This window comes from Amphibalanus amphitrite, unplaced genomic scaffold (assembly GCF_019059575.1).
Source record: "Amphibalanus amphitrite isolate SeventyFive unplaced genomic scaffold, NRLGWU_Aamphi_draft 000150F_arrow, whole genome shotgun sequence".
Taxonomy (NCBI): Eukaryota; Metazoa; Arthropoda; class Thecostraca; order Balanomorpha; family Balanidae; genus Amphibalanus; species Amphibalanus amphitrite.
Window position 1 is genome coordinate 503,359 of NW_024881645.1, and position 109,178 is coordinate 612,536.

A 109,178-nucleotide genomic window follows, 5' to 3' on the forward strand; every position below is an offset into this window, starting at 1 on the left:
TGGATTCTGCCGCTCAGGCGTCGATTCAAGAGGCGACCAGAGCCGATGAGAGGATGGAGAAAGAGAGAGAGAGAGAGAGAGAGAGAGAGAGAGAGAGAGAGAGGGAGAGAGAAAGGGAGAGAGAGAGTGAGAGAGAGAGAGAGAGGGAGAGAGAGAGAGAGAGAGAGAGAGAGAGAGAGAGAGAGAGAGAGAGAGAGAGAGAGAGAGAGAGAGAGAGAGAGAGAGAGAGAGAGAGAGAGAGAGAGAGAGAGAGACGAGCGAGGAGCGAGAGTTTTGGCCGTTCAGTGGACGCAGAAAGATGCCGACCAGCCGCGCGGCACGTGTCGAGCGGAATAGCCACCTGGCAGCCATCACCACCAAACAATTTTCGCACTCCTCAAGGAAAATAGAGGAGAAAAGTTTGTAAACCCAACTTGGACGTGGTTGAATTGACATGCAGCAACGTGGAAGGATCAGATGGTAATCGTAACATAAGTTTACGAGGTGACACAAAATGACTAAGACATATCTCAATTCTTCCACTTCTATATTATAAAATAGAGTTATCTTTATGGTATGCAATTCATTCATCTTTTATGCAACTTATCCCGCTCCAGAAATTCACGCTGACACCACCTGTCACCAGCCAGACTCCTTTATCCCTGGTTTTCTTTTACGTTGCCCACAAGGAAAATTCAGTAATGAAAACCAACTCTCCACACGCGTCTGGGAAGCCTCCGTGTTGTAGAAACAGCCGAAAAAGTAAATCCTTTTATCACGGCCAAAGCCTTTCAAATGAACACCGCCGTCGGACGGTGCATTGCGGTCCATTCTGGTGCCCCACATTTCACCGAGCGGATCCGTCTGTGGCGGCGCCGACTGCCTCGGTCCACTGAATGTGTGTTTGTTGAGCGGCGAACCGGCCACCGAGAGCCCAACAGATCGCTGCCCGATGGCCAGACGGCATCTGCCGGCCCGTCCAGTGCCGACGGACGGCCTGGGCAGGCGCCAAACCGCACACCGGCTCCCAACGACACAACTCGCCACCGGCGATGATATCATCTGGCAGCGGTGAACGGAGCGCATCAACATTCGGCGTGGCTCCCAAACGCGCCGCAGAGCATTCTCTGTGTGACAGAATGGACGGACGGCGGCGCGCGCCGGGCGACGCACTGGCACAGAAAGGCATGCCGAGGCTGCATTGTTTTGCGGTTCGATGAAGCGAAACGCTCGCTGATGACGGCGGATGCCAGTGACGCGTCGTAGTTGAATCAAAAACGACACACACTCTGGTCGGCAAGGGAACGTAAAAAGTCGCATTTGCTTCGGAAGTTGGACATTAATCAAATTGGCAGTCCTGCTGGATCTGGCCAATCGGACAACATCTGACAATCATTATCTTTCTCGATTCGGATGTCGCTTTGTCAAAGACCTGTTATAGATAACTCCAAGCATTCAAATGCAAGCCATTTCAGGACCAATTTTTAGGTTCAGTTGTGCATGATAAACTTCGTAAAATATCCTACGGAAAAGTTATCTGCATGCATAAAGACTCGACACTGCTAATAGGAAGAATTGACGAATCGACTTCTTCCATAAAAGAACAGCAAGCATCGCCATCAAACCATCCCCTCCGGTCATCAAGTCACGCCGAGGCCCCAAATCATCCAGAGGAACGCCAATTGAAATGAAACAATCGAGTCGAACCTTGTTAGGGAGTCTAATCCATTTTGATATCATCCCATGAGCCGCCGACTTGCAGCCACAAGCACTCGGCTATTCCCGGCTCGGCAGGGCCGTTCGCTCGATCTATCGGTCGAATCCTCCGGGCGCGATGAACTCGTGAAAACTTGATTGGCGGCCGGACGCTACGGAAGCCGAGCACGGCACGAAAGGCTTGCCGGGGCAAAGTCAATATCGAAGCCAGGCGGACAGTGACGAGCGGGCCGGAGGTGGCCGCGGTCGTCACATCGACCTGAGCACCGGTGGACGGATCGTATGTATGGGTTCCGCCGCTGTCACCGGCAGTGGGGCAAAAAACGACCCCGAACGCTCACCGGTTCACACCTCGGGGCCGCGAGAAATGAGAAACGGACGGGGAAATGTGCAATGAGGCACACCTGCCTATATAGATAAATGAGAATTGATGAATGTTTCAGCAGTAGCATGTTAAATGTATAACAGGCATGTGTTTTTTGTCGTCCACGTCTTACCCAGATGCAGGCCTATTGTAATCTATCGGATTATACTTCTGTCAAAGGAAAACATGTCATAGCAGACAGCCATGACAGTTGACCTGTGGCCGCCGCCGGGTCAGGTCACGCTCCCGCCGCTCCCGCTCGCCGGCCGCTCCGAGCTGTCAGCTGTGAGTTAGAGTGTCGGTGTGGCCGCGGTGAGCGTTACCAGTGTTTTGTGCTAGTGAGCGGCGCCGGTGAGCACCAGCAGACACTGCACCCACGGCAGTCATGGACGACGCAGCCCTGAAGGAGGCCATCACGAGGATCCTGAAGGACGACGTCTTCGTCGACATCATCCGAGACCAGGTCAGAGCGGCGGTGGACTCAGCCGTTGCAGCCAGGGACGAGGAGATTGAGGCACTCAAGGAGGAGCTAGCAGAGACCAGGGCTCAGCTCAACGGGCTAGAGCAGTACTCTCGCCGCCTCTGCCTGGATGTGAGTGGGATTCCTGAGACACCGAACGAGGACACCGACCGGCTGGTCATGGACACCGCTCGGCTGGCCGGAGTGGACGTCTCCAAGGCGGACATCGACCGCTCCCACCGTGTCGGCGCTGTGAAGCCAGGTAGGCCCCGCACCCTACTGGTGAGATTCGTCTCCTACGCCAAGCGGGAGGCGTTCTACGGGGCCCGTCGACAGCTACGCCAGCCTCGGTCGTTCGAGGGATCGACTGTGACGACTGCGGTGGCCAGCAAGGTGTTCGTCACGGACAACCTCACCAGGGAGAACCAGCACATCCTGTACAGAGCTCGTCAGTTCAGGAAGGAGGGGAAGCTGTTCGCGGCGTGGTCGGACGTCGGAAAACTGAAGGTGCGCCTCAGAGAGAACGGCCCGACGACTGTGATCCGCACCATGACAGACCTGCAGAAGCTCGTCAACAGCGCAGCAGAACGTCGCAAACCTCAGGCGCCGACGGAGACCGACGGGGACGGCTTCCGACGAGTCACCCGGGGCAACAAAAGTTCGGCTAAGTAAAGTGCACGGTAACTCTCGCTGTGCCGGCCCCTGCCCCGATGCGTGTCGACTCAGCGTCTGTGAGAGCGTCCTTTGGTCCTGTGCTGATCCCTGCCCCGAAGTGCCCTGACCCGCCGTCTGCGGTGCGCGCCCTGCTCGCGCCGCCCCTCTGTCTGAGCTGATCTCGCTGCGCACCACTCTATCCAGTGTACCCGTCCTGCCCTGGCCCTGTGACATCCCCGACCCAGCGCGCCGGCCGAGGCCGGGGCGGTCCCTTTCCCGAGGCTATCCTCAGTACGGTAGTACTGGCGTCGCGTTTACCCGTTACCGCCTGTCACCGGGTCACCCGCTGACCTCCCGACTGTTGACCTTTGAGCCGTGGGACAGGTGTGGCAGCGGATGGGGAGAGGGAGGGAGGGGAGAGGAGTGGGGCGGGCTTGGTGGGATGGGAGGGGTTGGTGACTGGTTTGCTGTGTTCGAGAGTCACACGACTCAAATTATCGCTATTCGGATCAGTGTTCAGTCGACGTGAATTGTTTTGTTAAGCGTCTCATGTTGCATGGCATTTATTTTTATATTGTACCTTCTGTAAACCATGTCTTTCAAGTGTGTATAACACCTGTCTAGCTGCCAGTGGTTGACATACCGACATTATGATTGCAGTGTGCTCGCCGGCGCCGTTCGTCTTCGCTGATGCTCGACCTGACGGCCGTCGCCTCCGCCGCGGCTCCGCTGGGGGTGCGGGCTCGCCCGGTACAGCAACTTCATTCGGCCATCTTCGAGGTGTCAGCCGCCGTCCGGGCGCCGCCGCCGCCTGGGACCGCGGCCCGTGCAGGGACTTCCAGTACCTTAATCCAAGCCCACCGAGCCTCGACTAATCCCATCCAATCTGCGACATCTCCAAGCATACACTGTACCGGACATGACATACCGTTAAACCTGACTTTGACAAACTCTCAATGGACACGGCTTGGGCTCTACCTAAACATTCAAAAACTTTTGACAATGCACGGCATCGAAACGAACCCAGGGCCAACTGATAAGACAAATTTAAGAATTGTGCACATAAACATAAACAGCATTACTGTAGAAAATAAAAAAGAAGAATTGGAACAATTTATACAAACAAACAACGTGCATATCCTAGCGCTCACTGAAACGAAACTTGATAATACGATAGCAGACAGTCAATACATGTTGGAAGACTTCCACCCGCCTATAATAAAAAACAGAACGCGACATGGAGGGGGTGTGGCCCTCTATTGTCATAAATCACTACCAATTCAAAGACTTACACATATTGAAATTGGGAACCAAGAGTGGGTATGGGCAAAAATCAAGATCGCTAACTTCACACTTATCATTGGTTGTATTTACCTTCCACCCCACCTACCATCGGACCGACTGCAGACATTTATCGACACGTTTACCGAAGCAGCCTGTTTAGCACAAACTCACTCACCGACAGCCGTTATAACACTGGGGGACTTTAACACGGGAAACATATACCTTGACAGGTCCTTTAATCAGCACAGTGGCATAACCTCATTTGACTACAAAATTAAGGAAACAGCTGACATGCTTAACTTTAACCAATTAATTGATGAGCCAACCAGAGTAACGTATGATGTCGCAAATTTAAGAGACCTAATCTTCACAAGCAACACGGACATAATTCAAAACAGCGGCACACTGTCATCATTTGCAAACCTTGATCATTTCCCCATTTTCACCGAACTAGACACAACAATAATCGACAATGTCGAGAAACCACCAATTGTTATTTGGGAATATAGGAAAATAAACATCGACCTCTTGACCACGACACTTACCAATACTAACTGGAATGACATAATTGAACAAGACATTGACACAGCCACCTCACAATTCATTACCAAACTACAAGACGCGGCAACAGGATCAATACCAAAAATAGTCATCAGACAAAAGCGCAAAGACAAGCCATGGATAACAAGCAACTTAAAACGCAACATTAGAAAAAGGGACAGACTCTTCAAGCTTGCAAAACAAACACAAACTGACTTCAACTGGACGAGGTGGCGATATCAGCGCAATTTAGTCACTACAATGAGCAGACAACTTAAAAACGAATTTATTAAGAATCAAGTTGAAAAACTGATCGAGCAAAGACAAAACCCGTACAAGTATCATAAAACATTACGTACCGTCATAGGCAGATCTACTGACAAAGACATCCCACCACTGCTGACACAAACCGACAGCGTGATTACTGACAACATGGAAAAAGCGACACTTTTCAACGACTACTTTGCTTCTCAATCAACTTTAGACGTATCTGACGCTCATCCACTTCCAGACACGAACAGGACAAATGCAAACATTCCACAACTACAGAACTTTACAACCAGTGAACAAGAAATACTTCAAATCCTAAATTCACTAGATGCAAATAAATCGACAGGCCCAGATGGATTACCGACTCGATTTCTTAAACTTACGGCAATTCTTATTGCGAAACCCCTATCACAGTTGTTCAATAAATCACTTTCTCTCGGAGTGTATCCAACTGAGTTTAAAACAGCACATATTAAACCAATATTTAAGAACAAAGGGTCACCATCAGACATTTCAAACTACCGACCAATCAGCATCCTTTCAGTCGTATCAAAAATATTCGAAAAAGTAGTCTTTAGAAATATATATAAACATTTAACTGATCACAATCTATTAACAGATAAACAAAGCGGCTACAGAGGAGGTCACAGCACCGAATTACAGCTTCAATATCTGACACAAAATCTCTATAAATCTTTAGACGATGGTGGAGATTTTACAGCGATATACTTGGACATCAGTAAATACTTTGATAAAATTTGGCACAAAGGGTTAATTTACAAATGTGAAAACGAATTTGGACTTTCAGGAACACTTCTCAATTGGCTAAAATCATATCTATCCGACAGAATACAGATAGTTAAAATTCAAAATTCGTTCTCAGCTCCCCGTAAGATAAACGCTGGCTGCCCACAGGGATCAGTTCTCGGCCCTTTACTTGCACTTTTATACCTCAACGACCTCTCAACTCGTACAAAAAATGACATTTTATTTTTCGCCGATGATACATCACTTTACGCTTCCCATACATGCAAAACATTGAATTCCATTCAAAATTCTTTGCAACTCGACCTTGACGAAATTAAAAAATACGGACAAGAATGGGCCATCAAATTCAACGATTCCAAAACAGTACAACAAACATTTTCCCACAAACCAAACAATACATCACCAAAACTCACTTTCGGAGGACTTCCAATACCCATAACAAAAACACACAGGCACCTTGGATTGACCTTTTCTAAAGACCTAAGATTCCACGAACACATAAACGCCATCCTTACAAAAGCTAACAAATCCCTCAGTCCATTATATCCCATAGCACGATTCCTTCCCCGAAACACTCTCGACGCAATCTACAAGACGTACATTCGACCACATCTAGACTACTGCGACACTATTTACGACGGACACATTACTATTCACGACACCATGAGACTAGAGACATTCCAAAACAGGGTAGCAAGACTAATAACAGGAGCACTTTTCAGGACCTCTTCTGACAAATTACGTTATGAATTAGGATGGGACAAACTAAAAACCAGACGACAACTTCACCGACTACTACTTTACCACAAACTATCAACACCCGGACGTCAAAATTTACCCTCTTATGTCACCTCTCTTCTACCAAATTCACGACATCAAGCCACACAAAGGACGCTAAGGAACGCCGCCCACCATTCCCAGCCACATGTACGCACAACCAAACACCAACGCACATTTATAACACTCACAGGAAAACAATGGAATCAACTACCAAACTCAATTAAGCATCTTCCCTACAAAGACTTCAGAAATGAGATCAAAGAGCTCATGTGCATGAACAAACCTCCTCTTTACTACTCATACGGCACCACGACACTTAACACAATGCATACAAGAATACGACTTAATATGACGATACTAAACGAACATAAGTACAAAATACAAAAGACAGATAATCCTAAATGTTCATGTGGCAATTCCCAAGAAAACGTAACACACTTTATATTTTCATGTCCAAACTACGACCAACAAAGAGACATACTCTACGACAACCTGCGTCGCATCCTTAACTTCGACCTTAAACAAAAACCCAAATCATACCAACTTGAAGTCCTCCTGCACGGCCGCGGACTCGGTGGCGGGGGCGGTCGGCTGGTGGCTTGGCACTTCCAAAAAATTTTGCAAGAGTCAGGTAGATTTACCGGTGGATGCTAAATTACCTATTCTGTTCGCTGAGCCGGGTGGGCCCGCGCCCGTCGCTGGGCACGCGTGGGGGCGGCTGGTTGCGCGAGACAATCCGAGACACGGCGGCGGCGGTAGTGGTAGTGATACTGGAGATAGTGAAGAGGTCGAGATTTGGCGCCTCGAGATGAGCCCATGGCTTTTGCGCCAACTCTCCGTGATACGTACTCGATGTACCTCATGTACTATGTCAATAAACTCCGTGTGTGTGTGTGTGTGTGTGTGCCAAGTCGCACTCAAACACGTATTATGGTTAGTCATCTTTTAGATTATTTCATTACCTGACCACCCCGTACAAGTGCGGTTGACATAAAGCATAGTGAAATACGACAAAATATCCCTGAAATTGCAGTGCCATCCGGTGACTGTCACAATAAACGAGCGTGACCTTCGAGCCCCAATAAAGACGTCTCACAATCGGGTCACCAATGTGCGGCGTCTCCCATAACTCCCTCCCGACCACCACAAACAACGCTCAGCGGGTGCAGCCTTGCATACCGTCCGGTTCGGGCCGGCGGTCAGCACACTCTGGCCGCCCGCGGTACGCCACCGGGACCGGGCGAGCCTCTCCGGGCGCCAAGCGCGCCCGGCACGCGGCTCGGCGGCGCGGGGCGCTGCCAAACGGTGCTACCGGACTGCCAAACGGGCCCGGCGGGGCGGCGCGGTGTCGGCGGCGGCGTGTGAACAGGGTGGGTCTGTCGCTGCCGACACGGCCGTCAGCCCCGCCTCCAGCTCCGCCACCCGACGTACTCGACAGACACCTCGAGCCACAGCGCCGGTCGAGCCGGCGCGGACCCGCGTGAATGGTCCCCACCCCTAACCTCAGGCTCCTCACGCCTGGGACCGGCAGCTCAGCGTCCGCACACCTCTCCCGCGGTCTTCACACTCGGCAGACTTAGTCACAGCAGCTCAGGTCAACATTTTCTGCATAACCAATATTGCGCTGAGGTCTGCATCAGGATCAGAGTGATGAACTCTCCACCCTTTTCAATGTGATATACCCTCACTCGAAAACCCCAATAAAATGTGTTTGCATTACGTCACACCATACACCAACGCGCATGTCTTTGTGCACCAGCATATTGCGCTCTGTAAGCCATGATGGCACCATGCATTGTACGTGGACCACGTCATACCTCGGGCAGGGGGGGGGGGTCGTAAGGTACAATGTTTACAGCACACAACCGACGAAAATAGCTTTACAGCGCACTTACAATGACAAAGCACTGCTGGACACCGCTCGCGGGTCCTGAGGGAAGCGAGGTGGGACAAGGAGGCCAGTGATATGCGTCGCACGACTGATGTGCCTCATCTGCGCACCACAGAAGTTAGCGAACAACTCAACAGATGGGACTTTCAGAGTCCTTGGCATTATTCATCGTTCTATCAGACACCCTGACCCAGCCCAGCCCTGCATAAACTCTCGTTCTAAGTTGTGAGAATCCTGTTCAGGTGCGAATAAGAATGGTTTCGTCTTTGAACGACCTTTTTTAACCAAACCAATGATTCATTTGAAAGGTCAGGGATAAAATGCACCATGCATCCATGCCCTTTTGCCCATATAATCGCAAAGACAAGTGTGCCACGGGTGATCTCTTTTTAAGGTGCAATGGGGACGACTTTAGAACAATGCACTATTTACCACTATCTTCCTTGACTTAGAACAAATACACAGCAGATTAGTATAAAATGTAAACAATGCCGTATTACCATAAGAATACAAAACACTAGCACTAGCAAGCAAAGAGAAGAAACTTTTGTTTTTCGTTCACACAGTGAGAAGCACCAGAGCGGGGTACTTTATGCAGCCCATTCGACCCCGAGAAGAGCCCCCAAGGGGTCGCAGTAACGGTGACAACGGGACTCATCTACATACGTATATTTGACCCTGTTTGTTTTGAGCTCGGCTCGACGATAAACAAGGAAGTGGACTAGAAAACAAGCAAAGGATTGCTCCTGGCCCGTAAGAACCCACTTGTAATGACATTAGGAATGGATTAGATGAATGTGATTCCTTAAAAACCAGCTATCACAACTTTCCTTCCTCTGGACCAGCATTTGAAAATATCGCAGTAAAATTGTCATTGCAGATGTAACATCGAGCTCCATTGAACTATCACAAAAGCTACACCCAACAAAGCCACCGTGGTGTTCGCGTTCAGCTATGATAACACGGTGCCAGCAGCCGAGGACAGGGCTGCAGGGGCGGGCCTGGAGGAGGGGCTGGGGAGGACCGTTCCTGTCCTCACCCGGCCACCCGTGGACGGGTGGGCGCCGGGTTCTCACTCCGCTCCGCCCCCTGTCGCTCCACACCTCCTCGGGATGAGGGTCGCTCCGGCGGCGCCTCTCAGACGCCAACTCGGAGACAAACGATGACCGAGGCCTTTGTCACACACTGCCACTAGCGCCGACGCGCCGCCGACGCCGCAGCGGTCAGTGCCGCCACACAGTGGGCCAGGCGCATCAAAAAAGCGGAATTAAGTCGAAAATCAACTTCGGTGAAATTCCTGTAATTATGGGATAGAGTATTGTAGAAATGTCCAAAGTTTCCGAATAAGCAAGTTTCCTTTCCCCAATGTCAAGGCAGATAATGCTATAACGTCGCAAAGTAGGACTTACCGACTGGAGATGGAAATGACTGCTGTGTACCATTTTCCGTTCCCCCGATTCAAAAGCTCTCAGCGTAAAATCATTAAAGTTATTCCGTACAAAATAGCTTAAAAAAACAGCCGGTATTTCTGCGCATGTTTCTCGTACTCAAGTTCCCGGGAACTATTTCATGCTTACTAGTAGCGGTGGGGTTTACAGTGCCTGTTCGGAACCGTGGTAGTGCAACGACGCAATGAATTTATATAAGGATATAAAGAAAACGTCACCGAACAACACGAAGATATTTGCTGCCTGACTTTCCTCAAGGTGTATAGCTTGCTGCCCAATGCAAATATTTTGCGCATTTTTGCGCGAAATGGACAAATAAGGGTTTAACCCTCGCCGGCATAGGCCGTTTTGCATCCCTCGACGGCACAGGGTGATGCGACCCTCCTCGCGTTTGGCCCCTAATTGAGCTAGAGCCTCGCGGAAAAAAAAACCATCGTGTAGGTCGTCACGAGACGAAGCCAACGGTACCCGGTTTTAAGGTCATAGGTCAAATGGTGACCTCTGAGGTCAGGTCAATGGCCGAAAGTCGGGACCTGTTAGAACGTCGTATAGTGTGGCTGCTAAGGGTTTTTTTTTTCGGGATGCTGATCACGAATATCATGTTAGTTTTGATCACAGATGATGTCTTCATGCATTTAGGCCAGGTCGGGTCAGCTCAGGTCAGGTCAACCAGCATGGGTCCTGCCGGGTATTCGTAGTAGGTGTCAACCCGCCTCTGACAGCTTCGTAACATGTTACGAAGGCACCAAAACTACTTCGTAAATGTTCAAATGGTTCCTAAATTCGAATTCAGCTCCAAAAACTAGCCCAGAAACATGTAAAACTCGAAAAAGTGAACCGAGGTCATCGAAGGTCAATGACCTGACCTGACCTTCAGGTGACCTTTACACCCACCCTAAAGCATGGGACCAACATCATATCACATGTTTGAACGCTTGAAACCACGAAAAGACTGCAAACGCGCGGCCAATGCGGCATAGTGCCCGCCTGTCCCAGGCATATGTGCAGCGCAGAAATTAGATAATGACGTCATAGGTCAGTGACCTAGCGTAACCAATCAAATTTGAAAATGGATATCGGATTCAGCTTTAGCATGATATTTTACCCTGTAACGAATCATTTTTGGCACCGCAGCTGTGCTTATTGATTTAATTCCGCTTTTTTGAAGCGCCTGGCCCACTGTGCGCCAGAGCGACTGGCGCCGCTGTTCATAGCGCCAACAGCGCAAAACAGGGGATAGTCAAAACTGCGTCTTCTCCCTCATCCAGGGATGAGCGAGAAGACGAAAAAAGCGTAAGAGAATTGTATTGTATTGTATTGTATTACCTTCATGGACAATCCACGCGGGGCGTGGCGATTACAGTCCAGAGTCTGAGTCGGGCACAAACAAAAACATGCGGGGACAAGAAACACAGGCATACAGATTCAATCGCTGGACATTCGCTCTCTCTATATACAAACGGACGATTCAAGACAGCACACCGCATACGGATGTCGCACCTCCTTCCCCTGACACGGGTCATCGTCGGGCGGTCGCCATCGCCGGACAGACTGCAGCCTTGGCCGCACGGGCGAATGGGGCGGGGCGCTGTTCGATGACACCGGGAGGCAGACTGTTTAGTAGCGCCGCGGCCCGGTAGCCGAATCGTCGCTTGCCAGTCTCGAGCCGCGAGCGTGGAAGGTGGAAAAGGTGGTCCTGCCGGGTGGACCTCTCTCGCGCGTCACTGTTATTCGTGAAGATGGCAGCTAGTGCTTCGGGCTCGCCGTTGCTTATTATTTTCTGCGCAGTTACCATGGTTTTAACATCGGCCATAGCTTTCGGAGGCATCCATCCGAGTGAATCGCGGAGGCCAGAGACGTGATCGAATTTCCGGCGGCCGAATATGACCCGTGCTGCAAAGTTTAGAATTTTTTGAAGTCGGTCGAAGTTTTTCTGGGAACCATTTCCATATACAGTGAGGCAGTACTGGACGCGCGAGATGACGAGTGCAGTCACGATCGTTTTGAGGATACCGTCTGGGAGGCAGTGTCGTGCGTGGGAGAGGCCGATCAGTACGCCCATGCAGCGACGGCTCAGCTCGGCCACGTGTGCTTCCCAGGTGAGTGCGCCGTCGAATACAACACCCAGGTTTCCCACCTGCGCGCACGGCAGGAGCTCAGCGTCACGGAAAGAGATTTTGAAGCGAGGCAGGTTACGTAGGTTTTGTCGGCTACCGAATACCATCAGTTGAGTTTTAGAAGCGTTGACTTTCAGGGCGTGTGCGCAGAACCATGCGTTAAGTGACTCTAGCGATGCCTCCATGCGCGAGATGAGACTCCTGATGTCGTTGCGTGGGCCGCTCACCAATATCTGGGTGTCGTCTGCGTACTGATAAGCGGTGGCGTCTCCGGCAAATAGTGAGAGGTCGTTGGAGAATATAGTGAAGAGGAGGGGACCCAAAGCCGAACCCTGGAAAACTCCTACGGTGTTTGGGAGCGGTCGAGAGGTTATCTTACGGCCGGTTTTGTCTTTCAGGGATACACTCTGCGTGTGTCCCTGAAGATAAGCGGAAAACCAGGAGGTCTCAATACCGTAGATTTGGAGCTTTTTGACAAGGAGTTCATGGTCAATGACGTCAAAACATTTGCTAAGGTCTATGAGGCATAGCATTGAGATCTCACCCCTATCGGTGGCGGCAAGGATGCTATCTGTGACTGACAGCAGTGCAGTCTCAGTGGAGTGTCGGGGGCGGAATCCGTGTTGGGTAGACGAAAGAAGGTGGTTATGGGTGAGATAGTGATAGAGCTGCTGATGGATTACACGCTCGATGATTTTCATGATTACGGGAACTAGGGAGATCGGTCTGAAATTGCTGGGGTCAGATGGGTTGCCCGACTTGAAGATCGGTTGAACGATAGAGTGTTTCCAGGGGTCAGGAATGTCGGAACGGGTGATTGAGACGTTAATGATGTGTAAAATGATGTCGCCAATAGTTTGGAAGCATACTTTTAACATGCGGATGCATATACCGTCAGTGCCACGCGCGGCAGAGTTTCGCATGCTGAACACTGTGAGTCCGAGTTCCCCGAGAGTGATGGCCCTCGGCCTAAAGCTGCATGCGCCGACACGGGGTAGACGTACATTTAGATCAGTATCGTTGTTTTGGGTACTCAGTTCGGTGGCAATGCGGGGCCCGACAGAGACGAAGAAGGAGTTCAGATCGTCGGGAGATAGATCGGGCTGAATATTTGGACCATCTTTCTTTCCAGCGATCACTGATTTGATGCTTTGCCAGACTTTGTTTACCCCACGCTCGCTGATCTCGTTTTGGAGGACGTGACGGCGGTCTCGGCGTAAGGCGGCACGGACGGAGCGGTTAAGAGCCTTATACTCGGGAGACTCGCGGCCTAGCCGACGTAACGCGGAGCGACGCCTGGACATAATGTCGCGGGTGGCGGCAGATACAGGGGGCGCTGTAGGATTTCTTATCAGCACATTTTTGAGGGGGGCATGGTCGTCGAAGACAGGTAGAAAGTTGTCTAAAAAGACCTGCCACTTGTCAGCAACAGACGTCGAGTTATAAACTTCCTGCCAATCGACACTCAGCAGCTCTTGGTTGATAGAGTGAACGTCCACTTGGTTAAGTGATCTAGATTGGATGACAGTTGGTTTGAGGCGCTGCTTAGGCACGTCGACGGTCACGTGGATGAGTTTGTGTGGGCTGAAATGGCAATGGACTACGCTATAAGAACGCACAAATTTTCGGTTTTGTACAATACACACGTCCAAGAGAGAACCGGTAGTGAATGTTGATGTTGTCACGAGTTGATCCAGGGAGTAGTCAGAGAGGAACTCGCTGATGTGTTGACGGGCGGGAGAGCTAGCGCTCTTTAACAAGTCACAATTCAGATCGCCGCATATAACAAACGGGACGTTGGGGTGGTCGATAAGGACACACTGAAGCTGGGTTTCCAAGTCTGTAAAATCCGCACGCAGTGCGGTCGCGGAATAACGCGGCGGTCGGTACACCGAGCAGACAATCAGATTGCGATTTTTTGGTAATTTCAACAATGCCCACTGCGATTCCAGAGAAGAAGATGCATCAGATTTCACTCATTCGTGGTGCTGGATATGATGACAGTGAAGGGCGGATTAAAAAGACCCAGGCACGCTGGTAGAAATTAGCGTTTGTTTCGCTGTTTCATTGCTTTCTAGTAACAAGTAACAAGTTAATCGTAAATTGGGCAACTGGCAGCTGAGTCTGGGAAACTAATCAGGTATCTACAGTCAGCGGCGGCACGCTGGCGCACGCTGACAGCTGCTTAGCAGCAGGAGTAACAGTTGAGGTAAATGCTGAGACTACAGCTATAAGGATGACTTGGGTAGCTGTGGACTGTAGCAGGACAACGGGTGTCTCGTATGGCAGCTTAGGCTGACGGCTAGCGGGCAAGCAGAGGATAACATCATGATAGCGACTGGGGCAATGGTTTGGGTAACTACTGGAAAACGACTGTATGGGTAGCAGCCGCTATCCCAGCAAAGATAGCAGCTAGTGTAACCACTGGAGTACCCCAAGTGCTATCCGAAGGGTAACAGCTTAAAGTGTCGCGCGTTGTCGGCGTTTTGCATGTGTTGCAGTCCAACGACAGGCCTCTCATCAGAGGCCCGCTTGGGGATCAGCTGACCGTGAAAACGCCGTGAAAATTTGCCACCGAGCAAATATTGACAGAAGAGGTGATGTGTTGGTATAAGCGACCACAAAAGCTGCCTCAAGAAAATACTTGTGAAAATAGACGAAGCCTCGAGAGACTTTCCGGAACGGACTTACGACAGTCCTTTTAATAGAAACTCGCAAAATAAGGTACCCCTGCAAGTAGTTAATTTGTCAGGGGATGTTTTACAGTCCAGCGAACGGAATGGGACAGCATGAGCTGACAAGCTGACAGCTTAGCTCAGCCATGTCATGACAGGACCGAGTCTACCATTCTGTCACTCACATGCTGGGTGAACTGGACTGGACCAGTTCAAAACGGCCAAATATCGATTTACGCTAAAATGAGATGACTAGCTGGCTAGTTTCGGTGCAGCATGACTTTGCAGAAAAAGTGCAGTTTAACCCTTTTCAGGATTGATGAAAAACCAAAGACACTGACAAGAGTTCTCAATTCGAACGTCAAACCAGGCATCGGACACCACTGCAATCATTATATCCAGCTTCAAAAATCGCCCTTTCAAAAACATAATCTTGATAAGCCAAGCCACAGCTGGTTGTCACGTGTTTTGTCACAGTTCATCTGGGGTATCCCGTCCAGCCTGTGCGTCCATTGGCCCCAGCTGTGTCCGCGTGCGCCGCTTAGGCACAGCTGTGACCGTGTGCGCGCCCTCACTCTCCGTTGTAGCGTCGGTGAACTAGCGCCGCACCGATCGCCATTGATGGAGGAGGCCGTGTCATAGAACAGGAAACCTCATGAGAGAGATGCGCAGCCTCCTTCCAATTAGCGACGACCTGATGAGGAAGAGGGGAGGGGAGGGCGTCACGTAGAGAATGGGCGCTACGTCATTCAGAGCTTGACAATACATCGGGCGGGAGGAGCCCGTCCCGTGGTAAGCATGAGCGCAGTCTGGGCAAATGCATTGTTGGCAGGTATTGGCAAGGACACTAGAACTTGGAAAAGGAATTTCTCTGGTTCCACAGAGCAAAGGAAAATCAATAAAACTTCCTGGACAAGAAATAAAGGAAGAAAATGTTTAATTTATCGGTGGATTTATACTAAGAATAAGCTTCATTTAAAACGAAAAGAAATGCCCACATTCTTCATTCTTTATGAAACAGGTGTTAATGCATGCGAAGTCCTTTGCGCGCTTTTTCTCTTGCATCCGGGCCATGTCCCATGAGTCCAATCCTCACTCCTCGGGGACTAATGCCAAAACACCTGCGCAAAACAGAGTGCAAATGTGAACGCACTGACTGCGCTGGCGCTGTCTGCCAGCGGCGTGAAACTGAGTACGTCAGTGGTGTGTTTGTTTCCCTGGAAGGGTGCCAGCCACCGGACGAGAGCGTCCCAGGGCTCAGCTGAGAGTCCCAAGGCCACGAGGAAGACCGGCCGCACTGTGCCGAGTGCCGACCTAGAGCGTCGGGCCGATGTCATAGTCACGACGGCAGAAATAGGGTGAACAGTGATAACTGTATGCCAGTGGCTCAAGGCTAGTCCCACTGGTCCAGACCCCAGGGTGAGGTAGATCTCTTATCAATCCTTGTCGATAAACAGTCTGTTACCATTCATAGTCTCTTACTACCTCCCTATCACTCACCCCTCCCTTATCCCTTCCATCAGTGTTTCGGACAGGTGCAGCGGCAGGATTAGCCAGTGACCCCTCGACTGTCATCCACGGGGACAGGGGGAGGGACACCGAAACAGCACGCACCCACATCGGGCCGGTGAGGCTTATCGCCGGGCATTCGTGACCGCAGATCTGGCAGTAATGAAGAAAAGAAAGCGGCGCCAGCAGCCCGCCGCCACTGACGATCAATGCGCCGTGGCGTTAAGCACGCCGTGATTGCGGCCCACGGGACGGGGTGGGGGCGGAGGGATGGGGAGAGAAGAGGGGGAGGGGAGGAGGGGTCGGAGCGGGGCAGGATTTAGAAGGGCACGGCGATGTTGCAGAGGACAGTGCGGGACAGAGAAGAGGGAGGGTAATTGTGGTCTGCGGGGCATCTATCCAGCCAGCCGGCTGTCCCGCGACAGCTGTTTTCCGTCACTGCACGGCGCGGCGGCAGGCCGGCTGGCCGCGGCACTGGCACGGTCGGCGGTGACGGCGGCGACGAGCCCTGTCAAGGCCGCCTCGCTGGTCCCGTCGGCTGGCACCTGACCTCACTTCACATCGACCGTGGCGGCCGGTTCAGCTGCTGGTGCCGCTGCCGGTGGGCGGGGGCGGGGGCGGCGGCGGCCGGCTCTGCAGCCCGCACTGCTCCCGGTGAGTACCATCGATTGTTGGCCGGAGCGAGCTTTATTCCGTCGCAGACGACCGGACGCGCAGCACCGACACACTTTCCCAGCGGCGGAGTTCGAGCGACGGCAACAGACAACGACTGGAGGTCATACCGGCGGTCACCAATCGGATACGGCTCTGTGATCGACGTGGGACGGACGGATGCGCCCGGACGGACAGACGGACGAACGAGTGGACGTACCAAAGGGCGGATGGGCAGACGGACAGTTTGGGTGCTCAGGTCACGGGTCATCTCACCCATATCGTCTCAAAGAGCATGTCAATGGCGGTCACCTATCCGCTGTTATATCGCTTTTGATTTCCTGTTGCACTGGTGTAAGTTTCCTACAATCAAAGGCCGTACAGCAGCCTCAAAAAGTTACATTGTAAATGGCTGGGGCAAGAGTTCAAGGCACCACCAGTGAGCGCATACGAGCTATTTTAAGTCGGACACGATACTTTGACATTTCGCCGTGTGCCAGCGGGAGTCGGTTGAGCGGCTGTGCGGTGTGCGCCTTACGGTACCAGTCTGACCTCCCGGCTGCAGACAGACGCTGCCGAGGGCGGCATGTTTCGAGAACAGGGCGCCCTGTCGGCCGGAATGCAGATGTGGCGACCGCGACACAGTCCGATGAAGGTCAGGGCCGCCGCCGGGGTCACAGAAGGCCAGCGGTGAACTCTGTAGCCAATAACACGATCAGCGTGAAGGAAATAAACCCACTGTGCGGGAGTGAAACCGCCGCTACGAACAGTGCGATGAAAAAGACTGCGGAATTTCAGGGTCTGAGGAGGTTATGTTCGTTTTGGAAAAAATATTGTTCGTATATGACTTAGAACAATAAAAGAGGAGACGCTTAAATTAAGTAAAAAGAACAACATCCAGTTTGAGTTGCGATCAACTGAGGAACTTGTACGATGTAGATGTTTCAAAGTGTACCCATTTAGTAAATGAGACGCAAAGTTTGCTGAGCACAAACGGAAAAGCTATTTGGCCCAACTGAATGTGATTAGATAAACTGGAGTGATAAAATAAGGGAACACAGTGCTTTAAACGGATTGAATTGTTCCAAAAGCATCCCGCAGTCACTAATACATTTCAGCATAGACGCCGGTATACAGAGTATCTGATTTCATTAAATAAGCATGACTCTCCTTATCCAATACATGATTTTGAAGCAAAAGTAAAGAAAAAGCAAAAAAAAATAGAGGCAACTCTGAGATATCAATGAACTTGCAATAAGTTGATACAGTAAGGTTTGGAGGCATATACCAGTTCTCCTAAAATTCGAGGACTACTGACTTATATGTGCTGTTGTAGGCCGATATTTATTGAAAACTTTATCGCAAACACATAAAGCAGAATACAATTCCTGTATGCGCAAACTGCAGCGCTAGTTTTCTGGCAAACCCAGTATGATGTAGCAGAAGCAGGCTGTGCCTCAGAAGGAATTCTGACTAAGCCGGTTGCGCCCTCGGGCCCCGGCCGTACCCCCAGCCGTGCCCCGGGGGCAGTGACCCCGTGGTGGTTCCAGAGAGACGGGACGCCGGCCGGCCGGGTCAGCGTCAGTGCGGCGCCAGGCCCGGCGCCGCGGCCCCTCACGGTCCGCCGAGACGGGATGGCGGACGGAAGGCGACCCACCGCCGGCAACACTTCCATAAATCTCCGGCCATTCGCCAATGAAATGTTGGCGGCGAACGAGTAATGTCGGTGATGAATAAAGCAGGCTGCATCGTAACGAATGGATCGATTATGCATAACCTGTTTCCTTCAGCTATTGTCTGAAAATTGCAGTATTTAATAAATAAACAACTTTAAATGTTTTAATCATTGTACTCGTTAGGGCAGAATGAAATTGTAGCGAGTCGGTGGAGCTGTTCGCTAATTAACCCGGCGCTCGGTGCCAGCCGGTGGCCATCTCTGCCATCTCTCCCTCTATCAGCTCAGTCAGTCCCACCAGGCCGGGTAGATGCCGCCGGGCGGAGCTCTGACAGCTCGATAGGCTTAGAAAGGGTCCCAGTCCAAAGTCCTTGATCTCCGGCGCCCTGGTAACAGTTTTTGTACGGTCTTCCGATCTGTCAAAGTTTCTTTTGGTTGAGGTGAACGAAACCAGCGCCAAATGTTGTGGCAATCGCTTGGTAAGGATATTTTAGGGGGCTCTGACACATGGTTAATAATTATTGGAACTGTCAATAAATACCGGATTCAACTTCATACATTTCTTTGATAGCGTAAATAGCTTGAATGTTAGCAGGATAGATCTACTTTTCACTCTTTATCCCTGTCTAATTGATTAATATGTGAAAATAAAATATATGGCGTAGAGAAATCACGTACGGAATGTTCATAAACTCACAGCTTCCATTTCAAATAAACATCATCTCAGTCTTATCGCTTCAATAGAAAACGAATCCGAATGAGCATCGGAAGCTCGGCTCAATCGGACGGCATCTAGTCCATCTCCACTGACTCGTGGGAGAAGTCATCAGGATATGGTGGGTCATTCGCCGGCGCCGTTTCCACTGACCGAGTGTCCAAATTGCCCCGCCGGTCCCAGAACATCCGTTCGTACGAAAATGTAACGGCCAGGCATCGAGCGAGTTCGCCAATAGCGTAAGACGGATGTGTGAGCAGGCAGGCGCGCTGGGCACGCCGGGCGAACCGGGAGCAGAGCGGGAGGGGAGATAATTTTAACGAACAGCCCAGAATAGTGGCAGTAAGTAAGGTTGGCATTAGGTGTGCGGACGAAAATGTGCAAGTAAAGTTAATTTAAACTAAACATGTAAGCTTGGACATGCACTGATAAGTCAAGAGGGCTGATCTCAGTTAACTTTTTAACAAAGAGCAATACAAACATGGAACAACATCGTTTGCAGCACACAATCAACAAACCGACGGTGGATAGCCATCACGAGACAGAGGCTGGCTCAACAGTCCAATGACTCATGTAGCCGTGACCGAGCTGGCGATGAGTTGGACGGCTGTTCAGGGATATGAACAAGAACCAATGGCTGCTATGACCCCAGCGACGTCGGACCCACAGCGACAGCCGCCGTGTCGGGGGGCTCGCCGCTCCGAGTCGCGCCGGCGCGCGCCGCGGGGCACGGCACCACGCCAAAATTAGACCCCTCACGCCATATAAATGAATGTGTACCGCTGGCGCAACGTCAGGGCCGCAGGCCAAAACCAACAGCGGCCAATTTGGCGCAGTGCACGGCTAAAGGGTGGCACAAACTGCACGGACGCCGTCGGCGGCACATTTCGGTGTCCGGCGCGGCGACACGTACCGGCGGTGTTTGCGGTCATGGTGGTGGCCCTGGCCGGCAGCCAGTGGGCCGCGGCGCCCCGCCACCCAAAATACCGGCCCACAGCGCGTGAATCAGGGGGCCGGCGGCGGCGGCGTGGCGGTCCGAGCGGCGCGTCGCCGCGGTGCCGCCGACGGAGCGGCCACCGGCGCCGCGCCGGCACGTTTGTCTTCGTCGCCGAGAAATTGGCGTCGCTGCAGGCGGCAGAACAGACCGAGGCGCGCGAGAAATGGGACAGAGTGCGGCCGGCCGGGGGGAAAGGTGGGAGGTCGGAACGATTCGCGGCCAGCACAAATCACTCAGCAGTTTCCGCGGCCATACGGTATAAACGTAAATTCATTTCATACTGGGGTGTAATTTTAATCGTCTAATCTTGGTTACTTGCTTTCATGGATGAAAATAAGCAAATATAAAAATACTTTGATTCAATGTCACGCTATGTACTTAAGCATTCACTTTTGAAACAAATGCCAGCATAACTAAAACAAATACCTACAGTATTAAACGCCCTCGTAACAGTTGACAGGCAAGGAAAGTGATTAGGCAAAACTTATGCACTTCAATTGCAAAGTGGAAAGTGCGTTGGTATTGACATACTTTTTTCGAATCTCCACCAAAGAAATCTGACCCAGTGAGTGGACTATGTGAGTTGTGACCCAGTTGCCTCTTTAGCTTGTGATTGCCGCCCAGCATGCGATCCGAGATGTTACGCAGCGATGAGCCGTATTATACACAAGCCGTCAAGCGAGCTTATTAATGACACTATAATTGGGAGCTAGAGTCCGATGGAGCTATATGCACAGCAATCAGGGTAGCAGGAAAAGAATAAGCTACACACGAAAACAGAAACTGAAAAAAAACTTGAGAGCGGATGACGATTTTGCCCGCCAACGAAAATCAGCGAAGCCCGGTAGATGTCGCCCACCGCGTCCCCTATCCAGCCACTGCGAACGTAGACTGACCCGCAATACAGCACTCGTGCGGTGCAGCGGGTATCCTATGCCGGAGTGGCATTAGCCTCACGGGATCCAGGGCGCCGTCCAGCAAGTATTCTGACAGACCCAGGTACTGACAGCGGAATACTGCATAGAGTACGATGAGGAGGATAAATTTCAGAGCAAGAGCCGACAAAAGGCTGACACGAAGAGCTCTACGACTTCGTTACTTATTAGACCTGACAACATTAGAACTGAGAACAAACACTGAAATGCTCTTCAGCAAAGGCAATCCTTCAAAGTCATCAGTGACTCGCAGTTCAATAATTGTGCCTGCTGAATTAACCCGCGCCCCACTGGGGGGGGGGGGGGGGGCTGTTCATAGCCCCCCTCCCGTTTTTCTGCAATAACTTCCAAACTACCTGACGTATCGACGCCAAACTTTCAGTACCTTCGGCTGCATCAATTTGACACCTTGTGTTAAAATTTCAACTTCGTAGCCTAGCTACCATAGGTCGGCCGGAAATGACGTCAGAGTGACATGTTCGGCCGATTTCGACGCAAAACATTGAACCACGGCAATCGCTCCCAAGAGCTCAGTTTTTAAGCTAGATCCAATTTATTTGCATGAAAGGACTCAAAATTGACTGCGCTATCAAAGTGCTATCTCGGATTTTCGAAATTTGGAAAGTTTTGATAATTTTATATAATAATATTCAAAATTTATATTTTTATATTTTTTCAAAACGTTTTTGACTTTTCAAAAAAACGGAATATATGTGACAGAACGCATGTTTATGACTAACTCTAACAAGTTTTAGCAAAATATCTTCAGAAATGGTCAAGTTATACGCATTATTGCAAAAAATTCACAATTATTAATTTTTCAAATCAATTTTTCAGTCCGTATTTGACATCGTACACCAATATAAATAGCACCATCGTGTTCCTGAGCTCAAACTGCTTCCAATAAACATCTTTTGTTGAAAAATTTGAACTTCAAAATTTGACCTTTTTTGACCTGAAAGTGACCTGACCTAAGCTAAATTCGACTCAAAGTGACCTCGAATGACACAGACGACATCAAATTCGAAATCTATGGCCTAAATGGACCATAAAAATGTGTCACGTGACCGACGCATGATATAATATTTCCGTGACCTGTGATGACCTGACGGCTGACCCTGACCTGAAAATCAATGTAAAAGTTTGGTACCCACAAGGTATCTAGAGCATCTATTCACGAGTGTGTAAACCAAAAATGAGCCTGATCTGACTTGTAAGACGGCGGCCAGAGCCCAAAATGTGAACAAGGCGAAATGCTAATAATTTTTACTTTGACCTGACCTGTGACGTCATCGGTGACCTCGAGGTCAATGAAATTAGGTTTCGCTCGACAGTTTTTCCGGGCTATCAGACGCCGTTTGGATTTTGACGATCGGCCCAGTAGTTTCGGAATTAGGAGGGGGGGGGGGGGGCTATGGAGAGCCAGTAGGGCGTGTTATACGCAGACCCCAGTGGGGCGCGGGTTAAGCACCCATCTAAACACCTGCAAATATCTACCGAAAACATCGTTTGGTGTTTATCGCTTCCTAAAACATTGACATTAGCGAGCTTTGAGGGCTTTAAAATCTATTCAGCGAGGAAGGTTCTAACTATGATTCACAACATAATCGATTTGGTCGATGTATATAGGTAAAATGTTGTAAAATGTTTGGATGCATGAGCCGCGAGGGTACTTACACATAGCCACTTATATATTCTAACCAGCGCTATAGTGCTTCCACTGTTAACATTTATGATTTATATGAAGAAAAAAAAAGAACTCAGAAGGGCTAAGTGACTTGCAAACAAGGTCCATTTTTCTAGGTTCCCTTAGTTATCTAGCATTTTGTAATCTACGCCCTGCGAATTTGCATCCATAGGGCTAACGAAAAATTAGCGTGTGCAATTAATAACTATCCGCTCATCCCCAAAATGCACAAGGAGCCCAGGTTGATAAAGATCGATATTACCAGTACATCAATGCTGACGGCAAAAATAGGATATCGAACCGACTCTAGATACAAGCGCTATGAAAATACCCCGACAACTGATGCTTTGATGAAAGAATTGGCAGATGTTGCTGGACAAAACATGAGGGCTCAGCTCGGTGCTATTCTGAGAAAATATCGATGGAGTTTTCATTGCCCGCCAGTGGTTTCAAATGTCCATCGCAACAAATGACACTGCACCATGACTCAGCAAGAGAAAACAGATGACACGACATGTACTGTTTATACTGGGCTCACGTTCTCTCTCTCTCTCTGCCGCGTCATCCACGGACAAACATAATACAGGACAGTAATCCGGCCGTTACACGACTTCCACCGCAGTGAGCGGCCGCAGGGATTGACGGCACAGCTGTAAAACCATGGCCGATCAAACACACCTCTTCAAACAGGCGGCCACTGTGGCTGACATCACTCCCTGATCTCCTACAACCCCTGCATCGCGGAACTGCGGTGAAAAACAAAAGGCCAGCCTCATGGACATGCCATGCTTCGGAATGCCCAGCTACGGTCATCATTGGGGCAAACCTTCCCGCAGAGAGCAGCCAAGCCAGAGTTAGCCGCCGTGTCGCGTAGTCGCGCTGTCGCGACATAGCCATGCATCCGCTCGTGCCGTCACAGGCAGATAGTGTCGACAAATGGACGTCGTTCGAGCGTGGTGTCCACTGGAGAGGAGGCACAGCTCGTGCCGGCCATCCCGGCGCGTCCAACCAAGCCGCTCGTGAAAACAAATGGCGTGTTATATCAGTGCGATATGCGCATTCGGAAGTAGCTTTTGTCCGAGCTACTGGCAGCTGCAAAAATGTCGGCGACAGACAAAGATGTTACCAGAGCTAAAAGTGGACCCACTTCGGGAGATGTTCAAAAAGATAGAGCAAATAAAATGTTTCACTTTTCTTTTAGTTTATATATCCAGTATCCATGCTCCTATTTGTCATTCGCTGCCAATGTATATCACCACAAACTAGAATATGGCCCCGCACATAAGCGACAAGCATTACCGGTGAATTTCACACAACATCGTGCGATTGGTATATCTTTGTACGAAGCGATGTTTGGCACCGGGCAGACCGAGTCACACCGCAGGCTGATCCAGCTCTGACGGACGGAAATGTTTGACTGGAGACGAGCTCCCATAATCGCCAGACAAGCCGAACGGGCCAGACAACACCGCAGAAAAGCGGGCACAGGGACGGCCTTCCGGTTCAGCAGCATGCCAAATGAGTTTTGGCAGACTGAACTTTGGCCATCCCAAGTGGAAATGAATGCAATGTTCCTTCAAGGACAACACAAACACTTGAGGTTCTTTCGTCTGGTTTGGAACTAGACCAAGCCTAAATCGGCCTTTAAATGTTTCCGCTCTAGTGCAGAAGAAAGGCTGGTGGGTAGGGAATATTTATTTGCTCTCGTGCTTTCTCAAGAATACGGTGAGTAGCTATGATAATTGGTCTAAGCAGAACAAAGGAAGACAGATGAGAACGAACAAATTAGGACGAAAACAGGCGATGGGTAGGTAAAACAAAGCTCCTACGAATAAAACAAAACATCACACTGCAGCAGCTTGATATGAACGCAACGTTTATACAGTGAAATGATGACAGTAAAACCCATAACATCAATTAATGACACCACAACAGCATTCCAATAAGGCTTTGTACACTACACGTGTTGCCGACAGTTCGCAATGCTCGTTTTACGCGAAAAAAACAAATAGCTTTCAAGTATTCCCCAGCATGAAGTTGAGTATTGCTAGATTCCTTTTATACTAGACTGGTACAAATGCGACGGACAATATACAGCCCGACAAAAGCGCACGCACGCAGCACATTCGCAATCAAGCCAGGCAGGGCACATTCACGATGATCGGAGTATCGATGTTCATCCCCAACAAGTCACCCGACACCCTGTCAAATCAACATCAACAAGCCACACCAGAGTAATTGATGGCCGTTGTAAAAAAAAAAAAAAATACAGCCACTCGCAACCATCCAACCGAAAATGATTTTGAGCTAAAATCCATTCCGAGTCTCGCTTGTTATCGTGCCCAATGGCGCGTATTGGTTCAGACTGGGGTTCGATAATACTGTTCCCATTCTCAGTCTGATTTATGAAACTCGGATAATGCTTCCCTTTATTTGAGAGAAATACGCTTTAATGTTGGTTAGAAGATAAAGCACCTTGGGGTGATATAAAACCGAAACATATTTTGTTAACATCTCGATAATTGTTGCGGTGTCCCTATACTTAGCGAGGAACGCCGACAGCTTTTCCTTGGTTACACGTTTTTTTTTTTTAAATAGATAGCACTTAAACGCTATTGTGTTATCATATACATTTAAACAAGAAATAAAAAGTACCTATCTCATACAAATATGAATAAACCAAAGGGTCGCCTAGTAATTGGCCGTTAATAGTGACAAACGCAGCAGCAATCTACCAGAAGCGACTGAAATCTAATCGAGTCAGGGTCGCAGATGCAATCCACAATGATTCTGTCCCCAAGTTACGGAAATGAGAGAAAAACCAAGTCAGGCTTACCCAGAATTCCATCAACTTTTCTAGTTGATAAGTCATCTTTATTTGGAGGTTACATAACATGTCAACATAGATAGCCAATCGACATCTGACAATATCCAGCAGGGTCGGCAAAAAGCTACGGCTGTCGGTAATCATAGAGCTTCTCCAGGCGGCGCATGCTGGTTTGTGCCGCCGCCATGTCGGCGCTAATGCACTCTATCGAAGGAAGATCGAAACAATAACATAACAAATATTTTCATCAGGGTAATGTATGCTTCTGGTTAGTAAACAGCAATGCGGATACATGTAATATGTCCTTGTGTGCAGTAGGTCTGGTAATGTCCGTTAAATTCATATGAAGCTACTCGAGATGAATGCATGCATCGAATCAGATTATTGGCATCATAGGTAACCCAGTGGTTTGCTCAGCACCCCACGAAATTGTTCAAATTAACATCAAGAATAGAAGCGCACATCAAAATTAGAAGCGAATTACATGTATCCAGTCAGTGACGGATCACTGGGAACCAAAAACTAACAGGATAAGATATCATACAGCCAAAGGCTTCTTGTCTTGGCCAGCCTTCCAAAGAAACAGCTTCTCCATTGTCGTCCCACGGAAAATAGTCGGAGATAAACTTCTTGGAGCACCTCCAGTGTCATCACTGAAAAAAATACCGACTAGAACAGTCATAAAAGTGTCCCTGACAAAAGACATCACAATTTGTGCCACTCGGAAGGCGCCATGGGGATCCGAACGAACACGTCAGGAACGGCATTCGCTTCTCTTGAGCGCCCTCCAACGTCCAAAGACGTCCAATGAACTTCCGTGTCGTCACCGTTAGCGGCTGCAGCGTCCCTAGCGGAGCGTCTCAATGGAAGCTCAAACACGTCACAGCTGGCTGAGACACCCGAGGGTCTACTTGAGTAGTGAGACAGGCCGTCGCGTCACAGACGCTTGGGCGGTCACACGCCTTGCTAGTCCCAACTGCCAATGGGGTCGTACATTTCACGCGCGCAGGCACCGCTCCGAGGCGGGCTCAGCCCGTGTGGGACGGACTAACTCCGCGACTGTTTCGTGACCTCACCTCCCACCAACTTCGTCTCGCCGAGCCGGCCACGCGTCTGGCCAACTTTGCATGTAATTACTGGCGGACACTAATTCTGACTCGGGCCGGCGGGTAGACAAAGATTACATGACACGGCGCGTATTAGGGCGGTAAGCAGGCGGGGCTAATGAGGGACGGCCCGAGGAAACACAATCAGACAGGAGCGCTGCGTCCAGTCAGTCACTGCAAGCGCTGTCTGAGGGGCCAAGCCGCCCGTCCCCTCCTCTGCCCTCCCCCAGATAACTGCCCGACCAAAGCAGAGATATAGCCCAGCGCTTCGGCACAACTCTTAGTTATGTATGTGATCCCTTTAGCTCAGCCCAACATCAACATGAACCAGTCCGACTCAGCTCTTCCTGACCCTTGACCCTTATCGGCACCCCAACCGCACTCAAACAAAGTCTGGACTGAAATACATTTCCCCAGATAGACATCAGCTGTCACACATTTAGAAGTAACCATTTTACCATCGTTATCAAAGCGGTGCTATTTCTAAAGCTGGTGGAGAGAAATTAATCTTATGTTGACCTTACGTCAAAATATATTCAAAATATAAGCAAGTCGAATTAACATGAATTTTTCAATGTTAAATCTTATGAAAAGAGTTCGATGAAATCGTGGTTCAGCCATCATATTTTAATGAGACTGGCATTTTTTTCTCAATACCTAATCAATCATGAGGTCCAACCTCAATATCCCTCAGCCTGCCGCCGTTTTGTTCCCCTCATCTGCGGCACCCTACCGGCGTCGCTGCCACCATGTCGGGACCCCCGTGGCCGCCCTGGTGCCGGCCGGCGCCGCTGCCCCGTCCAAACAAACCAACGGGCCGATATCAAAGCGACCGCCGGGCCATCAGCCGATGACCACCGCGCGTCGATCGGCCTGTTTCGTGACGCCGCGGCCGGCGGAACGGCGCGGCGGTCCGACTCACAGGTCGACACGGGCGGGAGGGGCAGCGCAGAGCGGGAGGACAAAAACGGCGACCGGGACCGGAGGGCGACGCGGCCAAGGCGGCGGACGTGCCAGCGGGAACGGCCACGGAACGGCAGAGAGAAATACGACCTGACGTGACCCGCCGAGCATTCGAGTTATTTGGCCACCGGGGACGGCAGGATGCATGCGCCATGGAAAGCTGCACCGTGATCCGAGAAATGAGACTTCTGTCCAACAGCGCTCGGCGAGGGCCTCCGGTGCTGACCCTCGCGGATGAGCCCTGCAGTCCGCCCCCGCAGCCCAGGAGACTCGCGACCCGTATGACCCTGGGCGGGCCGGGCGACCGTGGGCGAGCGGCCAGTCGGCGCCGGCGCCCGCCCGACCGGCCGCATGAAGCTTTAATGACGACGGCCACCGGTCCACTTCAAATCGATGGACCGGCGGGGTTCGTTTGGGTTTGTTTGGCGACTGTCCGACGTGCTGACGCACTGGTATCGGCAGCGCGGGTCGGCCCGTCACCTCTGCGCTGGCGGTGACGGGGAGGCGGAGCGTGTCGTCCGCTCTGCTGCCGCAGTGGTGACGTCGATTGGGGCCTCGCCGGCCCGGGGGCAGTGGCTCTCACGCCGTGGGGTTTTACCCAGGCGCCGCTGCCGGCGTCGGCCCCAGTCGTAACAGCGATGAAACGACTGCTATGCTCGTTACGGTGGTGAATTATATTTCCTCGAGCTAGTGAATAGAGAAGGAAGCAGCCAAGGCGGCGGATTTGAAATTCGTCCACTACGCTGAAATGGGAGGAGAGGAGAATCATTTCGAACATTATTTGGGTACGACGTAGAAAGGTAACCCCGCTAGCGGGACTCACCTTACTCTTGTCCGAGCCGGCGCTGCCAGTCTCGGACTTTCCCGACTTGACTGACTTGAGCGATATAGTGTCGGTGGGTCCGTTTGGGCTGGGCTTGGCTGCGCCGGGCGCGTCCGCGCGCGTATAGCTCTCATCGAGCAGCTCGTTAATCACCGCGTAGTCGCTCGAGTCGAGGCTGTCGATCTCGACGAGCGGCGCTCTCGGCGATGTGGAGCCGGGGGCCGAGGGCACCTCGAGGTAGTGCGGGCCGTCCGCGGCGCCGGCCGAGCGGTGGTTGGCCTGCGGCGGCGTGTCGGCCGCCGGTGCGCCGCTCATCGGAGCCGCCATCGGCGCCGCGCGCGCTCGGCACTCCGGTCCACAGCCGCTGGCCGGCCGCCGCTGAGCACCATCGGGCCCGGGCGCACACACGGCGCCACTGCTGTCACACGGCCGTCAGGTTAGCGCTGCTGCACTGCACAGGCAGCCACCGGCGCCGCGACGCACTGCTCCGCTGGTCGCGCCCGCCGACCGACTGGCCACGACCGGCCGCCGCGCGCCGCGCCGGCCGCTCCGTCGGCTGCCGCACCTGACGTCGCCCGCCGCCGCCGCCGCCGCCGCCGCGAACGACTCCCGCCGTCGGCCTGGCGGCTGGGACGGCCGTCTGTCCGTCCGTCTGACCGGGTGGGGTGCAGAGAGGGCCGACACCTCCCGGTGCGACCGGCAATCCGGCGGAAGGCGCTCCACTATCGCGGCTGCCCCGCCTCTGCCAGCCGCTCGTGCTGCCCACTGCCCAGCCACAGACGGACTATCGGGGCAGCAGGTCAGGCGGCCGACAGGGCGCGGCCAATATTGACAGACTGACTGGCAGCCCCGGCCTTCCGACGACAGCCGAGCCGGACCGCCGGTCACCGCGGATACTGACTGATCTCGGGACGGATTGTGTCCACGGAATGAGCGGGAGGTTAGAAAGGACAGAACTACAATATTTGTGAATGGGTTGCATTGCGCCGTGTTGTCTTAACTAAAATGTTTCACAAATAATTTTTATGTGGCTTTTCAAAGTAAACGAATGTCATATCAAAATGAATAGATGATGTTTTTTAAATCGACATTTCAAAGAGCCATCCACAAATTCTACTGATCTTCGCAACAAATGTTTATGATTGAACTGAAAAGAGGATGTGGGTAGCTACTGCCAGCCAGACATTGGTTTGTTTTGCGAACAAAAGGAAGCATGAAGACACCCATATTAAAAAAATGCTTGATAAGCTATGGTGATGAAGTTATGGGCATATTACGAGAAAAAACATGATACATGAAACATGCTAAATTCTTCTGATCTAACACCAATAATTGTCTGGAGAGTGGGAAGCAACTTTTTGTCGGATGAATCTTAGTTTTCAGTCGGTAGACCATCAAATATTCCAACCAGCTAACGATCATCTGCCACCATTTTTCAATAAATGCTGATCTGGCCGGATAGGTTCTGGAATTATCAAATCAGACGGGGAGTCAAACGCGTTCCACTTCAGCCTTAACTCGGCTACTTCAATCAAGGCGTTCGCCCCGTGGCCCCGTTCTCTGACCGTCCGTTTGTCACGTGTCAAGGCACGTGACTATCCTTCACCTGCCTTCATATCCCCCGCCCTGAAAAGCCTGCATCGATGCAGCTACTCGGAGCGCCCTCGGAAGCTTGACATTGGCTATCCTGTATTGGGCACCTTTGTGAGGCACGGAACACTTCTGGTCAAAATAGCTCCGGCGAGCTCACTCATGGGCGAGTTATTGATTTCACCAATAGCGAATTCAGAGACTTGCATCAGGAAGCAATGTAAATCCTAACAATGTATAAGAAATGTTCGGATGGCTTTACGAGCCGTGTATCATCCATGACAAACGTATTGCATGCAAGTAAATGCTATCCAAAATTCATATTTAATGGTGGATCTTGCTCGTTAGGACAGTGTATTTTAGACTACTGTAACAACACTTTCCATACCGCGGAAATCGTTCTTGAAAGATTACACAAACCTACACACCAAAGTCAGAAAATTGGAGATAATTGCTGCACAACAACCGAGTCATGCATGTTCAAGCCGACACAACACCCAAGATTAGGACCAACCGCCATCTATTGCGCACAACCAGTGAAACAAGTTTCTTAGAAAGGAACATCCGAACATCTGGCCTCAAGCCCAAAAGGCTTTGTTTATCACAGCTCGGGGCTGCTTGCAACGCCAGCGCACGGCATCCGCTCATAACGACCTTGACCTTTATGACGCTCAGGTCATCCGGCCGATTAGCCAATCAGCCGACAGACGGACTCGGCCGCTCGACCATCAACTCCCTGTCAATTCGAGCTCAGACATCATGGATTTCAGCCGTCCGAGGCCGGGCCAGAGTGCCGATGGTCCTAGCGGCAGGAACCACCGGCGAATGGGCCGCCGTTCGCCCCGCTGATCGGCGGACGGGAGTGGTTTACTGCGCGGCGCCGGGCTGCAGATCGACGCGGCTTACGCCCCGACCCAGCGCTCCTTCCAGCGCCCTACTCGTAGTCGTGACCCTGCTCAGCATCCCTGCCAGCGCCATCTTCAGCATCCAGCCCTGTCCTGTCTCTGCAGCGTGCCACCGCCGGGCCTGACGCGACGGCAGGCGCGACTCTGACCGTCCGGAATTCGGCAGCCGAATCGATGCCACTGTCACGACCGCCCCGGGCCGCCGGCGGCGGCGGCGGGCGGCCTGGCGCCGAGGGAGGGGCTGCCTGGTGCCGAGTCATCCAGCCACATGGGCTGACCCCGCAGCCAGGGCGCCACGAACCCGGTCCACCAGCCCAGCGGACGATAAACTGGAACACAGGCGAGAGTCGAGCTCAGACTGCAGACTAGGGAGACTGGAGTCCAGCCAGACTTCGGCCGTCGCTTAATTTGGGGATGCCGTGCCATTGCACAGCATCGGACGGCCATCAGTGCCTCGCCAGGCTCCAGGGCTCCGGTTCTCGGTACGTGGCGCCGCCAGACGAATCCATCGCCATCAGATGGATCCGGCCTGCTGCGTCATCAGAGGGCGGCAGACGTGCCGCTGCGCCATCACTCGATCCGGCCCGGAGCTATTGAAATCGACAGTAAATTCGGCACAGGAAAATAAAATATTTTACACTGTGGCGCGCTAGCGCCGGTAATTTAGCTGCGGCGTGTCCGCCCAGCCCGGCCGCCCTTTGCGCCGCCAATCGCCGCCTCGCGCAGTGTTTACTATTTTATCAAGAGCGTTTGTTTTCCTCTTTTATATTATTGTAAATTCGTTATTATCGTCACTTCTGTTTTATCGATTTCAACCGTATTTTATATTTGTCCTTGCTTTAATTTGTTGTAATTTCTAGATTGACTTTTCGCCGTTTCCATATACTCGATTCGTTTTTGATTATGTAAAAAAGTGTTTTAACTTTTGGCAGTGTAGTTCCGCCCCCGTTGACCTCCTGTTCGTTTTGATCTCTATGGTTTTTGGCACGTGCTCTTAGTTCAAATATAAATTTAGTATCCGTACGCAGAGTGTCAGAGAGGCTGAGTATTTCGACGAGTTCCTAGTTTTATTTCTCACGTTTTTTCTCCCAGTTTTACCAATATCTAACCATCGTTTCGCTGTTTATTTCGTTCTTTCATTGTGGGTAATTTCCTTTCCTCCGAACACGCCCCTATTTACCCTGAGACCCACATTCTGGTGACCCCGACGTGATTTGAAGTGATGAGTTTAACCTGTTGAAATATCCTGTGCTTTTGTTGTCATTTTTGTGCATTTTGTTGTTGACCTTGACCTTACCTGCCCACTCTGACTCGTCATGCCTCACTCTGATACTGATGATGTGCTTGTGGCTGAGTCCCTGGCCCTGCACCTTCTGCTGTTGGTGCTGTTTTCGCACCCGTGTGCAGCCTGACAAACCAGCTGTCTCGCACTTCCGCTGAGCAGCCTCCCGCCGTCAACCAGCACCAGCAGCAGGACGAGAGGCGACCAGCAATAAGCCAACACGACCCTGCTGCACAGGATGACGACCCTGCCGCGCAGGACGCAGCCGCCCCTCCTGGGGCCTCTGTCAAGCCGCACGTGGCAGGAGCTCAGCCGGTTGACTACCAGTTGACTGCCTCAGCGGCTGGGACACCAGTCAACGCCGTCACTGTGGACGTCACCGACCTGCACGCCATCTGAACCACAGATGAACGACCTGAAGACCGCCTCATTCTTCGAGTGCAGGAGACATCCTGACTCCTGACGTTTGTTTCCTCATGTTGACCTTTCCATTGTTTTCCTATCCTGGCCCGCTGTTCCTTCCAGTGTATGTTCGCTGTTGCTGAGGTCCCTGTACCCCTTCTGGCTCATTTCCTGTCGTCTTGTGGTTGACTGTGCTTCCCACTTCCCAGACAATCCAGGTGCGTTCCTGGTCAACCAGTCCTGACCAGCCACCTCCAGTCCAGGCTCTCCTGTGCCAGCAACCCCTCCATCTTGGAGCAGTTCCAGCCTGGAGAGACCTCGGACGCCTGCCCAATACCTGCCAGCCACCACATTGACACCGGCAGCTCGCCTCCAACATGCCTGCTCAAGATGACTGCCACCTGCTCCAGCCTGCTCTACAACACACCTGCCAACGACACAACGTGGACTCGGTGCTGCCCGCACCGACCCGGACCGACGAGCTGCTGGTCACCGCGCCGCCACCGGACGCCGAGCCGCTCGCCGTCGAGTCGCTCGCCGCCGTGCTGCACCCGGCCGCCGGGTCGCTGGCGACCGCCGCGCACCGGACGTCGATCCGCTCGCCGCCTCGCCGGTCCCGGCCGCCGGGTCGCTGGTGACCGCCGCGCAGGCCCCCTTTTGTGAATTGTGATGTATGTAATGTGATGCGCTCCGCGACTAAGAGGGGGAGCAGTGTGGCGCGCTAGCGCCGGTAATTTAGCTGCGGCGTGTCCGCCCAGCCCGGCCGCCCTTTGCGCCGCCAATCGCCGCCTCGCGCAGTGTTTACTATTTTATCAAGAGCGTTTGTTTTCCTCTTTTATATTATTGTAAATTCGTTATTATCGTCACTTCTGTTTTATCGATTTCAACCGTATTTTATATTTGTCCTTGCTTTAATTTGTTGTAATTTCTAGATTGACTTTTCGCCGTTTCCATATACTCGATTCGTTTTTGATTATGTAAAAAAGTGTTTTAACTTTTGGCAGTGTAGTTCCGCCCCCGTTGACCTCCTGTTCGTTTTGATCTCTATGGTTTTTGGCACGTGCTCTTAGTTCAAATATAAATTTAGTATCCGTACGCAGAGTGTCAGAGAGGCTGAGTATTTCGACGAGTTCCTAGTTTTATTTCTCACGTTTTTTCTCCCAGTTTTACCAATATCTAACCATCGTTTCGCTGTTTATTTCGTTCTTTCATTGTGGGTAATTTCCTTTCCTCCGAACACGCCCCTATTTACCCTGAGACCCACATTCTGGGATGCACCGCCACGGTCAAGTATTTCCTTATCATTGTGCTTGCGCAAGTATCAGTACATGTGTAACCGGGCGGGGCAGGCGCACGTGGCAGGAGCTCAGCCGGTTGACTACCAGTTGACTGCCTCAGCGGCTGGGACACCAGTCAACGCCGTCACTGTGGACGTCACCGACCTGCACGCCATCTGAACCACAGATGAACGACCTGAAGACCGCCTCATTCTTCGAGTGCAGGAGACATCCTGACTCCTGACGTTTGTTTCCTCATGTTGACCTTTCCATTGTTTTCCTATCCTGGCCCGCTGTTCCTTCCAGTGTATGTTCGCTGTTGCTGAGGTCCCTGTACCCCTTCTGGCTCATTTCCTGTCGTCTTGTGGTTGACTGTGCTTCCCACTTCCCAGACAATCCAGGTGCGTTCCTGGTCAACCAGTCCTGACCAGCCACCTCCAGTCCAGGCTCTCCTGTGCCAGCAACCCCTCCATCTTGGAGCAGTTCCAGCCTGGAGAGACCTCGGACGCCTGCCCAATACCTGCCAGCCACCACATTGACACCGGCAGCTCGCCTCCAACATGCCTGCTCAAGATGACTGCCACCTGCTCCAGCCTGCTCTACAACACACCTGCCAACGACACAACGTGGACTCGGTGCTGCCCGCACCGACCCGGACCGACGAGCTGCTGGTCACCGCGCCGCCACCGGACGCCGAGCCGCTCGCCGTCGAGTCGCTCGCCGCCGTGCTGCACCCGGCCGCCGGGTCGCTGGCGACCGCCGCGCACCGGACGTCGATCCGCTCGCCGCCTCGCCGGTCCCGGCCGCCGGGTCGCTGGTGACCGCCGCGCAGGCCCCCTTTTGTGAATTGTGATGTATGTAATGTGATGCGCTCCGCGACTAAGAGGGGGAGCAGTGTGGCGCGCTAGCGCCGGTAATTTAGCTGCGGCGTGTCCGCCCAGCCCGGCCGCCCTTTGCGCCGCCAATCGCCGCCTCGCGCAGTGTTTACTATTTTATCAAGAGCGTTTGTTTTCCTCTTTTATATTATTGTAAATTCGTTATTATCGTCACTTCTGTTTTATCGATTTCAACCGTATTTTATATTTGTCCTTGCTTTAATTTGTTGTAATTTCTAGATTGACTTTTCGCCGTTTCCATATACTCGATTCGTTTTTGATTATGTAAAAAAGTGTTTTAACTTTTTGGCTGTGTAGTTCCGCCCCCGTTTACTTCCTGTTCGTTTTGATCTCTATGGCTTTTGGCACGTGCTCTCAGTTAAAATATAAATTTAGTATCGTACGCGGAGTGTCAGAGAGGCTGAGTATTTCGACGAGTTCCTAGTTTTATTTCTCACGTTTTTCTCCCAGTTTCAACCCATATCTAACCATCGTTTCACTGTTTATTTCGTTCTTTCATTGTGGGTAATTTCCTTTCTTCCGAACACGCACCTATTTAACCTGAGACCCACAACACCATGAGCCGCATGGGATACGAAGAAATCCGACCGTGAGTCACATGGTTAAATGCGTGACAGTGCATTTGACAGGCCGAAAGGATGCCACCCTGTTCAGTGACGCGCTGTTTCCGGTGACAGTTTGACAGAACCACCAACAGGCTGACACTGAGCTGATCGCCACCATGACGGAGGCTGCCGTTGGACAGCCACGCTCGGATCCGTCCCATTTGCCCCGGCCGGCCGGCCCTCGTCTGAAGGGACCCCACTTCACTCCCGGCGAGTGCCCGATACCTACAGATGTAATTGGCGTCACAGAGGCGGCTCGAACATCCCATTTGTGTCGGTGGAGTACACCGACGGGACGGGATTTAATCAAAGGATGTCACTCCGCCAACACCGACAAGTTCAAATATGCTTTCAATCAAGTAATTAAAACATACCACAAGTACCAAAAATGGCTAATGTTGAAGATTGCTGACATGTTTCACAGAATGAATTCCGTCTGAAAACAGAAGCTAATAAGTTCCCGGCTGAATTTTTCAGGCAGAATGTAGGGTCGTCGGACGCGATAACGGAAAACTTTGCGACTGGCCGGCCCTATCAGGACAACACAGCACCATCCGTTGGACAGACACACGACATGGGGCTGGACGTGTCCTAGTCAGCAGTCGGGGTCGGCTCCGGGGTCAGAGGTCAGGGTGACCTCGTCAGGGGCCAGAGACTATGGTGGCCTCGACAGGCTGCTGGACTGCCCTACCAGACTACCAGACTCGAGGTCAAGTTCGGAGCTCAGTAGCCTGGAGAGCCTGGTGATACGGCCTGATCGACAGCCACAAACATAACATAACATAACATTACATGTATTCCATGTAACAGCAGGCCACTTGGGCCCAACGAGGTTACAGGTAGATGAACAAATACTGTATGTAAAACACGGTACAATTACACCATTTCATCGAACACTAGCCCACGCTGTTTATGATACAAGTCTAACTCATTTTTAAAATTACTTAAGGAGGAACTATTGATAACTCTAGGAGGTAAACCGTTCCAAGCTTCTATGACCCTACTGGTAAAAAAGGACTGTCTTAACTTGGTTCTGGAAAATTTCTTTACTAGTTTGCACCCATTTCCTCTCGTGGAATTTGTATTGAGTGTAAACATCTTCCCAAAATCTAACTTATCAATCCCTTTGTATATTTTAAACAGTTCAATCAAATCCCCTCTTATCCTGCGGTAATGAAGTGAAAACATATTTAAGGAAGCCAGGCGTTCTCTGTAGCTCATTTCACCCAGCCCACGAACCATCTTTGTTGCCCTCCTCTGCACACGCTCCAAAAGTTTTATATCCTTTTTTAGAGACGAGTGGCATGCTTGTGCACAGTATTCAAGATGAGGCCGAACTAATGAACAATAGAGTCTTTTCATTACTTCTTTACTTTTATATGATACATTTTTATTTATAACCCCCAACATTTTTAAAGCCTTTTTTCGAGCTTGCACATAATGGCCACTGAACTTCAGATCATTTGTCACCAAAACACCCAGGTCCTTTTCTTCCCTCACAGTTGCCAACTTAGTTCCATTCAAATAATATGTATCGTTACTTTTTACTCCCAGATGAAGAACTTTGCATTTATCAGCATTAAATTCCATCTGCCATTCCTTGCTCCATTTTAAAAGAGCATCTAAGTCTGCCTGTAGTGCTCTTCTATCGTCAAAGAAGAATTAGGTTACTTCATAGATAGGATAATATGTTTAAAACATGTATTTATCAAAGAGACTTATCAATTTACTTCATTCATTCGAAGTACATTTCTGTATCTCCCGTACAATGTGTAAGAAATCACAATTACTTTTATTTCTTATTCCGTACAGATGCTTTTACTCGTAGATGGCAGCAGGTGTATCCGATCGCTTCTGTCTACCGTGATCATATGCCTATTCCCTTTACTTGGGTTCTGTTGCCATGAAAAGTATCCATCAGATCCGGTTCCCAGGATTAAGTTTCGGAACAGCCCTAATGAAGAATCCCAGGACAGCACTGGTACCGAAAGTTGGTCGGTATACATATGTGTCCCATGGTCTTACACTAGTCTAGCGGTATCGCTGGTCCAGTACCGACAGTCCCATACCGACAGTCCTGCATTTACCGACGGTTCCTCACCGACGGTCCAGTACCTATTACAGTCCTGTAAGTACCAACACATCCCAGTACCGACAACAGTCCTGTACCGAAGCTCAAGTACCACCGGTCCAGTACAGGTGGTCCAGTACCGACAGACCAGTACCGACTTAAGTCCAGTACCGACAGTCCAGGCCGGCACTCCTGTAACGACTAGTCCAGTAGGTACCGACGGTCCAGTAGCGACTACAGTCCTAAACACAGTCAGGACTACAGTCCCGCCTACAGTCCTGTACCGACTACGGTCCAGTACCAACTAGTCCTGTACCGACAGTCCAGTACCGCCCACAGTCCAGTACCGACAGTCCAGTACCGCCCACAGTCCAGTACCGACGGTCCAGGCCGGCACAGCGGGCCCAGCGGCGGATCAATAGTGGTCATGAACTGAAGTCGGCCGGCCCTGCCCACGGCCGGCCGCCGCCGCCGACGGGCGGGGCGGGGCGGGGCGGGGGGAGGCGGGGCGGGGGAGGCAGGCGGAAGGCATGACCCTGATACAGAAACATCGACCCGACCGCAGCATGCTGTGGGCGTCGGCACATGCATCCCGCCCCTGAGATTACGATACGCACTTCGTCAGAAATATTCGCTCAAACTATTGTTCATATAACCAGTCCATCACAAGCTTTCAGCTGATCATAAACATTACCTCATTCGTCAATGTGTATAACATTAAACATTCACTCATGTCACAACCCATAGCTTTTCACAATTCAGGTTTTAGCCACTGAAAGCCTTTCAGTCCATCAACTCCATTCAGCATTCACCCTGTCACCTTGATCCTTTCCCACGTTTGAAGTCTTGCTGACCTCGTGGCCCCTCGCGCGGCTTGATTTGGGCACCTGTCTTTGAGTGTGACCCCAGACCCATCGACACAAATAACTTAAGAGCATTTGGAATGTGGAAAATTCGTACAGTTCCATTACGTTTGCCCTTTGATGCCCTTGGTGCATCAATGTCGTAACTAAATCCTTATAAATGAGCAATAAGCGAAATCAAGTCCTTATGTAATGCGTTCCGCCTCCTTTTCACCTTCCTCCTCTTATATTATATTCCGAAGTTGGATCGATAGATATTGATAAGTTAGCTAGAATCCATTTTTAATGGGGCTTCCTAGTGAAACTCGAAGTTTATTATCCGTAAAATAAAGACGCATCTGTAATTTCCCCGCGGATAAATGCCCTGACAGAGCAGTATCATGCCGGTCCGAAGTGTAGTTCAGCAGCCGACCAATGTTCAGCGGAGCATCGTATGACCGTCCCGGCTAGCCCCGCCTCTGGGGCCGCGAATAATAACCATCCATTCTCAGATCGCAGCATCAAACTCAGCCGGCGTCCAGCCAGCAAAAAAGCAGCTGCCTAAGCAAAAACAAAGCCTAACTACCTCCAGCCCATGACTGCTATGAAACAACCCTGAATGACCTAAAGGCTGACAGACAAAGGCCGATGCGTACGCTGCCGATTAAAAGAGGCATAACATCTCGTCTATATAGCGGTAGATGCAGACTGTGACAGAATCTGTTGCCATGGTGACAAATCATCTCCAGTTGAACATCACTCTGAGACAGGCCAGAACATTTACATTATTTATCTTAGGCCGTTTATCTTGCAGCTCAGACACGGAAGACATGCTATTTTTCAACGAATTTCGCATGAGTTAAGCTACAAAAGCGGACATTGCATTGGTTATTGTCTGATCTACCAGATAGGTAACGTGCTAGCCCAATCCATGATTTCTTCAGTGGCATGAAATAATATCAGCTTCAGGGGAACAAGTTGATCCAAAGGAAATGTCTCTCATCCGCATCCAAATCATGGAAAACTACGAATAGAAAAGGCAAGTTTTTCAATACCCAATGATTTACACAAAAACACACATTACACAACTTCCTTTCACACATCTTAGAGTGTAAATCCAGCAAGCAACACACACTGTTATCTGGTGTGGTTTTGTCGTACAGTGGGAAGGCCTGTTTCAAAGAGCTGACGTTTGAAATTCTGCAGAGCTCCACGACCACCTACTGAAGAGACGGACCCTGTGATCAAGATCAAAAGTAATTCAACACCAGATCACGTATCTTGGCGTCCTAACTCGGTCCCTAATTGTTCAAAAATCGGAAGACGAGCCCTCCGAGTGAGTGAGTTGTTAAAATGCATTGGTCCGTGGTCTAGCGTCAGCTGCGGGGGCGACACAAAGTAAAAGGGTAGTGAGGACTGCTATATAAAGGTGGTCTGTGCACTGTGGGTCCATGAGCACTGAGCAGGGTGCAATCGTAAAAATAGAACGAGGCTATTGCGGTGTATGCGTCTTTGTATGATAGAATGAAGTGGCTACGATATACTAACGGTACCAGTGCCGGTCAAAAGACCTAAATAATCTCCGGGCACTTAGCTGTCATGCATCCAACGGGCAATTTAAGTGAGTAATCAGAATGGAGAGGGTCTTAAACTGACGTCATTCTAAGGAAACAGCAAATAAAACACGTACGTCAGTAAGCTGCATCATAATTTTTGTTGCCAACATGTGACGCCAGCAGATGATCCCAAAAATAGCAGGGCAGTCTGCCCCTGAATAAAAGACTTCTCCTTTAGCCAATTCCACCTCACTGCCTCGTTTCGGGCGCCTGCGCTAACCCTCACTGCCTACAGTCACGCAGTACGCGTGCCACGGTGGGCCCTATGAGTTCCCAAACACCAGCCAGGCTGGCCTCTGTACTGACTAAGTCCCGGGGTAGGCGGCAGACCACGCCCTGGTCACGCAGCGCAGCCCGGACCACCGACCCAGCTCGACCGACCCATGCATAGAGAACTGGGCCGGCGCCCGGCAAACGGGGCTGGTGTGGTGAGGGGGAGGGTTACAATCTACCAAACAAGGACGGGCGACACAGCCCCGAGTATAAACGGCCGCTCTTAAAATTGTAGCCTGCACGTAGCTGAAGAATTATGTAGTAAAAGCAAGAGATTAAGCTTACAAAAGTTATGCGACATACCTTTAATGTGTCTGATATAACATTCATGATTTGGGTAATAGTGGTAAATTTGACCCATGTTTTCATCGTTTTCCATCAATTGTGTGCAAACACTATTTTATTTATGTCCAGACCCGGAGCCAGCTGTGGCGGCGCTGCTGACGCCCCGGCGGCGACTGCGGCGCTTGGGCTGCCGGCAATGCTGCAACATTGATCAGACCCGCGGCAGGGCGGCGGCGGCGGCGGTCGGGCGGTGGCGGTCAGCTGACTACGGAGGCCCGAATCGTGACCGGGCCCGCACCCTGCCCGTCGCCACCGCTGCCACCCTACACCGTCCCATACCTACGCATGTTATTCAAACCAGCCACCGCACAGTCGTTGAAAGTCACGGGCAGCCGGAGCAATACGAGTCGGTCTACCGGGCCGTTTTGCACGTTCCGGGCGTGAGTGTCCGGTCCGGTCCGGTCCGGCGGCTGGTCCGCGGGTCTGTTTGGGCGACCTCCCCGGTAACCGAGATTGGTATCGATTGTGCGGCCCGCGCCGTACGAACCAATCCAGCCGAACGGAACGTCCGAATGTGACGTAAAACGGAGCCGGCCCGACGATTGGCAGCCGGTTTACAGACCGAGTTCGAAATGATACGCCAAGCATGGAGCTGGTTACAGATGATGATGAGGAGTTTTACAAGGCTGGGACATTCACACCATCGGAGTGTTGAAACAGAGGAAGGGCTGGTTCATCAAAAGTTGCAAGCATGAGGTGGGGATGAAGTTAATGTTATATCTTCCGCATACAAAGCGAAGGCAACAGAGTGTGAGATAGATGCACACGTGGGCATCTTCAGTCGCACAATACAGCGAAAGCGACTGTTCTACCATAGACAGCATTTTTGACACAAAGACAGCTAGCTCATTTATTGGGGAGTCATATAATCGAAGCACCAACATTGTTATGGGCTAGATAAAACTTTCGAAGTCCCCGCATAAGCGATGGTGTCCGTCAATCATAATCATAAACAAGACAATGATCTGATGGAAGAGACGAATGGCGTCATAATCCTGCATTCCACCAACATCTATAGCATAACGGGCACTGACTGTGGTGGTGTTGTCCTCTGATATAGGCAGCACTGGGTTGCGTGAGAAGGCAAGCGCAAGGATCTGTGACGGTAACACTTAATTTTTCAGATGCTTAATCCAGACAAAGAAATGCAATAAGAGCAAGCCGTGGTTCAGCTGTGGGGCGCAACCAACTATGACAGAGAAACGGCTTTGTCAAGTTGCAAGTCCCATGGCGGGCTTGAAGCCATGCGGCACAGCATATTTCAGGCGTTACACCGTAGCGCCATCTATGAACCCGATTCAAAGCTATGCGGCACAGCATTCATCAGGCGTAGCATGGTAGCGCCATCTATTGAGACGCGAACCAAAGCCTGAGAAAAGCAGGCGGCCTTTGCGGCAGATCGTCTCAATTCGATCCAAAAGTTTTGAGCCTTCCTGTGTGGTAGGTAACTAACACTGTGTGTAGATTAGCGATGTCAATTACAGAAAATCAGGATACCGATAGCAAATCAAAAACCAACTTGAACTAAAAACATGGGAAGTAGGTACCGAAATCGTGCTAACTTGGGAATACCAGGGAAATATCAACTGTTTTCCTAATTCACAGCCTCTTATACAATATCGAAGATTCGTACTACCTTCGCCCGTATAGGGGGGGGGGGGGGTCGAACGGAACCCCCCCCCCATGGTTTTTCGCAAATAACTCGCGTAAAAAGCGGCCGATCGCGACGAAACTTTCAGTACCCTCGCGTTAATCAATTTTACACCTACCCTGAAAATTTCATGACCCTGACCCTAATGACCTTTGACCTGTGACCTACTTTTCGAGACCATGTTTGGCCGGAATCGCGATTCGGCGTATGTCGGCTCGCATTAGCCGCGCGTTTGCAGTCTTTTCGTGATTTCAAGCGTTCAAACATGTGATATGATGTTGCCCCCATGCATTAGGGTGGGTGTCAAGGTCACCTGAAGGTCAGGTCAGGTCATTGACCTTTGGTGACCTCGGTTCACTTTTCGAGTTTTACATGTTTCTAGGCCAGTTTTTGGAGCTGAATTCGAATTTAGCAACCATATGAACATTTACGAAGTAGTTTTGGTGCCTTCGTAACATGTTACGAAGCTGTCAGAGGCGGTTGACACCTACTAGGAATACCCGGCAGGACCCCTACTGGTTGACCTGACCTGACCTGACCCGACCTGGACTTAATGCATAAAGACATCATCTGTGATCAAAACTAACATGATATTCGTGATCAGCGCCCCGAAAAACCTCATAACAGCCACACTTTACGACGTTCTAACAGGTCCCGGGTTTTCCGACTTTTGGGTCATTGACCTGACCTGCAAGGTCAACCAATGACCTAGGACCTTAAAATTAGGTATCATCGGCTTCCTCTCGTCACGGGCAACACGCTCGTTTTTTCCGCGAAGCTCTAGCTCGATCAGGGGCGAAACGGCAAGGGGGGGTCCAACGGACCCCCCCCCCCCCTTATACGTTCGCGGCTGGAAAAACACCAATACGGGCGAGGGTTAACAAAATAACAAAAACTTAAGGATTGAAATAACAAATATCAAGTTGGTATCGGTTTGGTATCGGTATACCAAAAAGTTGGTATCCGATTGACATCTCCAGTGCATGTAGATAAATGCTTACAGATGTGGTTCCAATTTCAGGCCATTGTTCTACATAGAACCATCGGATATTGCCGAGTAAATGTGATCTCAAACATTTGTTTTGAAATGATTGATAACTTTGCGGCTGAGCAGTTCACTGGGTACATCCTTCATCGACTCCATAAATGCACTATCTCGTCTCAGAGTTCAGACGAGATGGACCCGGTCCATTGACCTCGGATCGTCTGCGGTGGGCGGCGCTCACAGATCTGAAATGGCGTATAGACCTCAGCTGGTATATGTGTTCCGGGGAATATTTCCTCCTGATGTCCCAGGCCGCTATCAGACGAGCGGAGGCTGGTTTCCGGGAACGCAGCTGATCCCGTGTTTGCCATAGAGCAATGTCATGCCACCACCGCTGCCACCGGCGCGGCGCGCGGTGTCAAGGCCTCTGTCCTGTGCGGTTGGCCCCGGTCGGCCGCTGACTAGGCCGACTGGGTCGGCCGGCCGGCGGCCACTGAAAGGTCAAAGGTGAGGATGGCCGGCGGCTACTTCAAGCTCGACACGGCCGCGTCACCGCGTCAGATCCTGGCCCGGGGGAGAGAGAGAGAGAGAGAGAGAGAGAGAGAGAGAGAGAGAGAGAGAAAGAGAGAGAGAGAGAAAGAGAGAGAGAAAGAGAGAGAGAAAGAGAGAGAGAAAGAGAGAGAGAGAGAAAGAGAGAGAGAGAGAGAGAGAGAGAAAGAGAGAGAGAAAGAGAGAGAGAAAGAGAGAGAAAGAAAAAGAGAAAGAGAAAGAGAAAGAGAAAGAGAAAGAGAAAGAGAGAAAGAGAGAAAGAGAGAAAGAGAGAAAGAGAGAAAGAGAGAAAGAGAGAAAGAGAAAGAGAAAGAGAAAGAGAAAGAGAAAGAGAGAGAGAGAGAGAGAGAGAGAGAGAGAGAGAGAGAGAGAGAGAGAGAGAGAGAGAGAGGGAAGGGATACCGAGGACGGGCAGCCGCGCCGATACAGCAGGACAAAAGTTCAAAATGTTTCATGGAGAGCGACCCAGTTAAGCGAAGCCCTCGCCGCTGGAATCTGCGTCGGGTACTGATCACAGCATGAAGGTAGCCGCGGCTATTCAGGGTTTATGTTTTTGAGCAAAGGAAAATAAGCGTCAATATTTTGGACCTAAAAATCCACTGAAAGCATCCGGCCAGCGTGAATGAGACTGCGTAATCTATGACATCGATACCATTTACCCAGTTCGGTCACACTTGGGGCGAGTGTTCGCACCGGGCGCATCTGTCAGGTGTTCTGAGACCACCGGCTGTTACAGCTGGACCCACGCGGCAATCACATGTCAGTGAGTGACATAACCGTCCACAGTCGTCCGCACATCAGCGGTTCTCTGAGTGACATGCACGTCACCGTGTGATATGACACGTCACTGACTAGGAGTGAGGCATCACCGCCGCTGCCAAACGGGTCGGCGACGGGGCTGGGTCGGTCGACGGGACGGGAGGGAGGGCTGAAATGACAGAGATGGTATCGCAGTCGGAGGGGGGAGCGACGACCCCCAACAGCGTCGTCGCCGCCGCTGGTGACATTCGGCGGTCAGCGTCGCGCTGTCTTATTATTAAAACTGCAGGCAGTGTCACAGACAGCGGATTCCTTGGCAGACGAGGTCGGCCGATGCTACGCTGAACGGTGCTATAGTCACGACACAGTTCAGCTCATTACGTCCGCTAATGCCGCCAGCCGCGTAGGACAATGATGGTAGCGTAGGCGTTCTTTTAGGACCTTGGCGGCAGTCGAGATGGTGTTCGATAGAAAGACGTTCAAACATAAAAGCAAGCTAAGTAAAGAAGGTCGTGAAGCGGTGGAATGAATGGTAGGAAGGACGAACATCACCTTATTAACGACCCACACCGCACGATCAGCGCCTTTAGTTAGGTCTCTGCAGCAAACAAAAACTGCGAGCTCAGCTCATTACGTCCGCACATCCTTTCCTGTCGAGAGAGCGGCTACAAAGCGCTAATTTTCCGTCCGGGTGCCGGCTCCGGCTCTGCGCGGCGCTCCGGCGCATTGTTGACGGTTGGACGGCGCCGTCCACGGCCGGTTCGTGGTCCGATATTGAGCTTCCAGCCGGCCCTGGCCCGGACTGGGACCGTATCGACTCACGGGCGCTGGCGGACCGCTCCTTTCACAGGCGCTGGGCGCCGCCGGACCCCCGCCGCCACCGCCGCCGCCGCCGCCGCTAGTCGGGTAGTCGCGTCGCTCACCACCGGCCAGCCACGTCACCAGCAACGTCACCGTAATGGACGGAACCCGGGTGACGAGAAATAGATGACGTCCGCTGGGACCGCCGCCGCACAGGTTCACATACCGTCCGCTGAAATAGACGCCGTGTTTCGGACGGTGGACGTCCCAGCTGACAAGTTTTGGGTGTTGGGAAGAATTGAGGAGAAAATAAATTAAAATGTAATGAGAAGTCGCCACAAATTTGGGAGTTAGATGTCAGGAGCAGGATGGAAATGACATGAAAACATTTCAGGCAAATTGCATGTCATGCATCTGGAAAGCGGCAGTCGGTGTCAGACTTCAATAACTGTATCCAATAATAAAGCAACATTATCGTTTCGGCGTACGCCACCCGTCCCGGCGGCCCCAGGGCGCGGTGCGGTCGCTCGCTCCGTCTGTCAGAGGCTCGGTTCGTTCGCCACCTCCCGTTCCTCTGACCGACGGCGGTATGTCGGCAGCCGCCTCGTTGCCGTCCACACGTCGCTACGAATACCAAACAGGTCGGCGGCGCGTCGATCCAGTCGAAGGCTGATTCAATTTCACACCCCAGGGATCTCGGCCGGGCGCGGCCCGCCGGTCTCGCCGAACTGACCTCACCAGCCGAACGCAGGTCGAACTCACGCCAAGCCGCGATCGGTGCCGATCTGTTCTCGTTTCGATTTTCGGAAGGAGTCGGTCGGTTGTTGACGTGGCGCCTCATCCATCATATCCGCGCGTTGTCAGCAGTCTGTTTTACCGGGTGCGGGGACAAGTTGATGAGTTCGGAGGCGCAGTTGGCGGCGCCGGTGCGCCAGTGCGCCGCTGTTTGTCGACAGCAGCGCAGTCACCGGCGCCGAGCTGGGCCGTAAATTGTCCGACGCGCCGCGCCGCGTCCCGATGGCTCCAGCAGACAAATGGGGGCGGCGGCGACCAGCTGTCGGGAAAAACTTTCTTACCGATAACTAACACAGACGGCGCAGGGGAATGGACATTTGGGCTAAAAGAGATCGGTAATCAGAGGAGGAGTAAATTGATGGAAACAGAAGGCAATTTTGACTGAGCCCTTCCTTCCTCATACGGTATAGGACAGCGCAGCTTTAAATTCAATCGCAAAAAAAAGATAAACTCCAACGTAGGAGACCACTGAGCTGAGATGTAAAAAAGCAGCAAAACAAAGCTGCTTCAAAGGAAATCAGGATAAAAAGGACGAAGCTTTATTCTGATTTCAACGGGAATCAGGATAAAATTCAGTTAGACGTCCCTAAAACTGGTCATTATAGGCATGGTTCGCAAAGTCAGTGACATATAGCCACACGTTTAACGCCTCATAAGTCTTCATCAAGAACCCAAGACTTGACGTCAGCAGACCAATCGTCCGGCGTAGGATGTTTGTTATCCTGCGGATTCCCCACCTGGCACATCGACTTAAACACATGACGTCATTGGCTCACAGGCAGACACGCTTTAATTGGCCGAGATGTCACCAACGTACACGCAAGCATTGTTTGCGACTTAGGCTTCGTGATGTGCCGAAGTATTACATGTTTCATAGCTAGATAGGAAGCCTTAACGTCTGTAGGTCGCCATCCTTCGTTTGTGACCATTACTGTCTGGAAGTATCCAATGAATGTCAAATCGGCAAGAAAATCTTACAGCAATAACACTTATCGACTACGATTAAATCTTTTCTACAAGCAATCAGTAACAAATGACTGATAAACGCAGAACTGCAGTGGACACCTTTGAGAAGCCTCGCCCTGATATGAATCCGTTTCAGCCCAAGTCGGTTACTTCATTATCAATTCTGGGAGCTTAAACGGAAATCCCTGCTTTGCAGAATTATTAATTTAGCTTCGTAGTTAGAGGGATCGGAAGCAGACCTCGGTAGCTCATTTAAAAAAAGACGTCGTAGGTGTGTGGAAATTCACAAGCCACTGGCGAGAACCTACGATAACAGCCAGTCGTCAAACTTCCGTCCTATCGCAGCTTACACGGCCAACGCTGACAACGGTCCAGACACGTCATCGTAGTCTTCCGGCTTTTACTGCAGATTAAGTGGGAATATTCTTGATTCAGCAATTTTCAGTATTCAGCGAGAAATGACACAACTCTGCAGGAAAAGTAGCAATAACTGCATTGAAGTGGTGCAACTGACGCAAACCCTTAGTTTTGCAGCAGCAAATGAAACCTTAACTAAAAGCTTAGAGTTCCCACCACCGAAAGGGACAATTCGTTCTGTCACGTATTCGTCGCCAAATGAGGGCAGGGTTCGGGCGGGGTCGATTCCAATCAGAGAAGTGCTGTCCATAACTGGGGGTTACAGCGTCATATGGCCCTACTTCACCTGTCTCGGTCCGTCACCCCATCTGAAACGAATCACTTCACTAGGAGTGAGTCACTTCACCACGAATGGATTCGAAGTGGTCCCCAACCAGACATGCCTTTTACCATTGGAGTGAATAAGCCGGATTGATGGCTACTCAGGAAAACTAGCCAAAGCTCGCTCATCCTCCTGTGATCGATCTGACTCAATTCGATCTACCTTCGATCTGACATCTGATATCTTCTCGCGTGTTCTGATAACTTCAGAACACGGCGAACTTCTCTATGACGCGCTGAAGCCGACCTATGAATGGTCGGCGCGGCGCGGACACCTTGCATACGGCGGGCCGGCTCAATGGCGGCTAATACCGCCGGGGAGCTCTGTTCGGCTCCCGGTCTGCATCCAATGAAGACCGGCCGCGTCTGCCTCATCAGACCCGTCCGCCGCATCAGCAGACGTGCAGCCGATCGGCGCAGCGTGGCTGCTCCCCGGAATCAGACGTCGCGAACGTAGACATGCAGCCGCACCCAGCACTGCCGACCGACCTCGGTAGAGTGGATGGACAGTGGACACTGCCCTAATGCCGCATCGACATCTTAACAGCGCGGCATGCCGGTATAATGACCACTGTCGTACTTGCGTCGGTTTGCAAGCCCGGCATGTAGGTCGTAACATGAGTTATAACAGTTAGTATACGGACACCAATTCTTCCAAACGGCATAATGACATGGAAAGCAGCTATTACGCTGACAGTCAAACATCCGTCAATACCGACAAACATACCCACCAGCAATCATATCAAAAGCCGTATAAATGCTCATTCCAATCCCATTATAATTTGTCACTCTGATCATCCTTTGTACAGAACGTACAGCCGAGGACCCTCGGTGGACATCCTCCGCCCGATCCTACAGTGTCGGTCCTCTGCCATCCGCGGCCCCACCGCATAACCAAAACACTGCCGCCGTCGTCCTCGCTCTACACACAAACACTGCTCGAGAAGAGCGCTGCCTCCCGCTGAAAGACGCGCACGACGATCGGGCCGACGCTCCGCGCTCGCCGCGGTCCGGTGTGTGCTGGAGAGTGAGCCGGCCGCGGCGGCTGGTCAGACAGCGGTCTAACTGGTCAGATAACGGCCAGATAATGGTGCCATTGAAATCTGATGATTAAACCGGTTAAACGTTTGTCGAATTGTGTATGAATAGATGAGCTATTAGTTAATTACCACCAGAAAAAGGCCGTTGACACAAAGGCTTTCAGACATCGAAGAATCTAGTTCAGTTGGTTCAGCTTTGGACCAGCTCGGATCAATAAGTTGCCCAACTGTGGTCAAGCTATAGCCCAGCTGAGGACCATGTGTGGCTCAACTGTGGTCAAACCGGTTGGAGACGACCGGCAATGACCCGGAGGACCGTCGATCGAAGTAGCGTTACACTAGCGTAGCTTCCCTCGGCGGCTCCCCATCATAACCTTCTCCAGGCCAAATATGAGGTCGGGCGGCCCTCCCAGTGATCAGCTCGGCAATATAGCGGATCAGGAGCTGGCCTCACTCGCCGTCGACAGCCCAGAGACGCTGCGGCCAGCCAAAGTTGGCCAATCACGAAGTACGCGATGGGTTGGCGGTCGCTCAGGGGTCGATTCGGGAGGCGATTGGTGTTCCATGTTTGGCTGGGGGCGGCGGGCGGTGACTGGTAGCCGGTGGACGGCGGAAGGTCGGCGCTGGGAGGTCAGAGGCAGCCGAGTGACGCACAGGCTCCGTGGCCTGAACGAGCGACGTCAGTCAGGATGGAGTGAGCGGTGAAAATGTCACAGGGTCGGGGACCAGGACGGGGTAGATGGCGAGGGGTGTGGTCTGGACATTAACAACCCCGGGACAGAGCAGTGGGGGATCCTGACCCCTCCCTGGGACAGAGCAGCGGGGGACCCTGACCTCCCCTCCGGGACAGGGCAGAGGGGATCGTGTGACCCTGACCGCTGCCCCTGGGCGGGACAGTGAAGAGTGTCGCCATAATCATCACTGGAGGACAGATCAGGACCCTGACCGATACCCCAAGAGCCGTGTAACCCTGTCATTGTCCACCCCGAGGCAGATCAGAGAGGGGTGTGACCCTGACCCCCGTCCCTGGGGGACAGAGCGGTGCATGCGCCCGCCGCCGTCCGTCCGGCGTGCCGTCCCATAAATCCGCTGTTCGCGTCCGTCACGCACTGGATTCGTCGCTGCAGATCTATGGTTATGTGGGCCGCGGCCGCCGCTCGGACCGACCGTAACTCGGATATTATCATCAGCCGAGCGGCCATTAGCCGTGGCTCTGAATCAGATTACCTCGTGCGCTCCCAGGAGGCAGCGAGGCCGCCCCGCCGACCGCTGCCGCCAACCGCAGCCGGCTCACTTCAAAGAAACGCTCCCGTTTTGAGAGAGAAATTAATTTCCAGTATGCTTTGGGCATTCGCCAGAGGAGAACTCATCCTGATCACCAGGAAATACTTTGTAGCAATCATTTGCTCCCATAAAGAAATGTTTCTAATGTCACGTTGGCTCACGTCAGCAAACAAATCGAGTTCATTATAGGTGATAAGCACAATGCACATATCAAAATACACATGCAAATAATGGAACAGCTATAGTAGGAATGTCTAATTGAGGAAAAATGGATTGAACAAATCATTTACTATATGTAGATACTCAATTGCCTTCAGATTTGTACATTTTTTGACACCCTAATGCACATCTAAACCAAGACAATGGTTGAATAAGACATTGAACATCCCATCAAACGAGTGGATCAAGTCGGCGTAATCAGCTGCGCACTCGGTTATCACCGGCCGCCTGGTGCCGACTGCTAACCCGGTTTGGCAGCTGGCACCGACCGCACCGCCATCGGCTGCTCAGTGATTCCAGACGATCCACTCAATCAGACCCAGCCCGGTGACACGACACCGATTGATTAGGCATTGATTGAAGACTGCCCGAGACTCATTCAGTCGTCCAACGGCGTCAATAGACTCATCTGACGCCAGACGTAACTACAGCGACACTGAGACAAAAATGGAGTCAGAAGAAAAGAACGATGGCAAGGCTTCAACACCATCCTCATCGATTCTCAACGCATTTCAAGTAAAACAATGTCTAGTAACGTTTGCCATGGATTCCTTCCCTTTGCTGCAGTCATAACAATTTACATAGGCAATTTGTATATTTAGGAAATCTACCTAAAAACATAGTTCTAACGAACGACCGTAGCCTGGAAGCACATTTGAACTCCTGCCCGGCGACACCGGCGACTGCGCCGGGCTGACCCTGACCCGGAGCCCACTGGAGGTGTCGGGCGCGCCGCCAGCGGTGCAGCGGAGACTCCAGTGCTCCCTCGTCCGCCGACCGGCACGTAGCGGCCCAGCGCGGGTCGACGGCGGCCCCAGCCAGATGTGGTCACCCGTCCCCTCCCCCGACCCGACCCGGCCCTAACTCAGCCCGAGCCAGCCCGACCGGAAATGGCTCCGCTGCTGCCTGGCAGGGGGCTCGGGCGAAACATTTTCACAGCTGGCCAGTGGCTCTGACTCTACGCTTGTTTGCTGGGCGTATTCTCGGTCATTTTTTACGTGTATAATAGCTTGTGGTCGCTGTGATATGGAACGTCGTTATCATGGAGAAAAGTTCAGGAATACGCACGGATAACAAATACACTGTAGCATCACCCGGTATGTGATAATTTGCCAGGTGCCTCATCGAGTGAATAATGAATAGGGCAGTATGGAGCGGGTGACCATGACTTCCGCGGAGCAGACCTTCCTCATACCACTTCCCATAACCAAGACACTAATTAAACTAATAATAGAATCTTCTGGCACTGTCGTCTAGCAGCTCACGCCAGCTCAAGAAACAGCTCCGACGAGGTCACTCAGCCCCATCTAGTGAGCTTCGAGAAACTACAGCCAGCGGCAGAGGCCGCTCCATCTCGATGGCGCTGACAGGCCACCGGACATACACTGCCGTGTGTAAGTACGGCCGCTGTATGTTGCACATCAACACCAACTGAGGCGACACGAGTGCACACTGCACAGCACCGCACAACACACACCGGTCGGCGTCTGCAGCCGTCGGTACTCACCACCTTGCCGACCTGGGCCACCTTGTTCTTAGCGTTCAGATGCTCAAACTTGTGCTTGCCGGAGCCTTCTGGGTCCTGAATCAGAGAAGGTGTCTCAGCGGCTGCAGGCTGGTGCCGGTGGCGGCCGGCCCGCCCGCCCGCCAACGGGCCGCTCATTCAGGTGAGGGGTCAGAGCGCAATCGGTGCGGCCGGTCCGGGACCAGCGGGCGGGGTGGGGGAGGGCACTGCCTGGTGAGGGGCGGCACGGGCGGCGGCCGCCCGGCGCGCGCGCATGCCATTCGTGAGAGGGCCAGAGCGCAGATTGGCAGGTGATCGGGTGATGCGGCGGCCGGGACATCGGAGAAAGAAAGAGAGAGAGAGAGCACCCGGACAGTCCGGCAGTCATGGCATGGCGACCCGCCCCAGCAAACGGAACGCATCGCACTCAGGCACTCAGTCATCAGGTTATACCGGGCGCGGTCGGCGGCGGCCGCATACCTCAGAGTGACGGTGGACTAACACTAATGTCAGAAGCAAACTAGAAGCTGGCAGCTGGCTGGCCTCTTTTCCTTTCCAAGCACATTTTACTGTGGCTGCTAAGTGCAAAATTGCCAGCATGAGCCTCAGTCTTTGACCCACCTTTGAGGTGACACTGCTGCCATCTTTGGGTACTCTGAAAAACTGAACTGCAGTTTCATACCTCGCTCACAGCTCCGACTTAGCTGAAAACCAGCTGTTTGCCACATGGAAGACTGTTAAAGACTACCATATTGCACTTACGGTAGAGCTAACGGTTTCAAAATCATCACAGGGATCCTAGATTATACGTTAGTGTCAAGATCATCAACCCAACCGCAAGTCAGCAGGTGCTTCTCAGGTGTGTTCTGACACAGGAAGCCTCCGCTCACCTTGAGTTTCGACTCTGTCATGTTGCTGAAAGAAGACGACTTCTTGTGCTGGAAGAGGGTGCGGTAGCGACTGAGATCCGACTCGGACGACGCAGACGCGTGCTGACCCTGTACGTGGTTCCGGGTGGCTGCGAAACAGACGTGCACGCCATCAGAATGTCTCTGCGCAGGGTCAAGGGATACAAAAGGTCGGTCAGAAGCGACTCACATCGATGGGCGACAAAGACACTGGATCCAACAATTCGGGCGTTTGGTAGGAAACAGTCAATGTTCAGTGGCAGGATCGGAGAACAAGGACCAGAAGTTGACTGGTGACGGGAGTTAACCAATATGTGGCCCACATCCAAACTAACTAGATGTATTGGAAGCATCGTTGGACAACGAGACAAATAGTTAGCCTCAAGTTTGATGTTAAACGAGGTCGTATGAAAATGAAACGGCTCCAGTTGAAGAAATGGAGCTGAAAACACAAAGTGCTTAAATGGACTTCTTCCCTTACGACACAAGATAGCTTGGGAGTAAGAGCGAAGCATAGATAATAGAAATAGTAGCACGATTTCAGAAGACACGTCTTTGTCAAAATATCCAACACTAGAATTGTGTACTACTTACTACATATAGGTTCTTTTTTACTCACTACCTAGGTATCTTATGCACCCTTTCCTCTATCTCTAATGTATCTTGAGCATGCCGTGTGGCTAAATTGTGGTTTTTGAGTGTGTATTCGCCACGCATGTACCGATTATCCAACCAATAGCATCATTCCTGTCTGAGAGGCTAAACCCGAAAGAATGAAAGTCTCAAAGCACTGTACACTTCTAAGCTGCCTATTCAAGCACATACGAAATACATCTTGGCAGTTGGCTATGTTACAGCAACGGCGAGAGTCGTTCTGCCGTCTGACGTAAGCTGTTTAACAGTTGATATAGTTCAGCTTGATGCGTGTGTAGTATGCTACAGGTACACGCTTAGAGGTTAGTGCCACCCATAGGGTATTTGACAAATACTCAAGGTCAGAAAAGGGATCAAGGGAAAAACGCTGCAAAATGAAGAAGCATAGGCCGGTTTGAGATTTAAACTGTTATACCGCGGCTAAATTACGTGATAAAGACACAAAAGCAATGGTTCATTAAAGATCAATTGGTTAACTTTTCTAGCTTCCCTAACGCTTTCTGTCGCTATAGAGCCCAAATGCTTAGAGATCATCTCTAGAAATCACCAAAGGGATCACTCTGGTGCGGCCCGGGTGCAGGATGCGGACTGGCGGCGGTGCCGTGCCGAGGTGCGCGGTGGGCAGCCAGCGTCCTCTATACCGGCTCGGACGGCCGCCCCCGGCCGCTCCGGGTGCCAGGGGTGATCGCTAGTGCATTGTGCGGCCAACTGGGCCCGTGGCGGTGACCCAGTGCAGGTGATAACGGCTCTGTCTCGGTGCTGACGCGTGTCCAACACAAACAGTCACCGTGCCGGGCGGCCGGCGGGTCAGCCGGTGTCACCGGCCGCGCGGCCGCCAGCACTGCCGGGCCGGCCCGGCGGGCACCGGCCGGACAGGGTAAAATGTGGGCGAACTGGCTGGCTATGGCACAAACAATAATCGACCACGAGGCGTCTCTGAGATTTTTAGCTTCCCAATGAATATAAATGACATCAACCAAATATTGGTGGCAAATCGTTGCTACGTATAGTAAGTAGCCACTTACCTAAATCTAGACGTTTTCTAATTAGTGATAGACCAACTGTGGACAGTTTGTTAAGTTCCATCTGATGTCAAGTTAAATACAGCTACTGTCCAACTGGGGATTGGTGAAACACAGCGATTCTCAATGTTATTACTGTCCCATTCGGCCATAAATCACGGACCAGCTGCGGCGAAAACTGCTGCTAAAAGTCAGTGGCTGCCAAAATCAGTGGCTGCTGGCCACCAAAGTGCTAAGAAGCGTGCCTGTGTAGAACGTCCGCGTCCCTTCCGGGCAGGCCACGAAGCAGCTGCTTTCTACGGCTACGTCAGTAGCATGCGTGTCACAGTTACCTTGGCAGAAATTATCAACGGTATGCGAGCGAGGCCGCTGCTCCTCGGACTCTAACTCAGAAGGGTACACTGAAACAGCGACCGGAACGGGGTGCAAGATCTCAGCACACACACACACTCCAGCCAGCTCTCTGTCAGAAGGGCACAGCACAACCGCGGCCAACGCTGCACCCTCATCAATCCGGCTCAGAGAACAGAGGTAAACAGCTTACGTTAGATCAAACACACTGAGCAGGCCAGTCTCTGAGTTCGACTGCAGTGAAACACTCGGTGATAATGCGGGGTCAAAGGGAACATTTACAGCATCAGGGTACAACAGTGAACAGTCAGCCAACAACATCAACAGTAGCCAGCAGCGACCAGAGGGTGGCGGTTGAGGGCAGCTCGCTACAATTCCGTACTACATAAATGGATCTAAAACAGAAGACACGTAAAACCTATACATAAATTACATAGGCGGACTGAAGCGAAGTACGACTATTTACTTAATAAGAAAAAAAGTTAAAAAGAAAATGCGTGTCAGCGGCGTAAAAACAAATTTCAACAGATCAATCTTCAATTGCTAAATAACAAAAAAAAAAACTGAAAATACTCAGTTTCTGCTGTACCTACACGAAAAGGGAGGACGTGCAGCAATGTAAAATAAATGTATAGAGGTTCGCTTTTTATTATAAGCGTATGCATTGTATAACAATGAATAGGCTTGACTATCAAAACGTCGAACGATGTTTATGGTAACTTCATAGAAGCGTCTATGCCAGCTCGTCTTACAAACACCCTCACCTGTTTCTAAACAGGGTGACACAGACACCGATAGCAGGACAACACGACCCGGGTTAGTGATGACTGAGAAGTAATCTTATCCCCCTGGACATGTATTGCAACAATCTCCATGCACAGCATTCGAGGAGGAATAACATCCGCGGAGATTAGCATTGACGGTGAAATCACTTGGTTGAGCCTAAAAGTGAAGCCATTCATAAGAAAAAATGAACGAGGAAAAGAAAATATGTACAGAGCTGTTTGGACATTTGTTTCCTAAGATAGTTGCAAGTGCGCATTAACAAGTCAGCTAAATTTCAATGTTGATCTAATCTGGCTGGTATGGAACAAACCAACAAACCATATAGTGTAGCAAAAGTTTGAATCCCCCACATTGTCAATACCCACGAAGGGCGTCTTACCGGTGCCGATGGTGGCACTTCTGCTCGGCGGCTGGCGCTGTCCCACCCGGCGCAGCGAGATGGGGTCCAGGGAGGAGGCGGGCCGCAGGGGCGTCAGAGGACCAGCGGCAGAGCCGCTGGTCAGCGGCTGGCCCGGAACACCCTGACGAATACAGGTGGAGGGCTGGTTATGCTGGTATCGTTCTCAGGTGATTTTACGGTAAATGTTTAACATTGTTCGTATCACCCTGAACATACATACCACAAACACGTTTAAAAGGGTGGGGTGGGGGGATTCGCATAGTTATATACAGACATGTTTCATCTACCGATAATGCCCAATGCATTATGAAACCTGTAGCATATCACATGGCAAGTTCCCGACATTAAATAACGATCCAACAAAGGTTTTATCAAAATAATTAATTGCAAGCAGTTGTTAATCATTTAGCAGAAATGTGCGGTAATTCAAATTTGATCCACATGGTTTAATTTATTCCTGTATTAGACCTTTAATGAATTCAAATTAGCCCACACGCACAACGGTGGGTTTAGCGGCGCCCTCGCACCGCCTTTGTTCACCCAGTTTTACTAACCGCCTCGCAGAGCCGCTGACTGCTGAGGCGCGCGGTAGACACGTCCGACGGCTCGTCCAGCTTGGCCCGCAGGTCGGGCGCGCTGTCCGAGGCAGGGGTCAGTGGCCTCAGTCGGGTCAGGTCAGAGGTCGGGGCGGCCAGTCCGTCCGGCGGCTCCGGCGGCTCCGGCGGTTCCGACTGCGGAGCCTGTGTCGGCTCCCTGGCGGCAGAGGGAACGGGTCAGAAAGAGCTTTAAATGTTGAGGTAAAAGAAAATCACATTTACATTTTAGTTGAACGGTTGCATTGCACGTTAGAGCACATAGCACACAACACATAAATCGCGACATTTTCTAGAACTATACCATAACATCTTGCGATCACCCCCAGACAACCAATGTGCACCTCGAGCTCACCTATAACATTCCTCGTCACAGTCACCCCCCCCCCCCCCCACCCCCTCCCGCCCTTTCAAGACTGACCTCGGACCACACCCAGAGACCTCACTCACTGAGCGTTCGGCGAGTCATCTACGGACGTCTCGGCCCTCCCGAGGGCCTCGGCTTCCTCCTCAGCAGCCTCAGTGGCCTCCGGGGTCGGGGTCAAGGTCGAGGCGCTGCCCTGACGACCGCGCAGCACGCCCACCGCCCTGCCGCGGCCCTTCCGAAACGAGCGGATGCTCTGGCGGAACGACTGTCGCGCCTTGCCGACTGGGGAAGAAGAGAGAAGGGGGTCAGCGGGGGTTAATGTTTGGCCTGCCTGTCACCAAAGCTAACTCGGCCGGACACCAGCATCTCCTACAGCAGGAGACTAGCATCTCCTCGAGGAGACCACCATCTCCCCAACAAAGGACATATTTGCCGCTCACCTCGATCGCTTTGTTTACGCTCGGAATAAGTGGACTTCATCTTCGGCCTTCGGTCGACAATCCGGAGTCATTTGTGTCCCTCTACACCATTTTCGATGCATTTTAAGACAAATGAAGTCCAATTTAAAACAGTTGATTTCTGAATTAAAACAATTGACAGGCGGGTTAAAACACGTGACATTCAGCTTAAAACAACTGACACGCGATTTAAAATAAATGAAAAGCAAATTAATATAAATGACATGCAATTCAATCATACAAATATAGGTACGTAAAGCTATGCTGAATAATTATGTTTTACTGCAAATGAACAAAAATGTTGTGCTCGACTACATGATTATTTGTAGGGAGAAAATTGAAAGACGCCTCTTTTGGACGAAAGTCATTCTAAACACTTTCAAACACCGAGTTACAATTTACAAGTAACGTTGACAGTTGACCCAATGAACATAAAAATACATAGCACCCGTGACCCCTGTTTATGCCCATGAGGTCATGTCAGGTCACGAAGGGTATCTAGCAGGTTTTAGCAAATAACTTTGGATAGAGGCATGTTAGAGTCATGAAAACGCCTTAGATTTGTAAGCTCCACCATACGAATCGGCTGATACGCAACATGACCCTTTCCGGTCAAGTCAAGACCTTGGCCTGAGGTCATTTTTTTCAATTTGACGTTTCAAGGTCAACTTATAGTTCATTCGATGCGTCTTGACGAGAGGAACACGATGCAGGTAAAGTTTAGCTCGTGCAAAGCTTGAGTCAAAAGTAAGTGCAAAAAAAAACCGCCAAAATCGTCCATTTTGGCAGTTTTTGCCACATGCAGGCTAGAACGTTGACGTTAGATCAAATATGGGAAAAATATTCAGAGAGAGCGTTAAGTGGGCTATCAAATGCGCCTTTCCTCGGTGCCGTAGCTCTCTTGGTTCCCGAGTTATGTGTCGGCTTCTAAAAATTGTTGACATTTGGCCTGAAAATCTGCAACATTTGGCCTTCAATGACCTCTGGTGACCTGACTGACCTTTGAGCAAAAAGTGACTGAAGTAGTTCCGTCATTTTGTTTTGTCGCTCTCTCGCACACTGCCTTCCGCGTATCGCTACGTGGCCCAGGAGCCGAGTTACAAGGGGAAGGGTGTTCAAACACCCCCCCTCCCCAGCAGGGCGTGGAAATCCAGGACCCCCAGCGGGACGCGGGTTAAGACGGAGAAGGACAGTGAAGTGTAGGATTCAATGTCATCGTATGGAAGCTCTAACGCCAATCAGTCATTTTGAATTTTTAATCCAATGAAGCATATGTTAAAGTTCTACGAACTGTCACAATTGCAAATATGTAGTCGAACACTTTGTTTATTTTATTTGCACCAAAACGTAATTATTCAACATAGCTTTAAGAACTATAATTGTATGATTAAATTGCATGTCATTTATATTAATTTGCTTGTCATTTATTTTAAATAGCATGTCAGATGTTTTAAGCTGAATGTCACGTGTTTTAACCCGCCTGTCAATTGTTTTATTTCAGAAATCAACTGTTTTAAATCGGACTTCATTTGTCTTAAAATGCATCGAAAATGGTGTAGTAGTACTTCTTTGCATCATTTTAAGGATCTCATTTTCAACTTGCAAAACACGTTATTCTGGTTCAAAGGATACTTTGATAAGCTGTAATCGGCTATGAAACTTTTGCTAGCGCCTCATTGGATCTATAGTACTGTATGCCATGTGTGTCACCGGCAATGAGTTAGGAAAGTTTGTTGGGCTGGTTTGCTAGTTTGTAGAGCTCCAAAGCTAGCTATGTTATGTGCGCTTCGGTAGATCAGACTTGTTATATCTAACACTCTCCTGTCATGGATGATAATTATTGAGCACAAAACACCTGTTCAAACACAAAACTCGTATTTAAAATGCTTAAGTGTTTGCATAAGCTACCTACTCGTATACTCGTAAAGTAGCAGCTAGACATATATAAAAATCATCATATCCTATCCATTCCGTAAAAAAAAACAATCCAGCTATATCCTGTTGATTCTAAAGCTCCTCAGTCCACAGTTCCTCACGTTTGTTTTTGAAACACGGAAGTACTGCCCGGCTAATTCATTAGAGACCGTCTGCATTACACCACTAGCCTTTACAGCTCTGCTGCGTGAAGGTGCGTGCCATTGCGTGTCTGTTCAACGCGATGGAATGCACGCTGTTTTAGGTCCTGTGTATCCGTACAGGGGGACTGACGTGGACAGGTTATCGCTCACCACCGTTCTCGTCCGACTGTATACTTCAATGATGCGTCTGTCGAGGTGTGACTGGCACGTGCCGCGCGGAACATATGATGGCCGCCAGCACAAATCACCCCGCACTGCGGGGGGGGGGGGGGGATAACCACCAGGGGCCCGGCCCGTACGCGGCCGACCCAGCTACCGGACTGGCGGAACATGATCTGATTTATGTGACGCCCGACGAAGATAAGAGCCACGCTCGCATAGGCTCTCCAGAGCTGGCCAAAAGGTCACATTTAATAAATGGGCCCTATAACCCGAGATACCACAAGGAGTACTATCTGGTGTAATGTTGATAATTACATTAATGTAATACGATCAGAGTAATTTGCGTTGATGATGAAGCATGGCCCATATATGTCCGCATGTATGCAACTAACATATTAAAGGATATTAACTGTTCCCTACGTCGAATTGGTAGTAAAGAGGCAAATGAAACTGTTTTTTTAGTTTCCATTTATTTATTCAAAATTACTTATCTACAGCAGAGGACAGCATAAAAAATCTAGATTTGTTACTTTCAATCCTCTGATGATTTGGCAGAAATGCGCATTACGTTTGTAGGAATTAAAACATATTTCATTTAAAATACCTTCAAAAGATTAGTTTCTATTCAATTCATGCGTTATGCCATCTCGGGATTTCTGGTGCTCCAATCATATATTGGAATACGCATTTACATAACCCATATTTTTTAAATTGACCCGGATTTGGCTTAAAGAGTGAGGATGTTATCAGCACCAATCGCTCACTTGCTACCGTCTCTTGAAGTCGACAGGGCGCTTGGAATTGGCCTCCATCACTCTAACCTCTGACTTCTGGACGAAGCGCACATTGCAATGTTCCGTGGAATGTCTTGAATGACTTGCCTGATAACATCTAAATTCAACTTCGAGTTCCGCAATAATAGGTTTGATTACCCCGTCCCCACTCATGGCCCAGCTTTCCAGGAAACTTTGTTTGGAACGAATTACCTGTAAGGAATTGCTTGCATCCTCTATACCAGATTTCTGTTACACAAATACCGTTAACCCGCGCCCCGCTGGGGGGGGGGGCTATTTATAGCACCCCCTCCCGTTTTTCTGCAATAACTTCCAAACCGCTTGACGTATCGACGCCAAAATTTCAGTACCTTCGGCTGCATCAATTTGACACCTTGTGTCAAAATTTGAATTTCGTAACTACCATAGGTCGGCCGGAAATGACGTCAGAGTGACGTCATGTTCGGCCGATTTCGACGCAAAACATTGAACCACGGCAATCGCTCCCAAGAGCTCAGTTTTTAAGCTAGATCCAATTTCTTTGCATGAGAGGACTCAGAATAGACTGCGCTATCAAACTGCTATCTCGGATTTTCGAAATTTTGAAAATTTCGAAAATGTGATATAATAAAATTCAAAATTTATACTTTTACATTTTTTTAGAATTATTTTGACTTTTCGAAAAAAAAACCGAATATATGTGATAGAACGCATTAATATGACTAACTCTAGCAAGTTTTAGCTAAATATCTTCAAAAATCGCCAAGTTATACGCATTATTGCAAAAAAATTAACAATTATTAATTTTTCAAACCAATTTTCAGCACGCATTTGACATCGTACGGCAATATAAATAGCACCATCGTGTTCCTGAGCTCAAACTGCATCCAATAGACACCTTTTTTGTTGAAAAATTTTAACTTCAAAATTTGACCTTTTTGACCTGAAAGTGACCTGACCTAAGCTAAATTTGACTCAAAATGACCTCGAATGACACAGACGACATCAAATTCGAAATTTTGGGCCTAAATGGACCATAAAACATGTATCACGTGACCGACGGATGATATAATATTTTCGTGACCTGTGATGACCTGACCTTGACCTGAAAATCAAAGTACAAGTTTGGTACCCTCAGAGTATCTAGAGCATCTGTTCACGAGTGTGTGAACCAAAAATGAGCCTGATCTGACTTGTAACACGGCGGCCAGAGCCCAAAACGTGAAGAAGCTAAAATGCTAATAATTTTTACTTTGACCTGACCTGTGACGTCATCGGTGACCTCGAGGTCAATGAAATTAGGTTTCGTTCGACAGTTTTTCCGGGGCTATCAGACGCCGTTTGAATTTTGACGATCGGCCCAGTAGTTTCGGAGTTAGGAGGGGGGGGGGCTATGAATAGTTCCCCCCCCCCCCCCCAGTAGGGCGTGTTATACGCAGACCCCAGTGGGGCGCGGGTTAACAAACCCCATCAGTTCATATCTAACCCCTTACATAAGCAATCTTACTACTCACATTTGGTCAGCAGCTGAGAGAACTCCTTGTCATCGTCATCTTCCTCTTGGGGCGAGGAGAGGTCATCAAAGTTGAGCAGGAACATTAGCAAGTCGCCAGCCTCGTTTGAGATTGGCGCCACCGTTTGGACGCAGAGAAAACGAGTGCCTGAAACCAAACATGATAAGTCAATTCGTATTCATATGCAGTCACATCGCAAGACTTCGATCTCCCATTCCCCGCAGAGCTGTAAGAAATAAAAAAAGATTAAAATGGCCATGTTTAGGCACATGCATGCTTAACCACTATGTTTCTTTGAGCGAACAAATATGTACACTTCATCTCACACAAATTATAGCACATGATCAATAATTTCGAAGCCTAACGTTTCCTTTACGTCTGAAATCATACTCAGTTCCACATTTGTACCTGCAACCAGGTTATCGGAAAGGGCAACTTTCACGTGCGACTGCAGCGCACGCATATCAGACCGACGTAATCTCAACCGACGCTGTCAAATCACAGCAGCTGAGCATCACAAACACCTGGTCGAAATATCGGTATCGTTTGCGTGTTCAGTATGTGGCCCAGCTGCGGAAACTCGACATGCCTGTATCATCAGTGAAGATACCAACGGTCCCCAGCTGTATGGGGAGACCCGCCCCCTTCCGTCCCCAGCCTTGCTGCTATCGCGTACAGGTGTCCGGAGTCATCTACCTTCATGTTATCATGTTCTATGTAGCGTGATAGTGACGTGTTCATGTTTCATGTTAATCATGTTCTAGTGACACTGCTCAATTAAGAGCTCAGTGACAACGCTAAAAGCAGGCGAGATGGCTGCAGGAATGTGGGTATGGGGACTGGGGAGCCCTATCGTCCGTGCAATGCAGTATAGGAATGGAACTTTTGTCAGATTACTTCCCGAGTATTTTCTTCCAAGATGGTACACTTATACGACTAATTGATGCATGATTTGCGTATCATATGAGATAAAATCACCGACCATGAACAATTTCTCATGTTATGCCCCAAGGACACAGCAAAGCCGCAGCACATTAATAACATGATCATTACCACGAACATGATCATCATCAGGCCTCAACATACTTCTGCTGGCCGGTGTAATAACCCTGGTCATTAGTAACGCCCGTCCATTACCCCTCTCCGCGATACCGACCAGCCTACTGATCATCTCCCGTCCCTATCCGCTCATCAATATTAGTTACACACTGCCGGCACGCATCATATACTGCGTCTACTCGCCCTAACCACCGCCGGACAACGTAATCAATTGACAGTTCGCCCTTCCTTCAACTATACGTCACCTTCTCGATTCCGGCGCAGGCGTCATGAGTTCTTTGAACTTAATTAAAGACATTATAGTCAGTCCGACAGTCAACCCCAGTGCAGGCGTAAAGTCTGACAGTCAAACTTCAATGAAGGCGTCAATCTGGCCACTGGATTTGCAGGAATGGGTCATGTTTGCCAACCCATTCCACCGCATCACTTGGAAAATAAGAGGCTATGTGGTTCTTTAATTAAAATATAAAGAAAGCGTAAGTTGTAGGGACATCGAGAAACATAAGTATAGGCAACGCTGCACTGGGATATTTGGTGTCATGTTTGGTTGACTATCTGTACCTATAGGTGGTCCCTTTTCGCGACTTTTGTTTGACATGCGAGACAGGCCTGAGAGGTGGAATCGCGTTTGGCATTCGAGTTTCCTCATTGGTCGTATTTATGCATGTCATGTTAGTCACAGAGTTAGGCGCGTCCCGTCCAGGATCCGAATGATATATTTAGGGAGGATTATGTAAGTGTAGCAAAGAAAAAAAACAAGTTTAGTTGTCAGGTGAGTACCTAATACATACATGGAGAAATTATCACACAACAGGTCGAGCCTCATTTCAGGAATCAACTGGGATAGGCATGTTGTTTTGAAGATGTACTAAATGTACTAGTCTTTAGTGTGGTACTAGTAATTACGGGTGGTGTCTGATGTGTTCTATAAAGCAATTCGCTTACGTCTAGCCACATACTTTTCTATATGTATAATCTGTAGTCTATAGCATATTGCAGGCATGCGCCACATAAGCTTTGGAAAGCAGGCAAAAACAGTTCCGGATATCATAAAGCACGACGTAGTAATGCTGTTAAGCCCATGGATGCACTGGACGGCCATTTACTGATCGTTGCCTGACGGAAGCAGAAATGATAACTTTGTTTTGAAGGAAAGCAGCCGGCCATTCTGACGTTGATCGATTGTTCGTGATAACGGCGAGAACGAAATCCACTATAGCAGCCCTGAAATCTAGACGAACACTGGAGTTCCAGTCACAGAAAATGGCTGTCTATAACTTCAGAGACTACGCTCTCAGGAGCATGATGAAACAATCGTGATGCACCAATTTATCAAACAGATGCGCCTTCCAATGAAGGATTCCAATGGAAAAAAGAAAATGTCATAAAAGGCAATAAAGTAGCAGCTGTGATGCTGGTAGCGATACTGAAAATAACACTGCTGTTGAAATTAATAAAGCTGGAAAAACTTGATTTGTTAAACTTAACTGGATATTTCTTGGACGATTTATTGGCAAGCCACATCAATCAACTCAATTCTTCTCTAACTAACGGTGACGCAGCTGATTGCTGGTCACCAGCCCCTTAGCCCCTTTACTCTGGCACTGAAGAGACCTGGCGTTTCACCGCATACAGAGAGATGAGAGACATCGACCTATTCCCTTACTAAATACCGTCCAGCGCAGCCCGCCTTCATCCAACTCCGTGCCCCCGTCCCCACCGTCCAGCGCCGGTGACCCAGCGTGACACGTGACACGTGACCCGTGCCCCTGCCGGCTGCGTTATGAATACATTATTCATGCCGGGCGATGGGCGCAGCGAACAGCAGCCGCCCCATCCGGGCGCAGTTAGTCGACTCGTGATCGGTCGCCGCCGGCCGGAGCGCGGCCAACTGGGCCGCACCGGCCGGCCCGCCCCCGAATAGGAATGACCGCGCCGAGTGGCCGAGTGTTTGGGAAATGGCCCGGAAGCGTTAGGCAAATATAGCGGCAATAAGCGAGTGCGTTTGGCACGCACACCGCCGCAGCGCTGTCGAGGACGCTGGGAATGGAGATGGAACGCAGAAAATGCACCACAAATGGCGAAACGTCTTATATGCTATCCAAGACAGACAAAAAACAATATCAGATGAATGAAATATTGCCCGAACGAATGACTATAATGAAATCTTACTATGCGAAAGATGTCAATTTTTACTGTGCGAATTTCCCAAGCATTTGAGCAATTTGTAGCTAGAAGTCGTAAAAAGTAGAGCACTAAAGACACTTCCAGAACAAACGTGAATGATAAATGGGAGATGTGAGTCATAGAGGATTCTTCATGGCTCCGAGTGGAAGATAAGGATATATTTTCCAAGCGGGTTACTGAAAAACCGAGCGACGAAGGAGTGAGGTTTTTCTGTAACACGCGAGGAAAAGATATCCGATCTTCCACGAGTGAGCCATGAGGAATCCTATATCTTTCTATGTTGAGGTTTATTCTTAATCAATTAAATATTATATTTAAATGTATTCATCTCTATAACAATATATTTACAGTAGTTTGTTTTTATTTCATAAGTTTCATACATAAACAACGCATTAAAATGTCGTTCGGTTATTGACCCATCATCACTTGAACTCTTGATTTTTGGCTATGAACCCTCCAGAACTTATCTTTGCATCTCAGAGGGATGCAAAGATAACAAATTCTTATCTTTGCATTCCAGAGCAGTGCAAGATAGAAATATCCCTGCACTGTAGACCCAATGGCAAATAAACCTCAACTAGAAAGATATATTTATTCTGTTCAATATCCAACAGCGCATTCGAACTTCCTTCAGCTGATCCTGTAGAATCAATGATGATGCAGGTCTTTTTCGAAAGTGGGTCTTTCAGGCTGTGACTAAGATTGGGTTTGATTGATACGGACCCTCTCCTGCTAAAGCAGGTCTTCAGTGACAGTAAATCATGATGCGCATGCCGAGCAGAGCTAAGCAATGACAGGGTTGTAATTCCCAAGTCGTTAATGTCTACTTAGATGGGGAAAGAATAGGAAAAGTATGATGAGTTACACACAGATACGTGTATGCATGCAGAAAGTTATGGCTTCAAAACAAATGCAACACAGCTAAGATATCATAAAACAATCATGCATTACATGATTAATAATGGAGTGCGTGGGGCATTATTTCTATTACCCAGAAAACATTAGCGACACATAATTCATTAAGGAAAAATATCGATTAATGATATCGTAACACACCATGGGACGGAAATATTATGCTCAAGTGACAGAATTACTCAAGAAAAACCATTTATTTTGACGAAATTGTGCCTGTTAGTGCAAGTCACGTTTGCGCCGGGCCGATGTATGTAGGTCAGGGGACCGAACAGCGAGCGCCCGCTGCACGACTCAGGGGACAGAACAGCGAGCGCCCGCTGCACGACCAGTGGGTCGGCGATTAACTGCGTCACGACCGGCTAATCCACGGATCGATCGAGTTTCGGCCGGCCACCCCGGCACCAGTGCCGCCGAGGATCGTCGCTGCGCAAATACGGCGACCTCGTGGGGAGGGACCGGCACTGTGGGTTCAGCCGGTGGTGGCTTGAACTATGTTGGTTTTGGTTTATGCTGGTGCATTAGGGGCTGGTTCAGTCTGTGTCGGTTCATTAAGTGATGGTTCGGGTGGTGTTGATTCTGTTGGTGCTTATTTAATCTGTGTTTGCTCAGAACCGGATCATCTTTAGTTGGTGCTGTTTTAGAAGTAGTTCGTTTAGCCGGTACCGGCTCAGTCACTATCAGTTCACTCACTATATAGATTGATTAATCGGCGTTTGTTCGGCCACTATATTGGTTCACCCACTATATTGATTTACACGTAGTCTGTGTTGGTTTGGCCGCTATTAGTTCATCCACGGTATTGATTTAGCCGGTGTTGGTTCGGCCGGTGACTGCCGTCCTCATGTGGACACGGAGTGACAGCTCACATTCGACGTCACCCCACGCAATTCATCGACCGTACACCATACTAGCGCTCGGCCACCGCCCCCACCTCGCCGTGTAGGTGACCAGTTGCCAGAGCCGGCGCACAACGAAACGTCACACACCATCCACCTCCGCCCGCACCTGGGTACTATGCGTATAAAGCCGCACTCCAGGGATCAAGTCCACTTGTCCGGCCCTACTGGCGACGCTGTTGAGGGCGGCGGTATGCGACCGTATGCGAAAATGCCCGACATGATAACGTTCGCGCGGCTGGGGATCGCGGCCGATGACGTCACGTGTATTCAGTGTCGGCGTCATCACTCACTGAGGAAAACACGGACGCGAGGTTTATACGGACGCGTCGTCGTCAGCTGGGCTGCTGTGGTGCTGGCGCCCATGGAGGGCCTAACGTGCCAGCGACGAGGGTGTGAGAACAACGCCGAACACGCTAGGTTGAACATAAACGAAATGTTGCATGTACTTGATAATGTGGATAATAGTGTTATTGCATTATCTAAAATGCATAGATCCGAGTGTAAAAGTACTGTGTGAGTTATGCTGAGGTTTGCAACATAAACTCTTGAGTTAGGTATCCATGGTGAAAAGCTTTGCATCAGCTTGGGAGTATATGGACGATTTATTGGCGTCAATAAGCATTTTAAATAAATAGATTATATCCTTTACCTGTAAAACGCCTTTTGGGCGAAGAAAGAGCGAGCGAGATAGTGAGCCCTGCACGTGCGGAAGGGCGAGAGGGCTTCCAACGGGGCTTGTGCAAAGCACCCTTCTTGCCGGTCGCTAGCGGTGTGCCAAAGTTGAACGCAATCGGCCCAGCCGTTTCTGAGATCTGGAAGCGGCATTCTGCACGTGCGCACGTGCAAACGGGATCCAAACTGACTTTTGTACGGCACCCTACTAACCGGTCCCCAACCGTGTACCAAATTTGAGCGCAATCGGCGCAGCCGTTCTCGAGATCTGGAAGCGCCCCCTGCACGTGCGCACGTGCAGTAGCACCCTAACCGCAACACATGGAAATGCATTGCCTGGTGGGTGCCTACCTGTATGCCAAGTTTAAGCGAAATCGCCCCAGTAATTACCGAGTTATTGAAATGGGAACAAATTTGGCACCTCTTCTTTTTTATTTTGCACGTGCAGTGGGGCGATAGGCGTTATCACAAGCGTATTCGCGGCCATTGGGGCGACGTAAGAAAAGAAGAAAACAACTGGCCCCAAGAACTTTAAATTATCAGTTAGCATGCACCTTTTCCTTGATATGTAGAGAATTTACCATTAATTGTTAGAGAAAATTGCATTTAAAATCTTCCATTTATGCTTTTTTCATCGTTTGCACAGTATGCTCTTTTACTAAGCTAGAAACACTAATTAGAAATAGTTCCCACATCATCAAGAACAATAGGGAAGGCTTGAAGTGAATACAATAATCTAAACGGCTTTGTAATCCATGTGAAGACACTTCTAAAATTGCCTGTAGAAATATTAAAGGCAAAAGTTCAACTTTTTCACAAGACGGATGGCTATAAACCTATTCAGCGTGTGACAACTCAGCCGGTATTTCGTCGCCTACAGCCCAGCTTTCCCTAGTGACCGATAGAGGCGCTGCTATCGATGTCCGCCCGTGCCGCCTAACGGGTCACTCACATAGATCAACAGTATCCGACCTTTGGTAGAAGGGATGCAGCTACCCTACAAAAATTACCGCAAGACAATCGCCCAAGCGGCTGCTGAGATATGAGCTTCTCAAAATTACTACTTTTGCAAAACAGCTTGAACACCCTTGACTTTTCACGTTACACGTGCCACGACGGTCACTGAGATGTGTCAAAAGTAGTCAATTACGGGGTAGAAGGGATGGGGCTACCCAGCAAAAAAGACCGCAGGCCAATCGGTCCAGCGGTTGCTGAGATATAAGCCTCTCAAAAGCGTTACAGGCCGGGCCGGGCCGGGCCGCTCATACTGAGATTTTCCCGTTATATTGAAAAGACTTCGCTTCGCTCGCTGCGCTCGCTCGCTCGTAATAACCCAGGTAACCGCACACCTCAGCCGGGTGCACTAGCTTGTTGACGTGTGAGATCCTTTTTTGTCGGGCCAAGGTAAGCGGACGTCCGTTCTGAGGTTGCTCGGGCTCAGCCAGATAAATCACGGTATTATGTTCAAACCAAACATACGTTGCATGGCATGCATGTAGTACGGTACATTCCACATGAAACACATAATAACACAATATAAATCCTCCATGCAATACGAGTAAATAAATCAAGAAATTAAGAACGACTTGGAATCATTTTTCAACTTAAAACAGGTGATATCAAAATTTTACATTTCAGTGAAATCGAACTAATAGATACGTGAAGAATCATTGACCTTTTCCTCGAAAAAAAAAAATCGAACTAAGATGTCATTCAGGCTACATGCTATCTTTTATCCATCTAGAATAGGTGCCAAATTATCATTCGGTTATACTCGATGTCTTCATCCTGTCACGATCACGGATAAAGTCAAATATGAATATTGTCAATCCCCACTGATTAAAGAATACATACATGACCTCAGCGTATCTGCTGCATTTTAAATCCAATTTGAGTTCTTTAAGGTCTCCATTACGTTGCACATCTCTTTAATGGAATGATGGCACTTCCCACTTACAGCACTTATAGCTTGTTTGTGAAGTCCCCGAGCGTCTAGCCATCTTATTCGTATTAAGCGGTGATGTCGACATCAGAGCGGTTTACCAGCGACGGCAAAAATAACATAGGATAGTACACAAGCCAAAGCCAAGCCGAGTAATCGATAAGCAGGAAGGAGGCTTATATGAAAGATAAACACAAATTGAAAGCGGAATTATTGGGAAAGCAGCTAGTGCACGCGAGTTTAGACCTCGTATTTTATACACTCACAAGCAATGAGCCCTTGAATGAAAGTCCACATTCTAGGCTATCAGAATGCGCTTTATGCAAGATGCATCTAGGGGTTAGGCGTGGCACGTATAAACTGTATATTCTACAACAAACCAAGCATTAACTGACCACACATGAATCAGCGGCCCTCAGCTTATAATCCTCTCTAGAAAAGACTGCGCATTCAGGCTGAACCTGACCATTAGACTGGGTTGTCTGAGGATGGCCGGCGGCTTGAGCAGAGGCGGGCGGGGTAAAGGGAGGGCGGTGGGCCGGGGAAGGGGTCGGAGATGGAGCACGCGCCCCGCCCGAAACGGGTCGGCCGCTGCCGAGGCCTGATTGGATGTCCATTTCCGCGGTTGGTAAGTACAGCGTCAGTGACGTCAGCTCGGCACCGCCCGACGGATGGACGACTGTCCGATCACAGATATCCCAGCTGTGGCCGTGGAGGAGCTTGTCTTCCAACGGGAACCGCCTCCAAATAGAGACCGTCTCTAAACGGAGGTCACCTCCAAACAAAGACCGCCTCCAAACAGGGGCCATCCCCAATGGGAGCTATCTTCGAACTTGCGGTGCTCGAACAACGAGTAAAGAGGAGAGAGGGAGGGTACTGCTTACGTGTAGCTGGTTTTACGTAATATTGTTTCGCATTGATTATCAGGAGGTAATTCTGAGTCATGCAGATAACCACACATGCTTATTGTAGCGCGTTATGCTCTCACCATTAGCCGTTGCGACAACATCATTGAAGGCCTGACAGATTCATCTCAGATACATTTGGCCAAAAGATTTGTGCTGACTCTGCCTTTACGCTCATTTATTATATTTATTTTTTTTTAAAGCATCAATTATATTGTCATCATCTGGGGACAATGGCGACTTCCTCCCTCTCTGTGCGCATCCACTCCATCCGCTGCTGCCAAAGAGCTGCGTCACAGCCGCTCGGAACCCGGCGGGCCGACCGCCTCATGAAACATACATTGCCCGGCGGCGCGGCGGGCGCGGCGACCCCTCCCCTCCCACTCCGGGGGGCGATGGAGGAGCGGTCAGCCACGTCAGCATCGGTGATCAGCCTCGCTGCACCCCCGGACAGCCCCGAGACCGGCAGTGAGGCAGCTGCGTCACGGGTGTCGTTGCGGCCATCGTCACGGCCACAGTCACGGGTGTTATCACAAATGTCATCGCGGCTGATATGGTCATGGATGTCGTCACTATTGTCATTACTATGCACTTGCTGTTGTCGCCGCTTTTGTCATGGTTGAGTCATGGATATTAGCATGTTCGCATCACGAAGTTCATCACAACCGCGCTGTTAGGTCTGTAGTCACGGTTGTTATCACTATGTTATCATCTCCATCCTCACTGATCATTCACTGTTTTCGTTGATATATCCATGTGCTTACAGCATCTCCCCAGCCGAAGAGGTGGATGAGTGAAATAAAGACGGCATCGAATTCCTTCGCCGTCGTCTCTGAGATGGACTGGGGAGGCGGCGGGGGACGTTCGGAACAGCACAGCCTCTCTCACAAAAACGGTCCAACCGAGACGGACCGCCAGGCCGACGAAAGCAGTTAATGAGACCCGTGCCGTAATTCAGCCAGGCCCAGATGAGCGAGCCGCAAATAACCCGGAAACGAAAACAAATCTCAAGACGCTCAAAGAGCGGCTGCCTCCGAGCAATTTAGTAGCCTTTTTTCAAATGGAGATTAGAGACTGAAGGGCAATTTCATGATTACGACGTTCAGTATTTATAGAAAAATGATCATTATTGCATCAACTGTAATTTGTCTTACGAACGTCTCAGAGTGAATTACAAACGACAACAGATAATTTCCCTCTACCACATTTTTTCCTTGCGTGGGTAGCTATCGGCTACCATTTGGACGGACTTACACCCTTCCAGTTATCACTGATGGGTGCTGTTGGCAGTGCAACGCTTTTTCAATCATATCAGCTTCAAATCATCGAAGGTCGACGCAATGGCTCGTTCACGGAGACAACAAAGCTCGTTTTTTTCTATTTTCGTGTTCCAAGAACTGAGGTCATCAGTTCAGTGGGGCGACACAGATGACAGAATTACATCATAATCGTCGGAACATATTTGGTATGTCCAGTCGCTATAAACTGAAGCTTAAACTCTGATATAGGTAGTCAGCTGATGTGATCGCGGGCACCGCGCACAGCAGGCACTAAGCGATCTTATAAAATCGTTCATAGATGGCGCTGCTATCAGGCGCCTGCCGGTATGCTGCGCAGCAAAGCAGCTTATGGGCCCAATCGGGCCCAATCTTATAAACGTCGTGAAATGGATATGGCAGCACTCTAAGGCTGGATATATAGTACGCAATCTTATAAAACTCTGAAATCGAAAACACGGCACGTTCTTTACGGTAATTGGTAGCCGCTGGTTTTGAGGATGCTGTAGAATAATTTTAACCGTGAGCAGCTGTGCACATCTCAAAACACCGACAATCATCAGCTGTTTGCGGTTTCAGCGGCGTCCATTTCACGCCAGAATTTGTGGCGTACTTTGACGAGCTTCTCAGACAGTTTAATTGATTTAAGATGAATTCCATGTTTTATGATATAAGTATGCAATATTTTACGTTATGATATTTTTAAGATTAAAACATCCTTCACATATTAACTCATGGTTTATTATAATGATGCTTATTATACAGACAACGATCAATTTCAAAATATGTATTTTCAGGAACTAAATGCACACTAAAACACATAAAAACGAGTGTTCATCGTTATATGGATTTATTTTTCAAATTAAAAGGGGATTTTTGATAGGATTTTAGCGCCAGTAACCATCATAGATTTTCGGCAGCCACTGCATTATAGAATCGGTATGGGTCTTTAGCCTATTCTCACGTCTCACGTATGACACAAATAACGGGCACTTCATGGCTTCTGATTAGATATCTAAATTAATGATGATATAAATTAGTTTGTCAAAAAAAAGTTAATTCCTACTCACTATTCGTATCTCCCCACTTTCTGTCTGGCACAGTTACGGATCAATGTGTTGTTTCTCTTCCTGCATCTCGATCTGACTTCTGAGCCGAGTATTTTTCTTGATATGCTTTGATATGTAGACTGGGTTCTTCAATCTTTTGAGGAATTGCTTTTTAGCTTTAGGTTAGGTAACAGGTACCTATGCTTGAATAAGAAGGAAAATAAGCTGTAACTTGACCTAATTCAGTTCATGTACGTAGTCTTCGAATTTTAGTAGTTTATCTTCAAGAAGGAAAATGTCAAAAGCTTATGACAAGAAGGAAAATAAGCTATATCTTGAATTAATCCAGTTAATGTACGTATCTTGATGCTCAAATTGTAGGAGCTTCATTGTCAACGGCATTACTTAAATTACTGAAACAGTAGCCGAGCTATAATTAAATGACTATTTAAATAATTCTTTAACAAATTTATTGCAATGCCTTAACAGCAAATAAATGCAAATGATTAGTAGAAGAAACACTTTATTCACTCGAATTTCTGAGCGCGAGAATGCCCTCGCTGAAATTTATTTGGTCGGCAATCCACTTTTCAGGAGAATTCTTCAAGCATGTTGGTGTTTTCCATAGTTTGCTATCACGTTTTCCATAAATAATTTATTTATTACACATATCATATGTGTGTCTCTAAAAGAAATAAATGCCCCATTAAAATTAAAACACATAACTTTTGCTGTTCGCAAACAGTACGCATAATTTCCAGTAGCGACGGCGACAAGACATTGACCAATCACGTTGCGTGTTTCCTGCTGGCGTTGATTTGTACTGTGGGCAAAATGGCGTGAATAGAATTACCATACTATTCTCTTTATAAGATTGCGTGAATAGGGTGCCGTAAATAGAGTGGGGTGGAATGATAGTACGGCATTTGGTAGCACAACCTTTATAAGATTGGGCCCTGGTGTTCGACTTAACTCAGAATGCATATTTGACCAGTATAACGCCTTTTGGGGCGACTAACGGAGCGAGCGAGAGAGCGGGCCTTGCACGTGCGAAATTGCGAGGGGGTACCTCCAAATGACTTGTGCACGGCACCCTACTAACCGGTCTCTAGCGATGTGCCAAATTTTAGCACAATCGGCCCAGCCGTTCTCGAGATCTGGAAGCGGCACCCTGCACGTGCGCACGTGCAAAATGGGTCCCGACTGACTTTTGCACGGCACCCTACTAACCGGTCCCAAACCGTGTACCAAATTTGAGCGCCATCGGTCCAGCCGATCTCGAGATCTGGAAACGACCCCTGCACGTGCGCACGTGCAGCAGCACCCCAACTCTGGCACATGGATATGCAGCGCCTAGTGGGTGCCTACCTACATGCCAACTTTAAGCGCAATCGGCCAAGTAGTTACCGAAATATTGCAACAATTGCAAAACTGACACCTCTTCGTTTTGCACGTGGCACGTGCATAAGGGGTCACCCGTCCCACATGCATCGGGAATAGTCCAATACTTGGTGGAAGGAATGAAGTAACCCAACAAAAATTACCGCGTGTAAATCGGTCAAGTGGTTGCTGAGATATAAGCCTCGCAAAAGCGTCCGCACGGCCGGCCGGCCGGCCGCTCATACTCAGAAATTTCCGCTAATCTAAGGAAAGACTCCGCTCGCTTCGCTCGCTCCGTAATAACATGAATGATTAGGAATGATATAGATGTAATGGTATGATTACGAGCGAGCGAGCGCAGCGAGCGAAGTGAGTCTTTTCAATATAACGGAAAAATCTCAGTATGAGCGGCCCGGCCCGGCCCGGCCCGGCCTGTAACGCTTTTGAGAGGCTTATATCTCAGCAACCGCTGGACCGATTGGCCTGCGATCTTTTTTGTTGGGTAGCCCCATCCCTTCTACCCCGTAATTGACTACTTTTGACACATCTCAGTGACCGTCGTGGCACGTGCCACGTGAAAAGTCAAGGGTGTTCAAGCTGTTTTGCAAAAGTAGTGATTTTGAGAGGCTCATATCTCAGCAGCCGCTTGGGCGATTGGCTTGCGGTAATTTTTGTAGGGTAGCATCATCCCTTCTACCAAAAATAGGATACTCTCGATGCATGTGGGTCACCCCCAGTGCACGTGCAAAATACAACAATAAGAGGTGTCAAATTTGTTCCCATTTTAATAACTCGGTAATTACTGGGGCGATTTCGCTGAAACTTGGCATACAGGTAGGCACCCACCAGACAATGCATTCCCATGTGTTGCGGTTAAGGTGCTACTGCACGTGCGCACGTGCAGGGGGCGCTTCCAGATCTCGAGAACGGCTGGGCCAATTGCGCTCAAATTTGGTACACGGTTGGGGACCAGTTAGTAGGGTGCCGTGCAAAAGTCAGTTTGGACGCCGTTTGCACGTGCGCACGTGCAGAATGCCGCTTCCAGATCTCAGGAACGGCTGGGCCGATTGCGTTCAAATTTGGTACACCGCTAGAGATCGGTTAGAAGGGTGCTTTGCGCAAGCCCGTTGGAAGTACCCTCTCGCCCTTCCGCACGTGCAGGGCTCACTATCTCGCTCGCTCGTTCTTCGCCCAAAAGGCGTTTTACTGGTTACGAGCGAGCGAGCGCAGCGAGCGAAGTGAGTCTTTTCAATATAACGGAAAAATCTCAGTATGAGCGGCCCGGCCCGGCCCGGCCCGGCCTGTAACGCTTTTGAGAGGCTTATATCTCAGCAACCGCTGGACCGATTGGCCTGCGATCTTTTTTGTTGGGTAGCCCCATCCCTTCTACCCCGTAATTGACTACTTTTGATACATCTCAGTGACCGTCGTGGCACGTGCCACGTGAAAAGTCAAGGGTGTTCAAGCTGTTTTGCAAAAGTAGTGATTTTGAGAGGCTCATATCTCAGCAGCCGCTTGGGCGATTGGCTTGCGGTAATTTTTGTAGGGTAGCATCATCCCTTCTACCAAAAATAGGATACTCTCGATGCATGTGGGTCACCCCCAGTGCACGTGCAAAATACAACAATAAGAGGTGTCAAATTTGTTCCCATTTTAATAACTCGGTAATTACTGGGGCGATTTCGCTGAAACTTGGCATACAGGTAGGCACCCACCAGACAATGCATTCCCATGTGTTGCGGTTAAGGTGCTACTGCACGTGCGCACGTGCAGGGGGCGCTTCCAGATCTCGAGAACGGCTGGGCCAATTGCGCTCAAATTTGGTACACGGTTGGGGACCAGTTAGTAGGGTGCCGTGCAAAAGTCAGTTTGGACGCCGTTTGCACGTGCGCACGTGCAGAATGCCGCTTCCAGATCTCAGGAACGGCTGGGCCGATTGCGTTCAAATTTGGTACACCGCTAGAGATCGGTTAGAAGGGTGCTTTGCGCAAGCCCGTTGGAAGTACCCTCTCGCCCTTCCGCACGTGCAGGGCTCACTATCTCGCTCGCTCGTTCTTCGCCCAAAAGGCGTTTTACTGGTATATGATGAAAGTGAATTGGGCAACTGATTATTTTGTTAGTTTGGCAGATATATCAGTTGACTTAAACAGTGTATTGAAGGCTGAAGCGCCGAATACGACTACACACACATGTCCCTTTCCATGCGCTTAACCTATCACGCAAACCCGTGTTGAATTATTCAGCACAATGAAGATGCGATGCAATCGGGCTCTGTCAGAAGGAGGCACATTGCAATGTCCGACTGCGACTTAGGACGTCCTTGATTTTCAGATCCGGTGACAGTCGCCCTCGTAAATAGCTCCTCCATGACCATCCACCTATCGACTCCTGTTTGGACTAAAAAGCAAATAATCTGCCACTGACCGACCTGTTTCACGAGTATTTCTTATGTTTATAAACATAAACAGACATCTTTGATATCCACTCTTGTTGTTTTTAAATTGTCACCAATAAATGCGCGTAAAATTTACCAACTTACCCACCCAATCCCCAACAAGTGCCTTACAAATATCGCACTCCCTCTTGAGCCCCTTGTCTGTCGTCACCCACCCCCTTATTTTGTCAGCCACCCACCCTGTTCCTCCCCAACCCCACTCCCCACCTACCGCTGACCTCGCAGCATTAGCAAGACGTGTCACAGGAAACCGGAAACGGCCGGACTGACCGTCCCGTAACAAGGTCGAGCCCCCCCCCCCCACACACACACACACACACGCAACGATATACATAATACAGCGCGACTGCGTTACGTTGATCGATCATAGGGAGGGAAGGGCAGTGTCCGTGAGGCACCGCACAGAGAGGGTCGGGTAGGGAGAGAGGTGACAGATTCAGTAGGCATTGGGCGCGCGAGTGTGTACTCTCGTCAGCGTGCTTGACAGAGTCGATGTGGGGTGATACGGTGAGCTGAGAGACGTGGGTATAAATGAAAAGATTTTACTCGGTGAAAACGAAATAATTTGAAGTGTCACTGCTGTTTGAGCCCAGCAATATCATGAGTCAAATCAAAGTGAAGTCTTAACACCACAATTATACCCTTCCCCCTCCAACGTAAAATCTTCCTCTAACGAGATCCTCTACAATCAGTAGTCATTAGGATCTCGCTGTCAATAATTGATTTCAACCACGACGTAATCCATTCGAGCAGATTATGGTACGTAATGACTAATAATGGTAATAGCAATGCGTTAAACACACGATCATTGAAATATTCTTCACATACTATGCTTCGCACATTCCTTGTCGTTTCCCTCTGTCGTTTTCCTCCTCCTACACCCCTTCCTTCCCATTTCCCCTCCCCTTCCGTTCCCCTGTTCCGCCCCCGGTCGTCGTTCCGGGCACTCACCGTCCTTTTTATAGAGCAGCGTCTCAACCTGCGCCTCCTCTCCAGTGCTGAACGCCTCTTGGATCTGTTCCACCTGCCAGTAGAGAGCAAATATACAAGCCGTCTATCTCGTGCCAGCCTGGCCGGAGCCGGCTCTGAACCTGGACAGACTCAGCCTCACACCAGCCGGCCACGTCCAGAGCATTTTCAATGAAAGGGTCGGACAGGAACCAAAGTCGGTCCGTAGACACCAGAAAATGGTATAGATCCGCGACAGAGAAAGAGTGTGGCGGGTCAGTTTGAGTCCATTCTTCGTGACTACCTGTGCAAAGAAGTGTAAATGTGTCTTAGTGAGACGCATTCTCTTAGTGCCCATTTTATTCGCGACCCGAAGTGGTCAGATTGGAAACAGTGGGATATCCCAAAAAAAGGCTAGACGAGATCATGTTAGCCAGCCTGCCCCGACGCAGTGCAGACACAATAAAAAAGAAGCATGTTCAGCTCTTACGGCATAAAGTGGCTGGTTGCCAACATTAGCCACAATAATCGATTACGTCGTTTGCGGTGTTAAAATTTTTTGCGGTTGGCGGCCGCTTTTTCGTTTTTTTTGCGGTGTTTGCTTTTGGCGGCGGGCGGGCGATTTTTGGCGTTTTCGTTTGGCGGTTAGCGGGCGTGCGATGCGGGCGGTTTTATTGTTTTGCGGCGTTTTTGCGTTTTTTTATTTGTGGTTTGCGGCGGGCGGGCGTTTGTTTATTTTTTGCGACGTTTGCGTTGGCGTTTCGGACGTGCGTTTTGCGCGTTTTGTGGTGTTTGCGTTTTGCGGCGGGCGGGCGTTTTTCACAATTCAAAGTCCAAACCTTCGGGCCACAGCGAAAAGCGCTGCCCTCGAGTAATCGATTATTGATAAATACGTCTAGCGGCCGTCGACAACCATCGCCGAAGTTTCCGCGCAAAATCTCTTTTTATTGCTATTGAATCAATTTACGGAATTGTCTGTATCAATCGAAGTTTTTTTTCTAAAACACATTCACTGACCAACCACTAAATACCGTGAGAGCTGTACCTACATATTTGATTCTTCACTCAGTTTGTGCGGTAAGGAAATATTAAATTATACCTATGCACAGCATGATTGTTAGGTCCCGATTCACGAACAGCAGTATCGTAATATCGTATCACAATTGTTACCATTATTACCAACTTTATTTCGAGCATTCGGCTCCGTCCAGCCACACTTGAAACGCTCATCTTCTGTATAATGTCAAGCTCCACTCATTTTAAAGTCAGCCTTTGTTTGGGCTGCAGGTCAACTAATTGCTCAAGAAGAGCGGTAAATCCTGAAGATCCAGTGAGCTAGTCTGTTTTATGAGCTGTTTCAACTTACCTGGTTACAAATACCTGAGACTTAGTCTGATTAACCCCGTGAAAATTGCATGCTTAAGCGCCGTAAAGTTGTTTAAAATTGTAGCACAAGTTTAGCAAACAGTGTTGAAACAAGTTTCAATTTGTACGCATTTTCGTAGTGTTTGCAGAGTTTGTCTTAAATCTACGAGACTGAGCAATTTCCATGGAATTGCTAATGAAAGTGCACGCTTTTTCATAGTGCAGCTGGCGAAATATACGATTTATATCACTAAATGGCTATCGCTTATGACAATTCATCAATCTTATGCCATCCATCTCCTAGAACGTATCACAGGCCACTTGCTTTTGACACGGAAAATGGATCTGCCGAATAAAATCATATTCTGGCCTAGACAATCGTCTTCACCACATCACTCAAGTCAAAGGTCAATGGCCCCACAGCTGAGTCACATCAGAGACATGATTCATGGGACGTGCAAAAGTTGGCTGGCCCCCATGAGCCACCACCGTCGCGGAACAAACAGCCACTGGCGTATTGCAAACCCCCTCCCCCCACCCCAGCCCCTCCCAACCGCTACAGTGAGCCTCCAGCCCCTTGCAGCCTGGCCGGCCGCGACTGTCAGGGCCGGAGTCGCGTGTTGACTAATTAATCAGTCATGAATCATGGTGGAGACTTCCCCCATCAGATACGCCTTCACGCCATCGCTCATAGACAGCCGGCGGCGTGTAGACCGCTAATGAAAAGCATTGATCTTTAATCGATTTGGCATGCATTGTCACACAAGTATTTTCCTGACATGCCCAATGAGACATTGTAGACTTGTACCGTCCCTCTATGAACAATTCAAATTTGCCTATAGTTCGACATAACCACTCGCTTAAAACATCAGAAAATATCAGTTCCCAAAATTATCTCCTTGCAATTATGAACGTTGCCGTTTCAACCATGTGGCTTAGTCAGAAGTCAAGCCGACCCATCTCGAGGCAAAGTTAAAGGAAAAGTAATTTAACACGTTTCTCGCCTTACCCTATAGGGTCTAGATTACCAAGCTTTTTTTTAATCGTCTGTAATTTTTCCAACAAAAACTCGTCTTTCATAATTTTGTCTTCTTTCTCCCAGCTATCCACAGTCCATCCTCCTATGGGAGAGGAAGGGAAAGCTGAGACAAAAAAAAAATGAAACACTGTCAGCACAGTTTGTGTGAGTGTGATCTGGTGAGTGCTAGGTACCGACAGCTCCGGTGAGTCGCGCCTGACACTCATCACTACTGCAGGCACGTTTCGTACCGCCGTCCGTATTCAACCACGGATAGGTCACCGGGGATGAACGCCGCCCGCTTCCCGATCGCTCTGCAGTAATATCGCAAGTCGCAACGGATAAGTCAGCTCAAATTCAAAAAATTCATTCACTGAGCTAAGTTCGCTGGGAAAGGTAAATACGAATGCGAAGGCGGTACAGCTCAGTAGATTGCGACCGATAGTTTGTCTTACGCATTTTCTGAGCAAATGAAACACAATCAAATAACCGTTTCCATTCCTTGCGTCACCAGCTTACCCCACGGGTGTCACCTCAACCGCTCCTGTTCCGGGATTCATCTATCGCTATCACCCGGGGCGTTACCTTCTGTTCGTCTCGAGCGCCCCTCACGGCCAGAGAGCACTCTGGGCTGATGAGTGCCGCGGAGTTTTGCCACCGAGCCGTCCGAAGCAGCACTCAGTGACGACAAACTCGACTCTTGTGGCCGCGGACGGTGTGCAAGAGATCGACAGACGGGTCGCACTCAGAAACTTCGGTCTACTCCAGGCGAGATTAGCTAGATCTTTGAAAGTGACGATGTTTCCCATGCGGCACATCTCAATCCAATCTTTGCGTTTGACTTTTTAAAAGGAAGTGAACGGGCTTCGCTTCTGAGATACCGGAGTATCTCCAAAGGTTGGCTGTGGAATCACCTTGGCATGAACCCAAGCCACGGGTTGTCAACTGTGCAGACGAATCGTGTCAGCCGCAAGCGAAATCAGTCATAATGGCTGTCAATTAGACGAACTGAGCTATTGGATAGGGACAGCAATGCAAGCTATAGGGCAGCTCTTATCTCCCCATAGTGCATTGTTCCTAAGGCCGACATTAGGACGCTTGTTTGATGATATGATAAAGTGCCCTCTTAGTGCTTTTTTATGTTCTGAAATTTTATAGCTAAAGGGTAACAGCTGAGCTATGTGGAATACATATACTGACTGTATAGTGATGGGATCATGCGTGAAGGTATTTCACACTAGGTTGTAAATATGTCGTAAAATGTCGGCGTTTGACGCCGTCTTTCTTTGGGCTGCTAAGTCGATCAGAATTTTCTCTTTAATCTCCGGCAGGGTCCATAAAACTGTTACCTACATTAAAGGCTATCGATGCAAGCAAGCAAAAGTGCATAATGCATTCACATATCTTCTGAAAACAATGCATCACGCGGGCCATAATGCCTGCCCCTAGCCTAGCATCCTAGCCTCATAAGTCTTGTGAAGTTTGGCTCTGAGACAAACAACCTCCCTCAACACGACAACTGCAAATGAAGACTGAGTTTCAAAGACACCGCAATCTGAAGGAAGTTTAGCAGCGAGTTTTTAATCTAAAACCCAGATGGTTTGGCATTCTACTTTCAAACAACCTTCTGAAACTACTTCCTGCATATTTTTTCCAGGTTTCATAACAGTTCTTCAGGCTGCACCAGCCAAACTTTCTGACATTAGAGTAAATTGCCAGAGTCGTGGATTCAAACTCAATGCTTTGTCAGGTATTTCAACATCTATGTTAATTACCTATATCACAAACATAGATAATTACACAAATTTGTCTTAGAAATAAGCATCGGTCCCAGGGCCAATCACCGTACAGCGTACAATGAATTATCCTACAAAATGACTATTTCACTTTTCTGAAATGTTTTTATTCTGGGCCATCACAAGTTATACTACGAACCGTCAGGGTGCATCCACCGGTAGCAGGTATGAACTAGCTAACGGAATTTAGGAAAGACAACATACGAGTATAACTTATGATTGGTTAAAAGTAAACTCATAATGACAATGCAATAATGAGAGACAGTGCATACACAAAATGCAAACATTTATGCGTTTTTACTTTGCCAGACGTAGACGATAGAGAAACATAAAATGGCATCAGGTCAAGACCAAGAAGACGAAAAACCGCTGAGGAAAAGTCAGACCGTTAACGTCTGCCAACATTAGCCGCGTGTTGACCATTATTTGTTCTGTAGTATTTGACCACCTCAACCACAAAATTGCATCGCCGAAGACAGACGTAAAAGATTCTGAAAGATTAGGAAGTTCTGACTTGAATCCTACTCTCATCCTCGTGCCCGCTTTAGGTGACTTTGTTTGCTTAATTTTCACGTCTTTGATGCACTCTTTCGGTAATGATAATTTAAACTTCTTCCTGCGGTATATTAAAAAAATTACCATCAATTATTAACCATTCGATTTACATTCATTCATGAACACCTCTCTGCTCACAGCTATCATGCCATGTGGCAGGTCACTATAGTCACAGCCACAAGGTCACGTGACAGGTCACTGCTCACAACCATCAAGTCACGTGACCATTCAGTCACTATCGCCACCAGGTCAGGTGACCGGTCACTCACCGCCGCCTGTGATGTCATAGGTCCGTGCAGGAAGAGGCAGAGGCCGCCCTGCTGCATCACCTCTGCTCGACTGAAGCCGGTCATCTTGCTGAAGCCCTCGTTGGCATAGATGACGGTGCGGTCCTCGACGTTGTTCACCACCAGGAACGCCCGATCTGGGGGTAAAACAGCAGGGAACAGAGGTCAGGTCAAGCGGCCAAATGTGCCAAGTATGCACAGTTGAGGGTACGGACAGCGTTTGAGTTAAGTGGACATCAGTGTAATGTTTTGATGACATGATTGTTAAATGATTCATGATGTGATTAAACGTTTGGTTATTTAGTTGATTACGAATGATATGCAATTGTGTGATCGTAACTCAGCGCATTATTCTGTAATCCGTCGTCATTTAATACCGTTCCATAATTTGATAAGACAATTAGTCTCCGGGGCCATCCCGGCAGCTTAGTTACGGCTGTGTTTAGTCATTTATCACTGCCGCTGATGAGGGGGTAATTACAGGCGTCACTGTCGGGATCCCCGGGGACGCCAGATCGCCGAGGAAAACCCGATTACGACAATCACATAACGAATAAGTCGATTTAAGTAGGGAACTGACGAGCTAAATGAATAGGCAACTGCAACTGTTTAATATCTAGTTGTGCCGTAAAACGATATTGAGACTTTCATTGATTTTAAAATTTCTGAGCTTGCTCTTATTACTTTTTTCTCAGCTCAATATGCATTGGTGTGCTCGAAATCTATCAGCTAAAACATATGTTTTTTACAGTATGATTAGTTTGGCCAATCATTCATGATTGAAATTTCTTTTTCGATGCATATCGCTGACCCATTAACTTTTAGTTACATATGGGCACATCGAGCACAAGTGGTATTTTGTACATTTGTTTCAATTGTGTTTATAATTTCATAAAGATATCGATTCAGCCTACAGTCCGAGCAAGATTGGACGCCTCTTGGAGCAAAGCGCCGCCATCCATCTCAGTACAGTCACCATGAATCTGCTTTATTGCATTCTACTCTAACGCCATTGAATAAGGACCAACTGGCTTACGATTAGCCTTTACAGGGATCTGCGCATGGAAAAGAAGTTATTCATATTCACCTGATACTTGGGCTATCATCTGGAGAATGTATCTGAGCAGTGAGCAGCATGAGAACAAAATCCAATTAACCCCACAGATTCACATACGCACAGATTGGTCGCCGCGTTGCGTAACATGGCATGCACTACGCGGAAGTCAAACGACTCATTAGGATGAGGCAAATGCTATACTTATCGACTATCGAGGGTAAAGAGCAAAACAAATGAGCACTGGGCAGATCTGTGACCTGTTTGTTCCGTGGAAGCCAGGCAATTCTTACAGAGGAAAACAAATTATCCCGAACATGCAAGTCAAAGTAGTTTTTTTTTAACGTTTATTTACATCATCTGACACATACACACACATTCATCACATCAACAGAGACAGGATAGTTATTAAAAGTGAACACATGATGATGATTTTTGGGCCCGTCTGGCCAGACCGGGACGACACTCCAGCTACATAGTGCCATCCCGGCCCCGGGGAGAGCTGGGGGATACCTCCCCGGCCGGGGAGAGCTGTGGGATACCTCCCCGGCGCTCCAGACGGGCCTCCTGCCCCCGCCCGCGCTGCCCTACTTCTTCATATGAAAATGGAAAATAAAACAGTACACAGTACACACGCATTCGTAGGGGCAGCGCCCCTGACCACCGACCGCCCGAGCGGGGCGCCGGGGCGCAGACCGCCCTTCCGGCGCCCCAGCCGAGCGGCCGGCAAGTCAAAGTAGTTATAGCTGAACTGCATATTAACTTTTCGGTGCCACGGTACAGAAGCGTTTAGCTTCTAACCGTAAACTACACTAGATTGTCTTAGGTTAGTTAATTGTTCCTATTGGCTGTTTCCAAGAATGGTTTTCTTCATCTGCATTCTTCTCTCGAGGCCACAAATTAGCTGGAGAACCTAAATCTCCTCGATGTTGCGCATGACAGCGCCAATGTTGCGCTGTCCTGTCCTGTCCGTCTGGCTGTCACGCCTGTCCTGACACCGTGGAGGTCCCAGGTGGTGCCGGTGCACCATGTCGCAGTAATTCAACCAGCCATCGACCGTGTCGACCCGCCCAGTCATTCAAACAGAGACTTGTCACGGTGACAGATTCCTGGAATGTACCGGCGGCGTTCTAAACAGCGCCCTCTTGACCCTGAGAGCTGTGGTGAGAAGCGTGGTAAGCTACATATCTCACCACTCAGACGCTCGACTCAGCAAAGCAACAGCCGCAGCTCATTGGCTCAATACGGTCTTTCAGCTGTAAGTCGTCACCCATGAGCCGGCGCCACGGCCGTTCGTAAGCCGCCCCTGAACCGTCCCTAAACATAGCTGATCGACCGTGGCGCCGGCGGCGACCGACCGGTCCGACCCGCGACCCCGTCCGGCGCCAACCCGCCTCCGACGGTCTGCCCGCACACCAATTGGACCCATCAGCCATGCATGAGGGAATGTCGGTAGCGGCGATTGGTCGTAACATCAGTGGCGCGTGCGGCGCTCCACCGGCTGGAGCGGAGCGGAGCAGTGATATGTTTCCCGGCTGGGTCAGTCCGCCGGCAGCGGCGGCGGCGGCGCACCCCGCCGGTCACCGGCAGGGGTCCGACCGGCACTTCTGAGGGAGAATGACCCCTCCCGCTGGGCCGTGTTTAACGTCGCACTGCGCTGGAGTGTAGCGTCGCGAGCGACGCGCTGTCTGATGGGAGTGGCAGACAATTTGTATCCGACGCACAGTGCCGTCGTCAGCCATCATTGCAGACCGACTCCAATCGCGCATATCGACAGTAGGTCCTGCCTAACGGGAGCGACATTGAGCAGTCCTCCATCCAGGACACGCCTCAGCTCTCATGATCGCCATCGCGAATGGCCAGATGCGCATATCCGGCTTGAACGCTCGATGGAGCGAGTAAAGCGTTCCGAGACTGCCTGACGCATCCCATCGGTAACGCAGCATATCATAATAAGTGTTTTTCGTTTACTCGGATAGAGCTCCACAGGAACCGAATCTTCCATCACAATATTTCAACCGAAATGGTTTGATGTTACAGATGAAAGAGATGCCAAGAAAAGTTGTTTCCAATGTGGTGGGTGGTGGAAATGATGTTTTGCATTGGAGGTCTGTACCGGTGCACAGCCGTTCACTTTTACCATTTTCAAGATGATATTAATTAACTGCAAAACAAGATATCGTAATGACTTATTTCAATGGAGATATTATGTGTGGTTGACATGCGATAAAACATACCTTCCTTCAGACAGCATCAGGAGAGGTAAGTTTCTCTAAATACTAGTAAGCATTGTGTACACTGTATGTATAGCTGTGAAAAGGAGGCAAGCGATCTTGAGCTAAAGGAATTCTAAGCTTAAACATAATATCAAAAAATGAGCACAGTTATATGAAATAAAGAAATGCCGGAGCCCGAGTCGAATAAAAGACAAAATTTATTTCAGCCACACATTGTTAAAAAATAATGAAATTAAAATTTTAGCGTCTTGATCTCCGCTCATCAGATATGGAAATACGAGCGCTTTCGGGGCACTCCGGACCCATGAGCAAAAGCTCTAAACATAGTGCAGACGTCGAGTGGCGTTTGTTATTACGGAACTAAGAATATCCAACCGTCATGCAGTTACGAGTGGGACATTATTCGCGGCCAACGGAGCTAAATGTAGAAAAATATTTGCAGCTGACGTTATCCGGTCATATAGCCTCTCTCCAATTATACAAGTTCTGAGAGACGAGGAACGCGAAACGAAGATGTACCTACGACGCATCTCCAAGACCTCAAATTTCACCGACAATCCATGTGAAGAAATTCCTTGACTGATATTGACTAGTTTCAAAAGGCATTGGAAACGCCGTTCGCCAAGCATATTCATTCCTTGCAAATCAACAAAAGAGACTGTAAAGTACAGGGTCATATTACAGAAAAATGGAGCGCATAACAACAATTCTTGGCTAATCTGTTTTTGGCAGCGTGTGAATTAGTCCATCACAAATTCCCGTCATATGGGTGCCAAGGGCTGATAAATATTTAACACGTCCCCCTACTAAACCACATTTGCATGCGACATTTAGACTTCGCTCAAACTGAGGCTCTGTCCTGTCAGACTGTTGGTATTTTTACTAGACAGCTTGGTATTTTTACCCCTACAGCTGGCTGTTCCACCCAAACTAATCCAACCTTAGGTCGTTCGCTGGCTCAAGTCATTAAGAGCTCAAACAAACCATTGGCGTTATCTCGGTCAGCCAAGGTCGGGATCGACCGTCTGCCATCGACATATTGACCGACCAACAGCTGACCACGCCCCCCTCCCCTCCTACCCGCCCCTCCACCCCCTCTGCACGCTAGCCAGGACCGCTCAGGAGAACAGGGAACACAGGTGGAGACCACTTCACGTTGGATCGAGAAATTACGGTGGTTTTCCAGAAGCTGGTCGCTGGGGTTTGGCATCCGGCGTGAAAATTGCGAAGAACTTGGCATTGTTTTGAACCAAAATAAAGACTTGTCTGGAACGTTTAGGGAATATAACGTAAAATAGTCATACAGGGGTTGAAAGGAAGACGCAAAACATATGCGAAAGTTTATTGCATTATATGGCGAATAAAGATCGCTGTCGACGCAAACTTTGATAGGATCGCGTACTAAAAAAGGAAGAAATCGATGCATTTACTGTATGCGAAACATTACCGTCGAAAATCCAATGCAAATCTGGAGTCCAATGACGACAAAAGTTATCCGGTTTGCGTTTCCAATTCCTGAAAGGTGAGCGGGTCACACATTTGTGATGCGAGCGGCAAAAATGGCCCGTTGTCAACTTGGAGAATCGCCTCGCCTTCCACCAGACGCGTGTCCTGTGAAACGAATTCTGTGTCGAAAAACAGCGCCGACACTGCCTGCCGGCCGACCCACGAGAACTCCATAGGCTAAACGGCCGACCCTCAATCTTCTTCGATGCCAAGAATAGCGAGTAAAGCTCTATCCGAGACAAACGTCAGGTCCGACTACCAATCCATCAATCACCAGCTGCAGTTCTTAGGTCCAGAGTTGCGCCACCGCCGCTCGTGCCACCTTTTTCCTAACCGAACTGACCGCGATGTGTGCTCGCATCTCACCACATACTTCTCACAACTCATCCACCCGCCAAACACCATCATTGCATCATCGATTCTCGGCCCTGAATGTAAACACTAACCTCACCACCACCGCAACCGTCGTCCTCCCTCGATCGCCACAGAACCAAGCCTCCATACCATCGGCGGCACATCACCGACCATCGCGTCGTCGACGACTGCCACGGTCGCTCCTCTGGGCGGGGGCGGGGGTGGGGGCAGGGTGGGGGTGGCGGGGGTGGCTGCGTCTCCCAGGCCGAAGGTAAACAGCTCAGCGCGGCTCGCACGCCGCCGCACGGGCTCCAACCTGATGGAGACTGACGGAGACAAACAGCTGCCGTCGACCAGCCGTGCAGAAAATCACCGCCTGCCAACAGCGGCATGATGGCTGGGCAGACGGGCCGGCGACTACGGCCAGCGACGACGGGCAATGCTGCAGGGAGGGGAGGAGGACAGGCGGGATGGTGGGGGGGGGAGGAGGCTTGGTGACGGGGGGGGCGAGGGGCGAAGGCGAAGGCAGCCGAGCTAATGGTGACAGCATGAGCAATGCGCCGAAGGAATATTATGGAATCCCGTGGAGATAATGCATTGAATTGATTGGGTAGTGTTTCAGGGTGCCTTCACATTTGATGCTCATCAGCAGGTAGGTTGTTTTAGATCGGTTTGCTATGTTCTTGATATGCTATCCTGGATCTCGAAATAAGATCGGCGTTAGCAATAACACCTGCCATTCGCCGAGTTCCATTTTCGTCAACCGTATCATCACTATAACTGCCACTGGAATTTCGCAGATGGAATTGTGAACCTGTCTGACCTTTTGATCATGTTCACCGGCCAACTTTGAGAGCTAACGCTGGCAGAGCGGACAGGCGCAAAGCTGCATCGTTGCAATCAGGGTACGCTGGTGAATCTCCAGTCTAGACATCAATAGCGCGAGCGGCAGACATTTAGATCAAGGCAACTCCACGCCTGAGATTAAGGCCATGCATAGTCACCTTTCACTCACGCAGCTAATTAGAATGCAAATGATATTCTACCCTAACGAGCGTTGTTGATGACTTAGTGCTATAAACCGTGACAATTTCTTGTCAGCTCTCAAAGGGTTGCATAACACAGGTGAAGTTTATTTAGTTAGCCAAAGTAGTCAGTGTTGGTGTAGCCCCTCACAGGTTTTCGATTTTGTTTCGGGTAGAAAAGCGAAGCTCCTGCTTGTCTCACAAAGCGGGATTAATATTATCGAAATCAAATAACCTTGAGCTGTTTCAAATGTTCAAGATCATGATTGGATTTGGATGAGAGCTGCATTAAAAATGTCCGGTAAGTTTTGAGCTCATTCAAGGTTTTAATTTAATTCAGCTAACGTTTCACATGTCAAAATATTATCAATAGGCAGATTTCCGTTTTCACTGGTGGAAATCAGGTAGACCACGCTGTTTACCAATGACAATGAGAGACCGAGAAACGTCAGCGAGTAGCTTTCAGTAATTTCCATATAATATAGGTAGGTATAAGACAGAAAACTCTAAGACGCGTTCCTCAAGATTTTACTTGCTTCATAAATCGTCATCGCCCACTTTCATATGCGGTTTGACTCCACCGCCACCGGTAGGGTCTAACCGGTGACTCGAATAGACCACCGGTGGCCGAAAGGACTCTACGTATGATTCTGATAAAGGTGTGACAATTACCGCTGGAAATACTACATGTGTAACCATGACCGACCTTGCCTGTCGTAGAGGTGCTCCAGCAGAGCAGCGAATGTGTTCTGCTTACGGCTTGACTCGTACAGTCTCCGTGAAGATAGCGAAAACGCCAGAGCTCTGGCAAAGTCCCCGTAGCGGTGCATAGACTCTACCCACCCCACCCTCCACTCTTTCCGGCTTTTGCTCACTCTGCACTCTTCACTCTGCCCCTAGGCAGTCTCAGATCACGTCACCCGAAATCGCATCCCGTCACCCCACCCGCCGCCATCTCACTGCACACTGACTACAACACACAGTCAGCTGAGTCGGGCGACCGTGACCTTGAGCGGTACCACGTGACCCGAAAAGGTCACGTGACCTTCTCGGATCGTGACGCGGAGGGTGGACGGCCATGGGTGACCCTTGGATGTCTGTCAAGAGACTAGCCGCAGGTGGGGTGAATGAGAAAGTTGTAAGGTGCTAACTGCGAACTGAATTGAGGGCTGACTGTGTCGTATGTGAAGAGAGGCGTTGGGTGGTAAAATGTGACGAGAAATTGAGACGTAGACGTATACCTACGAGAAATTGTAACAATCGTACCTACCTTTGCAATATTTGAATCGCAGCGGGCAGCGAAGTGAGCTACCTTTAACAAGTCTATTGTGTAGCATATCTATTTTTTAATTAATTGTAAGGGGAATTACCTAGGATGCAGGCAGGATACATAAAAAATCGGCACGCGACCATAATTCACATGAGTTGTTCAGCATTTGGCACTTTCAGGTCTCGGCCGCTGAGCCCTCTTGTAAAACATTTCATCAAGCAGCTGTTCAAGTCATTTTGATCATTCAGGCAAGGATAGAATGATCTTGTGTTCTTAAATAATGAAATTGGAGAGCCTTTGCGTGCGAGCTGGTCATGCACAATAGCTGAAATTTATTGGCCATCATTTCAAACGCTCTAGAAACATGACGTAACGTTACATGCGGGGAGGGACATTAGGTATATTTTGTCAGATCACCCAATTAAAAAGTGAATCTATTGCGGCGGTTTTCGGTAGACTCGTTCTGTTACATCAAAGGAATTTTGCTTCGGTCGTCGCTTTCCAAATTCATCATTAGGAACATTCAAGTAAATCAAGACTGTGCAATCACATTAGTACATACGTTCTCATTTCGAACTTTTTTTAATTTCACGAAGACCTGCGCCGTATCTAGCAACAAAACACAATTCCAATCAAACGGCTAAGTTCAAGCGTTTTCGTTTATGCCAATTCGAAGTGGATAGTTCCAAATCAAGTAAGTTTCAGTGATCTGCTGACGGCAAGCATTCTGGTATCGTTCTCTTTTAATTCCTTTATTTATCCAAATTTATACGTAAACATTCTTACAACATTGTCTTGTATGTTGTAGTTTGAGACGAAAAAATAGCTTTTTTGGATAGGTATTCGTTCCGCAGGTAAAATCATGAACTTGTATCGACAGTGCATTGTAACACAGCCGGGTCAAAATCACTCCTGACTTGAGGCCTTCATACCAACTGATAGCCTCTGCCAGTCAGATGACACCTTGATACCTACTTGAGCTCTGACAGTTTGAATGATGCAAAGTACCCACACAAAAGCAAAATGAAAAACAGTATGGCATTCTAGCAGCTACGATTTTTACAAAAGAAGTGCATCTTATTACCTGCCTTTGTTACAATCACTTTTCATAGCTGTAATGCAATCATAGGCCCATCTTACACGACTCAATCGCACTTGTTCTGCATACAGCAGCATGAATAAACTCCTCTGATTCGGTGTGCATCCGGCAGCGAGCGAACGGCTATTACATTACGCTGGCCAGCGCAATTGGTCCTTGTCACCGGCCAATGAGACTCAATGCGAGGTTGATGAACTCAGGGCACCTGAGCCCATTGACGTCTACGCTGGCCACTGATTGCATGTCTAATGACATCCCTTAGTCGTCTAGATATGTGACCTGGGCTTGATTAGTATCCTGGTATAGGTATATGCAGATTCAATATGGGCTGAATTAAGGTCCATCAGTTGCCTTTTTTAGTGTCATTACATATTCGTCGCGCTATCTAGTCAGTTCCTTATGATCTAGGCGTGGCGTTGTGGCAAAGGTGACATTTTTTCCATGCCCATGCCCGATCATTTTAAAGTAAGCGGTAGGCCAATGCAAATCACACGCCTAAAATGTTGTCGAAACAAGTAGTGTGAGATAAATAAAGGGTTTCAAAATGTTCAATTCACAACTATGTTGAAAGAAAATAATTGTCATCTCTCAATGGTCATGGTAGCAAGACAATAGTCATTTTTATGCTTTTCGCACATTTGAAACCAAATTGAGCCCCAGCGCACGATCCAATCGCCTAGTGCCCTGTGCCTGGTCGGTGTATTGGCTAACAGGCTGAGGGAGCTGGTCTGAAATGGTTGTTTTCTTCACGGTGTGTCGGTGTAATTGAGATGGTAGCGGCGCCTGAGGAAACTCTCCGCTGCCCGGAGGCGCCTCCACTGCCTTATTGGACTCCAAACCGCCGAGTGGCAAACAGCGTACACCGCTGACACGATCGCGCACAGTCACACCCAGTGATCGCTTCTGGACGAGTCAGCGCCACTTTATTAACGACCAGTGACGTCACAAAGTGCAGGCAAAAAGATCAGCTCCGGGTCACTTACCAGGATAGGCTAGTGGGCGGCAGCATGGCTGCAAAAGAAGCTGTTTTTAAGCGTGACGTCTCGATTCTCGGACGATCTACATTTTCCAAACTGAATGCTAGAGCCAATAGTATTTCATCGTGTCAAGACTAGAAAAATCTGTAGTAATTAGTAGTTATTGAAGAATATTGCCGGCAACCTCCACATTCCCTAACAATAAAATACATCATTTTTAGATAATCAAAACGCTGAGTTCTTGTCCCAGTTTTATACTTTCGAAAAATATTCTTCTTTAACGTCCTGTGTTGTAAATATGGTCGCACGAGGACGCTCTTCCAAGATATATGACACCACGCATCGTCAACAGACGGCTGCATGCATAATACACGCGTCAAGAGCGAGCCGGCACGACGCGGGCATCGCCACGTCAGCGGCAACGCAGCTATCACCGTCAGTGGTCTCTGATCGTCAGGATATCAGAGATCGAGTCAGTCGGCCGTCTCTGAGCGACAGCAATATCAGAGAGCGAGCTTGTCGTCTTTGATCGTCAGCATATCAGAGATCACCGTCAGTCGTCTCAAAGATCACTGTCAGCCGTCTCTGAACGACAGCAATACCAGAGATCGAGTCAATCGTCTCTGATCGTCAGGATATCAGAAATCACTGTTAGTAGTCTCTGATTGACACAATATCAGAGATCGAGTCAATCGTCTTTGATCGTCAGGATATCAGAGATCGAGTCAGCCGTCTCTGATCGTCAGGATATCAGAAATCACTGTCAGTACTCAGTAGTCTCTGATCGACAGCATATCAGAGATCGAGTCAGCCGTCTCTAATCGTCAGGATATCAGAGGTCACCGTCAGCCGTCTCTGAACGACAGCAATATCAGAAATAACTGTCAGTCGTCTCAGAAATCACGTCAGTTGCATCTGCTGGACAGCAACATCAGAGATCACCTTCAGCCGTCAGCCATCTCATAGATTACCGTTAGTTGTCACCGTGATCGTCGTCAGTCGTCTCACAGATCTACAATCCCCATCAGTTGTCTCAGAGATCACCTTCAGCCGTATGGAGATAACTGTTAGTCGTCCATGATCGACGTCATATCAGAGATCGAGTCGATCATCGATCGACGATCGAGTCAGTCGTTTCAGAGAGTCAGTCGTCTCTGATCGACAGGAATATCAGAGATCACCAAAGCGGTGGAGAATTAGGGGTTTTTGGGGTGCTCGAGCACCCCTTGAATTCATAAGTCACCATATGATAGTGCTCCAGGGGTGCTTAAATTACGTCTGAGACACAAACTGCTTTGCGTAAGTCGCGAGGAGAGCGATGCTGCTGGGAAAACGTACTTAAATGTGCTTTTTACGCAAGAATTCGACGTTTCCATTCGCCAGATGCTAGAAAAGCACCTCCTGGGACTATGACAATTCACCGCCCCTGGATCACCACCAGTCGTCTTTAAGATCACCGTCAGCGGCGTCAGCGATTGTTGTCGACGGACAATCGTCTGCATAGCCAGCGACGCAGAGGTGGTAACACAAATACCAACAGATGCCAAAAATATCGTCACTTAAATCAGAGTTCTCGGATGCTGAAAGTAAAAGTCGCAACGAGGTGCAACACAGTGTTAACGTCGCTGAATTTCTTCCGGGGAAAGGAGACAAAATAAAAAATAGTGAATAGAAAAGAGAGAGAGAGAGAGGGAGAGAGAGAGAGAGAGAGAGAAGAGAGAGAGAGAGAAAGAGAGAGAGTGAGAGAGAAAGAGAAAGGACCGGAAAGAGGAAATAAGAGGAGCTGGAGGACAGGAGGGGACAGGAGAGGACAGGAGAGCAGAGCAAAGCGTAATAGAGCAAAACAGAATAAAGCAAAGATGTTGCAAAAAAGAGGACAGGAGAACAGAAAATCCACCATGGTGCGCCAGCTGTTGGTGACGTCATCGGTGACCCCAGAGAGTGATCGAGCAGCGACGCGGCGGATCGGCGCGAGCGGTGATTCTGTCCCCAGGGAGACGCGCCGTCGACTGGTGGGGGGGGGGGGGGGACGATGGAAGTCCGAGCGACGCGCGAGACACGACTGCCGGACGGCCGGTCGTTCGGCCAAACTGTGACGATAAGAGGGATAACGGAGGGGAGAGAGGGGAGAGGGGGAGAGAGAAAGATATAGAGGTATCTCTCTGTTGCTATCTTTCTATATCTATGCTAAGGAGAGAGAGAGAGAGAGAGAGAGAGAGAGAGAGAGAGAGAGAGGGAGGGGTGGAGGGAGGGAGGGAGAGAGATAGAGAGAGAGAGAGGAGGGAGGGAGGGAGGGAGGGAGGGAGGGAGAAGAAGGCGAGGAGGGGTGCAGAGAGGAAGGTATTTGCCGTATCGGAAGCGACAGATCGCTGGCAGCGTCTCTGCAATGCTCTTTACGACGGAACCGCACTGCGGTCATCGACATAAACATTTACGTAGAGAACATTCAACAAACGCGCCAGAATTGTCCAACATTTGCCGAATGCGTGAACAGCTCAAGGGAGCGGGAACGGCATAGGTAGAGACGAATATTCGGGATGAATTCAGGAACATAAGGTCTATTTGAATACTTAGCAACTACCGCCGTCTGTTACCATAAAAAAGAAAAACAAAAAGTACGAGAATTCGAAGTCCATGAAGTTGATCAGTGTTAATTAGATTCAGATACCATTGAGCTTGGCTTGCACTCTGTGGGAGGTTCCTGGATACACAACCATTCAGATTGTGAGCGCTGATACATTATTCCATGTATGTAAGTGTTCTTGCTTCTGCTACTTGAATCAGAAGCACACCCAAAAGCTGTGAGTTGCTGTTAACATTTATCCGTGTAAGTCTAGTTATCTCACAGCAGTAGGTTTTCAAAGCGAACTAGCTCATCAGCTTGTCTTGTCGGTAATGTTTTCAAAGCAATCGTACCTGCAAGCCTGCAATTGTCAATGCAATTCGTGCCTGCTACCTCGACAGTGTAGTCAATGCACACCGATCCAGCGCGAACACAACATTCATTGGTTATTTTCGGTGATCATCTGGACGTTACTGTCAGTAATCTGCTTCATACTGGTCTTGGATGTTGCCGTCGGGTCATTAGAGCAGGAAATGTACCTAAAGAAGACGAATCTCCTGTTTTGTAGATATGATATTGCTCATAGGTATACAGGGATAAGCGAGAGACGTGAAGCAGCCAAATGCTTCGTTGAAGGAACTAAACAAAGCATCCGTGTATTATGACAGATTATGTGTAAATTAAGATTAATTTTTGTTTTTATTTTATGTTACACAATATGCAGCCAATTCTGTGAATAATAAGAGACAAATCAGCTTCACCATTTTTTTGCGCTGACAACACCATGTTCCAGGCTACATGCCATGCTCGCAGTGTTATCGAGCCCTCCCCTCTGCTTCACGCCCTACCAGAACGGACGACACGGCTATAGCAGCCACGTCTAATGCCGAGCCTTCTAGCCGTGCCCAAATCGATATTTGCCGGGCGACCAGTGCCCCTCCCCCCCCCCCCTCCAGCACGGGGTGTCGCGCCCCGGCTGGCCGTCCTCACGACTTGACCGGCGCCGTCGCCCCTCCCCTCCCCAGTGGGAGGCGGCTCGCACGCGTCCGACCAGTGAAATCCTCGACCGGCGTCTGAATCGGTCTGACATGCAATCCGCAGCTCAGTACATATGCCCGTCACTGCGCAAAAGTCAGTGGTTGCCCGCAGTGCCGGCGGACAGACACACACAGCTGGACCGGTCAGCCGCAGCCGATACTCCAGCAGGTTCGTAGTAATGACTTATCGACCTGACGAGCGTCGGCAAACCAGGCCCATCAACAACTCCTCGGGGTGCTCACTGACGGCCCGACGGGCGCCTCTCAACACCAAGGGAAACGACGGAAAAGTTGGCGTCGGCCGGGCGGCCTGGTGCCACAAAAGCTGAGTTGCATCCGATATGTCTTGTTTTAAGAAGATTGCGGTGAATGACATCGGCTTGGAACACAAAAACATGGCCAACATTCCTCTTGGTGTTGTATGCCTGCATTGGAAATATGATGCGCAGCTCAAAATAACAATACGCTTTTGAAAAAAAATTACTTTGGATTACAGAGAAAGGTGATCGTTTAGAACTACCTAAAGTTCATATATTTGTTGAGTTTAGCACAGTCCAGAAGCTGTCTATTCTCAATGATGCAGCATGCTACGTATACTGACAAATGCTGGGAGCTTGATTGATATCATAACCATCTGCATAACAAAGGTGACATATCAGAATAACAATGCGCCTACCCCATTTCAATGTCTGAATCATGTATAACACACAAGAATGTCATTTCTATGACCACGATAAAAGGAAGCGACTTGGACAAAATATTGCATTACGACGCAATCGATGTCATATGACCATACAGAAATAACACATAGAGCAAAGCATACTGAAAAGATTGGAGATTATAACACCATTTGATGCTCAACCGAGTTGATATACCTGTGTCTGTACACACTTACAACCAAAAGTTATACTGCATAACTATTGACTACGCATAGTTGTTCCAAAACGTATTGATGCAATTAGCGCATAAAAAATGTCTTGTTTATTGCAATTTGCATTGTCTCTTCCAGAAGAAACTGATTCAGATCGCGTAAGATCTCGCTGCTTTGTGATTTAGATTTCAGACAGTGGACCTAAACTTCCTTTCAGGATCTTATGTCATTTGTAATTTTGTGTGTATGCAATCAGTGCATTGTCGTTTGTCCAGCGCTTAAAAACCACTGAATATACACAAATCTTTCGAAATGTAGTGGCTACATTGTACCGCTGTCCTCCCTAACTATTTCAGGATTTCTTTTTGAATCCATCGAACAAAAGGATGTTGCTCGTAACATAACCATTCTCTAGTCATAAAATACAATAGCTTACAGCCGCTAATAGAACAGACCTTGCAGAGCTAGAGGGACATTAAACTACCCTTAACCCCAGCATTAGTTAATGACTCGTGTCGTCTGATTCAGCTCATTCTGGTGTGTAGCTCGTTAGTGTAATTATCTTCACTGTCTTGGATTCTCACGACATTCGTCAATGAGCAGGCCTCTGGCACGCGAGGTGCTAGTCTGCCGGAGCAGGTCGCGACGGCTCAGAGGTCAACTGGGAAGCGTCTGCAGGCCTCGACCGGCCACAGCACAATCTTCGCGAGAAACAAAGCTGCTACACATCAAATGAGAAACAAATAATTTTAAAAGATACAGATGAATCATTTTTAATCTTCTCTTGTGCCTTGATACTACTTACCTAAACAAAAACAAACACAAAACATATTTCAACTGTGCTCAAAAACGTACATCGATTATTTCGCGTGATATTTGCAAAGTCTGAATGAAGTTATTTTTCGTTTATCATGCAATGCAGAAATCGAAGTCACAGACAAGAATTACTTTATGCTTTTGATCTAGGATACAAGTTTGAAAATAGCTATGCTGTAGGCTTGCCTTGTAAATGCGTTGCACATACTACATGATCCGCGGGCCGGCCACAACAGTCAAACTGAAATGGTAGACTGTACCGCATAACACATGTGTGCAGCGGGCCAGTCTACCTACCGGCGTACTGCTTCGAGCCAGTGCCGCTTGCCTATCCGACTTCAAGCGTCCGCAAGAGGTCGGAAATATGATCGGAATCGCTTCTAAAAGAATCGCAATAATTGCGCCCCGTAGCCCGCAGCGTGGCGTGGCGGAGGTTCCAGCGTGGGGTGCACACGCAGCCCCCGACGGTTTTATAGACCACTTGACCTCGCGTCGACGATGGGGGCGAAATTGGAGCCGGTAATAGGAGCACGACAGTTCCCCCAACAGCCGTTCGGGATGGATCGGCCGTGGCGTGACTGCTAACAAGGATTCGCTGTTGACGGTTGTATCAGTAATACTCCAGTCATTAACAATCACGGAACATAATTAATGATGGACGTAAACAGACTGACAGTACGGTCCGAACAAGCATGGCGAAATATCAAATTGAGCTGACTCCGGTCTGTTCATTCTCGAGCGAAAGAACACTGGACCGCCCAGCTGACACTTCTGGCATACGCCTCTGCCCGGCTGGCTGCCTCAGCTGATGGCTGTGGACGCGTCTATTGACAGATAATCTGGGGGAAGGCTTAGGCAATTAGCCGAGAGTTGCCGGTCCCGCGTGGACGCGTCGTCAGGGGTAGGGGGAGGCCGACGGGGAATAGGAGACGTGATGGAGGCGGTGGGGAAAGGATATGTGACGGAGACGGTGGGGAAAGGAGACGCGATAAGAGATGAGTGAAGGGTGAGAACGGTAAGGAGAGCACTGGGTGTCAATCATCCTCTGTCATCGTGTGCAGGTGCTGTTTTCTTTGAAGTTTAGTGAAATATGCTAAAAATGTAGGCTGTTCGAAAAAAACATAAAAAATATTATGTTGTGAAATTTCATGTTAGAAACATCAACCCGATATCTCAGCTTCAACTATCTGTACTGCGTTACAATAAAACGAACCATAAACCCAATTGATATGATGATGATTTGACTCCTTTGGAGCCTCCAATTGATGAATGAAGACTAATCGCAGACACTTCCACCGATAAAGGCCTGGGCGTTTCTTTTAACATGAGTGGGTCGGCAATGGGATCGATCGAGATGAATCGACATCCATCATCGCTAACAAGAAGCCGTCGCTAAAGGAAATCGAAGAACACTAGTCGCGGAACCGGACCTGCACGCTCCTATCCTTAGCTCTCGGTCGCTGGTCCGTTCAAGGCGAATCAGACGCGCAGAATGTGCAATGCCGAAGAGTAGCTTCATTGCACACTTGTGCATCTGCATCAATAGGGTCGGATCGGAAGAGTGTTTGCATTCTCTAAACTTGTTCAATAAAATGGCAGAATAACAACTCAAAATCTAAGGTAAACATCCAGCATTACACATATGTTGATACGCTTATGTCGTTACGTATTTTGCGTCCATTCATTTGCCATGAATTTGAATACAGTGAATTGAATGCGCACGGCAGAAGGAAGTCGCTTATAAGCTGCTTAGAAGCGTATTGAAAAATGTGCAATATTAGCACTTTACTTCATAACTATGAAAACGAGGTACATTCCGCGACCTTTTTGTAAAGTTAGAAAAAAAAACATTCCAAATACAGACGAGTTACATCATTCAGAGAACTGCTGAAAAAAGATGGTATCAACGGCACCTTGGCAACCTTCGCTCGGCAGGCATCACATCGCCGGCCGACATAGAACAGATACGGTAAACTACGGCGCGCGGTTTCAGACGCCAGAAAGGAAGTCATCACACACAATGTACAGCGGAAGCTGTGTGGCAGGTGGCCAGAATGTGCGTAGATCGGGCTTATCGACAAAAAGCGGAGACCAGCGGAGGGACAAACGTCGTACGCCGGAAATGCCTGAACTGTGTTGAAAAAAACTACAAACTTTTACGTGATTGGGCTTTTTAAATTCATGTCCTCAGGCCATCGACTATATATAGTTGATATGCAACATAGGTGTAGGTGTATCATAACCGAGACTATAGCATGTTACGTAAATTAAAAGAAGAAAAATATTGGCTTAACCCTCGCCGGCCGAGGGGGGCGGGTGCCGCCCCCCCCCCCATAGGGTTTTTTCGCGATAGCTCAGAACACGCTGGCGATAAAAAACTGAAACTTGGCATACCTGACCTTTGATTCAAGCCGGATCTTTTGACACCAACCGTGTTTTTGGGTCAGGTCAGGTCACTGACCTATGACGTCATAAGTGAACCTCTGCACGGTCTTCAGATGTCGCAACTTCGCAACGCCCTCACTGCCAGAGGAGAGATGTCACAGGAAAATGAAACTTGCAGGATCTAGTATCCATTATGAGTCCCACCACTTGTATATCTCGGATTTTTCTTAAAGGTCATATGAGGTCAGGTCATTTTTGTGACCTCACCATTATAAGTCAATGGGGAAAAATGAAAACTGCTATTCTGGCGCCGGGAACGATCTCCAACTATCTCAAGCACACAGAATCGTGATTTGATGCACTCCTTGCAAGGTTAGATGCGTCACTTTTGCAATGTTGACCTTGCGTGACGTCATTTATGACGTCATCAAGGTCATATTAGTTTTTCGTCCATAACTCTTGATCAAATTGAGCTAGCGAGTCCGGAAAGCCACCAATGGACTCAGGAAGACCTGCCGAATCGAACGATATGCGACATGACCTCTTTCGACCAACTTCGTGACCTGGGGGTGCTGACCTGACCTTGACCTGAGGTCAACACCCCAAGTTGACCTGACCCGAACAAAAAGTATATCATGCGACGCGCCTGAGCGAGGCGAACACAATGCTGCCAAAATCGCGGCTCTGCGACCGTTTTTCGCGAAGTTATTCACCAAAAACTGAACCGTACCTTGGGGCACTTGACCTAAACTCAGAGGTCACCGGTTGACCTAGGACCTTAAAATCGGGTACCAATCTCTGCGTCTCGTAACGGCGCACACGCTCGTTTTTTTCCGCGACGTGCTAGCTCCACCAGGGGCGAAACGGCGAGGGGGGTCGTACCCGCCCCCCCCCCTCGGCCGGCGCGTATGTAGAAAACCAATAGGTCCGGCGAGGGTTAACCCTCGCCCGCACATGCCATTTTCCCATCCTAGAACGCACATGGGGGGGGGGGTTGCCACCCCCCGCGCCATTTCGTTCCTGTTGGAGATAGAGCTTAGCGGTAAAGACCAAAAAGATTCTTTGGGAAGAGACAAATCCAATGATACCCAGTTTTACCTTCTCAGGTCAGTCATTGACCTTCCAGGTCAGGTCAAACTAAAAAATGTTGCTGTTTTGGGTCACCGTTGGATATCAAGTGCGCTGCTTATCATATACCGATGACGATGCCGTTTTCTGGTGCCAAGCCAGCTAGAACCTCTTTGTCACACTACCCGACCAGGTTTTTGCTGCTGAGGTCATTTCAGGTCAAGTCAGGTCAAGGTCAATTATATGTGTTTGTATGTCTGTGTGTGTCTGTGTGCATACTGATGTGTGCACCGATTTTTTATGTGTCCATATTACATGAAATCATTATCTGAGAAGCTTTTACCAAAAATGCAGTCAAAAAACTTCACAAAAAGTAAATTCCGCTTGCCTAAAACGCAATTACCTTAGATGACCTGGGTTGACCTTGACCCTGACCTTGACATCTGTACATCGTCGAACAACATGTTCCATGATAGGTGGGAGGCAAGACTGGCAAAAAAGGCCGAAAACAAGGTGTCAAAAGCTCACAAGGCCCATAGCCAACGCAAGATGTTGAGAATTGGCCATTTGGGTCATGACATGACCTGAAAAACAAGGTCATAACTCCAAAACCAAAAACCACAGAAACTTGAAATTTTCAGTGGACATCAAAAAAGGATAGAGGAGCAGCTATACGAAAAATCAGCTTTCTAACTCTAAAAATGTTGAGTGCAGAGCAGAAAGACTACCTGGGGGGGGGGGGGTGGCAACTGGCAACCCCCCCCCCCATGTGCGGGCGAGGGTTAACAGATTCATACAACTTGTCGGTACTAAATACGCGCTACAGAATAGTTAGATAATTACATATAGCCAAACACGTCAAATGCTACAACAAATATTACTTCCATTTCACGTCACTTTTAATATTTGTTCATCTCAAGTTATCCTAACCTAGAAGAAAATATTTTATTCAAACTCTACCAATACTGTAACTTCCTTCAGCCCATCGCGATGAGCTAATGTGTCAGAAGTGTTATGCAAGATCCACCTCTGCAAAACTTTGCACGATGTTGCTGGACCAGGAAACATGAAAACTTCATAAGGGGTCTTCATAAATTATGTGGATCGCGATTATTGAGACACAAATGTGTTCTGAGTTGGCATTGTCTCAAGATCGCGCTGGCCGAACTAGAAAACATCCTGGCCAGGGATGCCAAATTGCGTACGAGACCCGCGCACAAATGTAGGAATGGAGATTCTATCGTGGTTGGCCTGCTTCGGTGATTAAATCAATACGGTGAGATAGTTCCCGCTCATAATGCAGGAAGTAGATGATGAAATAACGTCTCGTTACTGTTTCGAAGGGACACATATGCGGGGGTGTCATCTACAGCTATAGTAAAATCTGATTTTCGTTCCATCGCAAACTTATTCTCCAAAACCTTCTAGTCTGGAGAATCATCCTGCAAGATACCTCAGCTTTCCATGAAGCCTGTCATCATCCGGCCGCGATAAGTTGAGACAGCACATATGTATGCTTTCAAGATAGCATTTGACCGACGCCAAACTTCCGAACCGAGCTGGACGAGTTGGACGGTGGCGGTCGGGCTCTCAGAGCTCCGGCCATCGCGACTGGCCCGAGTCTCTCTCAGACGGTCGGAGTGGCAAGAAATCGGACCGATTCCAGGAGCGTGAGCCGGCCGGAATTCAGGAATTTTTAGACCGCAGAGGTCAGATCGCTGGAGGTTTACATAAATGGCGGAGTGGAGGGGCGATCGACATGCAGTGTATCCAGAATAGATACGGTATCTCGGTGCCAGTGTTGGCGATCTGTTGCGACGATACCAACGGAGTGGATGTGCCGTTCATGCATGGGTAAAGTATCCCCAGCGAAGCACGTCGTTTGAATCAGCATGCTTAGAAGTTATAGCTTCTAACCACAAACTCACACTGTTCCCTTGCACCCAACGTAACTGCCGGACAAAACGTTATCCATCCATGTAGGAAACTTGTGACACCTGGCATAAATTAAAGGAACATGCAATCAGCTACCTTATTCAGCAGTCTTCACAACTCATCTATCTACAAATCAAAAGCATACCTTAGCCATGTCTCACTCGCTCCTCACCCTCCCTTACCCTCCATGACCTATGAGGCAACCGCCTTCAACTGTCTCTCCCCCTCCCTTCCCCTCAACACCGCGCCGGTCGTTTTCAAATGCTGACACGAAGCCATTGGAGTTCGATGCGGGTCGGCTGGTGTAGTGAGCAGCTCGTCCATGACACGACGTGACGTCACAGAGGCATTTCATGACGTCACAACAGCAACTGTGGCGTCACAGTGGCGAGTGGAGCCGACCCGCCGAGCTGAGGGCGTATGGGTCTGCCGTAGCGCACAGTGGAAACCTGCCAAAGGTGGGCTGATCCGGGGCTGCAGCTCACTGGGTTCACCGGGACGAGGTGGGCGTGGCGCGAATCTGGGAGTACTGGCTGATATTGTGATTTTGAGGGTGGACCAACATGGAGTCGGCACTGAATTTGGACGTAGCTTGATTTGGGAGGATGCGAGCTTCTGCAATGGCCGAGCTAGGTGAAAAGTACATACAGTTAGCAAGGATCCGTACGCCACTCCCAAAAATGTGTTAAAATTGTAGTGGCATTATTGATTACTGAGCCTGCTTCATTCATGTAGCATGCCTGTCATGCCTCATAACTTCATAAGTCATAAATATACCAAAGCTTACCGTTTCCAATCTTTTCCCTTCTATTTATGTTTCATTGCAGTTATCATCTATGGATTTACCATTTGAGCAGTTATAAAGGTCCTCAGGCCTTGAACCCGTCTTTGAACGGTGCAAATGGGCGCTCTAGCGGAGGCAGTTATATCGTTTGAACACGGCTCGCATGACGCACGGATATGTGCCGGCCGTGCTAGCTCTATGACCGCCACTGCGCTACCGGCCGAGCCGACTGCCGACTGCTAATGCGATAACGCTCTAATGCAGGTGCAAAGCCGAAAGAAGCCGACCTTCAGGCGGCCAGTGACGGCCTCGCGACCGATTCAGCCGCCACAGGCCATTAGAAACTTTACGAGGTTTTTCCTAGAGCTTTTCTTTCGTCGGCACGCGGCATTGATTGTGGGAGAGATGCATCACACAACTACTCCAAACACAGAAATGAAGGGATGCCAGTTTTGAATTTAGCTAAATATTTGTAGGTGTATGGATTTCCACTTCGCCTCTCTGTGGACGAAAACCAGCACCTTACCCATGGCATTGCTCTTTAGAAGAACACATGAGTATAATGCCTGAGGTATTTGTCGATGCCTCAAACCAACCACCTAGCCTATGAGACATCTCATTTAGCCGAAACCGTGACATCTTCCAAGGCGTAACCTTGCCATCTGAGCTCAAGATCCGCCCACGTAGCATCCGAGCCCGCAGCTGCCTCGCCCTCAGATTGCGACAATTTGTCGGTCACAAGGTCGGCACAGGCGCACGTCGTCGGCGACATAACTACATCCCACCTGCTGGTGACACGCTTCCCATCCGTCCATGCAGCTCAGAGCTCTCCCCAGCAGAGCTGCATATTTTTGTATGATTACTGATTTCTTACTCTCCCAAAAAAAGCTGCAGATTTCAGATATCAGCACGATGACCTACTATCCCCAACAGAGCCTCAGATTTATGCATCACTTTTTTTCTATCCTCAGCAGAGCTATAAGATTTCTGAATGATTTCTTACTCTCCCGAGCAGAACTGCAGCTGGACACGGACTGAGCTGCCGCAGCCGTGACTGCAGCTAGACACGAACCGAAAGCTCCCGCAGCCGTGACCCTGGCGCAGCGCCCATGCTGCGTCATTTCCGCCGCAGCCTGCACCGCTTGTCGACACCTGTTTGTACCGGGCAGTCGGAGCAGAGCGGGAAACGTCCGCTCCTGTAGAGAGCACCCTGGATTGCACCGAGACATGTAGTGATGAGCAATTGCAGCAATACCTGCAGTGCGCCTCTCAGTGAAACTTACAGAATGGAATGCACCGGAGATACACCACTGCACTCTTTACCACGAAGTTAGGTATTGTAGGTACTTTTCCGAGAATGTTATGTGCCAAAGTAAACTATGCACTTACGCAATTTGCAAACATCGTCTCTGGAGACTGGGACCATGGCGAGTCGTTGCGAACGGCTAGTTTCGTAGTTTCGGCCTTCCATGCGACAAGTGGGAGAACAAGATGTTTTAAAGCTCAGCCGCGCTGACACGCGAGACGCGACTCCGAAGGCATTCAAGGAGTAAGTTCTCGACAAGATGAAGCCTCGTGATCTTCGATTGAGTTCGTAGCGCTGGTCACTGAGCAGTGTGACTGACTTGGAAATCCAAGGCAAGGACGTTATAACTGGCTCGGATATCCGAGGACACAGATATCACTAGAACTAGAACCAGTCTGAAAACATCCTCCAGCCGACGGATATTTCACATTCGATATTTCGTGCAACCGGAAATCTTGCAGAAAGCAGTAGACCGTGCTTATTGCTTTTACCCGGCCATAGGTACATCCTAGAGAGCATATTATTATCCGCAACCAAACGGCACTTTGACTACATCAAAGGTTCCAGAGGCTCACGGTGTCTGAAAGCTCTAAAGACTGTCGAAATATAGGCATTTGCCCGATAGCATTTCATGTTCTTTTAACTAATAATAAATTTTTGCTTTACTTCACCAAATGCATTCAAATATTCCTAAAAAGGTATGATAAAATAAAGCAGAAATACCTAAAATATACCATGCTTGCTGCAATCCTTCTGGGTGGAAGCCTTCCCATGGCCCGACCATGCCTACCAGACGTTTAGTTAAGTTGAGATCGTGTTTGATGTGTAACATTAGATCAAGGAATTGTCAAGTAACATGTCTCGTGTATCCATTGGCGCCAGGCAGCACAGAGCTGTCTGAAGCCGAGCTTACTTGGGCCATCGAAGCGTTTGATGACCATCTCGATGTAGGTGTGGAGCCCCGGCGCCGCGATATTCCCTTTCCTAATGGGCATGGTTCAGCGGCGCCTCGTGCCGGCGGGGCGCGGTGCTCCGGTCACTGTCACTCGGCGTCACATCCCGTCACGCGGCGACACACAGTCCGTCACCGCGCGTCACTGCCGCCGCCCCTCCCCGCGCCCGAGCGGCAAACTGACGACGCCGCCACGCCGCGTCGACGCCGACGCGACCGACCTGCCCTCTGGCGGCGCCGACGCTGATTACGTGCGACTCAAAACACCTGCCGGCGATACGGCGCGTCGTTTACGGGCGTCGGCCAATTGTAATTTGTCGGCGACAGGGGCGCTGCATACATTGAGACGGCGCGGGTCGTTTGTAAGTGCCGACGACAATTGTTGTCCGGGCAGCCGACACGTTGCAGGAACGATTAAGCGCGCTGACGTAGCTTCCTGACAAATAGCGATAATGAGAACGTTTCTGCATTCAACAGCCACACCCTTAGTGAATATGCAACTTATGGTTAGAACAGCCCGGTGCTAATGCAGGGGTATACAGCACAAGGTGTTTGCCGTTTGGTAGCTTGTGCTAATGAACTCGCCAGACGAAGCATGTTTGTTGATGTCTGGAAAGGCCACCGCACCACAATGGGCGCGGGTTATTACACCTTAATGCTGGTTGGATGCGCTTGCAATGCACTTACATCTATGTAGACAGAAAAAATGTCACATGAAATTCAGCGAGGGAACCACACACGTGACATTACTAAGAAACGGTAACTTTGCGAAATTTAAGGCACTCGTTCCAGTCGAAATTAAATCCAGGTTACAGCATTCCCGCGGAATTAGGCCGAAGCCCAAATAAGATCTCGTGGGTTATTATACCTGCATGTGTTCATCAAGCAATGGAACACCATGTAGCATCAATATGCACGGCGAATGGAGTGAGCTGAGCGTTAGGCTCGACTGCCAAGCCGGTTGTTGCCCAGCTGCCTGCCACCCGGCTGCAGTTGTTAATCGTAGTCGCCGCTATACCCAATGTTCATCTGCAAACGTTTGCGCACTAATGAAACCGTTATTTAATTTACATGTGCCATTTGGATCACGGGCTTCAACTCCATACCTCACATGAGAAGTGCATAAAAGCCTTTAAGACCTAGGCTAATAAGAGAACCGTTGAGACTCAGCCGGTTGACTTGAAAGTCAGAATATTGTAACGGTCAATTTTCCCATTATTTTTCAGCGTCAGACTATCTTTTCGCCGACCCGGCGGACAGACCACATCTCCAGCCCCGGCAGCAGTTCAGAGCCATATCAGCGAACTATGTGACCTGAACGTGACGGCTGCGGACGTGCCCGTGGACGTGCCGGTGGACGTGGCCGGACGTGACGCTGCATACATGATCAGCGTAAAATGAGAGACACATGGGGTGGGACGCATATGTATTGAGAGGTGCAGCATGGCACCCATCTCTCTCATAGAGCAGTGCATTGCTCTGGGTCAACAATCAACATCACTATACCTAGCGGAGCCAGCTCGGCTGTTAAGGGACCGTCGGATCGGACACCTCACATGGCACGGGCGACGTGACATGGCTCGCGTGACGACACGACACCTCAAGATGCTGATTGGATTTAGGGCTTAATACCCGGAGGGTTTATTAAAGTAAAAGTTTTCTTATCATGGCAACTGCAGGTCAAAGGTCAACTTTAGGGGAAAACGGCATATTTATACATCTTCTGCACACCGATGTCTGTGCATTTATGATGCTGCCGCCAGGTGGGGATATGAACTTGATCAACTCTTTTTTACGAATGCGCCTGCACATTCGGCAAATACGCATTTCATTACCGATTCTGGCAGGTCATCCTCACACACCCGCAGCCTGCGCAGCTCTCCCTCTCCCTCTCCCCCTCACTGGCATCCCTCACCCCCTGAGCGGGCGCGGGTGGCTCACTCGGTCACTCTGCCGTTCGCCGGAGGCGAGGGTCAGCTGATGGAGTGCCGCAGCGGAGACGGCAGCGGCAAACGCGGCGCGACAGTGCGTGGGGAGACGGAAACGGCGCACACACGACGGACAGGGGATGGAATATTATCGACGTGGGTGAATGGGAGATCGAGTCATGTTCGCATGATACTGATACCTTGGCAGGGAAAGAATGCGAAACTGAATAAATGCTGTCTTTCACGATTTCAAAATCGTTCGTCCGTCCGCGCCCATATTTCATCAAACGGTATCATGAACTGCTTCTCCACACTTAGCTCATGTCAATATATCGGTTCGCGGCTCGGCGGCCGTCACGGGTAGGGGCACCCGAAGTTTCTCTCTCGTTTTCCCCATAAAGAGGACGGCCATCACATTACGGGGCCAATATACGGGGTCGTATCGCAAATGGCGACGTCGTGGAGCGCAAATCGCCCCGTCACTGGCGCTAATGGCTAATTGCCATCTCCGAACGCGATACAACACTCGGTTTCCGACGACTTTGACTGAGAGGGACACGGACGGCTCATAGGCCCGATAGATCGCGGTTTGGACGGCTCACGGCGATAGACCTCGCTATGGACTGAGCTCACGGGCAATGCATTTGACACAACATTGCATTTAACAGACCGCACCGCAGTGGAAAGGCACACACTTACGGACCCAGATGTTGGTATACGGACGGCCCACAGCACAGTTGACCGCAAAAAAGATAAGTCATGGACACCAATAATCCATGCTGTCATTTTGTAATCGCTTCCAGACTGCAGCAGCACGGCACACAAATATTGCTCTTAAATTCAATTACAATATTGACATTCCATATTGATAAATAAGCGATCATTGATGAGTGACCTTACCTTACCCAACAACAGTCGACGACAGTCACAAGTCAGTAGCCGGTGATAGCTTTTAGTTACTCGTCGCTTTTCTGCCCTGCATGCAGGGCGACGCGGTAAGTAGCCGT

The 109,178-nt window shown here is 49.3% G+C and overlaps 1 protein-coding gene across 1 annotated transcript; it reads right to left on the bottom strand.

Annotated features, from left to right (window-relative positions):
* Positions 1-15,517: 15,517 nt before the first annotated feature.
* LOC122382938 (potassium voltage-gated channel subfamily H member 2-like) lies at positions 15,518-90,104 on the bottom strand. Its single transcript, XM_043368911.1, has 11 exons — positions 89,887-90,104; positions 82,987-83,141; positions 77,987-78,059; positions 62,296-62,442; positions 57,394-57,592; positions 56,905-57,103; positions 56,330-56,471; positions 55,146-55,214; positions 53,120-53,247; positions 52,233-52,307; positions 15,518-15,640 (listed from the first exon to the last, which is right to left on the bottom strand). The coding sequence occupies exons 1-11, from the start codon at positions 90,008-90,010 to the stop codon at positions 15,518-15,520; spliced, it is 1,434 nt and encodes a 477-aa protein (XP_043224846.1). The 5' UTR covers positions 90,011-90,104.
* Positions 90,105-109,178: the final 19,074 nt, after the last annotated feature.

Coding starts and splice junctions, on each gene's coding strand:
- LOC122382938 (XM_043368911.1), bottom strand. CDS start 90,010: ATGCACCGCTACGGGGACTTTGCCAGAGCTCTGGCGTTTTCGCTATCT. Junction 57,104..57,393: donor GATGACTCGCCGAACGCTCA/GTGAGTGAGGTC, acceptor CTCTGCCGCCAG/GGAGCCGACACAGGCTCCGC. Junction 52,308..53,119: donor TGACAGAGTCGAAACTCAAG/GTGAGCGGAGGC, acceptor TCTCTGATTCAG/GACCCAGAAGGCTCCGGCAA.